General features: G+C 38.4%; 1 protein-coding gene across 1 annotated transcript; it reads left to right on the top strand.

Annotated features, from left to right (window-relative positions):
- The first annotated feature begins 20,226 nt into the window (after positions 1-20,226).
- LOC139727094 (heparan-alpha-glucosaminide N-acetyltransferase-like) lies at positions 20,227-115,183 on the top strand. Its single transcript, XM_071638074.1, has 18 exons — positions 20,227-20,384; positions 24,362-24,549; positions 25,627-25,754; positions 26,755-26,873; positions 28,609-28,678; positions 34,980-35,037; positions 35,836-35,942; positions 37,540-37,616; positions 44,969-44,999; positions 46,351-46,487; positions 50,139-50,263; positions 50,856-50,977; positions 53,754-53,886; positions 99,897-99,983; positions 107,659-107,733; positions 108,248-108,318; positions 112,949-113,061; positions 114,122-115,183. The coding sequence occupies exons 1-18, from the start codon at positions 20,231-20,233 to the stop codon at positions 114,298-114,300; spliced, it is 1,974 nt and encodes a 657-aa protein (XP_071494175.1). The 5' UTR covers positions 20,227-20,230; the 3' UTR covers positions 114,301-115,183.
- The last annotated feature ends 11,722 nt before the right edge of the window (positions 115,184-126,905 follow it).

The following is a 126,905-nucleotide window of genomic DNA, read 5'->3' as shown; positions in this document are numbered from 1 at the left end:
CAAAACATGAATCCCTACCTCAACCAGTACTGTACAATCCCTTTAACATACGTCAGTGACAAGTCGAGGAAATGTGCACTTTTTTCAAAAAGTAAAATTTTGTGAAATTCTCTTTATATTTTCCTTATATCGTTGTACGCATGTGACATCATACACTGTAGTAGTCTTCTCATCCAGCAGTGACTGTGCAGATACTTTAAAAATTCGCAACTTTTGAAAGAATTGTCCGATTTTCACCAAACTTTCACTGAATGTGTTCTACTAATATTGCTGCATTTACTCAATTCACATGTAAATCAAGGGGGACTTGTCCTTTAATGGTAATTACCATGTTATAAAACCTTAGAGATATTTATATAAGCCTGTTTTTCTTCTAAGTGAATGGGATGTGCCGCCCACATGGAGGCAAAGTTTGATATATCTGGATTTTGCAGAGTGTACCTAGCAACAAGCTATATTTAGCAGATATAAATACCTATGATTTTGGCAGTTTTTTTGATAATTATAAATAATAATGATAATAATAATGATAATAGCAATAATAATAATAATAATAATAATAATGATAATAATAATAATAATTGTAAATAATAATGATAATAATAATAATTATTATTATAAATAATAATGATAATAATAATAATAATAATAATAACGATAATAATAATAATAACAAAATATGTGACCCTGCACCTCAAAACAAACTAAAAGTCGCCAGACATGAATTTTTAGTTAAGACCATATTCTGAAAGAGCAGACTTTAAGCTTTAAAATGATGTATAAGTCAAATCAAATGGACTCTCCTAACCTATCTAAATATTGGAAAGAAAGCACAAACTCAGGAAAAGTGTGAACTGAGAAAAGAGGCTCTGATGAAGTACAGTGTCTATTCAAGCGCTTAATCTTTACCAAACCGTGCTGGCTGTGCGATGAATGGGACAAAAAACAGGAAGTAAACCACCAGAGTAACAACAATGAAAGAATAATCAGATTAAACTGAAATTATACATGCCTCATTAACACATTCTGTCCATAATTAATGCCAACTTTCAAAGCAGTAGCCCTATCCTTTCAAAAGTTATTAGAGTTGAAAGTGAAGAGTGTGGACAAGGTTTTTCAGAAATGAAAAAGGGATTCTAAAGACACACCTAATCACACTGTTCTACCAAAAATGTTCGAGACAAACTGCTAAAAAACACTTTCCTGCCAGTTTTATGATACCAAATTTTAGCATAATGTAAAAGAAGACCCGCTCTTTCAGAAAATATGAAAAAGTCAAGTTCGGCTAGGTTGACCCATTTCACTTATTTTCAGTCCTTATGCAAAATCAGTGTGTGCGACTTTATGTTCGTTTTGAGGTGCACGGTCACATATAATTTGATAATTATATTATATTTTTGTATTATTACCATTAATTATTATTATTACTATCATTATCATTATCATTATTATTATTATCATTGACTTTAGATATATAATATAAATATAATTTTAATAAGTCAATAGAGAAAATTAGCTTTATTTAGTTTAAATTTTGATTTTCTGATGAGACCATTAATATTTCATCATTGCTCAAAACAAAACCCAAGCAATTAATACACTAATCAGTTGACTTTTCAATAACCTATTTCCTCCTTGTTTTGGTACCATACCCCGTTGTAATACAATACTACTTTGACACACTAACAGGAGCGAATATTACATTTTCTGAGAGAATGTGCCAATTTTCATAGTGGTGATCAAGGAAGTACAGAGACCAACTCATGGAATCCGCTATGCATGGGACCCTCACATCATAAACCCTGAAATGGTAGTCACCACAGGCAATGAGCCCATACCAGGGTACCGGTACTAGAATTGATACAGGACTTTATTCTGTTCAACAGAGACAAAGAATCAATAAGTATTCTGCACTCAAAAAAAGTTACGAATGGTTTTGATGGTCGATGCGTATCTCTTACAACAATGATGCAAGGGATTACATAATTCCTGGTTTCACTTACATTTCATTTCTTCTTCTTCTGGTAGAAGAAGAAGAAATGAAATGTAAAGTGAAACCAGGAATTTTATGCTACCCAACAATACTGGTAGCAACTCCATCATTCCTATCAATAGCATTCCTTTTTCCCTTTATTGTTCGGTAGTCTTAGAAGGAGTCAGAGGACAAATATGACAAAAAGATGATCTTTCAGTTGAAGTAAGTAGTGAGGAGCGTTGGTATGATCTACTAACAAGTTAGGATGGTTGACTGGGGATCAAAACTATTTCTAAACTCTCTCAAACCTCTGGGAGATGACTAATGTTGGCACAAGTCCTTGAACTACATCTGCAGTGAATACCGGACACTGTACCGGAGAATCTGTTGTGTATACCAACACAGCAAGCACCTCAGCAACACATACTGGTACAAAATTTGTAATCTTCATCAACTTGGCAATGTCAGGGTCAAGACATCTCTCAACAAAAAGCTGAGGTCTATGCTAGACATGTTACTCCAGACGTGCAGTCTAGAAGTAGACTTCAAGTACATTAGGTAACACAATCAAGAAATAAATAGATCAAATGAAGATCAGAGTATGGTATCATACATCAGTTGGATATTCATCATTGATCATTTTGTGTCAATAACTTTGTAAATGTTTTATATAGGTGCTGGCTCTTAGGCTAAAAAAAAAATGGGGGAAAAAATCAGTTGAACCCCATAAGAATGTCAGTTTTTTATATAATTCAAGTTTAAATCACACTGTGGTTCCATCAGAGACTTTAAATAAGAACATCCTCTTCCTAATGATGTACTTGTCAATCCTTGCAAGTTTTTACCCCTTCAAAAAATTACTGTAAAAGTGGGTACTTTTGCATTTTCAAGTAACTTTTCATGCCCTGCCGAGGAAGACTGAATTTTGCATGTTTTTAATTCTGAGGAATCAAGACATTACATATTGGTATATATAGTATGTACCACTATTTATAGTCAAGCAGAAATATTCAAATGCTTTTATTTTATATCTAGTTTCTGGTTGCGCGAAATGTGCAAAAATTTCTACAATACAAAGATTTCCACTTTTACATAACTGAAAACAATGTACACTTGTATTTAGGACCATCAATATTTCTTAAGTTTTGCTGGGTGCCAGCAAACAAGCTCTTTATTGTTGTTTTAAATGTTCAAAGGTATAGCCTTCCTGACTTTTAAATTGTCTTAATTTTTCTATACTTCTGATTGACTCATAACATTTCTTGCCATTTCACAGGGTCTAGTCTAGACCTTGTCGTACTTTCATTGGACAAAATTGCTGCTTTAACAGGCTGTGGATACCTGCTCCTACAAGTGTTTCATCATTCACTACTTTAAGTTTTCTCACAACTCTGCTTGCTCTCTTCCTCACTCTACATCTGTGCAGGTTTTTACGTAACACAACTCACAACTGTCAAAGGAGACAAGTAGTTACTAGTAGTACTCCTTTCTTGTGATAGATGGTACACAAGGGTCAATGGACACTGGTGGTAGACTTGTGTAAACCCCTAAAACCCAGGATAGGGCAGTACCAAGAGGTGTTCGCCTACCGCTACCACTACCAGGGCAGGGAGGTGTAGTAAAAGAGCTCGAGCCACCTTCCAGGCCCGCTGGTATAATCACGTTAGCATAAATACAGTACCCATTGAAACGTTACTACCACTGCATTGGCACACGGTACATGTATTGCTTTGCACTGGTACCAAGCTTCCGTGTGTTTTGTGTGAGTGTGGCCCTGCGAGATGTTATGGACGTTTCTTTCAGCAGGGAATACAGAAAAGGCTTACCTGTTCTTTCAACACTTGGAACAAACTCTGCTTTATGAGCACCTACAGGCTTACAGCACACCACCCCGCGTACCTCGGCAATGTTGTCAGACTTGAGAGCTTGCAGTAAGTGGTAGTAGTTGTAAAATAGTTCATTGACCTTTCCACAGCAGAGTTGCTGCGGTGTCGTCTGTTTTGTACCGATACACCAATTTATTTACAGTACGCTGTAACTTCCGCAAACTTTGCTATACACACTACGCAATATACTAGTAAGCAGTCTTCAAAACACAGACTAACTGGTCAAATGTTTTCTTCCTTGTTTCGTTCTGAAGTGGGTGGAGATCATTGTAATTATCAGTCTCCACGTGAAAGGGGTGGTATAGTTTTGTTGAGATGGGGATTGAGGTTTTAACTTTTTGCGAGATAATTAAGAACCACCTACATACATGCAATTCTAAGAGGAATTATGTGAGTTTAGGGTTATTTGATGAAAATCGGTGTTGAAATGGCTGAGTTATCCAAAAACAAAGAGATCCTAATAAAAGGTGGGACCCACTTTTATTAGGACCATTAATTTGTTTTATCTTTGGATATCAGCCATTTCAAAACTGATTTTCATCAAATGAACTTATAATGCCTGTTTTTTGTATGATCTTGAATACTTCATACAGGCCCTCAGTGATTTCTAAATATTTCGCAAACAGTTGAAACCTGGATCCCAATCTCAATCAAAACTTTACTTCCCCTTGAAATATAACTTGGGCCTATGCTGTAAAGGGGAAACGAATGAAATCCCCCTCCCCCCCCCCCCCCCCCACACACACGCAAACACATCGATCGACAATTTGCAACAGTAGACAATCTGTTCAAGTTCGTGATTGTTAATCACTTCCAATAAAAACAACTTGGATGCAAGAATGTCATCAACTTGAATATTCATTTGATTTTCTGTTATGTAAGGGAAGATATAAATAAGGTAACATGCACCATGAATGCAAACAACAAAATATAATCCGTGAAACATATTCAACAAACTTGTGTATACATTTTTGTTTTTCAATAATCTTTGATTTCTATTCACATTGATCTTGAATGCACATTCACATCCACACACACAATGCGATGCAATAAAGATAATGGTGTCTTATACTGATAAGAGTGTCATAATATTCAAAATTAGGAGATTAGAAATAATAAGAATAATCTTAGCTGCATGTGGTATGCGATACTCCTACTCTGACTTTCTCTCACTATATTCTTCTATTCACACTCTCACAGGAACATAGTGATCGAAGTCCACGTGTGAAACTAAAATGAAATGAAATGAAATATATATATATATATATATATATATATATATATACATATATATATATATTATATATATATATATATATATATATATATATATATATATATATATATATATATATATATATCAAGTGTAAAAACAGTCTTATAGACACCGCAGGAACCAAAAAAATGGACTGACGTTTCGGTCAAAGACCTTTATCAAAGATAAAGGTCTTTGACCGAAACGTCAGTCCAATTTTTTGGCTCCTGCGGTGTAATGTTTACAAGACTGTTTTTACACACCGACGCAGAACTTTCACATTTTGATTATATATATATATGAAGAGTTTGTTCGCAAAAACCGATAAGTCCATATTTGCCAAATGGAGATATTTGCGATTAAAGGTCAAGAAAAACAAAGAGAATAATAAGAAATTTTAGCTTCTTTTGACCACAACTTCAAAAATGTACCTTTATAATATAGTGACCAATATATCATTTAAAAGGTATTATTTTGTGCTTTATGACAGAGACCGTACTTCAAAATCTTCAAAAATGGACTTATCGGTTTTTGCAAACAAACTCTTCATATATATGTATATATAAAACGTCTCCCCCTATATCAAAATTGCTTAAAAAGTGTAAATGGATGTTCATACACTATATTGACTATAACTTCAGGGTGACATAGTCACAAGCAATAATTCTTTGTCTGGTGTATTGCTGGAGTGCTGCTGTTGTTTTATCGTCCATTATATTGTTCTACCCTTATCATGCCTATCCTGATGCTTTCACGTTGTTGTTGTTGTTGTTGTTGTTGTTGTTTTGTTGTTGTTGTTGTTGTTGTTTTGTTTTGTTTTGTTTTTTGGGGGGTTATAACGTTTGGGTGAGCGCAATCCTAGGAGGAAATAGACACGGCTTCGAAACTGCATAATCCATTCAGTTTTTTGAAAGAATTGACATCAAAATAATATGTAACAGGACATTCTAATATAACGCTGTGTGAAGAGGAAGTCGTTAGGTTGTGGTTGAATGAGTACACTTTGAAGATGAAGAAAGAAATGCTGAAATGTTACTGCTAATAATTATTATTATGGCATAAAAGGGTCAAACGATGACCGATGCACGTATAGACACCATATGCAGATCATTTAATTCAGATGCTGCCAAATGATAAATTAGCAAAGAAAGTGAAACATACCCGCTAATGCATGCATTTTATGGATGTCGCCCACAACAGCATCTTCCAATTATACCTATCATGATCGTGAAACGTTCTAGACGTTGCTTCTGGCAAGGAACGTGACCGAAACCAGGGAGGTCTGCTACACACCAGTGCGATTTTCACCCCGTTCGTTAAAACCGCCCCCTTTGCATTTTCGTTTCTTTTTATTTCTTTTGTTTTAAGAAAATTAAAGGGGGCGTGCGCCCGGTGTGCTCCCCCCCCCCCCCCCGATCCGCCATTGGAGTAGAAGCAGTAGTAATATGTATTACTGGTATTACTCCGGAAACGAATGATATATTATATAGCTCGGTCACAATAACGATTCACATTTTTAGTATACTATTTTTTTTCTTCTTCTTTCTTTAAAGGACAAGTTCACCTTCATAAACATAAGGATTGAGAGAATGCAACAGTATTAGTAGAACACATCAGTGAAAGTTTGAGGAAAATTGGACAATCGATGCAAAAGTTATGAATTTTTAAAATTTTTGTGTTGGAACCGCTGGATGAGGAGACTACTACAGCTTGTGAGTCATATTATGCGTACAACAGTATAAAGAAAATGTAAAAGAAAATTCAACATATTTTCACTTTTCTCGCATAATAAAAGAGCACTTGACTTGCCTCTTTCTAAAAGGAGGGGGAATAATATTACCCATAGCATTTGTCGGTAACGAGTCAGGGAAATGCGTACTTTTTTCAAAAGATGGAATTTTGTGAAATTCTCTTTATATTTTCCTTATATTGTTGTACGCATGTGACATCTAAGTTATTCACACACTGCAGTAGTCTTCTCATCCAGCGGTTACTGCACAAAAACTTCAAAAATTCATAACTTTTGAACGGATTGTCTGATTTTCCTCAAACTTTCAATGATGTGTTCTACTGATATTGCTACATTCTCTCAATCCTTATGTTTATGAAGGTGAACTTGTCCTTTAAATCACAAAATAGGCATACCCCGCTTCTCTTATTTGGTATCTACTAATCGCCTTGTCTAATCTTCTATCCGTTCTCCGTTTCTTTTTCACAAACACTGATTACTCGGGGCTTACAGCCAAACAAGCTTGCTTTCATCTATATGCCCCGTCATACTTCTCTTTGTTTTACCCCCATTTCGATTTCGACCAGTTATCATTACAATTGCTGTGTTATTACCATGTCATATTGTTTGTTTTTGCACATTGTTGACAAGGCAAAAAAACTTGTACTATCATTTCTGATGTGATATTCGTGAACGAAATGTATGAAATAAATTGATTGAATTGAATTGAATTGAATGAAATGTAATCGTTACAAAAACAAGTAATAGTATCTATTTTGTCAGTACAGCTGCTTTTAAACTGACAGCTAGGCAGAACGACACTATCTTAATCGATTTTTTCATTTTACAAAAATAGTTAAAGATATTGCTCTTGTTTTTCCTCACCCTTCGTGTTCGGTTTAAAAGAATAAGAAACAAATAAGAATTATGAATTAAGTAGTGATAAACTTGAAGCGGTACTATTTCAGGCAGAATTACTTCGAAAAGCAGTCAGTCAAAATTTTACATCAACAGGGAAAGATATATTTATAGACACGTTGATATACGCAGGATGCAGTTAACATTGTGGGCGACAAGTACATATTACAAATAAATGTATCCGGTTCGCTTCAGAGAGTAATTAAGCATTCTCTGCTTATTAAAAGATATATATATATATATATATATATATATATATATATATGTCAGGGAAATGTGTACTTTTTTCAAAAGATGGAATTTTGTGAAATTCTCTTTATATTTTCCTTATATTGTTGTACGCATGTGACATCTAAGTTATTCACACACTGCAGTAGTCTTCTCATCCAGCGGTTACTGCACAAAAACTTCAAAAATTCATAACTTTTGAACGGATTGTCTGATTTTCCTCAAACTTTCAATGATGTGTTCTACTGATATTGCTACATTCTCTCAATCCTTATGTTTATGAAGGTGAACTTGTCCTTTAAATCACAAAATAGGCATACCCCGCTTCTCTTATTTGGTATCTACTAATCGCCTTGTCTAATCTTCTATCCGTTCTCCGTTTCTTTTTCACAAACACTGATTACTCGGGGCTTACAGCCAAACAAGCTTGCTTTCATCTATATGCCCCGTCATATACTTCTCTTTGTTTTACCCCCATTTCGATTTCGACCAGTTATCATTACAATTGCTGTGTTATTACCATGTCATATTGTTTGTTTTTGCACATTGTTGACAAGGCAAAAAAACTTGTACTATCATTTCTGATGTGATATTCGTGAACGAAATGTATGAAATAAATTGATTGAATTGAATTGAATTGAATGAAATGTAATCGTTACAAAAACAAGTAATAGTATCTATTTTGTCAGTACAGCTGCTTTTAAACTGACAGCTAGGCAGAACGACACTATCTTAATCGATTTTTTCATTTTACAAAAATAGTTAAAGATATTGCTCTTGTTTTTCCTCACCCTTCGTGTTCGGTTTAAAAGAATAAGAAACAAATAAGAATTATGAATTAAGTAGTGATAAACTTGAAGCGGTACTATTTCAGGCAGAATTACTTCGAAAAGCAGTCAGTCAAAATTTTACATCAACAGGGAAAGACATATTTATAGACACGTTGATATACGCAGGATGCAGTTAACATTGTGGGCGACAAGTACATATTACAAATAAATGTATCCGGTTCGCTTCAGAGAGTAATTAAGCATTCTCTGCTTATTAAAAGATATATATATATATATATATATATATATATGTCAGGGAAATGTGTACTTTTTTCAAAAGATGGAATTTTGTGAAATTCTCTTTATATTTTCCTTATATTGTTGTACGCATGTGACATCTAAGTTATTCACACACTGCAGTAGTCTTCTCATCCAGCGGTTACTGCACAAAAACTTCAAAAATTCATAACTTTTGAACGGATTGTCTGATTTTCCTCAAACTTTCAATGATGTGTTCTACTGATATTGCTACATTCTCTCAATCCTTATGTTTATGAAGGTGAACTTGTCCTTTAAATCACAAAATAGGCATACCCCGCTTCTCTTATTTGGTATCGGGTCTAGGGCAATTACCCCCTGGGCAATTACCCCGGACCGTTCTCCTGGTCCTAATCCTAATCCTAATCCTGAACCTGATCCTATGCCTAACCCAAACTCCTAACCCTAAACCTAACCCTAACCCTAATCTTAACTCTTACCTTACCACTAACCAGTATTCAGCCGGGGGGTAATTGCCCTCTGGGGGTAATTGCCCGGATACGTTGGTATCTACTAATCGCCTTGTCTAATCTTCTATCCGTTCTCCGTTTCTTTTTCACAAACACTGATTACTCGGGGCTTACAGCCAAACAAGCTTGCTTTCATCTATATGCCCCGTCATACTTCTCTTTGTTTTACCCCCATTTCGATTTCGACCAGTTATCATTACAATTGCTGTGTTATTACCATGTCATATTGTTTGTTTTTGCACATTGTTGACAAGGCAAAAAAACTTGTACTATCATTTCTGATGTGATATTCGTGAACGAAATGTATGAAATAAATTGATTGAATTGAATTGAATTGAATGAAATGTAATCGTTACAAAAACAAGTAATAGTATCTATTTTGTCAGTACAGCTGCTTTTAAACTGACAGCTAGGCAGAACGACACTATCTTAATCGATTTTTTCATTTTACAAAAATAGTTAAAGATATTGCTCTTGTTTTTCCTCACCCTTCGTGTTCGGTTTAAAAGAATAAGAAACAAATAAGAATTATGAATTAAGTAGTGATAAACTTGAAGCGGTACTATTTCAGGCAGAATTACTTCGAAAAGCAGTCAGTCAAAATTTTACATCAACAGGGAAAGACATATTTATAGACACGTTGATATACGCAGGATGCAGTTAACATTGTGGGCGACAAGTACATATTACAAATAAATGTATCCGGTTCGCTTCAGAGAGTAATTAAGCATTCTCTGCTTATTAAAAGATATATATATATATATATATATATATATATATATATATATGTCAGGGAAATGTGTACTTTTTTCAAAAGATGGAATTTTGTGAAATTCTCTTTATATTTTCCTTATATTGTTGTACGCATGTGACATCTAAGTTATTCACACACTGCAGTAGTCTTCTCATCCAGCGGTTACTGCACAAAAACTTCAAAAATTCATAACTTTTGAACGGATTGTCTGATTTTCCTCAAACTTTCAATGATGTGTTCTACTGATATTGCTACATTCTCTCAATCCTTATGTTTATGAAGGTGAACTTGTCCTTTAAATCACAAAATAGGCATACCCCGCTTCTCTTATTTGGTATCTACTAATCGCCTTGTCTAATCTTCTATCCGTTCTCCGTTTCTTTTTCACAAACACTGATTACTCGGGGCTTACAGCCAAACAAGCTTGCTTTCATCTATATGCCCCGTCATATACTTCTCTTTGTTTTACCCCCATTTCGATTTCGACCAGTTATCATTACAATTGCTGTGTTATTACCATGTCATATTGTTTGTTTTTGCACATTGTTGACAAGGCAAAAAAACTTGTACTATCATTTCTGATGTGATATTCGTGAACGAAATGTATGAAATAAATTGATTGAATTGAATTGAATTGAATGAAATGTAATCGTTACAAAAACAAGTAATAGTATCTATTTTGTCAGTACAGCTGCTTTTAAACTGACAGCTAGGCAGAACGACACTATCTTAATCGATTTTTTCATTTTACAAAAATAGTTAAAGATATTGCTCTTGTTTTTCCTCACCCTTCGTGTTCGGTTTAAAAGAATAAGAAACAAATAAGAATTATGAATTAAGTAGTGATAAACTTGAAGCGGTACTATTTCAGGCAGAATTACTTCGAAAAGCAGTCAGTCAAAATTTTACATCAACAGGGAAAGATATATTTATAGACACGTTGATATACGCAGGATGCAGTTAACATTGTGGGCGACAAGTACATATTACAAATAAATGTATCCGGTTCGCTTCAGAGAGTAATTAAGCATTCTCTGCTTATTAAAAGATATATATATATATATATATATATATATATATATATATGTCAGGGAAATGTGTACTTTTTTCAAAAGATGGAATTTTGTGAAATTCTCTTTATATTTTCCTTATATTGTTGTACGCATGTGACATCTAAGTTATTCACACACTGCAGTAGTCTTCTCATCCAGCGGTTACTGCACAAAAACTTCAAAAATTCATAACTTTTGAACGGATTGTCTGATTTTCCTCAAACTTTCAATGATGTGTTCTACTGATATTGCTACATTCTCTCAATCCTTATGTTTATGAAGGTGAACTTGTCCTTTAAATCACAAAATAGGCATACCCCGCTTCTCTTATTTGGTATCTACTAATCGCCTTGTCTAATCTTCTATCCGTTCTCCGTTTCTTTTTCACAAACACTGATTACTCGGGGCTTACAGCCAAACAAGCTTGCTTTCATCTATATGCCCCGTCATATACTTCTCTTTGTTTTACCCCCATTTCGATTTCGACCAGTTATCATTACAATTGCTGTGTTATTACCATGTCATATTGTTTGTTTTTGCACATTGTTGACAAGGCAAAAAAACTTGTACTATCATTTCTGATGTGATATTCGTGAACGAAATGTATGAAATAAATTGATTGAATTGAATTGAATTGAATGAAATGTAATCGTTACAAAAACAAGTAATAGTATCTATTTTGTCAGTACAGCTGCTTTTAAACTGACAGCTAGGCAGAACGACACTATCTTAATCGATTTTTTCATTTTACAAAAATAGTTAAAGATATTGCTCTTGTTTTTCCTCACCCTTCGTGTTCGGTTTAAAAGAATAAGAAACAAATAAGAATTATGAATTAAGTAGTGATAAACTTGAAGCGGTACTATTTCAGGCAGAATTACTTCGAAAAGCAGTCAGTCAAAATTTTACATCAACAGGGAAAGACATATTTATAGACACGTTGATATACGCAGGATGCAGTTAACATTGTGGGCGACAAGTACATATTACAAATAAATGTATCCGGTTCGCTTCAGAGAGTAATTAAGCATTCTCTGCTTATTAAAAGATATATATATATATATATATATATATATATGTCAGGGAAATGTGTACTTTTTTCAAAAGATGGAATTTTGTGAAATTCTCTTTATATTTTCCTTATATTGTTGTACGCATGTGACATCTAAGTTATTCACACACTGCAGTAGTCTTCTCATCCAGCGGTTACTGCACAAAAACTTCAAAAATTCATAACTTTTGAACGGATTGTCTGATTTTCCTCAAACTTTCAATGATGTGTTCTACTGATATTGCTACATTCTCTCAATCCTTATGTTTATGAAGGTGAACTTGTCCTTTAAATCACAAAATAGGCATACCCCGCTTCTCTTATTTGGTATCGGGTCTAGGGCAATTACCCCCTGGGCAATTACCCCGGACCGTTCTCCTGGTCCTAATCCTAATCCTAATCCTGAACCTGATCCTATGCCTAACCCAAACTCCTAACCCTAAACCTAACCCTAACCCTAATCTTAACTCTTACCTTACCACTAACCAGTATTCAGCCGGGGGGTAATTGCCCTCTGGGGGTAATTGCCCGGATACGTTGGTATCTACTAATCGCCTTGTCTAATCTTCTATCCGTTCTCCGTTTCTTTTTCACAAACACTGATTACTCGGGGCTTACAGCCAAACAAGCTTGCTTTCATCTATATGCCCCGTCATACTTCTCTTTGTTTTACCCCCATTTCGATTTCGACCAGTTATCATTACAATTGCTGTGTTATTACCATGTCATATTGTTTGTTTTTGCACATTGTTGACAAGGCAAAAAAACTTGTACTATCATTTCTGATGTGATATTCGTGAACGAAATGTATGAAATAAATTGATTGAATTGAATTGAATTGAATGAAATGTAATCGTTACAAAAACAAGTAATAGTATCTATTTTGTCAGTACAGCTGCTTTTAAACTGACAGCTAGGCAGAACGACACTATCTTAATCGATTTTTTCATTTTACAAAAATAGTTAAAGATATTGCTCTTGTTTTTCCTCACCCTTCGTGTTCGGTTTAAAAGAATAAGAAACAAATAAGAATTATGAATTAAGTAGTGATAAACTTGAAGCGGTACTATTTCAGGCAGAATTACTTCGAAAAGCAGTCAGTCAAAATTTTACATCAACAGGGAAAGACATATTTATAGACACGTTGATATACGCAGGATGCAGTTAACATTGTGGGCGACAAGTACATATTACAAATAAATGTATCCGGTTCGCTTCAGAGAGTAATTAAGCATTCTCTGCTTATTAAAAGATATATATATATATATATATATTATATATATATATGTCAGGGAAATGTGTACTTTTTTCAAAAGATGGAATTTTGTGAAATTCTCTTTATATTTTCCTTATATTGTTGTACGCATGTGACATCTAAGTTATTCACACACTGCAGTAGTCTTCTCATCCAGCGGTTACTGCACAAAAACTTCAAAAATTCATAACTTTTGAACGGATTGTCTGATTTTCCTCAAACTTTCAATGATGTGTTCTACTGATATTGCTACATTCTCTCAATCCTTATGTTTATGAAGGTGAACTTGTCCTTTAAATCACAAAATAGGCATACCCCGCTTCTCTTATTTGGTATCTACTAATCGCCTTGTCTAATCTTCTATCCGTTCTCCGTTTCTTTTTCACAAACACTGATTACTCGGGGCTTACAGCCAAACAAGCTTGCTTTCATCTATATGCCCCGTCATATACTTCTCTTTGTTTTACCCCCATTTCGATTTCGACCAGTTATCATTACAATTGCTGTGTTATTACCATGTCATATTGTTTGTTTTTGCACATTGTTGACAAGGCAAAAAAACTTGTACTATCATTTCTGATGTGATATTCGTGAACGAAATGTATGAAATAAATTGATTGAATTGAATTGAATGAAATGTAATCGTTACAAAAACAAGTAATAGTATCTATTTTGTCAGTACAGCTGCTTTTAAACTGACAGCTAGGCAGAACGACACTATCTTAATCGATTTTTTCATTTTACAAAAATAGTTAAAGATATTGCTCTTGTTTTTCCTCACCCTTCGTGTTCGGTTTAAAAGAATAAGAAACAAATAAGAATTATGAATTAAGTAGTGATAAACTTGAAGCGGTACTATTTCAGGCAGAATTACTTCGAAAAGCAGTCAGTCAAAATTTTACATCAACAGGGAAAGACATATTTATAGACACGTTGATATACGCAGGATGCAGTTAACATTGTGGGCGACAAGTACATATTACAAATAAATGTATCCGGTTCGCTTCAGAGAGTAATTAAGCATTCTCTGCTTATTAAAAGATATATATATATATATATATATATATATATATATATATATATGTCAGGGAAATTTGTACTTTTTTCAAAAGATGGAATTTTGTGAAATTCTCTTTATATTTTCCTTATATTGTTGTACGCATGTGACATCTAAGTTATTCACACACTGCAGTAGTCTTCTCATCCAGCGGTTACTGCACAAAAACTTCAAAAATTCATAACTTTTGAACGGATTGTCTGATTTTCCTCAAACTTTCAATGATGTGTTCTACTGATATTGCTACATTCTCTCAATCCTTATGTTTATGAAGGTGAACTTGTCCTTTAAATCACAAAATAGGCATACCCCGCTTCTCTTATTTGGTATCTACTAATCGCCTTGTCTAATCTTCTATCCGTTCTCCGTTTCTTTTTCACAAACACTGATTACTCGGGGCTTACAGCCAAACAAGCTTGCTTTCATCTATATGCCCCGTCATATACTTCTCTTTGTTTTACCCCCATTTCGATTTCGACCAGTTATCATTACAATTGCTGTGTTATTACCATGTCATATTGTTTGTTTTTGCACATTGTTGACAAGGCAAAAAAACTTGTACTATCATTTCTGATGTGATATTCGTGAACGAAATGTATGAAATAAATTGATTGAATTGAATTGAATGAAATGTAATCGTTACAAAAACAAGTAATAGTATCTATTTTGTCAGTACAGCTGCTTTTAAACTGACAGCTAGGCAGAACGACACTATCTTAATCGATTTTTTCATTTTACAAAAATAGTTAAAGATATTGCTCTTGTTTTTCCTCACCCTTCGTGTTCGGTTTAAAAGAATAAGAAACAAATAAGAATTATGAATTAAGTAGTGATAAACTTGAAGCGGTACTATTTCAGGCAGAATTACTTCGAAAAGCAGTCAGTCAAAATTTTACATCAACAGGGAAAGACATATTTATAGACACGTTGATATACGCAGGATGCAGTTAACATTGTGGGCGACAAGTACATAATTATTACAAATAAATGTATCCGGTTCGCTTCAGAGAGTAATTAAGCATTCTCTGCTTATTAAAAGATATATATATATATATATATATATATATATATATATATAACAGGTATTAATATTGTCCGTTTTTTACATACGTTCTTTGCCAGCATAAAGATGTGAAGGATTTTCTAATGCTCAGAACGCTATGTTTAATTTATGCATTTTCCTCTCGTGGAAAAATCTCAGGAGTTTTATGGCAGTCTTACGGAGTATACGAATCCAATACCTTGCTTCCGTAAGTGTTTTTGGTTTTATTCGACAGATTGTCACTCCTATTTCATATCTCGAGACCCTCCTTTCCAACTGAGAAGAAAATGAGATTACTGACACCACCAAATCCTTGTATTAATTAAGCGACAGTGCCGCGCCCGATCCCCATCTCATGTATACAAAGATCCTCCCGCCCCGCTGATTTTAGCACTAAGACAGATGGGGATTCCTCACGCTGGTGACTTGATTTTGATTGTTTCACATGCAATTACCGCAGCAAGAGGGCCTTTGACAAAGGCTATACGCCTGATCCTGAAGTGATAGTGGATATTGGAAGCCACTATATCGATGGGATAAAAAGAAAACACGAACCAATAATTATTATAATTACTTAAGACATGATTATGTGAAGAGAACAAGAGAATTAACCCCCGGATTGAGTGAATGCAGCAATATTAGTAGAACGCATCAGTGAAAGTTTGAGGAAAATCGGACAATATCGGTTGAAAAGTTATGAATTTTTAAAATTTGGTGACGAGACCACTGGATCAGAAGACTACTACAGATCATGACATCACATATGGACTACCATATAAAGAAAGCATAAAGAAGAAAATTCCACAAAATATCATTTCATATGAAAAGTGTACTTTCCCTGAACTTGTTACTGACATAATTGTGTCAAGGGTAAAAAGTCTTGCGCTCTTTCATTATGCTAGAAAAGTGGAAAAAAAAACAACATTTTCTTAATTCTTTATGTATGGAAGTCCATATGTGATGTCATCAGTAGCAGTCTTCTGATCCAGCGGTCTCGTCACCAAAACTTCAAAAATTCATAATTGCCCGATTTCCCTCAAACTTTCACTGATGTATTCTACTATATACGTGTACAATATTGCTCCATTCACTCATTCAACATGTATTTTGCGGGTTAATAAGTAACGTCTACCCTAATCCCGCACATTGCACAACTGACAGAGAGTTAACCAGAACAGCTGAAATGTAAAAACATAACAAACAAAAATAACAATAACAAATATAGATGAGTGTTTGTCCTTTGTGAAATCGTTTCCTTCTGGTGCCCACGATCGGGCTCACACGGGCAAATATTTTCCCATAGAGACGTGTGTTATAGAATTTTTAAAAAAAAGTAAAATAGCTGGGAGAAAAAGAATTGTTTCATCTTCGGTAACCTGAAAAAGTGAGATATACCCTTTTATCCATCAAATTTCCAAGGGGATTCTTCAGCTAAAGAGTTCGCAAAGCCAGACAACGAGTTTTTTGGTTTTTTTTACTCAAAAAATCAAATATTTTCTGTACATTCACTCAATCAATAGTCCCCTCAAATTCCATTAGAAAAACTTTCATCTTCCAACTAAAATGCAGTTTGTAGAGGAATTCATACTCAATATATGCAGCTATTCATTTTTTTTTTTTTCCAAATTGCAATTCCGACTTTTTTTTCTTTAATCTATTTTACGATTTTGTGATGCGGTCAGGGATATTCCATTCACTTTACAGGTGTGAGTCCGAAATGGCAGTCATTCCCCTTCGCCCATTTGCGGTCGGGCAGAGCGTCCCCTTGCGGCAGCTGAGTGGTGACGTCGTCACCGAGCCGGGCTGAGCTTTCGAAAACAACAATTTCTTTGGGATGATCAGACTTTGCCTTTGACCATGAACAAGGCGTTCTGTCCACCTCAATCATATATGCAAGTGGACGGTTGTCAGCACAAATGATTCATTTAGAGAGTGCTCTTACATCGTGGGATTAATATCATTTTCATGTGAATATTCAAATTGATTTAAGGGGAGCTCCGTAAAGTCAAAAGTTAAGTCTAAAAAGAAAGAGTAATGATCTATTACAAGCATAACAGTGAAAATATGATCAAAATTTGGACGAAAATTAGAAAAGTTATATAGATCTACAAGTTGTTCACGAAAACAGGTCTTATCCACTCTTATGATCACGCACACAGTGCTCGAGTTAATGATAGTATAATTGCCTCACAACTTGCCATATTGTTCATAAAATCTTGATATTTCCAGGGTTATGTTGTTTTTGCTGGCGTCATCGTCGTCGTCGTTGTCGTCGTTGTTGCTGTTGTTGCTGCTGCTCAAACTCAATTATGCCGCAGTCTGAACTCCTGTCTTTATACAAGCTTGACTTCTTAGTGGAACACTGTTTTCCGTCGTTGTGATTACTATACTTTATTTTTGTTACCATGGCAAAGTGTGCATTTTTTCTTTTTTTATGACTATCATTCGTGCATATACCTTATATTGTATTCGAAATAAAAACTGTTCTTATCAGATGAATGAAAGACAAATCAACAACTTGCACCGCTTTGAATCATGTTTTATTTTTCTTCTTTGATGGTGGAAATAAACAAAGAACTGTTGAATTGAAAATTCCGGTAAAGCCGTCACTAGATGACAAGACTTCGACAATTCGTGATGTATATGAATTTAAAGATTTTTTTTTCCCTCAGTGGAAATTATGTACACATTTCCTCGACCTCTACTTACTCCTCCTGCTTTTTGGAAAAGTTAAGTGAAGTGCTCTTTCATATGAAAGTATAATGCTGAATGTTTTCTTCATAATCGTTCTCCTAGAGTGACGTCACAGACCAGGGCTTCTCATCCAGCGATGGCGGCACGGAAACTGTAAAAATTCGTTATCATTTTGAACATTTGGTCATCATCCTCCTCCACCCCCGTTACAGTTCATAATTCCGATTGTTCGTTATTCATCAGAAGGTTCTTTAATCTGAAAATTAAAAAGGTTTGAAGGTTTGTTATTCCAAAAATTCGTTTTTCCGAAGGTTCTTTGATTTGAAAATGATAAAGTTTGGTATTGCGAAGGTTTGTTCATGGAAAAAAAATAGAAAAGTAAGGTTCGTCATTCCGAAGATTGGTTGTTCCAAAATGAAATAAACTTCTAGTGACAAAACATGTCGGTAGAAAAGGACTCAAATTCAAACACGCAAACTGGCACCCACACATGCACGCCGACAGACATGTGTATAAACACACACAAACACACAATATACGTATTAAATGACGAAATGGAATATCGTTATAAGATTATGTTAGGCCTATAGATGAAAAAAAAATATCTTATAGGCCCTATTCTCCTCCTCCGTATGCCATCCTTCCCTCTTCTTCTATCATGACGAGGATGAGCCATGCATGCATCATGTAGAAATGATTATTATTAGAGGCCATTCAAAGGCAGTAAAAAAAAAATCACAGCAATAGGCCTAGCATGAGTGTACTCATCTTCCTTTTAAGATAATTCTGCCTGCCCCCTTCATGGTCATGTCCGATCCCACCCTCGCCCATATAACTTTAGAAACGATGATCCCATCCAACCCCACGCTGATCCCGGCTTCTCCAACTCAATTTTTGGAACTGACACATCTTATCTCATTATCGGATTTATGGCGAACCTTAGGGGCCTACATTTTCACTTACGAACCTTATTTCACTTTCGGAATAACATTTCGCTTTCGGATTAATGAACCTTGGAGTTCACGAACTATCGGAATAGTGAACCTTATTTCATTTTGGGATTAACGAACCTATGGCCTATAAATCACATAGGAAATTCGTGTATTTCAGTTAAAGAACCTTAGGTGCCTATAGGCCCGCAATGTTTTCGGATTAACGAACTTTCGGAATAACGTAAGAACATCATCACCTGCATCGGGTCTAGGGCACTAATCCTAATCCTGTGAACCTAGTCCTAACCCAAACCCAAACTCTAACGCTCCGCCTAACCCTAAACCCTAACCCTATTTATGTAGTCTTTACTGTAACCTTTCCATTGTCCTCGGGGGGTAATTGCCCTGACACGCCTGAATCCCCTCTGTCCTGTTGTTGGATATTGAAAGGAGATGGAGGAGGGGAGGAGGATCACATTCAAAGGAGGAGGAGAGGAAGAGGAGGATCGAGGAGGAGGAGAAGGAGGAGGGAAGGAAAGAAAGGAAGAAAGAAAGAAAGGAAGGAAGGAAGGAAGGAGGGAAGGAAGGAAGAAGTAAAAAGAAAAGAAAAGAAATAGTATGCGACAATCATTAAAACAGGGACAATTGTATCACTTTGGCCAGTTAAAAAAAAATCAATAACAACAACAAAACACAGATTTGGATCACGTGCATACGTACAATACACACACCAGCTTATAGCTATATAGCTGTACATACAGTCAACATAACGTAACACTCAGTGCAGCAGAGGCATGTTACTCAAGCTGGAGAGGTTGTTCTGTACTCGTCGCTCTGCGACCGAATGGGGAAATCAGTCCGCAGTTTGGAACGCAAAGTAGCCAAGCAAACACACAAAAAAGAAGAGTCGTCAGCTGTGACGTCCGACAACATGACCTCCTCGAAATGTTTCATGTTTGTGTCGTTTTTCATTATTTTGCTTTGCGGTGTTTTACTCGGTAAGTACGCTAGCTGGCAATGCAACACTGATGCACTGGTGGTGCTGGTGGTATGGTGTGGTTCATGAAGTAAGGTGGAATTTGCTGCCCAGATCCCCAGACCCGGAGACGTAGCACGGCCGGGGTGTTTCCCCACACCTTACTGCATTGTCTTTTGGTCACTCAAACCACAGTTCATTTTGGTAGTTTTACGCAAGGCAGTTGCTTACCAAAATGTAGTAACAGTTCGGGCATGTGTCAATGCATTATGCGGCAGATCTAAAATGTAGTTTAACACAGTTGAAAAGAGTCTGTCTGCGATAACGTAAACTTGTCAGGTCCCTCTCTAGACTCTATGTCTACTCGCTTTAGTTTAGATAAACAAGCTCTGTTAGTGTTGGCACTGCATGGTCTGTGTCCAGCCTCCCAGAGCTATCTGTGTTAGTGAGTGTGACTGTGTGATGAAGCCTTTATGATCAAATGATCAATAGGCCTAACGTTACATTTTATGTACTTTTACACGGGAGGAAGATTAATGCAAAAGGGCGGCTTGACAAAGACTGCTGTGTCCTGTGATTGACATTGTAGTTTGTACAACCTACCAATAACCACCTTCTTGTCAACTTGAAACTTTTGTACCGACATTATTGCAACAGTGGCAAGAATCCAAGATGTGATAGTGTCAGTGATACAAAGGAATATTGATTTTTAATACTGCTATTTAAGTTTCTGTGGATAGCAGCGTGGCATTGGGATAGGGCCTACGTATGTATGATGTATGGTTGGGGCACCACCTATCGGCAGGGCACCTTCCCATCGGCACCCTGCGTGGTGCGTATTATCATGGCTGTTTGCGTATAGAACGAAAAGGTACGCGCAGGATTAGGTGTCACTAGCTATAAAGACAATAAAAACGAAGAAACGAAAATCAAACTCAAACAAACCAAGCTAAAAATTACACATCCGCTCAGTAACGACGCATGGCTGTGAAATTCACGTGTATTACCTATGGCCTGTGAAATTCATGTGTATTACCTATGCAGTGAAATTCACGTGTATACCTATGGAGGGGAGGGGGTGCCGATCGCAAGGTTCCCTTTTTAGCTGCGCGAAGAAAACGGAACGCACGCACTAAAATTGCGCTATTTTAAAACGGAGATTCATAATCAACGAGACGGTCACGACATTCAAAACTGCAGTATTTATGGCATATTTGAGGTAAGAATTAGGCGGATTTGTGTTATATTTTTAGAATAAACAAGGTACAGATCCTTAGGGTGACGATACATGGTACCCCCAACCCTACACGTAGGCCCTACCGTGGAGCTAGACAGCTGGGAGTAAGGTCAAGGAGGCTTGACCAGCTGGGATGTCCGAGAATTCCTTAGCTAACTTTTCACAGCTTTTTATCACTGGTTTTCTATGTCTTAAATTACGAGCACAATGGAAGAATCTCTACTGGAGCTGACCATTCCCATATTTTCCAAGAACGAGTGTACGCTTTGGTGCACATATTTGTTGACACTTAGCCTTTTGGGCGCTGCCGATATTCTTTGTTTTCAAATGTACTCTGGTGGCAGCTAATGAAGATCAATTCAATTATACCAGCCATGTTTCCCCCTAACTGTGACCAGCCCGAACGCGAAGCTTTCAAGCTGCATATAGTAGGATTTGGGGTCTCGTATACGGGGTAGTATCACCCGTAAATTCCAACTTAAATACCAGGTACTAAAAAAATGCTTCAATTTCCATACAAACAGATGTAGTCCAATTGTTGACAACTTGCATCATTGAACAGTTGGTTCCTCCAATAGTCCCTTTCTGTCCCAATTGATAACTTTAAATGATTCAGTCAAGAGAAATCTGTGAGAACAACAACTGCTCCATATGACGGATTTGAAACCTGTGCTCATGCGCTAATCGGTAGCAGTGTAGCCTTTTGACAAGGCACTCTCCCTGGGCAACATTGTATGGTGCCAGGTTGGTCTCTGCTGGGCGTATTTTACTCAAACCCTTTACTTGCCACAACACAGGGAAAGGGCCTTCTCCAAGGGCTAAAAACATTTCTCTACATACTGTATTCACATCACCAATGCGCAATGTGCCACGCAAAGGTTATTTCGAAAAATGAAGGAAGGAATTGGGAGTATAGAGATGAACTTGTAGAAAAACATCTTTTCAAGACCATAGGATCGATCTGGAAATGTGCAAGTGCACAACGTGGATGAATTAGATACAGAACGTATGTATAGTTTAAAAGTAAGCCGTGTGCTGGTAAAATCGGACAGTTGTTGGAGGTGCTTGAATTTGTGTTTTTTTTTCATCGTGCAGAAACACAACTCTGTTGACTCGTGGTGCTCCTTATGCACAGTTATACTGTGGGCACTCCCACAGTACAACTATGTAGGGGTCTACAAGGAGTGCCCCGGGGTTAGTTTCCCCTATGCTACCAAATCCTTGATTATCCCCTTATCTATCCTCCCTCAGACTTTCATCTGACCATAAAAATTGAATTATTTGAAATGAATTGAGACAGATAAGTATAGAACTATATCATATTGGAAAAGAATGTAAGTTGTTGAATTTGTGGATAAGTGACCCGTCAAAATGACAGTTTTTATGAACAGACATTAAATACAGCATGTGGGACTATACATGTGTATGAGCGATATTTAACCTTGTGATTTGACATAAAGAACTAAAACTTAGTTCAGCATCAGAATTCTGAATTTTATTGTGTGAAATCTAAAAATTATGTTTCCCTAACTTCCTGTAGGCTCCCCTAATAATTACCTCATAGGACCTCATCACTCTGGTTACAAACCTAAAAAAAATAGAAATATAAATAGTTATCAAGAAGTTATATGAGTAAATAATATATATCAACAGTTTTGAGTCATACTGTATTTCAGCTACTGAGGAAATTTGAGCAGCATATTTTATGGACACTGCTTCTGTCTAGTTTCAAGATCAACACTATTTCCACTGCAAGAACATCTTGTAAATCAAAGGTGCTGCAAGTTGTTGGGTTTCAGGCATACGTAGTTTTACCAATTTACAAGCATGTTATCCATTCTATATACTCAATTCTGAAATCTCTATGGATACATTTAATACACAGACCACCAGGTTCCTGTATAGAACAGCTTAAGTCTTACCATGAGTTTAACCCGTTGAGGACGGGTTGATTTTACTGCAACATGCGTTTCCCATAGACCCTTGCCCGAGTATACTTGGGACTCATCCTCAACGGGTTAATATACCATCCCATCTGTGAAACATTCCTGTCACATACATGTAGCATGGTATACAACTGCATTTAATAAGCTGTTTCCTTGCAGTGCTTTTGTAAGATGTTATGGACTTAAAGGTGCATGGTCCCGGTGTTTTAGTCAAATGCGTACGCGGGCGCATGGCGCAAGTTTCCTATAGAGACCTATGTACGCTATCGACTCCTCTTTAGCGCTTACGCTGTGGCCCACTTCCCCGAGTCCGAAGAAGTCCGATTCACTGTAGTCAGTGGTCCGATCACAGTTCGGCTCATGATTCGGCTGAGGGGGATGACAGCTTTAGCAAACTTCTTTTGTGATGCCATAATAAGAAGCACATATGCACGCACCCGACAGAGAAGACAACGAAGGCAACGTTACTTAGCAACACCTACGCACTTTACTCTTGATGACAGCTCAACTTCGGTAATCTTGGTATCAATGCTAACGGTGATCGGCAGTATCATCAACAGCGCCCTCCACACTACCGGGACTATGCACCTTTAAATCAACATGATTTGGTATGAGAGGGAGGGGAAAAAGATCAAGCTACACTTTGTCTCTGCATTTTCTGTGACATTGTTGTCTTGCAGATGAGCGAATTTATATGTATAAAAGAAATCCCAGTAAATCTTACATTAATTAGCTTGAATGTGTACTGATTATCAACTGGAAATGTACACTTGAGTGAGTGTTTTCTGTTGTTATTGTTGTTGTTTGCATGGACAGGTCAATCAACAGATGAAGCAGATGTGAGAACATACAAGGATAATGAAGTTCTTGAGCACTCCACGAAGGATGTCACCTATAAGTTCGATTTAAACCATGGACAAGCCTCTGACACAGCATTTGTCTACATTGTCAGTGGCCTTGATCAGCAGATTTTTTTCTGGATACAGACCAAACAGTGCTATGAGGTGGGTGATCCTGTGTCTTGACTTATGAGTGATTTTAAAAGTAGAGTGCAATCTATTGCCTGGGTCATGGTAGTCACAATAATGACAGTGAGGGCAATGATGATCAGATGATGACGACAGTAGTAGAAGTAGAAGAAGAAAATGTTGTGATTGTAGTAGTATACTGTAGTAGTGGTGGTGGAAGTGGTAGAGATAGTGGTAGCAGTAGTGGTACAAGTAGTAGTAGTAGTAGTAATGGTAATGGTGATGGTAATGGTAATGGTGATGGTAGTGGTAGTGGTAGTAGTGGTAGCAATAGTAGTAGAAAGTGTCATAGTTGTTAAATAAAAATAGCAATCATCACCATCATCACCATCATGTAATGTTTGCTACTCTAATGTATCAAAAGCCAAAGTCAAGGAGTACAAAGAGTGAGCAGTTTTGCTTTTTCAATCTAGAGCAAAGAAAACATGTATTTTTCAATGACAGATAAAATGTTATGACCTTCATTTTGATACAAGTCAATGCAGTGTTAACCCATTAGTAACTGAACTGCCCATAACAGCCCGTGTAACCGCCCACCTTATTACTCCCTTAAATGCCCAAAACTACCCTTATGCTCTTTTATAGTTTTATTGTTTTCATATAGCAATTAGAATATATAATTACATAATTTAAAAGAGGTCAATGATCAACAAAAGTATGTCAGAATTACTTCTGAAACAGACCATTATCTTGGGAAAGTTTAATAGGCTTTTAAATAAATATAGATTATTATAGACAAAAATAAACATGCAGTGAGCTATTTTACATTATTTAGAAAGTTGTTGAAATGAGAGTGATATTGCTGTACCTTCTAGGGAACCATCCCCCGTAGGCCATTATGTATGAAATCATTAGTTGCTAATGCTAAAGGGTTAATGTTAAATGATGTGTTTGTCACTCTCAATCCACTCCTTACTCCCTCTCTGGCTGTGTTACTTGATAACGAACTTATCATTTGTCTATAACTCTGTTATATACATCCTGTATGTATACACAATATACATGTGCGGTACATTTTATTTGTATGTATCCTACGTTTTCCTCTCTCCCCAGTGTAAATATATTCTTTTGGGGCCAGTTTCTCCCCGCAAGACTGTTGAGCTGATCACGGACACAACATGGGCAGTTGACATCGTGTTCAACTTTGACGAGACAGATTCTTCAAATGCCACCGTCTGCAGGTGAGTTGTGACACTTTTTGTTTGTGTGGCATCGTCATAGTCACATTTTACCATAACTTCGTTCTGTATGCTAAGGGTGCAAGGGACATCTAGTGCTTATGCAATTGTGCAAGATGCGCTCACCAGAAATGTTGTGATGTGCTCACAAGAAATTTTCAGATCAGGAGAATGATAATGAATGACAGGATTGTGCTGATGAAAGCTGGAGGCCAAAGGTTATGATCAAGTGATGTATGGTAGGGCCTATCTGCTTCTGCTGTAAAGATGAATTTCAATAGTTTTTGACTTTCCACAAAATTTTTTAAAAATGGATCAGACCATGTGCTGTAAAAGTGGAAATTTTCACAATACTGTAAATGGACATTTTCGCGGTGTTAGACATTTTCGTGCATTTAGCGCAATTAGAAACTAGCACAAAAATAAAAGCCTGCAAATATTTTTTCGAGCCATATGTTCCTGTAGTTATCTTGTTACCGCGGGATTAAAAACATGAGAAACTCTTCTTGCTCGGCCGAATGCAAAAAATTAGTCGCGCGAAAATGTCCACTTTTACAGTAATGGAAATTTTCATGCATTTTGCGCAACTAGAAGCTAGTGCAAAAATAGAATCATGCGAGTATTCCGCTATTTCATATTCCAGCAGTTAAAGTCCTGATTCCACAGAATTAAAAACATGCAAACTTCATCTAACCCAGCCAAGCACAAAATATCCATTTTTACAGTGAGTGATGACTGCACTGACCACATTTGAGTAAAATCTGGAATTAGAGGCAAACAGAATCCAGACACTTCTTCACCTACACCGTGAAATCTCATATGGTCTTTTAGGATTTGTGGCGATGTTTAATAGGAATACTAATCACTGCATAGTACCACAGCAACTGACTCTGGGAATGCCTTGCTGTGTAGTTTTGCCGATAGCACCTGCAAACACTTAGGATAGTGTGGGACTACAGCATGTTAACAGCAACAACATTGGTATCATGTCTTTGCTGCACAGTATGACCTACCACTTCAGACAGTCTGGCAACTACTCGTTGTATGTCAACTACAATAAAACCAGCAACAATTTTGCCTGCACGAGAATCCTGTCCAACAACCCGCCAGATGTCTATATCCGTAAGTATCGGTACTTCAGAAAATGGGAACTGAGTGATTTTTCGCACATGGCTGATATCAGCGATATAAGCCTATTTTTATTTCTCGCATGAGAGTGTTTTTCCTTTGTATCTCCCAAAATATGTGTATGTTAATAGTATTTTCATGTGAAATCAGTCAAAAGCAAATTTTGTTTGATGAAAATGTCCACTCTGCACAATGTTTCACATTTAGTTAATCTTGAAGTTTAGTGCTTTTCATTAAATACAATTGAATGAAGTGTACATGGTGTATTGCTGTGAAATATAGCCAGTAATTGGCAAGATAATGGCCCCATTGCCATAGGCTGCCCTAGTCATATAGGAAACAGGCAACTTCAGTGGTCTTTCCCAGATGAGCTGTGATAATGACTAATTGGTCAAGGCCAATGGCCGACAGACTCTTTCCCATTCTCGTCATTAGCCAAGTGTCAGTTGAGTCATGACACATGTTACAAGCATTCCAAACAAGGGCAATGTTTCTGTCAATTGAAAATCTGTCCAACCTGATTTTGTCCGAAAACGAAAAAATATCACAAATAATTCTTACCCTTCCATGTGTGCTTCTCTTAAGGTGAACATTCAAAGAAAATTACCATTTGGCATAAATTTATATGCTGCGTTTATGCTCTAGAATCTTAGAAAGGACAAAATGTATGATTTTTGCTCATTCATAACAAGAGCAAATAGAAAATTCATACAATGTCTGCAGTAATGCAAGCACTTTGAATGAATTCAGGAAAATTCAGACAAGGTTTTGCTGACATCATGAAATGGACCAATGTAACAGCAGACAATGTGTCGCAGCTAAAACACAAATCATAAGTGCACTCATTGGTACTGAAGAAGAGGTGGTAAATTACTTCGAATTATGCTAATTGTGATATTCGAAATGAAAGGTGGTACAGAACGCTACTATACCCGTATCCAGCTTTGAAACCATCGCTGGAAAGGCTTATATTTAAGATTGTAGAATGTAAGGGCCATTACATTTTCAAGTGTGAAAAGCCCATTTGACAAGGCTGAATGTACATGTAAATGAACAGCAAACCACCTGGCATGACAGTGCGGCTGAATGCATAACTCAAAACAGTAGCAAGGTGAAGCGAATGCTTACAATGACTTTTGCCAAAGTGTTCGGGGCAGGCATGTACCTGAGAGACATGGAATTTTACCTTCTGTAAATTGAAAGATTGTTGCTACTGTTGATGTTTTTAAAGCAGATTATTAAAATAACATGGAAAAGCATGAGATTCACTTTACATTGGTATGGCCATATCATAATCCCAGCTAAATACCTATATAATGCTCACCAAGGAAAACATTTACACCTTGGAACCTTTGCATTGTCTATAGGACTTAGTCTGCTTTTGCTTTGCGGATTCCATTCAGTGGTGTCATGAGTATCAGGCGTGTTCGGCAAGTTTTGGTAGGTTTTTGAAAAAGAAAGGAGAATGGTATTCTCGCATTATGTTGCACAAATCTTTTTTTTTGTAAGGTGGGGAATTGTAATTACTGGAGCTGGCTTAAACTCTATTTGCAATTTCATGAAATATTATTCATGGTTGATGATTTTGAATGGGCATTTTAAGACGATATCACACAATCAATGTTGTGATGACATTTGTCATCAGACTCGAGAAACCATGGCTGCATGAATGTCTTTATTCAGGATGTCGATTAAGCATTTTCATATGAACTTTGACCTTCCTTTGCAGCTATCTATGTTGCCATGGGAATACTTTTCGGGCTTGCCATCTTCTACATCCTTCTCAGGATTTTGTGGAGGTAAGGATTTCATAGACGTGATTCAACTCCCCCCTACCCCCCCCCCCCCCCCAAAAAAAAAAAAAACAAACAACAAACAAACAACACACAAACAAAACAACAACAAAACAAAACAAAAATAAAAAACAAAGCAAAGTAAAATAAAAAATAAAAACAACAAACAACAAACAAGAAGACAGAGAAAGCAGCAGCAAATAAATACAAGACAAAAGTTACATTAAAGCAGAGCCTGCAATGCGTCAAGCTAGTTTCTTTCCACCCGTGTTCTGTTTTAAGTATTATTGTAAAGCAGGATATTTGCGCAGCATGAAAGTATCGCAAATTGGAGCTGACAGCCTTTTTTGCGGCATGAAATTTTCACGAATTACCACTGGCATTCATTGCATATTGTGTAGACAAGCACTTTTGCATGCATTTTGATTTTGCGAATCTTGGCTCACGTGAAATTTGCAAGATTAAAATGCAGGCAAACATTTCTGGTTTTACAGTAAATACCTCACAGTCTCTGCTCCAGACAATTAATGACCAATGTGATAAACTCTTTTGAGCTATGCTGAGACAGGCTGCCATCAGTACAAACAGCAATGAATGGTAGTAGCCTTCATTATGGATTTGCTGCCTGGGTGATATGTGGTACAATGTAGTCTCTTCATGGCTGGAAACAGAAAGTCACTTTATATAAATGAATCATACCCTCTTTAATTGTCATTTTTATGATGCAACCTGAAAATTTGCATCATCATAGTTTAAAGGACATTTGACAAATAGCTATCCATAAAAAAAGAAAAGTACAGTGTAACACCCAAAAATATACAAAGGGGATTTGTTGTTAAGCAAGTATGAAATATCAGAAGGATTTGTATGCACAGTGTATGCTGTTATATACAAATGCCGGTTTACGCATATATTTATATTTATGATTTTATACACACACATGTATGGCAGGGATGAGATGTCTTAATGGGAAAACATTCCAAGCCTCCGCGAGCCTTCTTTATTCATTGTTACCGTCCAGAAATAGCATGGAGCTGAGTGGTTATGCACAATGTGTATAGATGCAAGAGTGTGACTGTGCTATTGTTATTGCTTGGTTTGGAGGGAGGGGATTGGATAGTGTTAGGAAGACGAACAAAAATCTAATCTGATAAGTCCCCCATTGTGCTGACCAGGGACCATTCATGCCATGTATTATGGCGACAATGTGCAGGTATCAGAACCCATGGTTTTGCGCTTTATTGGTTTCCATCACTTTGGATCACTTTCTCCCATACTGAGGCCACAGCCCACATAAAACTCATTGAGGACGGGCTGATTTTGCTATGACACGCATTTCCCATGGACAGCTGCCCAAGTATACTCAGGACTAGTCTCCAATGAGTTAACGCCCTGTGTGCACAGTGTCACATAGTGACCTAGCACCTTGTCACTCTGTGGTTTTATTTTTTTTTTAGACCTGCTAGTTCATCTACTAATAGCAATAATAACTACCGTTATCGCTACACAGCCACACTAAAACTTTAATAGGCCCATGATGTAAACACGATTGAATTCACGTGCACACAAATCAATGTTTGACTGACCGTTTGACACCACTTTGTTTATTTACTCATGTGTAAATTCTACAACAGGGTAATGATGCCTTATGAAGGAGCTTGGCATTAAGTCTATACAATCACATAAAAATTATCATTAGTGTGAGCACTCAACTTAGATACTGTAGTCGACGTCTGCATTGGCTATACCAATACACGCAGCCTCTAATACACCACACGTCCAATACAGCACTGTCTGTGTTCGCAAGATGTCCCCACAAAACGTCTCGACATCGTCCGTCCTTCCCCAGCCGGATCCAGATCGTCGACCTCCACTGCTAAACCCTCAGCACAGCACGACGAGCGTCACGATCATTGTCTTTGATGAGAGCTCACCGACCTCCACTGGTAAACCGTTAGCACAACGAGCGTCACGGTCATTGTCCATGATGAGAGCTGACTTGCCTATCGTGTTCGTCCATGCTTCCTGCTTATCCTCTCCCCTCAGCTCTATCTAATCCCCCGCACGTCTACCTTACCAATCTCTCAACTATAAAAATGCATAACCTCCCATACCGAATGTACGACACTACAATACGTCCTATACAGACCGCGGCGCACGGAATGTGGTCGCGTGTCAGCTGTTTACCTATGGTCTACTGATTTGCATACGATAAACAAACAACTACGCAAATTTTCAAACCCACCATATCTTGGCTATTATACTTCCATTGATCTAAGCTTACACTGTTCTCTGTAATAAAAAAAAACAACTATCGTGATCTATCAATACATGCTTGGAAACCTAAGGAAATACATGTTTCATCCTGACACACAGGGTATTAAAATGGAGTTGCTTTTAGTGGATGTTAACATCGACTGAGTACTATGCTTAATCCATCCAATCTAAGAAAGTGTGGTGTGGAGCTGTTGTGTCTTTTTATCTCTTTGTGTGCTATGGTGTAAACCCCCTGTGTGCCACACTATTCTGAGACAGCAACATAGTCATGCTTTGGGAAAACAATCTATTCTTCAAATCTATGTAACTTTTATATAGATCTTTGTTACCCTGGACATGTAATGAGCAAAGTTTTAGAGAAAATGCCAAGCTTTTGCTTTGATATAAGTTGTGTGAAAAATCTATGATTGTTTTTTCATTCAAATGAACAGTAGCTATGTTGTTGTAGAGGCATACTTTTGCACATTCAACAGTGACAGAAACTTGAATTTACTCGCAAAGCTAGTAGGAAACACTGCTTAATAATTGTTAATCACCACATAAAATGCGAAGTACATGTCACAGGAATAGGATCGCGGGAAGCGCTTTCTTTGTTTGTTGTACTTGGTGATTTATCTATCAGTGTGGGCAGCTTGTGCATTAAAGCAGAATATGCGAACTTGGCTCACCGTCGACTGAGTCTGGCATGAAAATATGCCACATAAAGAGTTAATAATAATAATTACAATTTACTGTATATTGCACTACTTCCATTAATGAAATGCTCAAGGCTCACTTATAGATGAAAGCACGAAGATGAAATATCAAAGAAATAGGAAAAGTTCAATGATCATGAAACAATCACATGATGTTGTTATAAAATCATTATAAAATGGTTATATGGATCCAAATCAAATGATTGGCTGAGAGCAATCACGTGACCAGTCTTTTATTTTGCCTAGCATACCCAGCGAGCTTAAGTTTTTGCCATTGACCGTGTACTAATGACCAATACAGTTGAACCTCTCTTATCCGGCCTCCCTTTATCCGGATCTCTCTATTATACGGACGCAATCTCGCCGTGATTTTTTTTTTTTTTTTTTTAATAATTATGGGAGGAAAGGGGGATTCCCAACTCCTTGAGAACTCCTACACAAACCCATATGAATTACATATTACTTCCAAGATAATCCAACATGATTAACATATATTACATCAATTTTCCTTCCAAATTGCTTACCTTCAGACATTTTAACATACCCAAACATCCCCAAATCATCGCCAGAACATGGACAGATTATGCGCTCGAGTCCTCTCATATCGCATTGCCACATATAGGTCCATACACAACCATCGATATGACTAGATAGACATGCATTGTTTCGAGTCATTGGCTGAGCAATGAATGATATTGAACACTCAAAAATTGTTCACACACAGTACACACACAAAGAGAGAGAGAGGGAGACCATCTAACAATGGCGACCTACAGTCGACTTTGCAGAGCCGTGATGATCAAATTTTGAAGTGTAGTTTCGTCGACTCGTACTGTATATTTTAAAGATCTACTTGATACATTTCGTAATAATTATTTAGGTAAATTATCCCAAGAATTTATAAAAGAAAATGATTTCATTCTTGCAAACACGAACCTCTATTTTGGGGTCTGTTACTGAGTGTAACAATGAAAAGGTTGCAGTATACACATTACTACATGTGGTACTACAATGGGCTACTTCAGTACATGTGTATGTATATGTGACACGCTACAACAAAAAGGTCCTAAAGTCGCGCACGGTCGAAGCTGTGAAAATCGAGATTGAAGTCAGAGCATTAAAATTGGTAAAAACTTACGATTTTCTGATTTTGATATATTATTGGAGTCTAACATGTCTTCTATCATCTGTCGAAATTTTGAAGCAAAATGATCAAAGGAAATACCCAAAAATAACGTTTTTCTGAGCCAGGTTTTTTGGCGTTTCAACGAAGCAGAAACTGGTTCGAAAATTTGGATTGAGCGCCACAGATAGGTTCCGCCCCTAACAACGACCAGAGTGATCTCATTGGTCAGTTTGCTGCTTGCTGCTAACCGAAGCGTGAAGCTCGCACACTGCCCAGTCGACTGGTGCGTGCGGGTGGGGTGCGCTATGCTCAGCCACTTCTCACATCCTGGTCACTGATTGGTTGGTGAGGAGACCGCCGTCGCTGATGTGCTTGAATGAACTCTTCGGGGGTTGCTAGGGCTTACCTTCTATTGTCCAGAGGTGAAAACTGACTTGCCAGTCCCTTGATCGCGATTACGTCGAAGGGAAGACTTTTAGGGCGCTTTTCTCGAAACAGTGATTTTCCAGACGTCTCGACATGCTCTCTTTTAAACATCGATATCTCTGCAGCCGATTATTCTTATAAAACGTGTTATATATCAATTTTAAGCAGAAAGATTAGGGGATTATATCATGCAATTTTCAAATAATCAACCTCCCCCGACTTTAGGATCGTTTTGTTGTAGCGGGTCACATATGTACATGTATAAAGCATTGAGTCTCTCGTATCCGGCCAAATCCCTTATCCGGATGAGCCCCGGTCCCGACTTATCCGGATATGAGAGGTTCAACTGTACTAACGACCGCTCAGAGATGCGTGCGTTACTGTGGCTTGCCGTAATCACCCTCAATGACAGCACTATTGCATTGACACACACTCGGTCAGTCACAAACACATGCTCAATCACCAATTCACTGTAAACAGGAATTTTTATATGCCGTGTAATGAGTAAATATGTAGCTGAGTCATAATTTACATGTAGCAATACATTTTACAAGATTGAAGTTCCTATTTCTCTCCCAAATTGACAAGTGGGAGTCAAGAATTTGTTAGTATTAAAGGACAAGTCCACCTTCATATACATAAGGATTGAAAGAATGCAGCAATATTAGTAGAACACATCAGTGAAAGTTTGAGGAAAATTGGACAATCCGTTCAAAAGTTACGAATATTTTAAGTATCTGTGCAGTCACTGCTGGAAGAGAAGACTACTACACTGTATGATGTCAAATACGTACAACTACATAAGGAAAATAAAAAGAGAATTTCACAAAACTTTACTTTTTGAATATAGTGCACATTTCTTCGACTTGCTACTGACGTATGTTAAGGGTAATATCATTCCCCCTGCCTTCTGAAAGAGAGAAGTCGAGTGTTCTTTTGTTATGCGAGAAAAATGGACATATGTTGAATTTTCTTTATTCTTTCTTTATGTCGTTGTACTCATGTGACATCACAAGCTATAGTAGTCTTTTCATCCAGCCATGACTGAGCAGAAACTTCAAAAATTCATAACTTTTTAACGGAATGTCCGATTTTGCTCAAACTCTCACTGATGTGTTCTACTAATATTGCTGCATTCACTCAACCCACATGTCTATGAAGGTGAACTTGTCCTTTAAGGATGTTCATATATGTGGGCTCAAGTCTTTGGAATGATCTTACATATTATCACGTCTCCTCCATGTGCACATTTGATTTCTCTCTTCAGAGACCTGTCTAATGGATTGGATTGATAAATGACATTCAAGGCTGTCCACTTTAGTCACAGGCATGTAGTGAATGGAATGTAGCACACTAAAGAAGCAATAATGATAATGATGATGATGATGGTGATGATGATGATGATTTTTTTTTTTATGATGGTTATGATTTGATGTATTTTATTTGTATATATAACTTTCTTTGTGTGTGTGTGTGTGTGTGTGTGTGTGTGTGTGTGTGTGCAAATGCAGTTATGTACAAATGTAGTAAGTAGTATGTAAACTGTAAAGCATGCCAAGAATGCCAGGTAGTAAGACATCTAATTGTTATTGTCATCCTTTATCATCATTATCATATCATTATCGTTACTAATGATTTTATTATCATCACTATTAATCTTTCTTACTTTAGATCCACAAAGGGAATGTTGTCACATCATAAATGACATTACAAATCAAGTTTGATGTAAATGTGCTGTCAGTCCTGTCATAAGTAATGATTGTTGTTGTTTTTTCCTGCACAGTTCTGGATCGGTGCTAACCTTCATGGTGTACCTTGGTATGGAGAGAGCTGTCTCAAGTGTAAGTGTTAAAGAAAAAAAAGGAGGAAACAAAAACAAAATATTTCAAACATGTTAGTCGTCAGTGGTGTGTTTCTCACTCCATATGTATTAATAGTGACGGGTTCGTTTTGACTGTTTTGACCAACTGGCTGTTCACAAACAAAATGAAAACAAATTGCTTCTCATTAAAAGCATTTTCAGAGCTTTGCCTCTTTCATAAATCTGTGAATGGTTTACCATGACAGTATTGATGCACTCAAACCAATTGGCTATTCAGTTTCCTGTGTCAAAGTGCCACTCCAACAATATTTAGATATTGTTATCAACAAACAGAATTAACGATCATTGTTATTAAGGGCTGGGGTGATATGTGATAATCATGTTATCATGATGATATAAATGGTAATGGGAGGTGTGGAAATTATGATAAATGTGAAATACTGTTGTAACTTATGGTTTTGGCTGTGGCCATTGTAGCAATTACAGCTTAGATTTTATAATAGTGAACATGATTAATGTGACAATTGATGAACAACCACAGTGCAGATTAATGATGGCGTGAAGAATGACATTTACTTCTAACATCCTTGAGAGATTTGTACTGTTTGCCTATCAAGGGACAATGTTTGTGTTCCTTTGTATGTATACGTATTATATTCCAATCCATTGCTTGATAATTATGCAAGTTCCTTCTGTTCCGCCATTTTACACTTTGCTCTATATTGAAGATGCCTCTCTCTTATATATGCCTCCTCCACAAATTGTCGCCGAAGGCGTCATCTAAGTTTACTCCTTTTGTTTTTGTTGCATTCTGTAGGATCTGGGAACCCCATCAAATCCAGTCTCCACCCACGACTCCAACAGTATCCAGCGCCCCAGCAGTGACAAACCCCAGAGACTAAAATCACTTGATGCATTTAGAGGGTAAGAGATAGAAATAAAGAAAGGTGAGATAGAGGTGTCCAGAGGTCAAATGTCACCACCCTCATGTAGAGAGCCTTCTGGAGTTGAATTAGAGAGTATTGTCGGTGCAGAAATTAGGCTCTGCTCGACAAATAGTCATTACGGAATGTCATGGTGCTCACCAGACTGTCTGGAAATCAACCACTCTAAAATGTATTGATCACAGTTGCATCGTCGATCACAAGTTGATAATAATTCAATCATTATTTGAGGAATCATGCTGACCAGGCAGTGGAAAAACATTGAATTTTGGCTCAACACCAGACTTGCTAAATATCTGTAATATGAGATTGCATTTTTCTGTCAACCTTTGTGCATTGTCTGTTGTTCCGATTAGACACCTTTAGGAGCCATTCGTAAGTACAGGTTGATACTCAACTGGTCAAATACATAGGAGAGATAGTTGAAAATATCGAACATTGTAATTTGTCCCAATCCAGCCAAGTTGTACAGTCTGTTTGTGCTGTAAGAAGGTAACAGACTGTTCCTGCCATTGGTAGTAATTGCTTAGCTGGGCCTGACAAGGGTGAAGCACATGTTTGGGAGATTTCAAATATTCACATTTTTGTTGGAGGAAAACAACAATAGCCTATATCATCAATGAATGGAAAATTGATCTCAAATTTATCACAAATTGTTTGATGTGTACACCTGTCCATTATTTTGGTTCAGAGGCACAATTCCAATGTAATGCCCTGCAGATCCAAATCACTGACAGTGCTAGTATTATCTTCAGATTAAGCGTAACTTTTGTTTGCTTATCCTTCTAATCTCAAAGCCTGTTTGTTGTTGTTGTTGTTGTTGTTCACTCTTTCATTTTCAGGTCTGTTTTGTTTACTTTTTTTTATTGCAGACCCTGCAATTCTCAGAGCCTTTACAAATCCTTCAATCCTTAGAGCTTCTTTGGCTATGCATTTGTTTTCAGAGCATTAGTGTGTGTGTGTGTGTGTGTGTGTGTGTGTGTGTGTGTGTGTGTGCGTGTGTGCGTGTGTGTGTGTGTGTGCACACACACATAAATGCATTTACTCCTAAGTCTTAAAGCATTTTTGTTAATTCTTCCAAGCTCTAGTATATTTGTCGTTAACTGTGTTTCTCAGCTGTTTGCATCCTTAATTCTTTGGCCCTTCCTTTTTTAATTGTGCTATTCTCAAAGCCTTTTAACACTTTTTTATATTACCTGTCAAGAGGATGGTCATGTAATTTTCTTGGGTCTATTGGCATGCAAGCAAAATTTGTATTGTTTTATTATTAGTCATTGATGCATCAAAAGATGAGAGATAATCAGATGATGCATCAAAATGTTCTGAAGTCACAATGATTGAACAACAATTACTGTTTATTTTTGAGAAGGTGAGTTGTATTTGATAACACAGCCCCCCCCCAAAAAAAAAATGGAATAATTATGTGTGTGAATATGCATTTATATATAATTCCATTTGTCTTTGTGTATAAGTGTGTATGTTGCCAATTCACAGCTTTTAAGGATTTATGATGTTAATCACTGAAGACGTCATTTCTCTTCTTTTGCATGTGTTTTGTCATTCTTTTTTCATTCTAGGCTGAGCTTGGCTGTCATGATTTTTGTGAATCAGGGCGGCGGTCGTTTTTGGTTTTTCCGTCATGCAATATGGAATGGTTTGTACAGTCCCTGGAACATCGCAGTCAGTACTCTACTGTGTGCTAACATGGAAATAATCATTTCTTTTGCACTTTTACTCTTTGTTCACCCAATTTTCTTCTTGTTTCTTTATTTTTCTACATTGTTTGTCTGTCCGTCCATGTGTCCTTATGTCAAGCTTTTAGATTATCAATATTTCGGCTGTAAAATTTTATATAGTATGTGCAACATGATTTTCATATTTTCTAACCATTATATGTGTTTTGCCTTCAAAGTTTTTGCTTATCATGTACACCATCATCATGGATAGTAGCTTAACATCCCTCAGGAGCTGCTGCACAGACAGTGTGTTTTGTAGGGGCAAGATTCACGTCTTTATTGATGCATGTTCTTCTGTTTCAGAGCAGGGAAATGAGAAAGAGAAGGAGTGGAAAGTTGAGTTTGTGATCCCCCGTCCCGTCTGCGCCCTTGGGATAATTACATGCTGAGACCGATAGGCAGAAAATTATTAATTAGATATGACAATCTCACCTTCCTGGTGAACACAGGCTCAGAAAATTTTTTTAAAATCATGTGGCATGGCGCATAATCCTTCCCCAAAAGCTAGCTGTCTGAAGTCCAATGCTCGCTACCAACTCTACTGCCTCAGATTTTTTTTCTTGGGGAAGCTTGTGAGGGGATACTTTGAGTGTTGGATACACACTGAAAAATGGTTTAATATTTCATTCTTCATAGACATTGTGGTGGCCAAAGGCCAAATTATACCTCTTTATTCAATCATATTGCAATCATTTCCCACTCTCGAGACATACTTCTTCCGAGATCGCTGTCTCTGTAGAACGTTTTTGTCTGTTCTGTTCTTTTCTATTATGTTAGCTTTGTCTCATTTTGTATCGTCTCATAGTCAACTCTCCGTTGTACTGTTACTCCTACTCTAGTCTAGTTCCATGTTTGTTTGTATGTATATCTGTCTGTTTTTGTTGATCTCTCTGTCTGGTTGGCTTCCATACTTTTACTTTGTTCTCAACTGATGTTTTTCTTCTCTGAGGGCCCCGCATTCTACAAGCTTTGTCTTTTTAGTGGGTCCCTCCATTTTTCGAATTTTGCATACTGTTTAGTTACATTTGTACTTCCAATCACTTGAGTTCTATGATACTGTATAATTATTGTAAGGTGGTACAATCATTGTACATTCTTTTCATGTTACATAGTTTACGCTCCTTAGTTTCTGTTACCAAAAAAGTGATGTTTATATTTTTGTCGAAAAATTAAATAAAGCATTGAATTGAATTGAATTGAATTGAATTGTAACATTGAAATAATTCAGATGTTAAGCAAAAAAAAAAGAAAAGTTAAAACCTGATAGTATGCTGTATCATGATAGTGATGCTACACTAAATCCAGTTGTCATTACAATCCGAATCATACCATCCTTTAATGTATTTCACAGGGATGATAAATCAACTTCTCTTAATATCTGTCACATTCCATGGAAAGACGCAAAACAGTCCATTTATTTCTTGCTGTCTGTCTTTTCTGGAAAAGAAAAAGTCCTTAAAATCAAAATTTTTTTATTTGTGTGAACGTGACTATTGGTAGCTATCTCTTGTGTTGTAGTGCAGCAAGCTCTTTTCTTTTCAAAGACATTCTTGCCCGTCTTGCAGACAGTCCTGAGCAAAGACCTGTAGCCTAGTATGAAAGCCTCTTGCTGGGGCTTGCCTGACAGAGGTGGCTTGTCTCTGTCTTTCTGAACAACCTTCTGCATGCCTCTCTTGCCATTAACCCTAATTAGGTGGGAATTTTTTTGGCCATGCTAAATGTGGGAGGGGGTGGATTCCCTAATCCCCCTGGCCCTTTTAGGGTTAAAGGCTGACAGTCATCAATGTCATGTATGTGAACCATTTGTTTGCTTGTCCACACTCAGTAGGACACAGGGATTTGTATTTGTGCAAAACTTGCTGGGAACAATTAATAATTTGCTGTCATATTCCTTCTGCCCTAACCTGATGTGAAGTTGACTCGACCGGCTCCCAAGAATTCTCCATATCGCATAAAGCAAAATATCGTCCCAGAATGCATTGCACAATCAACATCCTGGCTTTTATGCAGTCAGCTTAACTTCCGGTTATCGCCATTGCGTTATGTACGCAATGCACTGCACCGCAATGCACTGCATGCCAACGCACAGTTTCACTTGCATCGTTAGCGTCTGCTCAACATCGGTCACGCAAATTTTACCTTTTCAGCGAGTGTCTTTCTAAAAGCTATTAATCATGGATGATCGCGAAAGATTCAAGATCTATTGCTCCCTACACCTGCCCCGCTGCCCCCGGCGAACTTGAGGCCCATTGCACTGCTTCTAGTGCTGAGTACACAGTTACAACTGCTGCACTGAATGTGCTGTGTTCATCTGTTCTTCAGATCATTTATGAGGCCGACATTACTGAAACTATACCCCTTCACAGAATTCAGAGATGTCGAAATCCCTAATCTGAATGTTTTCACTTCATATTTTACTATTTTGACTTAGATAAAATAGTTGAAAATTGACCCATGTGTACAATCTTTTCATCGCACGCGACAATCTCTATTACAGTCCCACATATACAGATTTGTGTAAGTTCTCCACACAAGAGGCCTATGGCAAAATTGTACACGATGAATAAGTGTGTGGGACGCTAGCCGCGCCGCTGCACGCAGCGTGCATGCATGCATAATAGCGCGCGGAGCGATAGCTGCAACCGGAAGTGGGGTTGACTGCAAATCGCTCCAAAATACGCCGATTAAATTAGTGCGCCGCCAACGTTGGTTCTTTTATAGCTATATGCGATATGGAGAATTACAGTATATGTGCATCTCTATGGCGTATAATTGCTCTCAGCAGATATCCTCCTATACATGCTTAGGTGCACACATGTACTGATGGGCAATTCTATTGTGACAGACCTGGTGTTAGTCATGGTTTTTCGAATCACCTCTGAATGAATTTCGAATGAAGATTGATTCAGTCAAAGAACCATAATATTTTAGAATTGACTCCCTTTAATACAGCGAGAGGGCTTTTGATGGTGGCAAGAGCACGGACATTTCAGGATGAGATGCACAATGGATTTGCAGCAGAGCGGTGGTTATGTTTATACTAAATGTGGGAAAAAATAATCAGGCAGTGTTCTGTTGTGTTTGAAGGCATCGGATCACAAAAATTCTTTGAGTTTCCACTCGTCTCTCTCAACTCCCTGCTTTTAGGATACAAAGTGTTAATTACATGTTACTTGCACCTGTTCATTACACCAAATAGTGACTAGACCTGTCTGCCGAAAAAGTAGAAATTTTCCTACATTTCACGCAACCAGAAACTGGTGCAAAAATAAAAGCACATGAATAATTTTGAAAGCCATATGTTCCATTAGTTGTTGTCTTAATTCCGCGGAATTAAAAGCACGCAAAGCTCTTCTTGCTCGGCCGAAGGCGAAAACAATTAGTCTCGCGAAAATATCCACTTTTACGATATATCATGATCACATATAAAAACATATGATGCAAGCCTCTCACACTTTAAAATGACTGGGGCTTGTAGCAATGTCTAGTTTTGAATAATTTTCCATAGTACTTGATAATGACTTATGGTCCCTCGGGTGACATGGCCTAGTATCTCAAAAATCATGAATTTTTAGTAGAGTGGTAAAACTTGTTGATTTTCACAACATTTTAGCAAAATAATATTGTTGGCATTAGATAATGAAGTAACATTTTAGGTGTTTTGTTGTTTTTATTACATTAATGATCATACTTCAAATCTCAAATTGGTATTTTATATATTCAGAATTGAGTAAGGAGGTTTTTCACCATATGCTATTAAAGTGAGATAAAGATCTTGTGATCCTGTTCAATTAACCTGTGTCCGTAGCAGTTTAATCTAACGTGCACTGACAGAACGTTGAACCTAGTACACTAAAATTTTATGTAACAAATTTAATATTTGTTTGATGTTTCTTTTAATATTTGTCATCACATTGATTGTACAACTAAATCTTCTCTGTATGTTTCTTTGAGAACAATTAATAATATTTTTTGGATGACTAAATTACTACAGGAGCTGATTGTGAAGATATCACGGTGTTAGCTTCACTTTGCTTGCCAACTCAGAGGATGGTTTACCAGTGTGCATACTAATAATTACTACACGTTTCACTTACAGTTATGTTCGTCTAGGGGAAGTGCTGGAAATAACCATCTTGTCTTTCATATTTCTCTTTCTATAAGTGTGAGCACATTGTCCATTTTTCTCTCACCAATGTATTGTTTTCCCTTTGCCCCCTACCTCTTAATTTTTTTTCCCATCTTGTTGCCATAGGTTGACTATCACAGTAATGATCTTTGTTAACTCGGGGTCTGGCCGGTATCACGCCATATTTGGTCACTCCACATGGAATGGTTCGTAAACTGTTTAGTCTACGATCTTGTCTTGACCCTTTCCCCTCCCCTGCCCCGCTGCATACCGTTCAGATAAATGTTGCATGTTCTTTCCATGTGGGAATATTTTTCTTTTATGAATCAATCCAGCTATCCAGCTGTTAAAATTAGAAATTGTGTGAAAACATGAAGCTGTAATAAATGGATTAATTAACAAATTATGTGTTTGTATAGTTGCATAGATTAACCCATAAGTAGTTGATAGTAATTATGGTGATGATGATAACGATGATAATGATAGTAATGATAATTTTGAACAAGGACTTCGTTACATGGTGGTGCTCAAATCACATCTAAATTTCTCACACCTTTGTCCAAGCAGTTACTTTTTTTTTACATAAAGTATAGTCATACTCGTGAATATTGAAGAAAATCTATCCATCACAGCAACACCTTAAAGGCATAATTTACCATTTGCAGAAGAAACAAAAACCCAGCATTAGTGCTTTAACTCCTTATGTGCCATGGTGGAAACCCTCTGTGTGCCACGTTATTCTGAGACATAAAGGTAGTCATGCTTTGAGAAAGAATTCTGTCTTTCCAATTTGTATAACTTCTACAAATTTCTGTTAAGATGGGCATAATAGTAGGCAGAGTTAAAGAGGAATGCCAAGCTTTGTTTAGATATATATTGTATGGCGACCCTATTTTCCATTTTTCTTTGAATGACCAAATGCTACATTACTGTAAAGGCATGACTTTTGCACATAAAACCTTGACAGAAACTCAGAATGTACGAGCAAATCTAGTTGGGAACATTGCTTGATAGTCGATCACCACATAGAATGCAAGCCGTATATGAGAGGAACAAAAGCATGAGAAACGCTTTCATTGTGCTGCGGGATTAGCAGTAATTAGCGATTTATCGATCGGTCTTGACGGCTTTGTTTGTTAAGCAGAATATGCGAAGTTGGCACGCTGTTGACTGAGTCGGATGTGCGAACGTGGCACATAAAGAGTTAAGATAGTTCAAAAATGTGAGTTAGGGATAGAAAAAACAACTGTAAAAATTTGTATCCGTATAATTGATGTTAAGTATTGTTATATACACAAAATGTGAACAGTAGTTATAATAAAAATGTTTCCAGACTAAACCCTCTACAGTTACGGTATATTGAGAAAAATATTGATATCTCCTTTTATATTCAGCTTTATTGCAAAAATTTTATATGGTGGGATGTTTTGTGATACAACAGTCCTACACATATGCATAAAATGTGATATCTTGAATATTTTTTAAATCACTGCTCCCAAAGGTAAACAGGACCTTTAATATTCTTGAGCATCCTTTTACTTTGTCTCACTACAGAGGATTTTATTAATTTTCCTGCCCGGTTGAAAGATGAAATACTGGTTTGAATTGTGTTACATGTCGTATATAGAATGTCAAAAATATGAATGGTATGTTGTCCTATTAAAGCTACACATTTTTCATAAACCTTGCCCCCTACAACAAACCAGCTATCCCTGTAATGAATTCTAGTGCCTTAGAGAAGTTGTCGGTAGGTGTTGCCATTATGTTTTAATGTCATACACTGTACATCATAGATGCATGATAGTTCAGTCCTGTCCTGTGTGAAGCGCTACTTGTCCATTGCATGCAGCTAAAATTATTACAAAGAAATCATTATAATCACCTATTTCTACAATATTATATAGCTTTGCATGACCCGCTCCATTTATTGTCAGACTAGGCATATACATTTTGTATACACGTAGCCATTTCTAAATGCATGCATAGTGTATGTACTATAACAGTGTGCAGTAGCTTACTCCACTCTCTGTTGCAATGTGTGTCTCCATTATTGCATGCGGAGTTTAAAAAATGTAACCCTTGTTTTGCTTTTGTTGAATATAATTTGAAAGCACACCACCATCAGCATGCATTCTCCTTTTAATATTAATCTCATCTGCATATTTTTTTTTCCCGGGGGGGGGGGGGGTAACTTTGCTGTTGAATTCTACCTTTATTAATGTGTATTAGAAGTGATGACTGGTTTAGAAGAAGGGAACATGCAGAATATTTCGTCCAAAGTGTTTGTAATGCTACAATGGGGAGGTAATAATCCCCTCAGCTTTGTGTTGGGACTCGATAACCCCCCGGAAATAGCATTTTAAATCCTGACGCTAGATTATTTGAAAAATGATCACGGGTTAGTCAGTATGTGTAGCTGGAGATAATGCAGAACACAAGCTTGAATTAAATGTAGGAAGTCATTTATGCAGCCATTAGCAACAAACCCACAGCCAGCTAGCCATGCAAAAATGCTAAATCATAATATGTGCAACTTGCTTCAAATCATGACCAAAAAAGCTTACAAATATAGTAATATTTGCACTATGGTTGTCTTTGGGCATTTTTATATGTATGTAGATAAAGTAGTGAAAACATGAATGTATGCACCGGGAGAATTTACTGCAAGAAAAACTTGCTTGTTTGTTTGGTTGGGTTTTTTTCCCCCTTTAATACACTGTAAAAGCAATGAAGCTAGAGAAATGAGTGGCAATTGCCAATGGCCCACAGGACGTACCAGTACCTTAGTCTGATTTACTAAACTTCGAATGATCATCTAGCTCTTGAAATTGTATTCTCCTCTTCTTTTTTTTTATTCAGACACTTGTAAATGTGCAGCTGTGACAAATTTGCTGCCATTCAAAGCATTTTTTTTCACCTGTTTTTTTCCTGTTAAGTAGAACCTTTACCATTTCTTGAAAGAGGGCATTATTTATCATTGGAAAAAATAACTGATGTTGAACTTTCATGCAACACACACAAACACACATAAACATCAAATGTATCATTAGAGCCAGATACGTTAGATGTTACATTTCAAATATTCCTGGAGAATTGATATGAGATTTTGAGTTTCCTTATTTTTGTTTTGCATACCACCAGGGCTGACTGTGGCAGATTTGGTGTTTCCTTGGTAAGCTGTGTGGTGTATATATAAGCCAGCTTGGAGTTAGCTAATATGCACTTGGGTACATTGACTGTTCTATCTGACCAGATGAACAGAATGGTCTTTTATTAACACCTTGGAGAGCATCATTTCATGATTTTCCATCAAATGTATTAACAATCTTTTTTTTTCTGCTGTTATTGACAAATATCACTTTCACTGTCAGGTGCATGTGCTGACAAGCACTATTCTTGGATTACTTGAATAATCGTTACATGACAGATGCTTATCTCGGTGAATTTAGAAACCAACATGCTGTTTTGGTACAAATGGCCATATTCTGCTCACACGCAAATTGAAACCCCAAACTGGCTTATTTTGGAATTTCAGAGGATGGTCAATACATTCTATTTGCTGCTTGTGTACATGGTTAGGAAGACCTTCTTTGAAAGAAAGATATTATTCAGAGGGGTGAAGGTTCAGGTGTGAGTCTTTTCAATTTGTCTCCCTCTACAAATGAAATTTGTTAAGATATATCTTGCTTTCATTTAATATGCCTTGTCCGCCTTGGATAACAATGTCGGGATTTCAGAGCTTGGGTATTTGTTCCGTGTTCATTGTGTCACTGCCGGCAACCAGGGACAGCCTGGTGGTACTTCTGTAGTGTCGCTGCCCAGAAAGCAGCAGATGACAGGTTTGAGTCCCACTGGTTCCTTTTTCCGACATGTTTGTTAATTTACAGATCAGCAGTTGTGATCTTAAGAAATTTCATTTGTAGAGGGAGACAAATTGAAGAAACTTACATCTGAAGACATTCTTTAATACCTATTCCCGCGTTTAAATTGAGTGGAGCACACAGTCCCACATGAATAGAACTGACCTCCATTTAATGTCCGTCTTTCACAGGAGCATTCCAAAATATGTGTCTGTTTCAATATAAAAATTACACAAGAGATGAGTGAAAAGAGAAAGAAATTCATTCATAGTCAGATTTTGAAAATATTTAGGCTAGTTGATTTATGTCTTAGATCAAGATAATGCAGGCATGTAGATCATAGTGTAACTGACATCTGCTATTATAAGTCCACCTATTTGAGGCAAATTGACTTGAATATATATGACTCCTGTTAGTTATTCAAATCAAGTTTGTGAAGACCAGTTGACAAGAGTACAACTCCAGCAACCTGCTCAGTCAAGTTTGTCGTCTCCAGTCGAGTCATGTCAAATCAAGACAACCCTTTCGTCTAGCTCCAATTTTCCCCAAAAACTTTAAGAAAAGAAGTGTGTCAACTTTTTGACGTGCTTGTAGTGTTTTCTGTGTGTTAAAGATGTTTGTAAAGGCATCTGTTCTTGTCCATTTTCTGCTCATCCACTCCAGGTTTATATTCATCATGGGGGTCTCCATCACCATGTCGTTTCAGGCTTTGCTCCGCCACGGCGTCTCACGGCGGACAATGCTCCTGAAAGTGGTGCGGCGCTTTGTCATCCTCTTCAGTCTAGGACTCATCCTCGATGGTATTACATTCAATCATAAAACTATTAAAGTGTTATCACGTCCTGTCAAGGGTGGTAGTCCAGCAAATCTGCCATTTTCCAATGTTCATGAAGTGTATTATGCTGCAGTTGATTATTTAAACTTTTAAAAGGAGATATAAACAGTATTTGTTGAATAATGTGTAATAATTTTCATAGGAAATTATATCATTTATAAAATTGGAACATTGTGTGTATGATCAGGTATTTTGTACGTTGTAATTCCATCCAGGTATATAGTGTTATGTGATTACTGTGTGTGTGTGTGTGTATGTGTGTATGTGTATGACATTTAGGTTTATAAGTGTTTTGATTATCTCAGGGTCTCAGCTTTTATATAAGGCCTCGGCCTTTCTGCTGATTCCTTTCACTTGCATAATTATACCCCCGCCAAACGAAGTTTGAAGGGGGTATATAGGAATCAGCGGACGGTCGGTCGGGCGGTCGGTCGGGCGGTCGGTCGGGCGGTCGGGCGGTCGGGCGGTCGGGCGGTCGGTCGGGCGGTCGGTCGGGCGGTCGGTCCGTTGCAAATCTTGCGTCGCGAACTACTTCCTCAGTTTTCAACCGATTCCCATAAAACTTGGCACAGATGTGTGCCTTGGGTTGTAGATGTGCAAGACATATTTTTTGACAGTACCCAAAAGTACATTGCCATGGTAACGGCATATTATGGGCAAAAATGGGTACAAATCTTGCGTCATGAACTCCTCCCACAGTTTTTGATCAATTTTTATGAAATTAGGTACAGATGTTCATCTGAATATGTTAATGTGCAAGACACATATTTCTGCAGTGGCAAAAAGTGCGTTGCCATGGTAACGGCATGTTATTGGTAAAATATAGGGCAAAGTGCTTCATGGCAAAACTGCTTCATCAGTGTTCTTCCAATTCTCATGGAATTCATATTGAATGTTTGTCTTAGGATATAGGTCAGCATGACACATTTCTTGACAGTGACAAAAAGTATGTTGCCATGGTAACAGCTCACATATTATGAGCCAAAATGATGGAAAATTTTGTGTTGCAAACTACTTCCTCAGTTTTTGCCCAATTTCCATGAAACTTGGTACAGATGTGTGCCTTTGGTTGTAGATGTGCAAGACACATTTTTTGACAGTACCCGAAAGTACGTTGCCATGGTAACGGCATATTAATGGCAGAAGATCAAGGAAAGATCTTGCGGATTTAACTACTTCCTCAGTTTTTTGACCAAAGCTTATGAAATGTGGCACACACCTTGATCTTGGTGGGAAGATGTGGAAGACATATTTTTCGGACGTGTCGGAAGCTGCGTTGCCATGGTAACGGCATATAAATGGCAGAAGATCAAGGAAAGATCTTGCGGATTGAACTACTTCCTCTGTATTCGACTGAAGCTCATGAAATGTGGCACACACATTGGTCTTGGTGGGAAGATGTGCAAGACATATTTTTTGGACGTGTCGGAAGCTGCGTTGCCATGGTAACGGCATTTAAATGGCAGAAGATCAAGGAAAGATCATTCCTTGGGTAAGACTGTCGTCACGGGGCGGGGGTATTAATCACCTTAAGTGATATTTCTAGTTTCTCCTTTTTTTATACAAGTGTCATGATCTTTGTATTGTCTTATTTTGCGATGTATCTTTGTATGTTTTATGCCAAGTGTTAAATAGAAGAACTGAGTAGGCCTATTCACATCGCTTTTCCCATAATATCAATGAGCTTCAGATTTTTCGCGACGTGGATGTTCAGAAGAAAAAAAACCTATTCTGCTCATGCACAAAATTGCTTATCAAAATTAATTTATTTATATCTCACGTCGTCATAGTTTTTATGCCTCCGCCACGAAGTGGTGCCGGAGGCATTATGTTTTCGGGTTGTCCGTCCGTCCGTCCGTCCGTCCGTCCTTCCGTCCGTCTTTCCGTCCGTCCGTAATGAATTTTGTGGACAAGGTAACTATCAAAAGCTGTTGAGGTATCCTGATGAAACTTGGCATGTATGTGTATTAGGGGGTGAAGTTGTGCCGATCAACTTTTGGGTGCACATGCTCGAGGTCAAAGGTCAAAAGGTCAAGGTCAAATACATAAAATTTCACTATTTCCACCATATCTATGCAATGCCTGAAGATATTTTCTTGAAACTTAGTGTATACATGTATTACCCAATTTAGATTCTCTGGTGAAAGTTTGGGTCATGAGGTCAAAGGTCAAAGGTCAAAAGGTCGAGTAAAATTATTAAAACTTCTTTTTTTTTCTCTGTAAATTGGAAAATTGTTCAAGGTATCTTCATGGAACATAGTATATACATGTACTGACTGGCAGTGATTATCTAGAGAGTGTAGGGTTCATGGGGTCAAAGGTCAGGGGTCAAAGGTCAAGTGCAACACTTCAAAATTTTACTATTTCCCTCATGTTCATGCAATGCCAGCAGGATTAGTATTTTTTTTTTTACACTTGGTGTATGCATGTGTAACCTAATAGAAATTCTCTGGAGAGTTTTTTTTTCTTTTTCTTTTTTTATTGCCTCAAAGGTCAAAAGGTCAAAGATCAAGTGAAAGTGCTGAACTAACTTTTTCCTCCATATCTCGGAAGTGGCTCAATTTATCGTGAAACCTACTGCATATCTATGCATGTTCTACCTGAAAGTGATTATCTTATGAATTTTAGGGTCTAAGGCCTGATGAACATGGTAACAATTTACTATTCAGTACAGAAATTGCACTTTTTCTCCATACCGGTACCATGAAAATTACTCAATGCATAAATGTATGAATGGGTCAAAGTCAAGTTAAAGTCCTTAAATCCCCAAATACATGCTCTCCTATTCATCCAATTAACCAAGTTCAAGGAAGGTGAACATTCAACACATTTCTGACAAACTTGTCATTTCAATATTTTGCCAGTTTTGTGAAAATGTAATCACACATTGTCCACATGGACTATCTAGACCTATTAGGAGAATCATGCATTATGGCGGAGGCATACCAGTCGCCATAGCGACATTTCTAGTTCACTATGCATTGTGGGCTATTTTTGTATCCACTCAATTCACGACGAAGAGAGCTATTTGATAAACTGATCATATTGGGGCACCACTTTACTTTTTATAGGTTGTGTCCTCGCGTAATCTAAAGCTACTTTGCAACACCCTGCAGGGAGAGAGGAGAACGGCCAATGTAATCATCGTCTTTAATAAACATCTATGTCGCAGCTCCCTAATATGTTCTTTCTGTCCCGTGACCGTGATGAGAGCTATACAATAAGTTTAATATTATTGCACATCAATCTGAAATTGATTTAGGATGGAGGAGGTGGTATGCTAGATCTGCAATTGGTACAGATGACCACTACTTGCTCACTGCAATAATCAGATCAACCCAAAGAGCTAACAATCTTTCCTTTGGTATGCATATCACAATGTTCGTAATAATATTCCGTACTTGGTATCTTAATTCAATTTTTCAGTGTCCATAATTTGCTTAGAAACTCCCGTATTAATGCTATATGGATAAATGTTCTGTATTAGTATCATTTTTATTATCATTATTATTGTTATCTCAATTCTTCTTTACCATACACATATTTTTTAGGTCTTAGTCCCGCCAGTGTGTGATAACTTTCCCCCTCATTCCTGCTTGCCTACCTTCCAAAACAGGAGGAACTAACCTGTCCAAGTTTCGAGTGCCAGGCGTGCTGCAGAGAATTGCAGCCTCCTACCTGGTGGTGGCCGTCGTCCATCTGGCATCGGTCAAGCACAGAGGAGAGGAGTACAGAGTCCAGGTGAGATCTGAGGTGGACGGCAGACCAGGGGGGGGGGGGGGGGGTAACTTTTATGATGTCAATTCATGAAAAGATTGTCCATTTACTGAAGTGCAACTCCACACAGTGTTCAAGCTGAAATTAGTAGATAAACAGTATGGTAGAAGTTGCATCAAACTCCGACATGATTAAAGAAAGTTATCAAAAGCTGCGGTCACACTATGCTAAACTATGCATGTAGTTCACTTCTCGATCCCTTCCTGAAATTTTAGCATGCGTTCATGCTACCAACAAAACTATGTGTAGTTTCAGTGATGTGTACCTACCCATGGTTTTGGACTCCAAACATATACAGAGATGAGTGTACATGTACACGTACAAACATTGTTCAACACATACAGTATGAAAGTGTCTGTTATTTTCTTTGTAAGCATGAATATTAAATCTGCTCCCTCATACTCCACTCTAATCTAATGTGCAAACTCAATACTCCAGATCCAGAGAGGGGGCAAAATGTATCTACACGGTTGTGTTTGGGTAGTTTGGTAAAATGTAACAAAATGAAACACCAAGCAAAACGAAGCAATGGGACTCTGTCACATTTTTGGTGCAGAATCGACTCTACTGCGAGCTGCGAGACATCCTGGACTACTGGTACGAGTGGATCATCATGCTTGGTCTCCTTACTCTGCATATCTGCCTCACATTCTTGCTTCCCGTTCCCGGCTGTCCCACGTAAGTACCAATCTGGGAGTGGGGGAGGGGGGATGGGGGATTGTCTAGGCCATTCCATGACATTTGCTTCTACGACAGTTGCTCCCATGAATATCTGCACGCTAAAGCCATTATATATAGATTATACCCTGAAACATATCCCTTACCTAATCCTAATTTTCACATCAAACTAAACCTAAAACCCTATCCCAACCCTAACCCCAACCTTAAGTTCTTAGAGAAAATAAGACCAGAGCAATTGTTGTGGAAGCGAATGTCATGTCACTGACTCAGGCTGATTTCATATATGTGACCCTGCACCTCAAAACAAACAAAAAGTCGCCAGACATGAATTTTTAGTTAAGACCACATTCTGAAAGAGCAGACTTTAAGCTTTGAAATGATGTATAACTCAAATCAAATGGACTCTCCTAACCTATCTAATATTGGAAAGAAAGCACAAACTCAGAAAAAGTGTGAACTGAGAAAAGAGGCTCTGAAGTACAGTGTCTATTCAAGCGCTTAATCTTTACCAAACAGTGCTGGCTGTACGATGAATGGGACAAAAAAAAACAGGAAGTAAACCACCAGAGTAACAACAATGAAGGGATAATCAGATTAAACTGAAATTAAGCATGCCTCATTAACACATGCTGTCTATAATTAATGTCAACTTTCAAAGCAGTAGCACTATCTTTTCAAAAGTTATTAGAGTTGAAAGTGAAGAGTGTGGACAAGGTTTTTCTGAAATGAAAAAGGGATTCTAAAGACATACCTAATCACACTATTCTACCAAAAATGTTCGAGATAAACTGCTAAAAATCACACTTTCCTGCCCGTTTTATGATTCCAAATTTTAGCATAATGTAAAATAAGACCCGGTCTTTCAGAAAATATGAAAAAGTCAAGTTCGGCTAGGTTGACCCATTTCACTTATTTTCAGTCCTCACGCAAAATCAGTGTGTGCGACTTTATGTTCATTTTGAGGTGCACTGTCACATACTGTATTGTTTGTCCCGTAAGAGATGGTTTGAGTTTACCATCACAAACGGCAAGTGGAGCACATTGATTAAAGAAAAACGAAATGCACTCCCTGCATCCAAATATTTTGTTCCTGTAAGCATCATTTTCAAATCAAGAGTTTTGCCGATCCGTGTACGTCATAGGGACATTGTGATTGGACAGTAATATCACAAACAAAGAATCACTGCTTATTTTAACTTATGGATTCTTATGGATTAAACAGAACTCAACATTGGATGCATATTTAGTCCTAAAATGTAACATTTCTGTGCAAATGTACTGTAGATAGTTGCTGCATGGCATAACATGCACAAAGTGTAAAGTTAGGACATGGAAATGACTGAAGAAAAGGAAATTGTTGGAGTGTTGTGACGTTTTGATAGAAACTGATTAATTAGCAGTCTACTTGTTTGTCTTTCATTTACCTGTCTTTGTGGGAGTGATGAATGTATTAAGCCTTGCATATTTACCACAATATCCAATGGCATACTGCCCTCTATGTAGAGCTATTGGGTATTGTTCCTTTTTTTTTCATTTTTGTAAAATCAATACTTCATCATAGTGATACTGGTAGGAGGTAAGGTCCATCTCTATTTCAGGGTTTTTCCTTTCTTCTCTTCTTTTTTTTTTTTTAAGTAAGCACTTCTTGAGTGCATGCATGAAATTCTGTAGATTTAATTCTAATTTCAGATTTTTTTTTTCTCAAATCTAGACACATTTTGCTTTTTCCATGTATCAAAATCACCTGAAAATTTTGGTTTCCTATTTTTTCAACAAACCTCAATATTATCCCAGTGAGTGGTTGTTGAAAATTATTTTCCTGTAGCACAGGCTTCTCAGGAACAGTGTAATCTTGGAGTTCAGTTGATGTACAAACTATTAGGGGCTTTTATCAGGTTGAAGGCATATTTTTTTCTTTTTTTTAAGTGGACTGACTTTATAATCTAAAAGCTCTTGTACCAAAATCTATTTGTATGCAGTGCATTACAATAATGTGACATCAAATAGTCAGTAATATACCAGGGTGCGGCCATTTTTATTTTCTGAAGTGGACTGACTCAAAGCTGTTGTACCAAACTCTATTTGTATCCAGTGCACATGTACAATAATATTGTGTGACATGAACAAGTCATTAATTCACCCGAGAATCTTTAAGCTTGTGTAATGTGGCATTAGAATCGAGTTGGTCATCATCTTAAAGGGGATGGCTGGTAACTGATCAGTGGGAATCAGTGGGAATCAGTGGGAATGCTGGGGAATGATTGTTCCAATTCTTGTGGAATTCATGTACGAGTACATTATATATCTATTGTTGTGCAAAAATTATTTGCTTCAAAACGGTCTCATATTCAAGTAATGTGCAGTGTAATGCCCCGTCACTGTACAGGCATGCTAACCTGGAAACATTAAACTGCACATTACATTAAATGAATCCCACAAGGATCGGAACAATCATCCCCAGCATTCCCACTAATTCCCACTGATCAGTTACTAGCCATCCCCTTTAATATCATGTTGATGTTTATTTTATAAGTCACCTCCATAGGCAATGTCAGCAATTCTACACAGTTGCATGTCTAAATTTTGCTCTTATAATCACTCTTTAGGATGACTTGGACCTACGAGTCCAGGCTTGAAGGAAGTTGGGCCACATTTAAGAACCCTAAACTTCGAATTGCTCAGAGAATAGTAGTTTGTATTAAAGCCGAAGACTGATGTATGATCAAGCAAGAAAATCGCTCTTTCTTTTGATTTTATTTGCCGCTTCTCAAAGGGGTTATCTTGGTCCAGGTGGACCACTAGTGGGAGAGGACAACTCACTGGAGAATTGCACTGGGGGAGCAGCGAATTACATCGACAAAGTCATACTCACATATGACCACGTATACGCACACGGCACAGCAAGGGTGAGTCCAGGGATGTCTTGTTCTGACCTGACTTGTTACTATCCTACGTGTACTTCACTTTCATTGTCTGTCTAGTCCTCTTCCCAAATCATCACCAACTCTTGATCATTTCAAAACAAAACTTGAAGACTTATTTATTTTGATGTCCCTATATGTGACCGTGCACCACAAAACGAACAAAAAATCGCACCCCTTGATTTCATGTGAGGACTCAAGAAAGGTGAAACGGGTCAACCAAGTCAATTTTGAGTTTTCCATATTTTCTGAAAGAGCCATTTTTCTTCTACATTATTCTTGAGTTTGGGATCATAAAATGAATGGGAAAGTGCATTTTCAGTAGTTTTTCTACAACCCTTTTTTTTGTAGAGTAGTGATATCAGGTATATGTATAGAGGTCCCTTCTCATTTCTTGATAACCCTTTGCAAACTCTTCACTTTCAAGTCTGATAACTTTTGAAAGGATAACACTACTGCTTTGAAAGTTGGCATTAATCATGGACAGAATGTTTTAATAGAGCATGCTCAATTTCAATTAAATCTGATAGTCCCTTCATTGTTGGTGCTCCAGTGGTTTACATCTTGTTTTTTGTCCCATTCATCGTACGGCTAGCACGGTTTGGTAAAGATTAAACGCTTGAATAGACAGATAGACCCTGTATTTCGGAGCCTCTTTTCTCGGTTCGCACTTTTCCAGAGTGAGCGCTTTCTGTCCAATATTTAGATAGGGTAGGAGTGTCCATTTGAATTGAGTTATACATCATTTGTGTGGCGCTCCGACAAAATGAGTCATAAGTCGCACGGGGAGTTTTCCCGTAATGAGCCGAAAATGAAGGGGAAGCACTGCTCGGGTCGAAATTTTTTTATGACGGATTTTGATTCCTTGATGTTTTATCTGTTTGTACAGAAAATTTCAGCGTGTAAAAATGAGTAAAAGTGTCCCAAATCACAGTTTTTCTGAGACAATTTTTTTCGGTTACATTTTTTTCGAACGCTCGCCTTTGCGTTGCGTTTCGCACCTATTGTTCTTGTCCGATCGAGACTCCGCCTTCGTTGCTAGGGTGTATGCTAATGAGGCATTGCTCTTGACCCCATTCAAGACAAAACAAAGCATGGTGCGCGCGGCGGCGTCGGCGGCCAAGCGGCGAGGGCTTTAGAATTACGCAATAATAGTGAGCTGACCAAGGCTTTTGATTGCATGACCAGCGAGTTTCGTTTGATACATGCACTCCATTTCATGAAGTGGTGATTGATGTGACGCACACATCGCGCTGAAAAAAATTAATTCCAACAAACGATCACGCAAAATGTATGATACTTTATCTATGAGCTGATACAATGATCACATATCGAACTTGAAACCTCTTTATGCGTGTGTGTACTTTTACAACGGTTATTAATTGGCCTCATTAATGAATTCATTCAAATAATCATAACTTTCGTTCCCTGGTATGTGACTTGCTGTTTAAAGTTCATCTCTGGAGATATAGTAAGGCCTAAGTTGTCAATCATTCTCGTTTTTATAAAGTCGACAATGCGTGTGATAATTCGCCAAATGTATGTAATGCGTACTATTATTTCCCTGGTTAATAAAACTTATTGCCCTATTTCTTATGATGGTTTGGGCCGTGACGGCATGGAGAGAAATCGGAAGACAAACATTATTAATGCTGAAATAGCTCGTATTCCCTTTGGAGGATATTCTGACTCTTGTCATCTGTGTATTTTTTAGAAGTAGAACCTATTTGAGAAAGGGACAAAAAGTGTGCTTCTTCATTTTGTTTTGTCTTTTATCAGAATGTTTGTAATGATAGCTGTTTGTCGTGTATTGCGTGTAGCTGACATGTGAGAGTTAGTCTGCAAAGAATTTGGCTAACAGCTTTGCGAAGTAGCAGCGCTAATTGCCCATTGAATTTCGTATTCTGAGGAATTTCGAATGAAAGAACTCGGACGACACAGTTCACGCTTTGTATCCGAGTAAACCCCGCATCAACGAAGCCTTAAACAATGAAAGGTAAACTTCCTGCTATCAAGGGGTGGATAATCACGCAACCAGTATTCTTTCTTCGCCATTGATAGCAGAATCAGTGACGGAATGGAGCAACAGTGTTGGAGGATCGGCATTATGTCTGCTAATTTGTAAAAGAATTTTTCAGTCCCCTTTTGTGTTCAGAACCACACTCAGGGACGCTAACTTACTCTATCTCCTACAAGCTATTGTTACTATCTTAAAACGTGAATTTTATGAAAGGTTAAAAGTGATCGCGGAATCAGTTCTTCTGCGTGACACATGCAGGCTTTTATAATAGGATACCAAGCTTACCTGTATAGAAAGGGCGGGAATACACACTTATCGTAATCATCCGGATTTGAGAGTGATACACTCTACTACTATTCTTCATCTTTCCCCCGACAAAGACCATGGTAATTCAAAACAAACAAAGAAACAAACAAACAAGCAGTTACATTATATCAGAACGTACAGAATTTTTGTTTCATGTATGTATAGGTCATCTCTTGATGTATAGTAGGCATTTGTTGTCGTTTTTCAAGCGTTTCCTAATAAATGCCTATAGCGAAAACTCAACACAACTTTTATCAAGGAGGGAAGGGAACTTAAATTTAAATATAACATAGTTTACAGAAATCAGACATGTAAATAAGGCAATCATATACATCCGCACGGCCGATTGTAATCTCTTACTTTGATTATCAAACATAATCGCCTGCATTTACGTGCTTTTTTCTAATTTCTTGAACTTTGCCTCATTTTCTCTTTTTTTTTAAAACTATTGCTCGAAACATTTAAAAATCGTAACACAGTCTGCTATCCCACAACATAATATTCCATTTGATTTGTCACTTATTGTTGGTCGGGTGACGCCAAATGTTGGAATCTCGAGGGATGATACACGGCATTTTGTTTGTTGGTTTTCGTCTCATCGCTCAAAAGAATTTTCACTACGATTACAGAGGTATCATCTACAAGACATAACTGATGGTTTACAGAAGGGATCATCAATTCAGTAAGGATTAGTCAAGTCATGAATTCACTTTACCCATCATGTCTAATCGAACTACGACATTGTTTGGGTAACCACGCCTTTTTATTCTCATAGTTCAAACTGATTCTTGACATAATCAAAACAAATAATTCTTTTACATAATTTCTCAAAATACTCAGAAGATGGCCTATGAAAGTCAAAACTTTCTACAAGATTGCATACGGCAATCTTTACTAGCCTAAACAAGTTTTCTAGAGCAATCAGTCCCCCCTATGACGATGACTTCGATTGCGTTTTGAACTTGTATCGAACTACTTTCAAAACAGCTATTACCTTTATAGTTCGATTGATAAACCAGTCTTTTGAATTCATAACCAACATTCGTAATCGTAACCATACAGTAACATATCATGCATGTCAATAAAAGTTGGAAAATGTAAATGCTATAATAGTAGTGCAAAATAAATGAGTAACGATTATTTTCACACATTCTAATTCCTAAATGATGTCGCTACGAAAATGAAACATGGTTTGACGACTGCTTCAAGCAAATAAAAGTAAAAAGGAATGGGATATACTTCTAATGATAGTACCACGCCGTACAATGCATTTCACTGTATTTGGTAATGTTTGGTTACGTTTCTGTGCGCTTTACGTACGGAAAATGAGATTGATGCTATGAACACACAACGCATTCAAAATGTTTTGTGAAATACACCGTGTACAATATAATGTTTTAGTATACGGTTTGAAACTTTGAATTTGCGAGTCCTTTATAAAGTTATAAGCAGGGTTATCACATTATCAAGAAAAAATTAAAGTATTTAGGGATTCGGATTTGCCCAGAAGACTAACAATGCTATGTATGGCGATCGTTCGCAACAGAGACAATCCTCTTCAATAGATATACAATGTAATTTTGTTTTCATGAATTGAAAGAGAAACGAAAGGAAGTCAACTTTTTAACTTTATTTAGCTTTCTCACCAATTGAACTTGATTTGATCTGCCATGCATGATATCGCTGTCATGTGTGCTATTAATTTTATTAAATTATTTGATCGGCGTGCTTGTTTTTTATGCAGAATATCACAGGTAAGTTTAATTCATTGAAGTTCATAATCTTTGTACATATGGCGTATTCGTTGTTTTGTATTTTCATTTTTATAATATATCATGTGTCCATTATCTGATTCTGACCACGAAAATGTGGCGACTGTTTAAATGCGGAGCATGTACTGGAAAAATGTAATGTCTCCTGCCAGTAATGACAAACTAATTTCTGGTCTATCCCCGCTTGAATTGGAAATGAAATAAAAAAGAATCGAAGTTCGACTTTCAGTAGATTTCAACCGTTTTGTATAGTGCCTGATTCATGTAATGGACACAATTCTTTTGCACAGAAGCAATCACACAACTTTCAGGAATAGATGTACAAGGTGTAGGCCTATGTCTTAATGATTGTATCTCGTGGAAGAAAACTCGTCTCCTTGCCTGAATTTTAGCTTCTTCTTGTTCAAGCTTGCGTGAAAGAAATAGTTGAACATCAATCGCAATTATTAAGAGAGGCACATCCTTAAAAATAAGCACAGGAGTACTGAGACACACTACGAAATAAAAACGGGACTTTTATCACTATTGACAACGCATGACATTGAATTGCTTTGTTTTTCTGGGGGGGGGGGGGTAATACAATTGATTATTCTGAAGGTTCGTTAATCATACAATGAAATATGGTTCGCTATTAGCTTAGGTTCGTTAACAAGAAAATTAAGTGCGGTTCCTTTCCGGTTGTTCCTTTACCCGAAAGTAATCAAGCAATCATTTTTTCTAATAAGGTTTGTGAATACAAAACGAAGTGAAGAAGGCCTAAGTATTAATTCCGAATATTTGTCGGTATTATCATCTATACTCCACTTCTCAAATGCAGAAAGATTGCAACTGCAAATGTGATGTTAAAAAAAAAATCTACTTAAGCTACAAGTTAATGTTTTTTATATATATATATATATGCTATGGTATTACAAAAGTGAATGAGAATAATATGATACAGTCACTGTAAACCCAATGTGAAGCTGTCAAGCCTACATCAACCTTTGCTTCAGATATGTATAATATGTGCAGCATTGGCAAGCGTGATAAGCGATAATTACTGTGCACGCAACGCCTATAAAGGAAATGTGCCTAATATGGCGGGAATTCAGAATGTTACGGCTGTATACAGATGCAGCAGAACAGATGCGAAAGCAGTCTTTGATGCTCTGCAACATTACGACCATGTGCGTAATTTGAGGGTTTTTAGTACACGCAAAGAACACGATCTCAAAAGACGACTTTGTAATTCATTGACTTTTTCTACTGATGCTGTCTTTTGAACCCCCGCCTACAATAGGTTCTCAGGTTCTATTTAGGTATTGATACTTGCTAAACGCATCCTCTTTAGTTTCCATTGACAACAACATGGGAGGAGAATGGAAGCGATGAACGCCCTCGCTAAAAGACGCTTCTCGTAAGACGCATTGCGTGCCCGCCTACAATAGGTTCTCAGGTTCTATTTAGGTATTGGTACTTGCTAAACGCATCCTCTTTAGTTTCCATTGACAACAACATGGGAGGAGAATGGAAGCGATGAACGCCCTCGCTAAAAGACGCTTCTCGTAAGACGCATTGCGTGCCTTTTTTTTCTTTCTACTGTTTCCTATTGTTTGTGAGTTAAAAATGTGCGGCAAACCACAACGCAGCCGACACACAACGCATACCGACTCATTCATGCGGCGGCAGCGGCACGCGCGGACACAAACGCGCCGAAGTTTACATTCGGGCTGCCGTATTGGTCACAATCGTTAATGACAGACCTGTCCTGCGATTGGTTAATTATCTTACATACCCAAGCTATCGCCTTATACGGTAGTGCGTGCGATGGAGCATAAACGCCGTCGCTAAGCAGGACTGTTGTATTGTTTCGTCCCGTGAAAGAAACAGGGTGTGAGCTTGAACATAGCCTGAACTTTGAGAGCGATTTTCTCCGTTATTTAGAAAATGGACGGACATCATAAACGTAGTTAATATTCGTTTTTATGATCTATAGGGATGTCGAAATGAGTTGTATTGCATATCAGTGTAAAGCTTAGAGTCTGTAAATTCATATATAGGCATAACTACGATTTCAATTTTTGCGACTTTTGACTCATTCCGACGGAGCGCATCACATTTTAAAGCTTAGAGTCTGCCCTTTTAGAATTTGTCCTTAACTAAAAATCCTTGTCTGGCGACTTTGTGTTTGTTTTGTGGTGCAGGGTCACATATGTGCACTGCACTTGTACTGTCGCTGCCTGGTAGTTTGTACATATTTTATCTCCTATGGCGACCAGGGATGACATGTCATAGCGCTTTGTATCCAGTGGAAAAGGCGCTCTATAAACGTCTATTATTATTATTATTATATTTTTCTCACCCTGTCTAAATAGAGTAATGCACACTATTGTGAAAATCTACTTTGCCAGAGGGAAGAATGCCATCAAGATGGATTAGTTTCTACTTAATGACTCTCCTCAAATATTCTCAGGCATATGTTGTAGCTCATAAAAATAACCTGTCATACCATTGTGCAATTCTAATCTAAACAGTTGGTCCTGCCTGAGGCTGACATTTTGTCTGGAATTTTGTTCTTTCCATTTTCTTGAATAGGCTATTTGCTGTAAACCATGTGAATTTGTGACACACCTAAAGTATGCAGTGTTTGATGTGCCATTACTGTGGGTGAAGCATTAAAAAAGGAAAAGAAAAAAGAATAATTCCAGAATCTAGACGATATCATCTTTACCTCTGTTATCACCACCAACTGTCTGTTTACACATGACGTCTGTGGCATTTTAATGTGGTGGTTTGTAGAGGGGATAGGTCCCATTTATTGCCTTGCTTTTAAGCTTTTGTTTCACAGCACTAGTGGCTGACTTCTTGCCATATGTGTCGACCCAGGGGAAGCATTCTTAAATCTGATTTTGGAGCAGAGCTTGCATCATTTCAACTCAGTGCTGAAGTTCAAACCCTTCATTCCTCTAGAAAGGTGCTTTGATGCAAATCTCTGACATCCAGTCGAGTTTCTCTTTACCAAACCATAGACTTCCCTGCCCCAGAAAAATAACAAGAACATATGTGACCTGCCACAACAGTTTCAGGCAAAAGTCGCACAAGCAAATTCTGTCCTAGCTAGGCGATGTACAAAGATTTTGACCAATATCTTTGTCGATTTTAGTTTTTTGCAGAAATAGAATCTTTGATGTGTTTTCTACATCTACACTAAATTTCATGGCATAAGACTAAGGTTTTCCTATGAAAAATGGAATTTTAAACACCCTATGTTAGATCGCTCTTGTCAGTTTTGATCTTGTTTTGAACGCCATGACAATGTGCCCAGTGTTGCTACAGCGCGGCATCTCGCTTGCTATTGGCTAGTGCGTCTCACACATTTACATAGTTCGGCTTTCAGAAACATGTCTCGCAGCGTTTCGGTAATGTTTTGTCCACATGTGCATGCTCCATTGTTGTTGCTACCATAGATACGCTCTCTGTGTAGTGTATGCTCTTCATTTGGCTTCCTATCCAAGCTTACAGATCGCAATAGTGGGGCAGATATGTGAAAAATTTGCTCACATCCGGCGGAAATTGTGAAATTTTGCATAGAGGGGTATTTTGGGGCGCTGATTTCAAAAATTGCCGGATCCAAGAGATCTGACTACTGGGTCGGCCGCCATTTTGAATTCCAATATGGCCGCCATGACGAAACGACGAAATCCCTATATCTTTGGTTCCACGTGACCTGTACACTGATAATTTGCTACAGAAGGGTATTTCTACATTCTCAATTCAATAATGGATTGATATTAGAAGTCTATCAAACCTCATGGCCGCCATTTTGAAATCCAAGATGGCCGCCAAGACGAAACGTTGAAAAAGCCCTATTTTGAGTTCTAAATGACAAACGGAGCTCAAATTTGGTGCTCCAAGGTATGTGAACATATAAAAGTGAATAAAAGATAAATTTTTCATGCCAGACAAGCTGCATGGCCGCCATTTTGAATTCCAATATTGCCGCCCAGACAAAGTACAGTTGATAATCCCTATCTTGAATTGTAAATGACGAGGCGTTGGCATTAGCACACAAAAGTGTATTAACATGTTGGATTCAATAATGGATGAATTCAAAATGTTCGGCAAGCTGCATGGCCGCCATCTTGAATATCAATATGGCCGCCCAGACGAAAATGTTGAAGTTCCCTATCTTGAATTCTTAATGGCAAATAGAGGTAAATTTTGTTGCCCAGATTTCTTTAGAACGTGCCGATTTGAATAATTGGTCAATCGAAATGTGTCTGACCACCTACATGGCCGGCATTTGAATTCCATTATGGCCGCCCAAGCAAACATCGGGACTTAATTAGATCCCGCATGCACGGGGTGCAAAAAAAAAGTGCAGCAAAAAGCCGTCATTCACGTTCACTGACGTCATAATGTAGGCCTACATACTCCAGCAGTGCGCACCCAATGAAATTACAAATGCGCGCTTAATCACTTACAAATGCGCTCAATCACTTATTCATTGTAAACAATGTCCAAGTCTTGTGTACCGTATTTGGAATACATTCCTACGGACATCGTGGTCATCGTGGGAACTCGCCTACGTCATGTAGTTGACTGATATTACCAAATAAAGGTAAATGAGATTTGTTCATTAAACCGTATTATATAAAGAAAATAATACTTAGGTTTAAGGTCGTGACGTTTTCAGTCAGATGCAGCTTGTTCTTATAGGGGTACAAATGTCCTGGAACATGCAGTCGTTTGTGCCTTGTGCATGTTGCACCATATAAAATACCCCTGTACGTGATGCATCTCTACTGACACATTTGCATTTCTGCATTATTTGTTTGATATCAGAATGAATTGAGAATGATCATGATAAAGACAAACTTTGTCTCTAAAAGGTTGACATAAGGTCAGTTACTGGCAGTTTGCACGCTGCAAAATTTCGAAGTTTTTGATATAATATGTTAGCTATATTTGTATTTTGTATTTTTATTTGTTAGCTGCTTCATGAAGTTTGTAAATGTATAACTATGAAATGCTTTGATTTTCTTATCATCAAAATAGTCTTGCGACATTCATTCCTCTTGACGCTGTTACATATTCTACATGTATGTTCTTGTCCATCTATACTTATATAAACACATGATTTTCAGTACGTCTTCTAGACGTAGGGTATATTTGATGTACCAGTAAGCACGTTGAAATATTCCGCAAGACTTGTTATTCTGTAAAAGGCACTGAGAAGATAAAGACCGTAACAGAAACAGAATCTAGCATTACTGTTGTCATTCCAATAATTTCTTTATTTCACATTCTTTCTCTTCATTATCAATTACTGGACTCGAAGAAGACAACGTCAACAATGGCAAGTCCTATAGACTGGAACATTTGCGCTCTTTGTCAGGAACGTTCCGAGACTGAACCACTAAGAGATGCAAGTAGAGCGAGCAATCAGTCAAGTAGAGATGTCTATGAGACTCTAGCTCGAAACCTCAAGACATTGAATCATTTAGATGCCTTGCCTGGCGGGATAAACATCTGCAGACTAAATGACGGTTGTGGTATTACAGAAACCCTAGCTGCGCATGCTGCCAAATTAGTAGAGCAGATAAGCCGAAAAATTGTGCAAAATTTGACTAAAGCATGAAACTTTCACCAGTGTTAGTACATGTTATAAGATTCATTTTAAGATCGGGAGGTAAGTCTGAATTGACCTCTGATTACCTCCAAAGGTCAATGACCTCAAAATTTGATAAACATTGATATTTTGCGTCATTAATTAATGTTAAATATGGTAATGATGTACTAAAGACTCATTTTTCTTAAAGTGGAATTGTCTTCATGTTCCATAGAACCCTGACAGGTTTACTTTTGACCTATGATGACCTGCAGAGTTAAATGACCTCAAAATATCAGAATATTGATATTTTGTCATTGATTAATGATAAACACGGCAATGATGTACTAAAACCGTTTTTTAACAGTGGAATTGCCTCAATGTTCCGCAGATCCTTGACAGGTTTTTAGCTTTGACCTCTAATGACTCCAGAGGTCAATCACCTCAAATTATCAGAATTTTGATATTTGGTGCAATTGGTTGATGATAAACATGATAACGATGTCCTAAACATTCATTTGTGTTACAACTGAATCGTTTTCCTATTCCTCAGATCAAGGGAAATTATTTACACGTCTCTGCCTTTGACCGCTGAGGACTGTGACAGGTCAATGACCTCAAAATATCAAAATATTGATATTTGATGTATGTTCAATGGTTAACTGTATACCTGGTGTGCTATTATGCATTATGCTATTAGCATTTATGCTACAAGAAGTGTCTTCTCATCCCACAGAACATTGGCCATTACGGTACCCTATGTATATCCAACTTTGACCTCCAAGGACAATGTGAGGTCAGACTTTTAGAATATCAAAATTTGTGTAGGACTGCAAATATTGATGTTTGGCTTCATTGGTTTAATCCTGAATGTTTAATCATGTACAAATCACGCCTTGACGTTATAATCAAAGTATATGTATGCATATTCCACAAAGCATTGGTTCATAGTAACAGGTCTCAGGAATGTGAGCGGTCAATTACTTCAGAAATGAAGCTTACGTGTCTTCATCAGTGATGGCAGTGACCTCAATTATAATATTTATGTTAGGGTTAGTTATGCAGACTAGCTTGCATGAAATTATGTGCAACATTATCCAATTTGCACTGGACAAAATTTGTACGCTTAAACATGGAAGGTGGGGAGAGGAGTACCATATTTTGGGTTGATGCTTAATGGTTTGTAAAAAGGCATATGGCAAACTAAGTCCCTTGAACTGGATGAAAGGATGACAGATGCTAACTAGAAAACAACAGGCCCACCTCATCAGGTGTACGTCACAAGCCAAACAACCCGAGTCGTACAGCACATGAGTTACGCAGCCCACGAGTCATACATCCCGTGACCTAAACACTAGATGAACAAGGTCAATGAGCTCGACATCAAATATAATAGGCCCAAAAGCTGAGCGGTCCGCGAACTCGACGAAAACAAGGCCCACGAGATTAATATATGTATTACATCAGAAAGCTTAATCTATTCAGTGTAGGTCTTGTGGACCTCCCCCTCCCCCCATGTGTCGCACCCTTTCATGGGCCTGGTTTGCCTATACTATAAGCAGGGCTCGACACTAACGGTGGCCCTGTGGCCCGGGGCCACTAAAAACGCACATCGGGCCACCAAAATTTCAGAAATGAAGACTTTGGTGGCCTGATCGGGCCACCAAAAAATGTCGGATGTTTGCCTTTGGGCCACCAAAAATAAAAGTTAGTGTGGAGCCCTGCTATAAGTGTCAAGCTCATGGGCAATGCTACCTAGTTTCGAGCTGGCGGGCCTGTGTCGGTCAGTGTCAAGCTCGTGGGCTGCATGGTTCCGATGAATAACTCATGGTCCTGGAGCATATAAGTGACGTCATGGACCATTTGGAAAGCGACATACTGTGAGGCATAACATGCATTCCACATAAAGCAACCCTGTGTCTTGCAACTTGCTATTGTCATCCAATTGAGTTTGGGTCATTACGTCAGGCAATTTTGGGCATTTTTTTAATGACCTCTTTAGGTACCCTCAATTCAAAATAGGAGTGGAACTATTATTTACTCTAATTGTCTTCTTTATGCTCGATACTCCTTAACACTTGGGCCTGGCCAAGAGTTGTGCCCCCATGCCCAAATATTGGTTGTTTCCAATATGCCGCCATCCGGTTTGCATCCAATGTGTGAATCAGGGTACGCTGACAGCGGGTAATATCACCTGCATGATCCGGTTAAGACTCTCTGCCAGCAAGTGATGATTCAGTGTAACCTGCTGAAATTGGTCTAGATCTATACCCTTGATCTCTTTCAAGACAGGGCAGCATCTGCGTCTTCAGTGAAGCACGCGATCGGCACACCAGGATCTCCTCCACGACTTAACTGGATAGACATCCTGAGGTCAGCCCAGCGTTCTTATAGGTGCACAGCCACTGAATGCGATCAGTCATCAGAGTCTTCCAGTGGCAATATCTCAAAACAGTTTGGGTGAAGGCAACCTTGTCTCTATGATGAGTGCATTGCACATAGAGTACAGGATGCACAAGATGATATAAGAAAGCTTCTTTTTGATTCGCGGGATAGGCTACAATCCTTTCTCAGGTAGAGGTTCTGAATTATCGGGTCGTGCTCAGTCTGCACACAGTGAGCTGAACACCATATCAAGTATGCGTGTATAATGATTGTGTGTAATGATATGGGAAAAATGCATGGAAAAATCCAAATACATGTTTATGTATTTTACGTGGAATCAGTTCCTGTCTGTTGTCTTGGCAGAAATGCACCAATCTTGCGATGCTGTTGTTTATTATTTTCCCTCTCCATCACGGGTACATATGGAACGTGTTGATCAAAGTTTTTGTGATGTCGGAAAATGCGAGGCTGTATTGCACGTGGCCTTCAATTTGTTTTTCACATTATATTGGCATGTGTAACAGACTGTAACTCACCAAGATGCCTCTTGAAATGTTTTGAAAAAAAAGTTCTGCTTGATTTCACATGAGCGGATGATTATCAGTTGTCTTTCTGCTATCATCTTGTGTGAAACAAAGTATTGTTTCTATTCAAAAGATAGCGTGCCAATTAATCTGCACTTACTGTTGGTGCTCTATAGGCCCTATAAGACAATCAAACGCACCTTCAGCCTAGACATTCGTAGGCATTGTGGTGTAGAGGGGGATCTGAACATCTCTCATGAAGCGAGACTTCTCTTTTCTTTTCTTTTCTTTTCCCCACTAACAATGTGAAACAAAGATATCCATAGGCGTTGTGGTATATGTAGACGTGGTCACGTAGAGCGAGACTTCTCTTTTCTTTTCTTTTCTTTTCCCCACTAACAAATAAGTTTAGCAGGAAACATAGAAGCATTCGCACATACTGTTTACATTTCCCATCATATGCTTTTAAATCGGAATTTTCATGTAATTTACACATTTTGCCTGGAAAAGAATTACCAAGAACTGTTCAATACAACACATGTTCAAAAGAAACCATTTAGTTCATATATAATTTACTTTACAGAGTGATTCATAGGGGCCTACTTATCACCGTCCACGTACTCGAACAGTTTTCGATAAAGATACAAGTATGTTTACAAGACTGCAAACATTAGAATGATTTGCCCCTTAACAAATCAGACTACATCTCTTGAAATGTCTTCAAACGTAAATTAAAGTAATTCCTCTTAAATGATTACTCTCTTATACAATTGTATATATATATATATATATATATATACATATATACACGTACTGTCCTACTTTAGCAGGGGGGGGGGGGGGTTCGACAAATTGCTCAAATCCGATTTATTGATATTTTCCTGGAAAAAAAATATGGCTTAGAAATCAATCCTGTGAGATATGTAATTGGAATCGCCAGCGCAATATTATTTTATTCATTTATAAGAAATAAATCGCATTTGTCACTTGCTGCCATTTGCCAGGGTGGGGCGATACAGGTTTGACAGATCTGCGAGAGCATTATACAGTGTAATTAATATTTCTTCACCGGGGACATGGTGATGTGCACTTTACAATTTCATGTTCAGTTTTCCTAAAGAGTACACCTTAACTGGGGCGGTGGAATTGTGTGTGTGTGTATGTGTATGTGTGTGTGTTCTAAGTGTGGGGATGGGGTAGGGCTACGGGGCAGCGTTTTTGGCAAGGGTCAATGGTAGATTTTTATGCCTCCGCAATGAAGTGGCCGGAGGCATTATGTTTTCGGGTCGTCCGTCCGTCCGTCCGTCCGTCCGTCCCGTTTTGTTTTTGTCGATATCTCAAGAACCGTGTGGTGGTTTTACATCAAACTTGGTATGAGGGTATATCCTTGGGGGATAATACTTTGTGTGGATTTTAAGGTCACAGGGTCAAAGGTCAAAGGTCACAGGTTATTTTGTGGAAAAAAAATTGAAATTTCATGTTTTTCTCCATATCTCGCAAATGGTTCAAGGTATCTTCATGGAACTTAGTATATATGCTTGTACTGATGGGCAATGATTATCTAGGGAAGTTGGGGGTCATGGGTCAAAGGTCAGGGGGGTCAAAGGTCACGGTCAACTCCTCAAAATATCACTACTTTCCTTAAAATGCAATATGCCTGAAGGTTTTTTTTTCTAAAACTTGATGTATGGCATGTATTACCCAATATATATTTTGGGGAAGTTTCTTGCCAAAAGGTCAAAGGTCAAAAGGTAAAAGGTCAAGTGAAAGTGCTAAATTGCACTTTTTCCTCCATATCTCGAAAGTAAGTCAAGGTATCATCATGAAACTTACATATTTATGCATGTTCAACCTAACAGTGATTCTCTTTGGAACTGTGAGGTCAAAGGTCAAAGACCACGTTTAGAAAATGCTATTTTCCCATTTGATACTGAAATTATACTTTTTCTCAATACCTTGAAAATTACTCAATGCATAAACTTATAAAAGGGTCAAAAGTCAAGTAAAAATCATCAGTTCCCCAAATACCTGTACTCTGACATTTTAATCATTCATCCAATTGAACCTAGTTCTAGGAAAGTGAACATTCAGCACATTTGTGTCAAACCTGTCATTTTAATATTTTGCCAATTGTGTGAAACTGTCATCACACATTGTCAAGACATTGTACTATAGACCTATTAGGAGAACCATGCATTAAGGCGGAGGCATATCAGTAGCCGTAGCGATATATCTAGTTTAATTATGCTTTTTCCGTTTTCAGTATGCACCAGACCAGATTAATAAATAGGACCATCCAATGCTCTCTATAGAACATCATCATGTTTACCATTAATCATGATGTCAAACATCAGTATTCTGATAATTTGAGGTCATTTAACTGTCGAGGTCATCAGAGGTCAAAGGTGGAAACCTGCCTGTGCTCTTTGGCATATATGAAGACAACGTCATTATTGTGTAAGTTCCCTAAAACTCCTTACTACTTTCTCCAAGCCGCCGACCAATTATTGTACGGAGGCGGATAGACATTGGATTGGTCTATCACCTTCTCTCTGTACTGGTCGGGGGTTAAATACTCACATAGACACCGATTATCACCAAAATTCCAAAAGTAAAAGAAACTAAATATTGTTCCACAACACCAAATGCAAAATGCGTTAGAATGATAACATTTACATGGATAACACCAATGCTACTAACGGCATATACATTCCAACGACCTGCCTTCCTGTAGGTCTGAAACAAAAAACTTCTTCACAAACCAGTTTCTTTCCTCACAACTTAGTTTAGCATTCCACTCATCACTTAGGAACGTCTTTACGGCTTTTGAGACCATTTCATATACCGTCTTATTCTATGGGAAATGGAGGGATTTAGTTGGTAGGGAGAAATGATGCTAGTGGGTGTGGTCACTTATCTCGACATCGGTACGGTCGACGAATGAGGTCCTCGTCTGCATGTCATTATCGATCTCGTCAGTGTGGCTGGGCCGTCCGTTGAGTGGTATGCTGTCGCGCTCTCATTAGACTCTTCGTCACCATCACTGTCCACTTTGTATCAGTCTGACAGGGCGCTTCAACATCTCCGATGACACCAGTTGACTATTTGGAGTTTGTAATTGCACTCCAAATTGGCGTAAACCAAAGTTTTGTCTTATCGTGACGCACAGTTTCTCCTCATGTGCTGCTGCTCGCCGATTCAGTTACGACAGTCAGATCCTCATCACATTCACAGCTTCGATAAAGATTAGTTGATTGACTTGGAGGGGGCATGATGTACCAAGGAAGGGGAACTCCTGTCTTTATCTCTGTGGTCTCCAACTATTCTCAAAGTTCCTTAAAGTTCCAAAATGCTCTGCAGCCTTTGCTTCACTATATAGTGTGAAGCCGCTCCCATTGTGCTTGCCACTCTAACTGATTTCTCGGCTCAGACATGTTTTTTATAACTAATTTAGTAACAAACTTCCTTTCTCTAAATTACTACATTTCATTGGCTCAATCTTATATTGGGGTGTGGTGTTAACTAGAAATTAATTCCTTATTGGTCAAAATGTTCAATTTGCTCCTCCTATTCGTTTCTGTGAGAATTCAATTTTCTAGTGATTCATCTCAATTTCTGATTAATTCGCCCACCGTCTTTTAGTTTCTTCATTCACTTCTTCTCTGTAACCACTGGTAAAGACTTTGTTTCTTGTATATCAAAATGATAAACCAAATGGATATTAGTGTCCTTATGACAACCAACGTCATCGTTGTTCTGGGTCGTTGTCCCTGAATTTGTCTTTGGAGTTCCTGTTTGACCCACTACACTAAACAATAAATGCTACAATAGAGGGATACATTCTGACAGGAGGGCCACCTTCCAGCTCAGAGGGTCATTTATGTTTTGGGATCAGAGGGCAAAAACACGTCATCACGTTATTCCCTGTAATTTGGCGCGGGGCTTTGGGGATGCAGAGTGCTGACCACTAGTGAGGAAAGTAGCCAATGTCAAACTCATAAATTCCTTTCACCATAGAATTTTCTTGGGAGAGGGGGGTTTGAAAAAAAAAGGGAACAGCTGGAAGGAAGATACTAGCAAACGGTTTTAAAAATCCAAGAAGAGGAAAATACTTAGCATATTGGCGTCACAGGGTGTCTAGGAAAACGACTGCAGTGATCTGTTTTCTTTTACTCTCTATTCTATTCTATTCTATTCTATTCTATTCTATTCTATTCTATTCTATTTTATCCTTATATTATAAACATGTGCTAGTAGCCATCTGGGCTACAATTGTGTTTGTTTTGTACATCCTCTAGAGATCACCAGAGGTCAAAGGTAGAGCCCTGTCTGTGCTCTTTGGAATATGAAGACAATTTCTTGTAAAACAGATATGCTTGTTTTGTACATCTTAACCATGTTTATCATTAACTAATAACATCACAGATCAATATTATGGTATTTTGAGGTCATTGACCTCTAATGGTCATCAGAGGTCAAAGGTAGAAACCTGTCAATGCCCTGTGGAATCAGAAGAATTGTAGTACAAATGCATATTTAGTGCAGCGTAACCAACGTCTAGGCCTATCTTTCACAAATGCCTTCAAACATCAATATTCTGATATTTGAAGTTCATTGACCTCTGGAGGTCATCAGAGGTCAAATCAGACTTGCCTCCCGATCTTAAAATGAATCTCATGGTATGTACTAACACTGGTGAAAGTTTCATGCTTTAGTCAAATTTTGCACAATTCTCATGACTTTGAGGGCTTAACCGCTCTACTATTAGAATGATTTGCCCCTTAACAAATCAGACTACATCTCTTGAAATGTCTTCAAACGTAAATTAAAGTAATTCCTCTTAAATGATTACTCTCTTATCTATCTATCTATATATATATATATATATATATATACATATAATACACATACTGTCCTACTTTAGTGGGGGGGGGGTTCGACAAATTGCTCAAATCCGATTTAGTGATATTTTCCTGGAAAAAAAATATGGCTTAGAAATCAATCCTGTGAGATATGTCATTGGAATCGCCAGCGCAATATTATTTTGTTCATTTATAAGAAATATATCGCATTTGTCACTTGCTGCCTTTTGCCAGGGTGGGGCGGTACAGGTTTGACAGATCTGCGAGAGCATTATACAGTGCAATTAATATTTCTTCACCGGGGACATGGTGATGTGCACTTTACAATTTCATGTTCAATTTTCCTAAAGAGTACACCTTAAGTGGGGCGGCGGAATTGTGTGTGTGTGTGTGTGTGTGTGTGTGTGTGTGTGTGTTTTAAGTGTGGGGGTGGGGTAGGGCTCCGGGGCAGCGTTTTTGGCAAGGGTCAATGGTCGATTTTTTAATTATGCTTTTTCCGTTTTCAGTATGCACCAGACCAGATTAATAAATAGGACCATCCAATGCTCTCTATAGAACATCATCATGTTTACCATTAATCATGATGTCAAACATCAATATTCTGATAATTTGAGGTCATTTAAGTGTCGAGGTCATCAGAGGTCAAAGGTGGAACTGCATGTGCTCTTTGGAATATATGAAGACAACGTCATTATTGTGTAAGTTCCCTAAAACTCCTTACTACTTTCTCCAAGCCGGCGACCAATTATTGTACAGAGGCGGATAGATATTGGATTGGTCTGTCACCTTCTCTCTGTACTGGTCGGGGGTTAAATACTCACATAGACACCAATCATCACCAAAATTCCAAAAGTAGAAGAAACTAAATATTGTTCCACAACACCAAATGCAAAATGCGTTAGAATGATAAAATTTACATGGATAACACCAATGCTACTAACGGCATATTTGTTCCAACAACCCGCCTTCCTGTAGGTCTGAAACAAAAAACTTCTTCACAAACAAGTTTCTTTCCTCACAACTTAGTTCAGCATTCCACTCATCTCTTAGGAACGTCTTTACGGCTTTTGAGACCATTTCATATACCGTCTTATTCTATGGGAAATGGAGGGATTTAGTAGGGAGAAATGATGCTAGTAGGTGTGGTCACTTATCTCGACATCGGTACGGTCGACGAATGAGGTCCTCGTCTGCATGTCATTGTCGATCTCGTCAGTGTGGCTGGGCCGTCCGTTGAGTGGTATGCTGTCGCGCTCTCATTAGACTCTTCGTCACCATCACTGTCCACTTTGTATCAGTCTGACAGGGTGCTTTAACATCTCCGATGACACCAGTTGACTATTTGGAGTTTGTAATTGCACTCCAAATTGGCGTAAACCAAAGTTTTGTCTTATCGTGACGCACAGTTTCTCCTCATGTGCTGCTGCTCGCGGATTCAGTTACGACAGTCAGATCCTCATCACATTCACAGCGTCGATAAAGATTAGTTGATTGACTTGGAGAGGGCATGATGTACCAAGGAAGGGGAACTCCTGTCTTTATCTCTGTGGTCTCCAACTATTCTCAAAGTTCCTCAAAGTTCCAAAATGCTCTGCAGCCTTTGTTTCACTATATAGTGTGAAGCCACTCCCATTGTGCTTGCCACTATAACTGATTTCTCGGCTCAGACATGTTTTTTTATAACTAATTTACTAACAAACTTCCTTTCTCTAGAGCATGTCATTGGCTCAATCTTATATTGGGGCGTGGTGTTCACTAGAAATTAATTCCTTATTGGTCAAAATGTTCAATTTGCTCCTCCTATTCGTTTCTGTGAGAATTCAATTTTGTAATGATTCATCTCAATTTCTGATTAATTCGCCCACTGTCTGTTAGTTTCTTCATTCACTTCTTCTATGTAACCACTGGTAAAGACTTTATTGTTTCTTGTATATCAAAATGATAAACCAAATGGATATTAGTGTCCTTATAACAACCAACGTCATCATTGTTCTGGGTCGTTGTCCCTGAATTTGTCTTTGGAGTTCCTGTTTGACCCATTCCACTGAACAATAAATGCTAGAATAGAGGAATACATTCTGGTAGGAGGGCCACCTTCCAGCTCAGAGGGTCATTTATGTTTGGGGATCAGAGGGCAAAAACACGTCATCACGTTATTTCCCGTAATTTGGCGCGGGGCTTTGGGGATGGAGAGTGCTGACCACTAGCGGGGAAAGTAGCCAATGTCAAACTCATAAATTCCTTTCACCATAGAATTTTCTTGGAAGAGGGGGGTTTGAAAAAAAGGGAACAGCTGGAAGGAAGATACTAGTAAACGGTTTTAAAAACTCCTAGAAGAGGAGAATACTTAGCATATTGGTGTCACAGGGTGTCTAGGAAAACGACTGCAGTGATCTGTTTTCTTTTACTCTCTATCCTATTCTATTCTATTCTATTCTATTCTATTCTATTCTATTCTATTCTATTTTATCCTTTATTATAAACATGTGCTAGTAGCCATCTGGGCTACAATTGTGTTTGTTTTGTACATTCTTTAAAGATCACCAGAGGTCAAAGGTAGAGCCCTGTCTGTGCTCTTCGGAATATGAAGACAATTTCTTGTAAAACAGATATGCTTGTTTTGTACATCTTAACCATGTTTATCATTAATTAATGCCACCACAGATCAATATTATGATATTTTGAGGTCATTGACCTCTAAAGGTCTCCAGAGGTCAGAGGTAGAAACCTGTCTTTGCTCTTTGGAATATGAAGACAGTTTCATTGTAAAACAGATAGCTTGTTTTGCACATCTTAATCATGTTTATCATTACCTAATAACATCACAGATCACTATAATGGTATTTTGAGGTCATTGACCTCTAAAGGTCATCAGAGGTCAAAGGTAGAAACCTGTCAATGCCCTGTGGAATCAGAAGAATTGTAGTACAAATGCATATTTAGTGCAGCGTAACCAACGTCTAGGCCTATCTTTCACAAATGCCTTCAAACATAAATATTCTGATATTTGAAGTTCATTGACCTCTGGAGGTCATCAGAGGTCAAATCAGACTTACCTCCCGATCTTAAGATGAATCTCATGGTATGTACTAACACTGGTGAAAGTTTCATGCTTTAGTCAAATTTTGCACAATTCTCATGATTTTGAGGGCTTAACCGCTCTACTAAATGGCACAAAACCTGTTATGTGCGGTGTAGCAGTTCACGTGTGGGCAGGGCGAAATCAAGGGCAAAGAAGCGAAGTGCACACCTCAAACTTGATGAAACTTACTCGCCTGTCAAGAAAAGACTTAGAACAAGTTTCGCATCTCCATCCATTGAACAGAGTAACGCTAGCACATGTTTCTTTTGTGATAGAATTATCAGTCATGACCAAACAGTTTGCAATGCAGCAACATTCAATCTAGATTCCAATGTTCGAATGACGGCGACAGAACTGAGAGATGCAAAACTCCTGGCTAAATTGTCAGTACGTGATATGACGGCATCAGGTGCTGATGTATATCACAAGAAGTGCCTGACTGCTCTCCACACCAGATACAGATCGTTTGTAAGAAAAAAAGAGGGAGCCAGTTCAAGTGAAACCATGCAACCAGAATCAGTAGCATTGGCCGAACTGATATCCAACTTGGAAGAAATGAAGTGTAAAGATGATAGTTACACTCTGTTCAAGTTATCCGATCTTACCAAGCTTTACAACGAACGTCTGATACAACTAGGAGGCAATATTTCAAAGAAGATCAATTCAACTCACCTTATGAACAAGCTTCTCAGACAGCTGCCACAACTTGAGGCACATAAAAGCAATCTTGAAGTGGTGCTGACATTCAAAGAGAATATTGGTGAGGCTCTACTGAATGCTTGTAGACAACGCTCTGATGACGACGCAGTCATTCTCATGAGAGCTGCGCAGATTGTGCGCAAAGATATTTTGCAAAGGCAATATCATTTCAATGGATCCCTAGTTGAGGAATCATACAACAACGCCCCACCATCATTGACAGCGTTGATGCAAATGATCCTTGCTGGAACAAGTATACAGAAACAGACGGCGATGAACAGAAGCTTGAGCGTCCCTGTACAATCCTTGACCCAACTTTTAACGTTCAACACCGTAAAAAGAGGGAGGGCGGAGACTGCCGCAGGAGGCTTACGTCACAACTTGGAGAGTGAAACATCACTGCCCCTTTACCTGGGTCTCCTCATTCATAGCAAAACAAGAAAACGGGATCTCGTTGACGTTCTTTTTCAACATGGTTTGTCTGTTTCCTACGATCGCATACTGCAAGTATCCACAGATGAGGCCAACAGAGTTATCGAGATATACCGACAGGACGGGGTGGTGTGTCCGACTGCATTGCGAACTGGGTTGTTCACAACAGGAAACCTAGACAACATAGATCACAACCCATCATCAGTATCAGCACGAAGTTCATTTCATGGAACCGCGATATCACTGACGCAACATGTGTCACAGGACAATCGACGTACCATTCGAAATCATGAGAATGTTGCTGAGAGTGAGAAGAAAACGCGTCCCAAAGCCATAACCGCCTTGCCTGAATCTTATTGTGATGCCCCTCCTGCAGCATTTCCATCTCATCTTCCTATTCCAAGGAAACCCAAGACTCCGCCCACTCCAAGTGTGTCCATTGGACTACAGGACAAAGAAAAAGAGTGGCTTTCGTTTGTACAAAGTCTGCTGGAGATGAAAGCTCATGAGCGTGAAGAGAATATCTCCTGGTCAGCGTACATGGCACATCTACAGGATGAAGCTCCTCGGCCACCTGCAATTACTGGGTTGTTACCTCTTTTTCGAGAGAGTGCTCACACACTAACAATGGCGAAACATGGCATGAACCTAATCAAGCAGGCAACCGAATTAGTTAACCCAAGACAAGTTCCGGTTCTGACAGTTGATCAACCCATCTATGCTAGAAGATCCAGTGGACATGGCCAAGCATGTATGGTAAAGACAAATTTGTGGTGATGCTTGGAGGACGTCATGTGGAGATGGCTTTGCTAAAGGTGATCGGCGACTTCCTCGATGGGAGTGGTTGGACTAGTGTAATGACCAGTGCAGGTGTATCAACTGAAGGAAGAGCTGAGAGTCTTCAGAAAGGTTCGCAAACATCGCGGCCACAATGGGCACACCAAGTCACCGCGGCATCACTGTACGCTTTGCAGCGAAAAGCATATAATGACTACCAAACGACATGTGCAACTGAGAATTTGCGAACATTTGATCTTTGGAGCCAGAAGATGGCTAGAGAGTATCCCCAGTTTTGTTACTGGAACAAAGTCCTGCAGTTGGAGTGTCTTCTTTTGGCATTCATTAGATCACAACGGGAAGCAAACTACTTGCTGTATGTGGAGACCCTCATGGCAATTATCCCATGGATGTTTGCCATGGATCACTTCCATTACGCCAGATGGTTAACAGTTCATGTAACGGACCTTCAGGAACTTCCCAACAATGCCGAGGACGTCTACCATGCATTCGTCGAGGAGAATTTCGTAACTCAGAAGTCATCACACAAGTTCTCCTGTCTGGCACACGATCAGATACACGAACAACAGAACTCCATAGTGAAAGGTGATGGTGGAATCATTGGGATCACCGAAAATGAAGCAGCTCTTCGCCGGTGGATGGTGGCTGGCTCAGAAATAGCAAGAATAGTCAGTGAATTTGAGGACCAGCTTCAGACTCAGAAGGAAACTGATGTCCGCCACCACGAATAATTGCCTAGTTTCCAGAAATCGTTTGCATCAGACCTCAGCACTGCAATCGATTCGTTCGAGAAACTAGGAAAACCTTTCAAAGAAGAGAGTAAGGACAAGAGAGCTTGACAACAAGGTCATCATGCCTGATGAGGTGATTGCCGCAATGCGATCCGTTGAGGAAACTGACAAAGCACAATTTGCGGAATTTGTTGAGAAGAGAATCCAAGACCCATCTGTCGATTTCTATGAGAACATCAGAAAGAACAATCTTGCACTGTTTAAATCAAAGACAAAGAAATCACCTAGAAAGTCTCAGACAAACATCGCAAACGTGAAAAGTAATGTTGAGCTGTTCTCTCGCATGTACATTTCATGCCAAGCTAGGGATGGTGATCTTGACGCTTTCTTTGAACACGAGTGTCATGGTTGGCCCCCGGCACTGGCTGAAAATATCAGCACAATGCGCCCGGCAACCAGAAAAGCTGATCTTGTACCATGTCTGGAAGCCTTAGCACCACGACCTCATGATACACCCAAGACAGAAGTTTTCATTGTCGATGGGGCTGCCTTAGTACATCAGTTAGATCCCAAGAAGGCCAACAGTGTGGTGAATACATTTGGTGACTACGCAAGGAAGCAGTTCCTTCCATACATTGCTCGAAAATTAAACGAGAAAACAGTGAAGCGTGTCGACGTGGTGTGGGACACCTATAGAACGGACAGTCTCAAAGGTGGTACCAGGCTTCGTCGTAGAACTGGCACACCTCTCCATCTAACTGAACAGACATCCGTGCCACAAAACTGTGGCAGCTTCCTTCTTCTAGATTCGAACAAAAAGTCATTGTTCAGTTTCCTTGCAGCTGCTCTGCAAATGATGATGGTTCCAGACGGAAAGACACTACTTACAACACATGAAGACGAGGTTAAATCAAAGCCCGCTTCTGATGTTTGTCAAATTCAACCATGTACACACGAAGAAGCTGATTCGAGAATGCTGCTCTATGCTTGGCATGCATATCTGAAGGGCTACCGAAGTATCACCATTCAAGCAACTGACACGGATGTGGTTGTGTTGGCTATCGCAATGGCGAGCAAAATGGAAGGTTGTGCAATGTGGTTGGCATTTGGTCATGGTAAGAACTTTAGGCACATTGCTGCTCACACTATTTCGACTCACATTAGTCCTGAACGCTCATGGGGGCTTCTCTTCCTGCACGCTGTTTCCGGATGCGATACTGTTTCTGCTCTCTCTGGCATTGGCAAAAAGAAAGTATGGGACACATGGAATTCCGTGCCAAACTTGACGGAGGTCTTCAGTCGTCTCTCAAATGCACCAGCAGATGTGACAAACAATAACATGGACAACATAGAGAGGTTGTTCGTTGTCCTGTACAGTAGAACCTCCCCTCTTAAGAAAGTGAACGAGGCTCGCAAACAACTGTTTACTCAGGGAATTAAGCCGACAACTGGAGAATATTCCACCTACAAGGGAGGCTCTTCGTCAACATGTGAAAAGGGCAGTTTTCCAGGCTGGTCACGTATGGGGACAGTCCCAAGTTGCAAACCCAGAGCTGCCTTCGCCTGCAGATTGGGGATGGGCGAAAAATGACGATGATGTCTGGCATCCATTCTGGACAGTAATGCCAGAAGCGTCAAAAGGGTGCCGAGAGCTGGTCAAGTGCAAGTGTAAAAAACGGTGTGCTGGAAATTGCAGATGTTCCGCAGCCAATCTACCATGCACAGAACTATGTGTCTGCTCAGGACAATGCTTTCGTGATGAGCTGTAGAAGATGAGATCGAGAAGGAGTTCCTTGTTCTCATTTGAAAATGTGACTGAAGAAGATATTGTGACAGCTGTTAAAAGTATGCCAATGAAAAACTCATATGGAATAGACACTATACCAATAACATTGGTAAAACCTGATATGCGTATAATTCCAAAACCACTTCGGAATATATGTAATCTTTCATGCATTTGTGGTTGCATTCGAGAACAGTGAGAGGTCTCAAAAGTTATGCCAGTGTATAAAAGTGGCAGTCAAAGTGAGATGGGTAATTAAGAACCCATATCTATTTAATCTGTTATTACAAAGGTAATTGAAAAACTCAACTTTAAGCAGTTGTGTGATTATTTGAATAGAAATTATATCATAAACCCAAATCAATCAGGCTTCAGACATGTCCATTCCACTATGACTACTTTCCTTATTGTGTCAAAGAAGAAATGCTCCATAACTTAGATAAGGATGAAATGGTTGGAATGGTCTCCACTGACCTCATAAAGACATACGAAATTTTGTGAAGAATTCATATTATGTAAGACAAGAACAGAAGTTGGGAAAAGAACTCTTTCTATTCAAGGAGGCCAGAGTTGGAATCGGTTAGCTTATGATTTGAAATGTAGGCTCTCTCTGTCCAGTTTCAAACAAGCTCTTGAAATATCTCTTCTGCAGCCTAAGCAACTGCTCAGGATTTTTTTTCTCTCTTTTAGGACAATGCTTTCGAGATGAGCAGTAGAAGATGAGATTGAAAGGGAGTTCCTTGTTCTCATTTGAAAATGTGACTGACGAAGATATTGTGACAGCTGTTAAAAGTATGCCAATGAAAAACTCATATGGAATGGACACTATACCAATAACATTGGTAAAACCTGATATGCGTATAATTCCAAAACCACTTCGGAATATATGTAATCTTTCATGCATTTGTGGTTGCATTCGAGAACAATGAGAGGTCTCAAAAGTTATGCCAGTGTATAAAAGTGGCAGTCAAAGTGAGATGGGTAATTACACTGTAAGAACCCATATCTATTTAATCTGTTATTACAAAGGTAATTGAAAAACTCAACTTTAAGCAGTTGTGTGATTATTTGAATAGAAATTATATCATAAACCCAAATCAATCAGGCTTCAGACATGTCCATTCCACTATGACTACTTTCCTTATTGTGTCAAAGAAGAAATGCTCCATAACTTAGATAAGGATGAAATGGTTGGAATGGTCTCCACTGACCTCATAAAGACATACGAAATTTTGTGAAGAATTCATATTATGTAAGACAAGAACAGAAGTTGGGAAAAGAACTCTTTCTATTCAAGGAGGCCAGAGTTGGAATCGGTTAGCTTATGATTTGAAATGTAGGCTCTCTCTGTCCAGTTTCAAACAAGCTCTTGAAATATCTCTTCTGCAGCCTAAGCAACTGCTCAGGATTTTTTTTCTCTCTTTTAGGACAATGCTTTCGAGATGAGCAGTAGAAGATGAGATTGAAAGGGAGTTCCTTGTTCTCATTTGAAAATGTGACTGACGAAGATATTGTGACAGCTGTTAAAAGTATGCCAATGAAAAACTCATATGGAATGGACACTATACCAATAACATTGGTAAAACCTGATATGCGTATAATTCCAAAACCACTTCGGAATATATGTAATCTTTCATGCATTTGTGGTTGCATTCGAGAACAATGAGAGGTCTCAAAAGTTATGCCAGTGTATAAAAGTGGCAGTCAAAGTGAGATGGGTAATTACACTGTAAGAACCCATATCTATTTAATCTGTTATTACAAAGGTAATTGAAAAACTCAACTTTAAGCAGTTGTGTGATTATTTGAATAGAAATTATATCATAAACCCAAATCAATCAGGCTTCAGACATGTCCATTCCACTATGACTACTTTCCTTATTTCGTCAAAGAAGAAATGCTCCATAACTTAGATAAGGATGAAATGGTTGGAATGGTCTCCACTGACCTCATAAAGACATAAGAAATTTTGTGAAGAATTCATATTACCGTAAAGTTCCGTGTATAAGACGCACCCGTGTATAAGACGCACCCCTACTTTCGGACCTAAAATTAAAAAAAAAAAAAACCACGAAAATTTCCACGCAAATATTGCGTGTGTCATACATATTATTTCAGCTCAAAATTTCCCTAGAATGCAGCATGTATTTGCTCTATTTTTCGTTTCCTTTTATATTTTCTTTTAACGGTATTCATCGGACATCGGCAAAATATGGAAGTCGCAAAATGCGAGACTTGTCTCGGTACTCACTTGCTATTGTTCTGCCTTTCAACTTTCAATTGTGGTACATGTGTCATGCATATCGTACTCATGAGTGTACAGTACGATCTTTGCTGTCATGATAGCAGAGGGCCTCGCATATTGACGCATGTCAGACTGGAAGGTTCATTACGGAAAATAAGAAAAACATCAACAAGTGTAGCAGAGGGATCATACGGCAAGACGTGCGGTGCGTACGGTAGTACACTCGTGCAAGTCTACCATGCTTGTATGCACAGTGCTAGCCTTTTGCAAAAGGCAGCTCGCTATAATTTCAGCACATGCACACAGAGAGCAATGGACTTGCACACACAGCGCGCAACGGGCAAGCGCGCTTCGATCCGATCGCTGTGTGCACGCGACAGTCCATTGCAAAAGCCTCTCTGCAGCTGCTGCCTATGCCAAAGGCTTGCTAGCTACAGTGTAGCTATGCTATCCTAGCTGGCCTCGTGAAATGAAGAGCAAACGAACGACATGGATATGCATGCATGCTTCACACATCATTCATATTTGCGGTGACATAGTGTCAATCCTATGGCCATATTGATACTAGTACATTGATAAGTTTTACGGTATTGGTAATTTAGTAATGATACCTGTACATCGCGTATTCCAGCTACTAGGTTGGCTGTTGGTAGCTTGGTAGACTGACATCGGTAGCATACAGCAGTGCTGTTACAGCTGTTGTCTATGGCCAGATTGATACATCGTTACTGCACAAGGCCGATGTAAGTTTATCTCGTACTTGCAGCTTTTGTGTGTGTCCAGATTGAAAGATCGCTAATTTATCCGTAAGTTTTAGTGATTGCTTACCTTCCAAACTTCGATGGGCATACATGGCCCCAAGTTGGCCTAATAAAATTGGGTGTACATGACGGATTTTTTCCGTGATTTGACTGTACCCGTGTATACGACGCACCCCCGATTTTCAACGTTTTCCGACGAAAAAATAGTGCGTCTTATACACGGAACTTTACGGTATGTAAGACAAGAACAGAAGTTGGGAAAAGAACTCTTTCTATTCAAGGAGGCCAGAGTTGGAATCGGTTAGCTTATGATTTGAAATGTAGGCTCTCTCTGTCCAGTTTCAAACAAGCTCTTGAAATATCTCTTCTGCAGCCTAAGCAACTGCTCAGGATTTTTTTTCTCTCTTTTAGGACAATGCTTTCGAGATGAGCAGTAGAAGATGAGATTGAAAGGGAGTTCCTTGTTCTCATTTGAAAATGTGACTGACGAAGATATTGTGACAGCTGTTAAAAGTATGCCAATGAAAAACTCATATGGAATGGACACTATACCAATAACATTGGTAAAACCTGATATGCGTATAATTCCAAAACCACTTCGGAATATATGTAATCTTTCATGCATTTGTGGTTGCATTCGAGAACAATGAGAGGTCTCAAAAGTTATGCCAGTGTATAAAAGTGGCAGTCAAAGTGAGATGGGTAATTACACTGTAAGAACCCATATCTATTTAATCTGTTATTACAAAGGTAATTGAAAAACTCAACTTTAAGCAGTTGTGTGATTATTTGAATAGAAATTATATCATAAACCCAAATCAATCAGGCTTCAGACATGTCCATTCCACTATGACTTCTTTCCTTATTGTGTCAAAGAAGAAATGCTCCATAACTTAGATAAGGATGAAATGGTTGGAATGGTCTCCACTGACCTCATAAAGACATACGAAATTTTGTGAAGAATTCATATTATGTAAGACAAGAACAGAAGTTGGGAAAAGAACTCTTTCTATTCAAGGAGGCCAGAGTTGGAATCGGTTAGCTTATGATTTGAAATGTAGGCTCTGTCTGTCCAGTTTCAAACGAGCTCTTGAAATATCTCTTCTGCAGCCTAAGCAACTGCTCAGGATGTTTTTTTTTTCCTCTCTCTCTTTTAGGACAATGCTTTCGAGATGAGCAGTAGAAGATGAGATTGAAAAGGAGTTCCTTGTTCTGATTTGAAAATGTGACTGAAGAAGATATTGTGACAGCTGTTAAAAGTATGCCAATGAAAAACTCATATGGAATGGACACTATACCAATAACATTGGTAAAACCTGATATGCGTATAATTCCAAAACCACTTCAGAATATATGTAATCTTTCATGCATTTGTGCTTGCATTCGAGAACAATGAGAGGTCTCAAAAGTTATGCCAGTGTATAAAAGTGGCAGTCAAAGTGAGATGGGTAATTAAGAACCCATATCTATTTAATCTGTTATTACAAAGGTAATTGAAAAACTCAACTTTAAGCAGTTGTATGATTATTTGAATAGAAATTATATCATAAACCCAAATCAATCAGGCTTCAGACATGTCCATTCCACTATGACTACTTTCCTTATTGTGTCAAAGAAGAAATGCTCCATATAACTTAGATAAGGATGAAATGGCTGGAATGGTCTCCATTGACCTCATAAAGGCATACGAAATTTTGTGAAGAATTCATATTATGTAAGACAAGAACAGAAGTTGGGAAAAGAACTCTTTCTATTCAAGGAGGCCAGAGTTGGAATCGGTTAGCTTATGATTTGAAATGTAGGCTCTGTCTGTCCAGTTTCAAACGAGCTCTTGAAATATCTCTTCTGCAGCCTAAGCAACTGCTCAGGATTTTTTTTCTTTCTTTTAGGACAATGCTTTCGAGATGAGCAGTAGAAGATGAGATTGAATGGGAGTTCCTTGTTCTCATTTGAAAATGTGACTGACGAAGATATTGTGACAGCTGTTAAAAGTATGCCAATGAAAAACTCATATGGAATGGACACTATACCAATAACATTGGTAAAACCTGATATGCGTATAATTCCAAAACCACTTCGGAATATATGTAATCTTTCATGCATTTGTGGTTGCATTCGAGAACAATGAGAGGTCTCAAAAGTTATGCCAGTGTATAAAAGTGGCAGTCAAAGTGAGATGGGTAATTAAGAACCCATATCTATTTAATCTGTTATTACAAAGGTAATTGAAAAACTCAACTTTAAGCAGTTGTATGATTATTTGAATAGAAATTATATCATAAACCCAAATCAATCAGGCTTCAGACATGTCCATTCCACTATGACTACTTTCCTTATTGTGTCAAAGAAGAAATGCTCCATAACTTATATAAGGATGAAATGGTTGGAATGGTCTCCATTGACCTCATAAAGGCATACGAAATTTTGTGAAGAATTCATATTATGTAAGACAAGAACAGAAGTTGGGAAAAGAACTCTTTCTATTCGAGGAGGCCAGTGTCGGAATCGGTTAGCTTATGATTTGAAATGTAGGCTCTGTCTGTCCAGTTTCAAACGAGCTCTTGAAATATCTCTTCTGCAGCCTAAGCAACTGCTCAGGATGTTTTTTTTTTCCTCTCTCTCTTTTAGGACAATGCTTTCGAGATGAGCAGTAGAAGATGAGATTGAAAAGGAGTTCCTTGTTCTGATTTGAAAATGTGACTGAAGAAGATATTGTGACAGCTGTTAAAAGTATGCCAATGAAAAACTCATATGGAATGGACACTATACCAATAGCATTGGTAAAACCTGATATGCGTATAATTCCAAAACCACTTCGGAATATATGTAATCTTTCATGCATTTGTGCTTGCATTCGAGAACAATGAGAGGTCTCAAAAGTTATGCCAGTGTATAAAAGTGGCAGTCAAAGTGAGATGGGTAATTAAGAACCCATATCTATTTAATCTGTTATTACAAAGGTAATTGAAAAACTCAACTTTAAGCAGTTGTATGATTATTTGAATAGAAATTATATCATAAACCCAAATCAATCAGGCTTCAGACATGTCCATTCCACTATGGCAACTTTCCTTATTGTGTCAAAGAAGAAATGCTCCATAACTTAGATAAGAGTGAAATGGTTGGAATGATCTCCATTGACCTCATAAAGGCATTCGAAACTTTGTGAAGAATTTATATGATATAAGGCAAGAACAAAGGTTGGGAAAAGAACTCTTTCTATTCGAGGAGGCCAGTGTTGGAATCGGTTAACTTATGATTTGAAAAGTAGGCTCTCTCTGTCCAGCTTCAAACAAGCTCTTGACATATCCCTTCTGTAGTCAAAGCAACTGCTCAGGATTTTTTTCTCTCTTTTTTTCTCTTTCTATCTCTATTTGATATTGTCGAAATATTATGTTACTGTAGCTTTTTGTTCTGTTTTCGTTTTTTTCTTTTGCTCTACTTTTTAAAAACGTTTCGTTGTTTTTGTTGTTACCTGACACTTGTCACTTTCTTTATTACTATTTATGTAGTTTGTATCTATTTCTGCTATTTTTATGTTGCTCAGATATACTCGGATTTGCAGAAGAACAGCTTTGCTGAAGCAAATTGCCGTAATTAAAATAAAATAAACTGAAACTGATGCCGAAACTGAAACGTATGGCTGCACAACTGTTGATTATATGGCCTACACAATGCATAAGAAACGTGTGCAGCAATGCTGCAACAAAATTTCCCTCTATATGCCATTTGGCACTCAAGATAGGGGATTTCATGATTTTCGTCTGGGCGGCCATATTGAAATTCAAGATGGCGGCCATGCAGCTTGCCGGACATTTTCAATTTATCCATTATTCAATCCAACATGTTAACATACTTTTGTGTGCTAATTGCCAATGGCTCTTCATTTACAACTCGATCAAGATAGGGATTTTCAACACTTTGTCTGGGCGGCCATATTGGAATTCAAAATGGCAGCCATGCAGCTTGTCTGGCATGACAAATTTGTCTTTTATTTACTTTTTTATGTTCACATACCTTGGTGCACCAAATTTAAGCTCCGTTTGTCATTTAGAACTCAAACTAGGGCTTTTCAACGTTTCTTCTTGGCGGCCATCTTGGAATTCAAATGGCGGCCGTGTGGTTTGTTAGACATCAAATATCAATCCATTATTGAACTGAGAATGTCGAAATACCCCTGTGTAGCAAATACCAGTGCTACAGGTCACGTGGAACCAAAGATATAGGGATTTCGTCGTTTCGTCATGGCGGCCATATTGGAATTCAAAATGGTGGCCGACCCAGTGGTCAGATCTCTTGGATCCGGCAATTTTTGAAATCAGCGCCCCAAAATACCCCTATATGCAAAATTTCATACTTTCCGCCGGATGTGAGCATTTCGACCAATTTTTGTTACATATCTGCCCCACTACAATGTTAAACAACAGAAGTGAAACAAAAAGCGCAAACTTCCAACATGAAAACATACACATGGGAAACATGGTTTAATCACATCGGAGTTGCACATCGCCAGACAAATCGTGCAATGCGATCGGAAACTCACGTGTGATGTCAAATGCGGCAAAATGACATAATCATGTAAAAGAAAACTTAAAAAATTCTCAAAATCCGACTGTGTGCTCACAGAAAATACAACAGCAGGTTGACTTGAAGGACAGGAAAGAAGCAGTCATTTAATGACTGATATTCAAATACCAAATGTCAAGATTGCACCAAACAATAGCCATGTCTGTTTGTTTTTTGATATGATAAACACCACCGCACAATGCAACACATGCTTGAAAATCAAAATAAACAACAGGAAGCATAACCCTTGTCAGCTCTAGCAATAATTTTTTTTTTCTGCCTACGAAACGGTCCTCAATTATGAAAAAAAACCAAACAAACAAACAAATCACCATAAGGAAAATGTGATATGTATAGATGTGGATACAAATGCGCCACCCGCTCCTGTTACGAGCATAGCGTGTGGATGCCATAGGGTAATGCGTGCACCACACACTTGTACACCAGATTATTGTATCCGCCATATTGCAAGATGTACTGGTAAACAAACCCGAGCTCCATACGCTGAGTTCCAATTAAATGCCTGGGAAATTTGACTCTCTTAGTGAGCCAATCAGAAGGCGCTGTGGTCACTAGAGGCGGAGCTTAATCTCAATTGGCACCATCGTACGGTTGGGTGATTCTCACCTCGCATCGCTGGTAGGGTATTGTCTTTGAGCAAGAGGTGAATCTTCAAAGCCTGTTTTCTTGCCATTTTGTCAGGCTAACAAATCAAAAAGTGCATTGTATTTTGCTTTATATTGCCACTTACGGTGATGGAGAATATAAGTGTGTTATATCAATGCAAAGCTTAGGAAATGAATTGTCAAAATTCCTGACTTTTGCCTGAAACTGTTGTCACCAGTCACATATAATCAGCAGGGTGGGTGCATTCATGTGTGAAGTAAACTCGCAAATGATCTCCTCAGGGCTTGAACCAGAACTCTCCAGAAACTTTCAAATTGGCCGACATCCCAAGTGCCTGACCAAGAGGAAATTCTACTCCCTGTTTGACATGACATTTCTTAGATAGGCTCATTACTGGAGACAGTGTTGTCCCATTGATGTTGAACGTGGTGTTACTACATTCGATGTGCTTAAAAATAAAATCTCTGAAGGGATATAGCTGGTTGAATTAGAATATCCATCGTTTGCTTTTCCTTTGTGTGCTAGCAAGTTGCTCGGGTGAAATGTTGCGTAATGATTTCCAACAGTGACTTTTGATTTCCAACAATAGCAGAAGCTACTACTGTTCTCTTGTAAGCCAAAGTTTGTGTCTACCAGATGTGTAGTTAAGCTGTATAGATATGCATTGATATCGAGAGTGTTACCAACTACTGTAAAAGTGGATATTTTTTATGGGAGTAATTTTCCTGCTCAGCCGAGTAAGATGAATTTCGCATGTTCATGATTCCGTGCAATATTAAAAGACATTTAGGCATGACAGATTTTATCTCACGAGCGTTCGCCCGCGTCCGGCATGCCTTCTTATCTGTTAAGTAGCCAGCTTGGCACGAGCTTGGCATGCGCCCATGCCGTCCGCGTTCCGGGAACGCCAGCTTAAAAGTCTTTTGTTTAGTGCCTTTGTTTCGAACACAATAGCGTCAACTTCACTGCACCCAATCGACCACGAAGCCATCGCTCCATGTAGCCAGCGTTCGGGAACGCCCGGATTAAGTCTTCCCTTTGTCTTGTGCTTAACACTTACACAGTTGATTTCATGGAAGCTTAAAAAAAGGACAAACTAGCAAACAAATGAAACACGAAAGGCATTGCACTATTACGCGTTAGTAACGCTGTGATTACCTTAATTTGCGTCGATGAGAGGCGTAATCAAGAAGTATCTGAAATAGTATCCGAAATATAGTTTTTGTTCCCCTTACATGAGCGTGAGACCAATCTTGAAAGCAGCTTCTCAGGTGAAGCAAAATGTGTGTAATGAAGTGACAAGTGTATAAGAAAAACATTCACAATAGCTAGGTAGATTGACGGAAACTTGACACCCATGGCCGTGCCAGCCAGGCAACAAGCTGGTGGAAATTTCCAGGAACTTCAAAGCAGGTTTGCCGCCAGGCAAAAACCGCAGGGTAAAGGAATTTGCGTACGCGCTGAATGGGTCGTAAACATCGTGTCAATTGCATGGGGCCTGGGAGGGAAGAGGGGCTATGCATAGTACAAGTCATGACATGTATTAGTAACCCTGTGCTGTGTGATACGTGCATGCTGTTGGAGACACGTGCTGTAGTTGGCGAGAGCTAGCTGATGAGAGCTCCCTGCACCTGAAACCAAGGAGGTACCAGGCGAGCTCGCCTAGTACCTCCTTCCTGAAACCAGGGAGGTACATACACATCTGGCTCTGCTGAAACTATGGAGCTTTAGTACAGTAAACCTCGACATTGCTTAAGTCGACACGATGAAAAAGTCCCGTTTTTTGTCTTGTTATTCCTTGAAAATTTCTTCGTCTTAGTCGACATTTATAAGTCCACAACTCGCGTAAGTCGACCTGATTTTTTAGTGCCAACTGAGCTGAAATACGTGTTTATTCCCTCGTCTAAGTCGACATAATTTTTCGCTCAAAATCTTATCGTCATTCTCTTAAAAAAGAATAAATTGTTTTCCCGCTCTGATTCGCTGCATTTCTAATCGGTAATTCCCTAGTGTATGGCGTGGTAGCGTTCGCGCCATGCGTCCATATTGTCTTGTACGCCAGAAATGAAAGGGCATACATTCATTTACATTGGAGAATTACATGTAGTTGGCTACCCAAAGCAGTTCACTTTCCCCCTTTTCTGCTCGTTATTCTCAAAACGCAAAAACTTTGTACACATAAAGGTCCTAGCAGAAAATCATTATCAGAACATGAAATACACGTGTAGGTGTTTCTGTTTATCCGAATATTCTAACGTTAATTATTCCGAAGCGTTAATAGAAACCTGGGCCCATTTTTAGAAAATTAATCAAATGCAACTACATGTAATTAAATGCAGCTGAAAATTAAATACAGGTGTATCAAATCACGAGCAACTTTGCACATAAACGCAAGTGCGTTGCTGCCAAAAGGCTTGCGTTTGATATAGTATGAAACTAGAAAATAGTTGTATGAACCTGAAACTCAATTGCGTTGAAACGCAACTCTAAAAATCAAATGAAGTCCATCAATCACGCGCAACGCTGTATTCAAACGCAAGAGCGTTGCAGGGAAGACTTGAGGTTTTCGTAAGAAACTATATAGAGAAACTGCGTTTAAAAGCATCTCTTAACATCTACGGAGGTGCGTTATTGTTGAAAAGTCTTGCATTATTTTGTTTGTTTTTTCGTATGCAAAATTAAAAATTAAACGCAGCTCTGAAAATCAAATGCAATTGTAAGTCCATGTCATCACGCGGAACGCTGAATAGACTTGCGTTTGATATACGAAACTTAATTGTAGGGAACTTCTTTAAAACTCAGTTGCGTTTCAACGCGATTCTAAAAATCCAATGCAAGTCCATCAAATCACACGCGACGCTGTCTTTAAACGCAAGAGCATTGCAGAAAAGACATACTTTTTGTACGAAATTATAAGAAACTGCGTTTAAACGCATCTCTAAACATCTACGGAAGTGAGTTATTGTTGAAAAGACCTGCATTATTTTTTACTTCTTACGCAAAATTAAGAATTAAACGCAACCCCCAAAATCAAATGCAAGTCCATCAAACACGGAACGCTGAAAAGACTTGCATTTCATAATCATCCGACACTAGAAAATTGTAAGAAACTTAAACTCAATTGCGTTTAAACACTAATTCTAATAGTCAAATGCAAGTCCATCAAATCACAAGCAACGCTGTATCTAAAACGCAAGAGCGTTGCAGAAAAGACTTGCGGTTTTTGTACGAAACTAAAAACTGCGTTTAAACGCATAAAAACTATAAACCGAAGCGTGTTATTGTTGAAAAGACTTGAATCATTTTTTATTTCGTAACGGAACTTTCGCCATGATTGAACTTAGTCTGCACTAGCAGGGGAAAGACATCGCAACATTAACACGTTTCAAACTACCGAAACGCATCGTGCTTCACGAAATGTCGAAAAAAATAGTAGCAAATTATTGTTACTGTAGTTCGCTATTCCGAAGGTTTAAATCTCAGTCCAAAGTTAAATAAGTTCGACGATGGAAAGATGTTTATCTTTACGAAGGTTAGTAATCCGAAAGATGTCGTTTCCGGATTAACAATTTTTCTTGTTTTTATTTCAGACTGGCCCGCGCCGTACATCACAGAGCGGTAATGTTGCGAATCGGAGCGCGAGAACAATTCATTTTCAGAGTATGGCAATAGAAATGTAAGCAAAACAAATAAAAATATGGCGACTTAGGGAAGGAAAATCACACATCCTCTTTCAACTCAGTCGGCACTGAAAAATTATCTCGACAGAATCATACGAATTCACACGCATATCTTCACAGCAACGCACTTCAATTTAAATCGCAAATTTGCATGCACTTTGGGGAGTATGCGTTTGTTTTTTTCATATCAAATTTAAAACGTACAGTGTCTAGAAACGGGTCCATGTTTCGGATCCCGCTCTTTCAAAAGCTCTCAAGATTTTTGTGTTTTGTGCATTGCCGTTACTAACTTCGCGTATATGTGCTTCTTTCGCAATAAAACTCGAATTAAGATGTACACAGCGATAGAGGCTCAGCTCAGTAGATACTTGCCTCCAGTGACAATATTCTTGAGTACAACAAAAGAGTTTGTGAGCCCATTAGCGCAATGTCTATTCATACCTATACCTGGTGCCTGATCGATACTTTCATTGTTTGATGGCACATGGTATTGTAGTTGACCATGGAAAGGGGATACTGTCATAATAGGCCTACAGCTTGACTGTTTCCGCACAGGAGGAATGAATACCAACCTGTCCATTCTCAAGTCGACCTGCAAAGAGAATCTCGCTTTTGAGCATTTCAGGCTCTTGGAGAATTATGGGAGGAACGGGTTAAGAAAACTCATTTAAACTATGAATGTAATTATCCCTCTTCCCTGGTTATGTAATGGGCTGTTTAGAGCTCATCAGTGAAGATTGAAAGTAAGCCTACTTTTTGCAAAGCGTATTATAATGACAACTTGTGCAACAATAATTAACCTGGCTATTTGTTAACTGGCAAAATGTAATGTTTGGGCTTATTTTCTTATAGGTCAGCAAGACGATATGCGGATTCTGTAAAGTTCTGGGTAAAACCTAATGTCCTGAGAGAAGACTTACTAATTTACCCGCGCTTGGAACGGATAAGTCTACCGACTCTCACCAGGAAAAATTTCTCCAGTACTACATACAGTGCTAGCCGTATATAGTGTATGATAGGTTATCTTTATAACAGGCGGGAAGGACGGTGCATCTTCTACAAATGATTTGTCTCTCGTGGAAGAAAACCCGTCTCCTTGCGTGAATTTTAGCTCCTTAATGCCTTAATCTTATTATATTTTGTTAGGATATAATTATATTCCACTGCTTGAAACGCAGTGAAGGGGGGGGGGGGGGGGGGTCATAAAGCTGTTCGTAAAGATACGAACGACTTACGAGTGACTGATGATAAGTTCTTGTGCTGAATTATGGAAATTCTGATAAGTATAGCACATCAGAACTGATCACCAGTCGCTCGTAAGTTGTTCGTAACTGTACAAACAGATTTATTAAACGCCCCCCCCCCCCCCCCGTAACACAATAATGTGATACTAGAAAGCTTTAATGTCATGCTGAGTTAAGTAACCAAGTCAGTGGTACTTCATATTTTATGCAGTGTTTCAAAGTGACAGATTATGAGAACGACTGCTGTATTGTTTCGTTTAGGGAAAGAATCAGGTTGTGAGCTTGAACGGAAACAGAACCTGAATTTTAAGAGATTGTCATGGTTTTGTTTGTTTACTTGTTCGTTCGTTTGTTTGGTTGTTCGTTTGTTTTTGCTTTTTAGAAAGTGAACTACTGACAATAGCGTACAAATATTCGTATTTAAGGTTTAAAGGGATGTGGAATTGGATTATGTAAAGCTAAAAGCCGCGTTTACACATGTTCACGGCAACCACGGCAGTCACATTTCAGGCCATCACGGACAAAATGGGACGGATGGAAACAACGCTGTGAGACGAGATAGGCAAATGTGACAGGCCGTGATTGCCGTGGATGCCGTGTCACATTCTTAAACTGTTAAAAAAAAATTGCCACGGCAGTCCCGGTGCTAATGAGGAATTTTGTATGCCTTGATAAAATGGGATGAATGCAATGAAACACGACGGCACGTAATAGACCCTAACAAAACTTGGAGGCGGTCCGCAGCGGGACGGGACGGAAAATATTGATAGTCTATAGCCTGATCAGACGCCGTGACAACAGCGTGTGATAGCTATAGAAGTTCGCCGGGGCGAGGACTGGAACGATCCGAACAAGACTTAGAATGCGAAGGTGGGGGGGGGGGGGGAACAGGAGAATGTCTCAACTGCATATACTAGTATACCCACAGCGCACTGCATCTCAGGCAAATACAACGTGGCCGCCAGGAACATGGTGTAAACGTAGCTTTAGAGTCTGTAGAATCCACATTTATATCTATAGGCATAACTAAAACTTGATTTCTCGTGACTCTGACACACTTTGACAGACTTTGACAGATTTCTGTGCACAACATGTACATGTAATATTCAATTCCACACACATACACACACACACAAAAGATCTTCGACCTCCTAGACCATTCTCCCGCCCATCATTCTCTCTCTGCATCTTTTTCTGTTGTTATTTTGTTCCACCTATGGGGATGTATTCTATGTTCGGCAATAATAGTGCGTTTCATCGTGTTTTGTTTTGTTTTGTTTTATTTCATTTTTAGATTTAGATCGGAAAAGCAATATAGACGGGAGGTAAAATTCTTCAAGCAACTATACAGTTTCAATTTTTAGTTTGACATCGTTCTTATATTTTGATGTTCGTTGCACCTGTAAGGTTCTTGTAATGCGAAAGTTAAATAAGATTCGCTATTATACAAATGATGCACAGGATAGAGTGCGTTAGTGTTACACTAACGCCACGAAATAATCCTGTGCATCATTTGTTTTATAAAATGGGTCGAAAATTCGAAAACTAACATCATTTTTCAGCGTTTTTCACGTACCTTTGTGGGTCAAGACGTCCGAAGATGTTCGTCCCAAACTTTTACGCACGTCGCACTCGCGGAAGTCCCGCACATACAGTATAGGTATAATGGGGGGTTGGGTTTCCGGACACCCACATGAAAACTTACTTATTTTACATAGAATATGCACCCTTTACCTTAAAGACTTGATATAGACTCCTCATATAGGCCTACTAGACAACATACTCTGAAAACGGCGTGAGAATTAACCTGCTAAATCGTTGGATTTGCTCTTCAAAGTGACTCCATGTACGCGTCCGGTCCCAAAACGCTTGGTCTACTGTACTGTACAAAGTGTACGTATAGTATACGTACGTACGCCACATATTATGTTATGCACAAGGGAAGACAGGCCGGCCGGCCGGCAGCCCGAACTAGAAGTTGTTTACAGGATTGACAGCGCGTACGCGTATGCATGCAATTCATCAAAGGAGCCGCCGCGCGCACAGACGATCGGCAATCTACCATAGGATTACAGGCAGTGCAGTTGTACTGAAGTAAAGGAAGGAGGTGTGTCTCATTTCAGCGCTTCCTATTGGCTACATTCTTGAACCCATTTTATAAAATATTCTCGAAAATTCCCTCTGCCGTATTGATATTCGTTAATGTGAAAAATAAATACGATTCATTAATCCGAAACCGCACGAATTTTGTGATTCTAAGGGTGCATTTATCGGGATATTAAATTAACGAGACATGAAAACTCGTCACATTGAGGACGAGTTAGGTGATACGCTTGTGGTCATCAGATGACAGTCATCTGTGATCGACAAAGAAAAGAATGTGATATAGGCACCTTGAAGTTATATTGAGCGTACATGCGAAACCGTTTCTGTAACCACTCGGCCACGGGTCATCCACGGAAATGGTAAGACAAAAAAAAAACAATGTATAGATATAACAGGGGGAAAGTGAATGCCCACTCAACCAACGTGGCCGTGTGAACATCTATTGCATTGCTAGACGGAAAAGCGGCCTTGTAACGACTGAGGTCGCTATGCCATTTCTGGCAACTTGGGAAAAATACGTCCCGCAGACATAAAACCTATAATCGGCTGGTTTTGATACCTTGCCTTTAATCACAATTTTCAGTGTAATGACGTCATCAAATTACAAAACAATGACATCGTCTTGAAAGACAATTGTTCAAAGTACAACACCTCAGTCGTCGTCATTACATACTATGATCGGTTTGACAAAGTCAACCTGCAAAATTGTGCTGCAGTCGAAGCAATGTGGTCTCCAACACACAAAAAAGAGGGATATGGCGTGTGTGTGTGTGTCTGTGTGTGTGTATAGGTGCGTTTATATACGTACGTGATTTCTACATGGACGAATATGTAATACAAAATTGAAGAAAAAAAAGTAAAATAGCTAAGTATTTTGTTTCGTGATCTTGTGGGGTTCCAACCCGTAACCTTACGTCTCTGAGACGTCGCCTTTAGCCACTCGGCCATACGTCTCGACGAGAAAATATGGGGAACATAAACTTATGTATGTGAAAGATACATGAGGAATCGTTTTGTCCACATTCCATTTTCATTTTCAGTTTTAAACTGCAAAATTGTCAATCTGATGAGGAGATTTCAAAGAATAAAATGCATATATCAACTGCAGCTTATTGTCTCAGCTACAACATACTAAAGTTTCAGAGGAAATGAAGCAAAATCAGCTGAGATAGAGGTGCTTAAACGTTGTCAAGTCAATGCATGGTTTAAAAAAAAATCACCTCCCATAGACATAACACGTAAACTTGTCCGATTTTGTGTCTTTACTTTTATCACAATTTAAAGTATGATGACGTCATCAAACTAGAAAACATCGATATGGATTTGAAAGACAGTTGTTTAATGTATAATATATTAATCGTACGTTGTCAGTTTGCTATTGACATGACGATCAATCACATGAATATGAGGCAGCTATTAGTACCTGTATGAAATTATTATAGGCATGGTTATCAAATTCCCTTAAAATTTCCTTATTATTGCTTTATTTTTGCACACAGTTAAGCTATCTCTTTAAACTCGTCACAGTTGAGAATCATGAACATCATACATTAGTACCATATTCAGTTCCATAGCTGATCGCGTTTGCTAATTAATTAAGATTTATTGTCTAGAATGTGCCATATGGCCAACTTGTATACACACGTGGACACACAAACACAATGCTAAATGTATGTATCAAACCTCTGTAACACAACTTTGAACTAACTGTAGAAAGTATCGCTGCACTTATCATACATACTTTTTATCATTATCTGAAACTCCACAAAAACCACTAATTGACAAATAATCATCAATACAGAAGACTGACTTAAAGGAACAATTCAAATACCTTTTTTTACAATGTATAGCTTCTTACATGTATAAAATCAGCACAAAGTAACCACGACTACATTGTGTTACTGAATTGATATGAACAAATTTCATTTTGTTACAATATACCATGATCAGCTTGAAAAGCCCAGCCTGCAATATTTTGCAGCAGTCGAAGCAATGCAGTCTCCAACGATAAACAAAGGGATACTGTGTGAGTGTGTGCGTATAGGTGTGTTTACATGCGAACGTGACTTCTACATGGACAAAGGTGTAGTACTCCATTGAAGAAAAAAAGTTAAAAAAAAAAATTATTATTTTCTTTCGTGCTCTTGTGAGGTTCGAACCCGTACGTGTGCAACCTCACGTTTCTGTGATGACACCTCTAACCACTCGGCCATACGTCTCGACGAGAAAATTAGAGGAACGTAAACTTATGTACGTGAAAGATGAATCAGGAATCGTTTCGTCCGCATTCCATTCTCATTTTCAGTTTTAAATTGCAAAATTGTCAACCTGATGAGGAGATTTCAAAGAATAAAATGCATGATTACTGCAGCTTATTGTCACAGCTACAACATACTTAATTTTCAGAGGAAATGAAGCAAAATCATCTGAGATAAAGGTGCTTAAACGTTGTCAAGTCAATGTATGGTTTTTAAAAAAATCACCTCCCATAGACATAACACGTAAACTTGTCCGATTTTGCGTCTTTACCTTTAATCACAATTTAAAGTATGATGACGTCATCAAATTTCAAAACCATGACATGGACTTGAAAGGCAAATGTTCAAAGTAAAACATATCTGAATTTGGGGTGATATTAAGCTTAAACAACAGAGATACGAGTAAATGAATGTCAGAAAGAGTACCTCAAAAAAATTAATTCCACTTTTTTGATTTCAGATGATGATATGATGACGTCATGAGTTTTCCTGGCAATATTGGTACTTGAAACGTTATTTCCAATTCATATGCTTTTGTAATATGCAATAGAAATATAGGGTCAATGGACGATTTAAAGAGCTATGGCGACATAAACAAAAACATGTTTTTTCACTATATTTGCAGAAAGACGCGCACGCGGAATTTCAACTTTGACGCCAGTGCATTCCTTTGTTATAGGTCAAAATCGATCGGAAATCAATGGATATTGTTACTCAAAGTATCAGAAATCCAAATCAGTCATAAAAATTGCATTTTCATGTTAGTTACGCCCTCTGCGCGCGAAATTGCGCGGACGGACGCGCACGCGAGAAAATGTTTGAAACGCTTAAAATTGTCTGAAACTTCGAGATTTCCCATTGGGAAGTCGTTTTGAGCCTTTTAAAATTTTGACGCGCGCAAACGCGCGCGTAATGATGACCTGGGTAACTAGCGTTAAAATGTAAGATAGAGCGTGACCTGAACTTTGTGTCCACCGAAAATGATACAGAAATGATATCTAGTTATGAAGTTATGATCGATCATGTGACAAGGTCCGAAAATCACAAAATGGGGCCTAGATGACGTCATAGATATGTTACTGTCATGAAAACCTTATTGTGGCTAGATATTGTTATGAGACATGTTGACTGAAAATGTCATGTTATTCCGTAATGTCATTGTTGAGATATTGACGACACAAAATGTGGCAGAAAGAAAGAAGAATAAAAAAAAAGAGAAATTTTGGCAATCACAATAGGTGATACGCTGATAGCGTATCACCTAATTACGTTACTCTGAAAACGAATAACACAACTTGTTCCTTTTAATTTCTGGGATTAACAAAACATCAGAAAGCAGAGCTTATTCAATTTTCGGATTTTAAGTCTGGCATTGGGGGTTAGTAGTTCGGAAAATAAGTATGGAAAATCTTTGAGGCAAGAAAATAATTTGAATTCCTATTATGGCATCGTTATTTCCTTTGCCTTATGTTCATTATTCCGAAAGAAGAATAAGGTTCGTAAATCCGATGGTTCTTTTTGCTGAACCCGCAAAACACGCAAATTTGATATGCCTTATGTAATGTGTTAATCCAAAATTGTATTAGGGCTCGTTAATACCATTTGTGGCATTATTCCGAAGGTTCGTAAATGTGAGAATGAATTATGTGCATGGTATGAAACTTATGTCATTTTTGGCTAAAAGAAAATTAAAAACGCCGAATCTTTTCCTGTGACGGGAATATATGGGTTTATTTCTGAACGTGACATCGTTTACTTCTTTGCACGATATTCATCATTCCGGGAAAAAAAAAATATTCAGATGGTTCATTCATCCGAAAATGGAAAAAAAGGTGGGTCGTTTATCTGTAAAGAAATTATCATATTCGTGGTAAGAAACTTCGTTTTCGTATCAGCTATATAACGTCCGAAATTTCGAAACTTATATAAAAAAGAAAAGCGAACCTTCAGCATAATAACAAACTTTAGCTAATCGTAACAGTTTTTTTTTTTTTTATCAATCGAGCAGTGTGGAATAACAAATCCGACATTTGTTTTAGCATGGTATTGAGCAGAATGTTACTGCTATTCACTTCCAAAAGTAAAAGCAATTATCTGACATTTATTCTGGCATCTTCTGGAGCCGAATGTGATTGCTATTTACTTTCGAAAGTAAAGCAAATATCCGACATTTATTTAATCACCATACGGAATTGAATATTACTCTGATTCATTTCCGAACGTCAAAGGAAACATTCGACATTTAGTTTAGCATCTTCCGGAGCTGAATGTTATTGCTATTTACTTTCGAACATAAAAGCAAACATCAGAAATTTATTTTATCATCATACAGAGTTGAATATCATTATTATTCATTTCTGAACGTCAAAGCAAACATTCGACAATTATTTCACCATCTTCCGGAGCCGAATGAAAGGCAAAATCAATTATCTGACATTAATTTAAGCACCGTACGGAGCTGACTCTTTCCGTTGTTAATTTCCCAAAGCATAAGCAAACATCGGACATTTATTTTAGTATCATACGGAGTCGAATATTACCGTTATTCATTTCCAAAATTAAGAGTAAACATCTGACATCTATTTTAGCATCTTACGGAGCCGATTGTTACCGCTGTTCATTTTCGAAAGTAAAGGCAAACATCCGACTTTTTTGGTGGCCCGATCGTACCAAAATCTTCATTTCTGAAATTTCGGTGGCCCGACGCGCGTTTTTGGTGGCCCCGTAAGTGTCGAGCCTTGACTAATGTCATCGAAAAGTAAACCAGAATGCAACTTCTCGCTTGTGAATTATTGCTTGTGAATAATCGCAAAACTTTGGCAAAACTTTTGGAATACCAATCCTGTTCATGACGCTTGGAAACTGCGAGTCGTGAGAATTTTGCGAACTCGTGCAATGTTACTCTGTAGCGTATGCGAGCATGTGGAGTCGCAATCGTTTAACTGTCTGAAGTGCGCGATTTCTCTCACTCGTTTTTGCCACGCGATTTATTTTAACTTGCAAGAACGATGTGGAATTCTGGCGTCCACCGTGAATTGTGCACTTGCCGGCGCAAATTGTTCTTTTCAAAGGTGAAGCCGTGCGCGGAAAGCACGTGGTTGGGATAATCCTTGCGTTCCTAAAGCGGAGAGGAACGCCATGAATGCGACTTGTGAGCAAGCCCGTTCTGTTGCGTCCAAGGAACGCCCTCATTAGGCCGATGAATAGAGGGATTAAACCCCCCATTCTGCACGCAGGAGGAATAGGGACGTCCCCTAACAAAAGGAGGAACGCGAGCGTTCCCCACGCGGCCGAACGCTCGCTATATTAAATCTGTCACGCCTTACATGGTAGTACATTGTATGTCGAGCATAAATATTTGCATGCTTTTTTACTTTCACACTAGTTTCTGGTATTGCAAAATACGCAATAATTTCCACATTGTGAAAATTTTCACCTTTACACTTATGCCAAAGCGTGATCCATGAATGGGCATTACTGCTGTAGTCAAAAGTGTTATCTCACCTCTTGTGCCACTAATTCAGGTGGTCTATCAAACAGTGGTCGCCCACGACCCGGAGGGAATTCTGGGTACGTTGACCTCAATCTTCCTGGCCTTTCTTGGACTGCAGGTGAGTTGGATCATCTGAATGCCTTTCAAAAACAGGGAATGAACATATCGAGTGGTGCATAACATTCAGGGTGAAGGCTGACTGTCCCCACTTTCATGAGTTGTACATATTGTGCAGTGCGGGTCAGCCTGGTTCCTGCATGTAGAAAGCATAAAATAAGTCAGTACAATTATTCTAAGGATGTTGTATGATGTACATATTTACCTGTTCTTTAATAGTGAGGTTGTGCATCCTGCAAGCAAAACTAGCCCCTCCATAGATCAGGTAACACACACAAAAAAAAACACCCAGCTGATGGTGATTATGGTAGGGACTGTGATGATGATGATAATAATAATGATAATAATAACAATAATAATACTTTATATTTGTAATGCGCTTTATAATACAGTGTTTCTAAGTGCAAATTATAGATGATGCTAATGATGATTTTGATGATGTGGTAGTGATGATGTGCTGCTGGTGGTAATAGTAGTGATGGTGAAAGTGATTGTCACTGGTGATACTGGGTGATGATGATTGTGATGATAATGGTGGTGGTGATGATTTTGATGATTGTGGTAGTGGTGATTTTACTGGTGGTGGTGATAAATTTGTTGTTGGTGGTAGGGATTTTGTTGGTAGTAGTGACATTGATGGTGATTTGATGACGTGATATTGGTGTTGATGATTTTGATGATTGCGGTGATGGGGATTTTATTGTTGGTGGTGACAAATTTGTTGTTGTTGGTGGTGATAAATTCGTTGTTGGTGATGGGACCTTTGATGGAGTTGGTAATTATTTCAATGATGGTGGTAGGATTTTGTTGTTTGTGGTGGTGGTAATATGATGATATGATATTGGAGGTGGGGATTTCGATGATCGTGATTGTGATGGTGCACTAAGTAGTGAAGGGATGATTGTGGTAGTACCCGTGTAAAGAAATTGGCAGCAACCATTTTACATAGGACAGTTATTCCCTGACATTACACTCAATTGAATTATTTTGTGAGGACCACTGGTGGTGACCCAACATTTGCTCCTGTGACAATTGCTCTGATCTTATTTTCTCCAAGGACTTAGGGGTAGGGTTATGGTTGTGATAAGATTTTAAATTTAGTTTGATGTCAGAATTAGGATTAGGATTAGGGTTAGGGTTTTGTTTGTGGGTAGAATTTACGTTTGGCTTTTGATAATGTGCAGATATTTCATGGGAGCAAATAATACAGTTTCTGCAAGCAAATGGAAACTGTTTTACCTTTAAAAAAAAAGAAAAAATATTACTACCATGACGGCATGCGAATCAGGGAACAAGAGAGTAAAAGAGCCAGTACAACCTTGAATGTAACCCAACCCATAAAAATGCCTGCAATAGTTCCTTTGAAAGGGAGAGATACATTTTATTGGTACCCAAGAATGGTTGGAAAAACAATAATTGGCCTGAACTTTTGAAACCACATTACCCAAATGTTCATCATATTTTGCAGTCGTATTGATGATCTCTATATGTGCTGATGTATTCACGCAAAAAGAGTTTTTGGGTTTTTTTTTTCAAATGGCAATTGATCAGACTTTTTTGTGAGTTCTTAATTTCATGATTTATGGTTTTCTCATCATGGTGATAAGTTCTGCAACAACAACAAAACATAACATAAACGTAAAGGGAAAAGTGATTTCTCAAGCAGAACATTCTTGAAACATTGCTTGAAATGAGTAATAAGAAAGTACTACTTTTCTAGGGATTTGAGTAGGGGACCCGTTAGCTTGGCATTGGGGCTCGACTACTTGTAATCACTTGACATTGTAACATCGGTCTGTTGGCCTGGGACAGTGCGTGTGGGACAGAGCTTTCTTTTCATTTATTGTTACATTTATTGTTCTGTTTACGATCAAAAGCCTACTTGCAAAATTCCAAAAGTACAACCACGACACAAATTTTGGCATGTTGAAATTATACTGATGATCTTCAAAGTAGTCCTTGTTTAAACAACAACATGAATGGAGCCCCACCCAACCTTCACACCAATCATAAAGGGGCCTGAAGTTGAGGATGCAAATGTAATCAGTAATGTAAACCTAAGGCTGCCTTCATAAAAGTCTTCTTCATCCAGCACTGATCTTTTGGCCAGTCTTGGAGTGGTCTACGTACAATTTGTAGATGCAGTGCATGTGGTATTACAGTAGTCTTCAGGTAGTGTCGGGCAGAGCGTTTTTGGCTCACCTTTGCCAAAGGCTCAAGTGAGCTATTGCAATCACTCATCTGTCATGCGTTGTCCGTCGTATGTCATGCAAGCAATATTTGTCTATTTTTCAATTTTTCCATCTTCTTCTTGAAAACCCCATGATTGATTTTCACCAAACTTCGCATGTAGCATCCCTAGTGGTTTACGTATGATCTCAATTTGTTCAAATGGGCACCATTTTGAAAAAAAAAGGAAGAAAATAAAAAATGTACAAGTGCATATGTTTAAAACCAGAAATATTCTGATTAAATACGGTAGTGAATGCATTTTCAAGGTTGGTAGATCCGGGCGTTGGGTGGGGATTGAATCCGACAGGGGGAATTTGTACATATTTGGCTCTCTTTTTTCTTTAAACTGTATCGTCAAATTTTCTAAATACAGTGTACTTGGCAAGTATTTTCTCCAGTGTGATGGAATATGCAAATAGATATCATGCCTCATTGAAGCCCTAATAGCTGCCCCACCCCCCCCCCCCCCCCCCTCCGCCCCCAAGTTTGCATTGTTCTCAGGTTGTAGTCTGCAAGAGTGTTTCGAACTTGCAATACTCAGGTGAGGATGAGACCCCCATGTCTCTTGTTTTTTTTTGTCAATGAAATATGAAAGACAAAAATTGAAGAATTATCAGGCATCAACAGAATGGCATTAAAAAAACAACAACAACCAAACACAGACGGAATGCAGACAAACAACTCCCCCTAAAAATAACAAAAACTCAAACAACATACAACCAACCCTCAAGACCTCCTATGAAGCTGGAATATGCAAATAGATATCATGCCTCATTGAAGCCCTAATAGCTGCCCCACCCCCCCCCCCCTCCGCCCCCAAGTTTGCATTGTTCTCAGGTTGTAGTCTGCAAGAGTGTTTCGAACTTGCAATACTGAGGTGAGGATGAGACCCCCATGTCTCTTGTTTTTTTTTTTGTCAATGAAATATGAAAGACAAAAATTGAAGAATTATCAGGCATCAACAGAATGGCATAAAAAAACAACAACAACCAAACACAGACGGAATGCAGACAAACAACTCCCCCTAAAATTAACAAAAACTCAAACAACATACAACCAACCCTCAAGACCTCCTATGAAGCTGCTCAGATTGAAAATCTTAAGGACAGTTTCAGGATAAACACCAGTTGATTGTGCATTCTCAATTTCTATAGCTGAATTGGATTGAATCTGACGATCTCAGACTGGGAGGGCATTGCGGTGCAGTGGAGCATGCTGTGGTTTCTTGAATATCAGCACTCGTGTTCAACTCCTGCTTCTTTTGTGTTCTTCTGAGGACTAGGCGTGTCGCTCACAATGTAACACTTGACCCAAGAGTGGAATGCAATAGGTCCCTGGCGATCAAACAGTAGAAATGATAATGATAGGGCAGCAGTGGGATCAGGGGGCCTGTAGGCTGATAGCTTGTTTCGACTCTCTTGTAATCTTGCAGTCTGTGCTGTGACATATTGACGCAGAAGCCCCTTCGTAAAACAACACAAGAATGCTGAAATGAGATCGTTGTGTTGAAATATTTCTACGCTTGAACAAAAGAAAAGGAACTGCCAGAAACTCAGACATGCAATCATACCCCTGCAATGGACCTCTCTCATTTTCTTATGAGATCTCGTCTGAATTTGTTGGTGTAGTGTGCAAGTATTTTCAGGTATCATTCCTTGCAAAATGGTTTGACAGTGTCAAATAGCATTTAGGAAACTTTTGCGAACTTTGCAAGAATTTCAGCTGTGCAAAAATTACTGTAAAACCAGAAACTTTTGTGTGCACAAATTTTTGCAAGAAGCCAAGATTTGTGAAAGTTAATGGAATATAACGATGTAGAAGTTTTTGTCTTCACAGTGCATTGAATGCAGTCACAAATTCGCACAAGTTTCATACCGCGAAAAAAAAACCGTGGGCTCAAATTCATGAAAGCTTCATGCCGGGGAAAAAAGGCCATTGGCTCAAATTCGTGAAAGTTTCATGTTGCGAATATCTCTGCTTTACACTTCATAGTACCATGATTGTATGTGCCACTTCTGTTTGGAAGGAAATTCACAACTGAGTTCATGTGGCCCAGAAGTCTTCAACAATGCTCCCAGATTAGTTTGTGAAATACTGTTGTTGTTGGTTTTATTTGACTTACTTACAATCTATTACGTGCTGGGGGGGGGGGGGACAGAAGTGAAAGAGCTTTTGGGTATGTTTTGTTTTGGAAAGAAATAACACTTGTCCTACTATTAAGAAATTACAGAGAACAAACTTTGTTGATGACTCTCCATACTAATAAAGGTATGCAGGATGTGATAGCTGTATGGGAATGTGAGTTATGAATTGTTGGAATAAATTGATGATCCAGTTTGTATTGTTTTATTTTCAGATGGTAAAAAAAAAAACCAATGTTTTTCCTTATTGAAGAAAATATTTTATACATATGTGAGCAAATCATATCCGTGATATGTCTTGTACCCCATTTTCATGAAGAGGTTTGCAATTATTGTAAGTTGCTGCAGTAATTGCAGTTAATGTACCTCGGCAACAGAATAGATACTGACAAGTGATTGGCTTTCTCCAGATGGAAATATATCACAGGTGTTTTGAATGAAGGATCACCTGTGAAATGATGCAACAATCAAAAGGTTTGAGCCCCTTCTCTTGTAAAATCACCCCTGGATGCCTTGCCTGGTAACTCTCCCACGTTACGAGCTTATATAAAATTTCATCGCTCGTCATTTTTTGACAGCTAAAGTGAGCAGACGTGCCTGGATCCAGGGTCACAAAGCAATGCCCCGCAGACAGGGAGAGAGAGAGATTGGTCATTGGGTGTCCCTGGTGATAGCCACAAGATCAAAGAAAAGCTAAAAAAAGTACCAAAGTCACGACTTCTGCGAATTCCAAAATTCATTAAAAAGTCATTCAAAACAACACATCTGTCAGGAGGCAAAATAAACAAAAAAAAGAAAAAGAAGAGGGAAAAAAAACGGAAGAAAACTACACTCCTTTGAAAGTGTTTCTATCACAGACAGACCAAAAATACCGAAGCTTTGATTGTGAGAGGGCTTTTCGTCACCCAAGTGCATGTCGGTATTGTAGCATGTGGCTCCTTCATGGTTTTTCGTGCACAAAGGATGTGTCCATGCTCAAAAAAAGAAAGAAAAAAAAAAAGAAATCTATGGTGATGCACTTTGCACAGATCATGCTACTAGAGTGTGACGACAAAGGGGAGTGCATGCCTAAAGCGATGAAATGTGTATTTTTTTTTTCCCTCCTTTGGTATTGTCCTCACTGGCTTGTCTCATTTACAGGGTTTGCCGTTGGAATTCTGTTATGGACCTTTTGTGTATAAGCAGTTGTGTGTAACAAGGTACAATAGATGATAACGTGCAGGGAGATGTAACTGTGCACTTGGGTATTAACTCCTCTTTTGTGTGCATGGAGCCTTCAAAATTTGCAGTACATTGGTTTGTGCAAAATTGCAAAAGAATTCAAGCAAACATGTCATTGACTAGTTGTGTGCCTTACATATTTGCTAGTGGCCCAGTAAACCACAAAAATGGTTTTCAGCCCACCTCCCTCCCCCCTGCGACCTTCGGGTTGTTGTTGCTATTGTTGTTTCTTTGTAGTGTGTGTGCCCGTGTGTGCGCGTGGGAACAAGTTAGATGTTACCAGCAACCCTGGCCAAAAAAAAATTATTAAAAGCGTTTTTTTCAAAAGTACAAAAACTGTAACATCTAAGTGAAACAAGCTAATCCCAGGTAAAAGTTTAATTAGAGCAGAAAATGATAATGATAATGAGTACACGTTGGTGATGGATGGGGACAAAGTTTTAATGAAAAAATGTCTATACATGTAGAAGGGGACTGCAGTAAAAAGAATCTGTTGATTGAGCTGTTTCTCAAGTGTCTTTGTAAATGTATGTGTGCATGTGTCACTGTATGCATCATTTCTGTGTGTATGTATGTTTGTGAATCTCTGTTTTAATCTTTCAAACAGTGACCTCTAGGTACTGGAACACCTCTTTGTACACGTGTGAACCACTGTTTTCCTTCAGAGCTGTTGAAATCAGGAAGTCGGGAGGGATTCACATAGAAACGCACTAAGCATCGAACAGAGTGGCTTAATTTTGTTGTTTCTTGCAGAAATTGTTTCAGTCCTTGGTATGAAAGCCCAAATTTTAGAGTAACCGGGAAAGTTTTGTAGTCTCATTACACGCTTGTTACATGTAGCTGTTGGGGGTCACAGTAAGCTATTAGGAACGGGTTAAACTTTTTTTTTTTCGGTGATGTACTCTAGCTTAGTGTGTAATGATATCTTCCTCGTTTTATTCTGCTTGATTCTGCTCCGTTTTGCTGTGATTTTGAGAGACAGATTTTTCACTCTAGTTGACTCTGTGTAAAGGCTTATGTAGCATGTAGGACTTGCACTGGCAACTGCTTCTGTTCCGCTATGGCAGTCATTCGGGTAGACATTTTTGTTGGTCTGTAATGTGCGTGCAATAGCCCTTAGACATGTTGAACAGGTCAATGAAAACCAACAACTGTAACTTGCTGATGTAGGCGTACAGTAGGTGTGTTGATGTGATATCTTATTGTTATTAAATGGGATTTTTCATGTGATTGGCATTTTTTAAACTCTATTCAGTGAACTACACCCTCTCATACATCTGCATTATGTTCTCTTCCCATTGTTGTGGAAAGGAAGAAACTCAACATGTCTTTTTTTTTTAATGGTTTTGTTGTGATGTCAGCTGGCTGTCTTTCAAGTGTTGAAGAATCAACCCATTGAGCCTCAGAAGCCATGTTTCTGTGGTGGATGCTGTGCGTTTGAAGGGGGCGGGGGTTGTGGGTCTTTTTGTGTACAGGATAGTACTACTTATATATATGTACTAAAGTATTTCACTTCGTAGAATGAAAAGCTCTCCTGTATTTGAGGTCTATTCTGGATCATTGCCACCATTGTTTGTTTAAAAAGCAAAAGTTACCTGATGATGTTTCTTGCAAAATGATCAGATATTACCAAGTACCTTAATGGAGATGAATAAGGTTTTGATGGGGTTTTTTTCTTGAGAGATTGATGATAATCTTACGGAATATCTTCATGTTTACATGGTGTATTTGTTTTCCTGTTTGTTTTTTTATACTTTCATTATGTTCTACTTTAAGTGATAATTATTTTACACTGTAAAACCCCTTAGAATTGCATGCTCTTTGACATCTTATAGAGCGGTTTCTGAATATCTCGCAAAACGTTAAAAGCTAAATCCTCGTCTCCACCAGAACTTCACACACCCTTTAAGTGATACCTGATTAAAGCGGAGAGTACTGTACTCCCTGTTGTGTTAATGCTTCTCTCCCAAAACACTGAAAGAGCTCAAACAGTTCTTTTACTACTCAAGGACAGCATGTTTAAGTAATGATATCCCCTATTTTTGTATTTTTTTTCTTTGTTTGTTTCTTTTTCTCTTTTAGGCCGGCAAGATTTTCCATTCATTCTCGTACCCGAGAGATAGAATCCTCAGATTCTTTGGCTGGTGCATCGTAACGGTAAGTTGCAACCAACATTTGCTCCAAAAAAAGCAGCAGAAGAAGAAACACAAGTGTCATAATGAGTATATACACATACTTTTATTATTAAAGAATCTGTAGATATGAGCTTTTAATAGTTATTTGCTCACATCACCTTCATTGTTTTTCTGTGATTTTATATTTTAGGTATCCAATATGTGTTTTTTTTTTGTATTATGGTAAAGGATATAGTGACAGTGATATGGGAAGGAGGGCAGTTTTAATTTCAATCTTATATAGGCCTAATTCAAACAGTCTCATTTCATGGAGGTTTGCTAGCGTGATGCATGTAATTGTCATTGGATGTATGCACAGTGCTGTCTTAGTTTATTATCTTAAGTCCCTTGTCTAGACACAAGTGTACCAGTATTCACAATCTTGGAATTCTAGTATTCTTTAGTATGTGCTGTGCTGCGCAAATTTACTGAACGCATGTCTTTTGTTTTGTCTTCAAGTTTTTGTTTTTTCTTTGCTTATCATTTCTCATCTTCAGGGTCTAATTGCTGGTGCTTTGTGCAACTTCTCCAAAGAAGATGGAGTGATACCTGTGAACAAGAATCTGTGGTATATTTTTTTACAAGAATTGTGAATTTGTGCTGTGCCATCAGAAAACTGGTAGAGAAACAGTTTTTGCAGACTAGCGATGAAAAGCATTGATTTTGACTGATGTTCCAGATGAAGTAATGCCCAGTACGTAATTGTAGTGAACATTGTACTTTGAATGACACACGATGCAGAAAACTGCTTTTTCCTCCCTATTTGAGCACAGTTATCAATTACAGTTACTGTCGACTTTTGCTCTGGTTTGATATTTGATGGCAGTCCATGAGTGATTTGACACTAGCCGGCATTAAAATGTACAGTATACGCCATATATTTAGGGCGTCTAAATTTTTGCGAATCCCAGCTTCCTGATGATTTCGCGAGTGGTTAAATTCTCAAATTCTGGAGTCCTATGCCAAATGGAGAAATGTATACTCCTACGTCACATTCATAGCTTGATCATAGTCAATATTTTCGCGTGTCTTTAATTTCGCAAATAGCACCTGACTCGTGAAATTCACGAAAATTAAAAAAAAACCTTGCGAACTATTCACTGTATACAGTATGTTTTATGCTAGAGTTTATTTGCCATTCCAGTCCAGATGTAGAACAAAAAGACTTCATATTCAGTCAGCGACTGGATGATGTTTGATATACATGTACTGTCACATTGTATTGGTTTTCCACCCAGATAGTGATTGCCTTCCTGTGTTACCCTCTGATCCACAGGAGTCTAATAGTGCTTATTTCATGCCATATGCATAAATAATTGCACATACTTGTGCTATCCTTTTTTTCATTCATTGATTGATTCATTTTTTTTTTTCATTTCCAACAGAAACCTATAAATATATTACAGAAATTGAATACATAGATTTCATCCTAATACAAAGTAAAGGATAAGTTTACACACAAAAAAAATTAAGTATACAGAAATGTTGGAAATGGGGACGAATGCTGAAAATGCTTTTGCTTGAATCCTTATGCACAAAAATGAGCAATTGCTTGCAAGCAAAATCTTTTGTTAGCTAGCACAAGCAATTGCTTGCTGCTTGCATGCAAACCCTCCAAACCCTCCAAAATCTAGGATTTTCTTTAATGATCATCTTCTCAAGAACCAAAAGTGAAAGAGCTAAGTTAATGCTATGAATTAGTGCATTAATGACTGAAGTTTGTTCATAGCGGATCCAGGGGAACGTGCCCCCTGGGAGCTAGGGGGTGGGGGGTTGAAATTAGGGCGTAAATTGTACAATTTCATCCTCTTCTTGAGAAGGCATTGTCATATTTTCACCAAACTTGGCAGGTATTTTCGCTTGGGTAAGGTATGTGTGTGTTGTTGGGTGGGGGGGGGGGGTGAGACAGACTATACCCCCAAAATCAAGGAATCTTTCCAAATCTTATCTCTAAGCGTAAGTGATAAGCTAATGTAGTGCAGAGTGTAGTTTAGATAAGTTACAACTGGTAGTTGCAAGGTTGTTTGTGGCAGAGTGGGGGATGAGCAGGGGGAAGGGGAGGGGGAGGGAGAGGGGGAGGGAGGAAGACCAAAGTGCCCTCACAGCTGCCTCACCCCCAAATTTGCAGTGTTCACAGGAAGCATGGAAGGTAAACTTATCTGCCGTTGTGTACATAAACTGATGAAGAGTCTATTTTTGCTCATCAGTTGTTATGTTCTGCTTGAGCTGAGATCAATTACATGATGACAAATGCTGCCCACATTCAAACCTGTATTCTATGCAGCTGTGATCATTTGTGACCCACGACAACGGTTTCAGGCAAAAGTCGGGCATTTTGAAAATTCATTTTTTCACTGAATCACATTGCCCATTTCCTAAGCTTTGCATTGATATAAAACACTTGTATACTTCGGCACCATAAGTGGGCATGGAAAGCGAAATAAAATGCACTTTTTAAGTTCTTAGCCTGACAAAATTGCGAGAAAACGGGCTTTGAAGATTCACCTCTTACTCTAAGACAATGTCCGAGCGGCGATGCGAGGTGAGAATCACCCATCCGTACGATGGTGCCAATCGATGTTAAGCTCCGCCTCTAGCAACCACATCGCCTTCTGATTGGCTCACTGAGAGAGTCAAATTTTCCGGGCACCCTTCCTACGAGCTCAGCGTATGGAGCCGAAAAACAATGCGGTTCGCTCGGGTTTGTTTTACCAGTACGTCTTTCAAGATGGCGGATACGATAATTGCACGTATAGTGTACAAGTGTATGGTGCACGCATTACGCAATGGCGTCCACACGTCATGACCATGTGCATGTAACAGGAGCGGGTGGCGAATCCACACATTTACAAATCGCGTTTTCATCGTTGATTTGTCTTTATCATTGGCGACCCTTTTGAAGGCAGAAAAATGCTAGTGCTGGCAAGGATCACGCTTCCTGTTTGTTTTGCTTTTACAAGCCGTGCATATGTTGCCTTGTTCGGTGGTGTTGATTATATCCAATCAAACAAACAAACAAACAAACACGTACGACTCGTTAGTTTGGTGCGATCTTGATGTGTAGTATTTGAATATAACTGGTTAACCGGTCATGTGACCTCTCCTCTCCTCTCATCATCCTTCCCTTGAGTCAGTCTGCTGTCATAATTTTTACTACATGTACAAGTAGACTTTTTTTTTTTTCTTTTCACACGATTATGTCGTGCTACATGATTTTTGTGTCACTTCCGTTGTCGAATATTGCGGTAGAATAGTTTGGATAGAAAGCCAAACGAAGAGCACGCACTACAGAGCGAGCGTATAAACCACTACAAGTATACCAAGAACAATGGAGCATGTAATCATGCACGCGTGCACAAAGCATTCCCAAAACGCTGCAACTGGTGTCTCCGAAAGCCGAATTATGTAAATGTGTGCGACGCACCAGCCAATCGCATGCGTGCATATGTTGCCTTGTTCGGTGGTGTTGATTATATCCAATCAAACAAACAAACAAACAAACACGTACGACTCGTTAGTTTGGTGCGATCTTGATGTGTAGTATTTGAATATAACTGGTTAACCGGTCATGTGACCTCTCCTCTCCTCTCATCATCCTTCCCTTGAGTCAGTCTGCTGTCATAATTTTTACTACATGTACAAGTAGACTATTTTTTTTTTCTTTTCACACGATTATGTCGTGCTACATGATTTTTGTGTCACTTCCGTTGTCGAATATTGCGGTAGAATAGTTTGGATAGAAAGCCAAACGAAGAGCACGCACTACAGAGCGAGCGTATAAACCACTACAAGTATACCAAGAACAATGGAGCATGTAATCATGCACGCGTGCACAAAGCATTCCCAAAACGCTGCAACTGGTGTCTCCGAAAGCCGAATTATGTAAATGTGTGCGACGCACCAGCCAATCGCATGCGAGACCCTGCGCCGTAGCAATGCTGGGGATATTGGCGCGGCTTTCGAAAGAAGCTCGAAACTGACGAGTGCGATCCAACATAGGGTGCTTAAAATTCCATTTTCGATAGGAAAAACTTAGTCTGATGCTATGAAATTTAGTGTGGATGTAGAAAACATATCAAAGATTCGATTTATGCAAAAAACCCAAATCGACAAAAATAATGGTAAAGATCTTTGTACCCTGCCTAGGAGGGAATTTGCTCTTGCGTCTTTAGCCTGAAACCGTTGTTGCAGGTCACAATTCCAGTCATGTGGAATCAAAATTGTGCCAAATATAGAAATTTTGACAATCACAGCATTTATGACTGTGGCCTTGTCAAGTGAGGTATGTCTGTTCTCTCTTGTTTTACCTCACAAGCTATGAACTATGTATAAAAGGTTTATGTGTTGTGGCAGTTTCACTCTGTTAATGAATGGAATTTAATGAAAAGAGACGAATTTAAAAAAAAAAAAGAATAGAATGGTACAGTGTTTATTCCTCCACACCATTAAGGGCGCCAAAGGCGTTATTTTTATAGCATGTTACCCTTCCATCAGTTCTTCCCACAATTTTTTCAGAATGGTTTGAGAAGAATCATTTTGTGGATTTTCCTTTTTTCTTTCTTCTTTCTTTCTTTCTTTTTGTTTTGCCCATGGATTCAGTGTGAGATATAGACATGCTGATTAAATCTCAAATACGGTACTCAGACAAAATAGCACAAAACACAATGATTCCAGAAATTAGATTTAATTCCTGTCTTCCAAAGTCTGATAATATATGGTAGTGGTAGAGGGAACAAAACAAACACGCAGACACATACATGCATGCACACATACACGCAGTTATTTTTGCCTATGCCATGGATTCAGTGTGAGATATAGACATGCTGATTAGATCATGGGCAAAATCTCTAGTTGTTGTACAATCAGGTTGTAAGGTCCCAAGAAACAGTCACTTTCATGAATAGATATAAGATGTTGGGTTAGAGGTCAGCAAAATATTTGGGTTTAAAGCACATCATTTTTATTAATGATACATTTTCTTTAAAAAGGTCAAGTCTTCCTTGTTCCTTACTTGACCTTGTTCAAATATGCGAGGAATGTTCAATGGAGCTTCACAATATTTGCTGTAGAAGTTTGGTTTCTTTCAAAGCGCAAGAGTGAAGACTTGCCTACAGAGTTTTCTCACTGTGGAAATAGAAAAAAAAATGGGTGCTTCTGCCTTCAAACCTTTTTTTCTTTTTTTTTGTTGATGCATACAGGTCAGTATCCTTTGTCCTGACAACAGGCAGCATGGCATATCTTCTTCTCTCTCTCTTCTACTACCTGATTGATGTCCAGCACTGGTGGACAGGTGCGCCGTTCTTCTTCGTAGGTGAGTGAGGCTTTCCAGTAGGCAGCCAGCCGAAGTGGAGAAAGGCCATGACATGAAAGACTGGTCTGCCACACGTTGCCTCGGCAACCATTCTCCTTTCCATGATTTCTAAATGACCAAAATCGTGCCTGTTGTCTTGCTGTGTGGAAAGAGGCAGTTTATGTGTATGTGGTTTTTATATGATTCGGCACACTGTACCCCGGGGTACCATTGTAACCAGGGGTACAGCGTTGTGTAGCGCCATCTCATGTCCATTATCATACAGTTGTGCAATGTTGTCATGGCGACTGTTTTCTCATCATCATTGCCGGCACAAACTGGCACGCGATAACGATCCCAATGCTGATTATGTTGTATATAATCACAAACAAGAAAACATTTTTGTGCCTAATGATAATAAAAATTATTTTTACACATTTTATGGTAACCCAGGGTACAGCGCTGAAAAAAGAAACAAAAATGCAACAAAATGGCCGATTTTCATTTGGTACCCCAGGGTACCAAATATTGCATCATATTCATATTTTCATTCCACCTGGTAGTTACATGGGGCTTTCCCATAGGCAAAAGGTGCCAAGTTAAAATCTGTGGCTAATTGTGGCATTTTTCAGGTTTTTTTTTTTTGGGGGGGGGGAGGGAATTCAAGTTCCCCCACCCCACCCCCTGATGACCCTTATCAATGACCCAGTCAATGCAATATTTTAAAATCTCCACATACATTTTGCACATGACCTGAGCAGTTTTCATGGGTTGTTGGTTATTAAATATATTTCGCATGGCACTCAAGTGTGTGTGGAGTACAACAAAAACTGGTTTGATTCGAAACAGGAATACTTTGTGAACTGATGGTATCTTGTACCTGTCACATCTTTGTGTCTGTGTGTGTGTGTGTATATATGTTTTTTTTTTAAATATTTTTTATTTGTGTATGAATGAAGAACATGTGTGAATGTATAAAGGTGAGAAGTGAAATAGCAAGTTGGAGCCAAAGGAAAGCAGAGAAAAGAGAGAGAAAAAAAAAACCACTTGGAAATATCACTGCTACTTCTTCTCCTACCAGGCATGAATTCCATTGCGGCGTACTGCGGGTCAGAGGTTATGGCATCCTACTTCCCGTTCACGTGGGACCCTGTCTATGGCACACACGCAGAGCTGCTGGCCATGGACGTCCTGGCCACTTCCCTCTGGGTTCTCATCACTTACTACATGTACACCATCAAATTCTTCGTCAAGGTCTGATGAGGTCAGATGTTGCCGTAGCAACGCCACCTTGGGAGAGCCGAAACTATGAAGAGTTCCTAATATGGACGTCATGATCCCCGTCCGTGGCTACTCATGCCCATGCACTTGCACACAGTCATGTGCATGCCCAATGAACAACAACGACAGCAATATTGCATTCTTGTCCAGAGGTGCTTCTATGGACTGTTACTGTAAAAGGGGAAACCAGGACAAAAATGAAAAGCATGCGAATCTTGTTGCTGCTTGAATGTTAAACTCTACTGATGTTTTGATTCCGCAGAATTAAAAGCGCACAAACTTCATCTGTAATACACAGTGCAGCACGCACAATTACTGACGTGAAAATGTCCATTTTAAAAGTACCTCCGTAAAAATGTGTAAACAGTTTTAACATTTTACCTCCTTGTGTTGAGGTCTACTGATTTCCACAGGAGTTCCATGTTCATGTTTACGAGCTCACTGCAGCGTGTTGTATGCATGATTGTTTTTCACATGACTGGCATTCAGTCATTGTCTGTGCCTTGTTATTCTTTGCAAATTGAAAGGCAAGGCGAATCTGTGTGATTTTTATCGCTTGAGAAATTCCCCAGGATGAAAGGAAAATTTTTACAGTTTTCCGGTTCCCTGCTTGCTCATCGTTAAATCTTTGTCCTAACTGTTGGAAAAAAACAAACAAAAACAAAATAAAAAAGAATGAAAACAGATATATTTGCCACAGGAGGATTTCTAATTCTATTCCTCATTGTAGGTGCAGTGTATAACACAGAGTCTCTTTGTCTCTGACTTGCAGATGGCGCCAACACACGTGTCTCAGGCAACAGATTATGTCACAATCCTAATTTCAAGGACGTGAAAAGGGTACATAGGGAACAATGGAAGATTTCCACCTCAATTATTGTACATAAAATTCCACTTACTACAAAAATGCTTATAATAATAATGCAAGTTGATATTAATTTGAATGATTAAGACATGTACTTTGCTGATGACAGTACACCCCCCCCCCCCCCCCCCCCCCGATAAAAAAAGTACTTCAGCTATCATGATGGAGCAGGAGACACAAACACAAAGGAAATGAGGTTCTCGGGCAGGTGTCTATGGGAAATGCGCATTGTAGCAAAATCAATGAATTTGGAAGAAGAAAGCACTGTAAGAAATACAAAGGCACTGTGATTTTTAAGGGACCCAAAGCCCAGGTAAGATTGGGTGAAAGTGGTAATATGAGTGGAGCACTTCAGTGAAAGTTTGGGGAAAATCTGGCAGTGTGATCCAAAGTTTTTCATTTTTAATGTTTCAGTGCCATCATCGCTGTTAAAAAGAGACTACTACACTTCACCATGTCATTATGGACAGCTAAGTAAAGAAAATGAAAAGAAAAATTCAACATATTTTTCACTTGTGTAGCATAATGAAAGTACACTTGACTTTCCCCTTTCAGGACGTAGGGGAATGACATTACCCTTTACTGATGTCAATAACAAGTCTGTGGAATGTGTAGTTTTCATGAAAAATAAGATTGACTCCAGATTCTCTGTATACATAGTATTTTCTTTGTGATGTTGTCTAAAATAATGTCATGAAGTCTTGTATTCTCCTTATCCAGCTATGACAGCACTAAAACTTTCAAAATTCATAACTTTTGAACAGTTTGTCTGATTGTCCTCAAATGTTCACTGATGTGTTCTCCTAAGATTGCTGCTCATATCACTCAATTCACATTTATATTTGGCCTTTGGTTTCCTTTAAAGAGTCCCCTGCCTTTATGAAACAGAGATATCAGTTGCAACTGCGTGTTGCAATCAAATAGGCAGTTATCACCTCACAAGTCTTCTGCTGATTTGAATTCTTGTTTTTTTTTTTTTTATCTTTGCAATAAAAAAAGACTATTTCTATGTCAAGCAAACCAACCAGTGACTGCCTTAAGGGTTAAAGGGGTAATAGTTGCTAATTTATCAACCGAGAGCTTGGTTTTGGTCTTGTTATTTTAGTGTGCAAAGCAGTATGAGACTTTTAAGGGGTGATGACATCATTCCTGCATCTAATTTGTGTTTGTGATCGTGGCAGATGTAACTGTTCAGCGAAAAAACCTGGTAAAGTGCTAGTACCTGATACCTAATTGTATGATAGATTTTGATGCCACTTCTACCACTGTGGTTCTGATTTCACTCAGTGAATGAAATCAAATCGGACATGGAGGGAGTGGCATCTGCGCTGTGAGAAATGGCTGTCTGACGCGGAAGGTTTGCAGCGAGTGATTGATGCGGTTATTTTTTCTCAATTGTGCTGACATGCAGTTCCTGTTTTCATTCTTGCACTCCTGAAGCCTGTAAAAAAAACAACAGCAACAAAACAGACAAACAAAAACAAACAAAAAAAAAACACAACTACAATGTAGTGGCACCTGCTCTGCGCCACTGAACACCGACCTGGACTTCGATCTGCCCACCATTGGTTTGCATCTGTGGATCACAGAAGGCCTCCCACATAACGTTTCTCTGTCGGGGGTCGCAATTTGGGCGAGTGCACAAACATACTAGGGCCCTGTTGCATAAAGTTTAGAGCAAACATAAGTCAGTGAATTGAACCTTACATGTAGCTCCCTGAATACTCAATTCTGATTGACTGATACCAGACTTCAGGTTGATTTTCTTTTTTTTCTTTTTTTTGCTGACTTGCTTTTCATTACATTTTTTTCTATGCATCTGTGCCCAGGTCCCCTATTGGCCAGTGCAGAATGAAATGAAGGGAGAGAGAGGGAAAAGTCAATGTCTTCGACATTAGATTTTAGGAGACCATTATCACAAGGGCATGCATTCTACGCAAAGAAAAACGGGACAAACAAGACAGCAGTATTAAATAAAAACTGAATTTTCCAGACTGCCAAATTTTAGCTCACTTTGGGAGAAAAAAAATCCCCCCCCCCCAAATCAATGGAAAACCTTGTGAATTATTATCATTATACAAGTAATGAGGTGAAACGGCACTTCTTGTCAAAGTTGACTTTCTTGAATGGTGTGAGACTGAACCAACGGAATAGGGAATTTTTTTTTTTTTTTTTTTAATCATTGGAAAGTCCAGGAATTCTGAATTTTTATATGTATTATATATATAAGAGCAGAGACATTGGCCACTTTCAGGTTCGCAAATTAGATGAGATATGTTATGACCTCACTTACACCTCATCAACCTCATCATCATCAAACTTTACCCTTATAGTGCTTTGATAACATGGTTCGAATGTCTTCAAATGGGAGAAGGGCTGCACATTCTAGTTGCAGAACCATTGGTTAACTTGTGTGGGCCATGGTGTAAAACCCCCTGTGTGCCACATTCTGAAACCATGACGCATGAGCACTTTTGAAAAAACATTCTGTTTTCAAAGCCACATACATACAAGTATGTACTAGTGTATTTACTTTTTTTTTTAAAAAAAAATGTTTATGCAAGACATGCCATTATCAATGGTGTAAACCTCCTGTGTGCCACATTTTTAGACCGTAATGCATGAGCACTTTTTGAAAAACATTCTATTTTCAAAGCCACATACATATGTACTATTGTATTACTTTGAAAAAAAAAAGTTTATGCTAGACATGCCATTATCAATGGTGTAAAACCCACTGTGTGCCACATTTTTTAGACCGTAATGCATGAGCACTTTTGAAAAACATTTTGTTTTTCTAAGCCATATACATTATGTACTATTGTATAAATTTTTTGCTAAAAGAAATATTTATGCTAGACATGCCATTATCAATGGTGTAAACCCCCTAGAAACCCCCTAGAAAAAGAAAGAAAGAATTTACTGGAAAAAACCCTATGGAACACTACTATTCCATCACATTTTGGCAACACAAGCTACATAAAGAATGGATTTGCGAGTGGAGTTTTCATTGTACTGTGGCATTTGGCAATTTATTGATTGGTTTGGGCAGGTTTGAGTTATCGAGCAAAATATGCGAACTTAGCATGCCGTTGACTGACTTGGACGTGTAAACGTGGCACGTATAGAGTTAAAACCTTTAGTTATTAACACAACCCTGGGAGTGCAACCACTGCAGTCGCTTTCTGAATTCCTCTCTGTGTACCTTTGCATTTCTGTTCCATTTTACTGAAAACTTATATCCTTTGTTCGTTTGTTTTCACTCTGTTTATCAAAGTCAACAAATAACTTTTGATGTCATATTACTAGTACTATTATTTAGTATAAAGAGTGTCGTTGATTTACAATATGCCCCTGGCTGCCAATGCTTGCTTCTTATCAACATTACTCAGTCATTCTCTTGGAATGAATGTCGAACACATACCATCACTAGCCAGATTTATTGCCATACACTTTAAACATCTTCAAACTTTTTTCTTTTTTAATTCATCCCATTATATTTTGCTTCCTGTGAATTCAAGAGGGGAGATGTGTGAGTTACCAACATCTCTCCACATATATGTTTCTGTGAAAAGTGAGATGTACCATAGAAGCTATAAGAATGAAATAGATGGAAGTCAGTGAATTAGACTATCATGTATAGTGAAGACATGTTTTCAAACAACACAAAAGACAAGTTTGCCATGCCAGATGAAATCAAAATTTTGAGTGGCTCATTAAATGGTGTTATGACCAGTCTTGTTATTGATAAAAATAACATGGTCATCTGTACCCAGGGTAGCCTCTAAAGGGGTGACACTTCTCTACCAGAGGGCCCTGCCTTTTATTTTTTTACCCTAGTGTTGTCAGGTAGCCATTTACATTGTACACCTACACTTGTACGTCAAGAGGGGCATAATGGGTAAAAACATCTTGTCCACGGCCGTACGCTCAGAGCTGGATTTCTCATATTAGAATTGTTCATTCATGCTGTACGGGCATTATCTTGTCCATGCAAATTAACAGAGAATCCACACTTAGAGATCGTGATTATTGCACTCTGAAATGTCATGCTTCTATGATCTTTTTATTTGGCTGCTCTGAAAAATATCAGTACTTGTAGTCTTGATTTCAGTCTCGTGCACCTTACAGGTATACTTAAACTAGAAACAGCAATTACTGTATACATGTGTATTAAGTTTTCATCGCATGACCCACAAAAGGGTTTACCAAGGATGTGTTTAATAGCTGTGAGTCTAATCTGACAGAAAAGATACCTAGATTTAAAGGGATGGTAGTTTTGGTTGAGATGGGGATGCAGGTTTTAAAGAACAAGTTCACCTTTATATACATGTGGATTGAGTGAATGCAACAATATCAGTAGAACACGGCAGTGAAAGTTTGGGGAAAATCAGACAATCTGTTCAATATTTATGAATTTTTAAAGTATCTGCTCAGTTACTGCTGGATGAGAAGACTACTACAGTGTATGATGTCATATGCGTACAATGACATATAGAAAATAAAAAGAGAATTTCACAAAATTTTACTTTTTGAAAAAAGTGTGCATTTCCTCAACTTGTCATGGACGTATGTAAAGGATAATATTATTCCCCTTGCCTTCTGAAAGAGGGAAGTCAAAAGACCTTTTATTAAGTGAGTAAAGTGAAGATATGTTGAATTTTCTTTACATTTTCTTTATATCGTTGTACTCCTGTGACATCACAAGCTATAGTAGTCTTCTCATCCAGCCTTCAGTGAGTAGAAACTTCAAAAGTTCATAACTCTAGAACGGTTTGTCTGATTTTCCTAAAACTTTCACTGATGTGTTTTAATGATATTGCTGCATTCACTCAACCCACATGTCTGTGAAGGTGAACCTGTCCTTTAACTGTGTGTGTAAAATAATTAGAAACCACTTTGATAAAGGAAATATTAAAGAACACCCAATTCTAAGAGGAATTAAAAATTTGTTTGATGAAAATCTCTTCTGAAATTAGATATCAAAAAATGAAGTAAACCGAAGTGGTCCTAGCAAAAGATGGGACCCACCTTTTATTAGGACCCATTTGTTTTGGATATCTCGGCCCTTTCAAAGTTACCGATTTTCATCAAGTAAGCTTTTAATTCCTCTTAGAATTGTATGCTCAGTATTTCATATTTAAAGTAGTTTCTACTTATCTCGCAAAAAGTTAAAACCTGAATCCCCATCTCGACCAAAACTACAATGTATGCCATCCCTCTATTATGATATACATCTCATCCAGATTGGATGGCTTTAACGTAATGCCCCAGTCACATAGACATGCCGGATCACCCCACCCCGGATCTGATCCGGGTTGATCCGGGGAGAGATCCATGTTGACGCTTTGGGCACCCTTGGACATCCGGTAGGCCAACACGGCAACTTTTGGAGGTCAGAAACATTTGCGTCATCCGGGGACTGACCTGTTGGCCGAGCAATCCGGGATGAACTGTGTGGCCGCCGTGTAACTGCTGTGTTGATCCATGTAGATGCCGTGTTTGTCCGTGTAGACGCCGCGCTCTTCCAGCCTTATCCATGTAGCTGCCGTGTTGATACCATGTGTACAGTCATAGCAACACTCATTGACGCTCCATCGATGTTGACACTATCCTGGATCTCCCCGGATCATTGTGTGGATCCTTGAGGATGCGTGTTTATATGTGACTGGGGCCTAACGAATTAAGTGATGGAAACTTGAACTCATAGGAATGCAACTTTTAAAGCTTTGAAGTGTGAATGGTCTTATATCAGGTGTACTAGGGCACCTTCTATTGTGGAACAATAAGGGGATTGAAATTTCAACTGCTTTGAAAAGATTGCACATGTATCAGTTTTACCAAAGACTTGGTGCTCATTAACTGCAGCTTTTTCATAATTATGAGCAAGTGTCAAAACTACTGCTGACTTACTGTAGTACCTGTATGGATTTCATGCACACTGTAACTTGTCTCATGTTATGAGCCAACCTTGAATGGAAAAAATGGGTATACAATTTCTTTTTTTAATGCCACATTTACTTTTCTCTCTCTTTTTTATAATTTCATGCTTCAAGAAAAGCAAAAGGTAACTTTGTCACCTCCAAAAGAAACCAAAAATCAGCCAAGTTGTCCTGAAATCATGTTTTGGGATGTAATCGAAAATCAAACCAAGGTTACATTTTGTAGGTTTTGTTTAAGTAGTATCTTATATATTAGTGTATGTACTGTATGTATATCTATGTTTATAATGGGTGACATGCTATTCTAGCCACTTCAAATATCGTAATTCATGGAAATGCTATTTTGACTCTGAACAGTTCGGTTTCAGTTATTTTAAAGAATGTAATGGAAAGAGTATGAACACAAGTTTATAGTTATGCTTGCCTTACCAGCCAGTATTTGGAAGCAATATCAGCAGTTGATGTAAATGTACTTTGTAGACTGCAAGAACAACAAAGATCTAAGTTAATATATCACCACATACTAATATAAGTATATGTCTCTTATGATTATGATTATATTACATACAAATTTTAATCACTATTTTAACCATTGTTGTAGGTAATGATGTACCATTCTAATTGGGCTTGAAAACTGAGAAGGTTGCCAGGGAACTGTACCAAATTCCACCAGAAACTTCAAGTGGAAACTTGCTATTCATGCTGAACTTTGTGAATTATTTTCCAATGAGAATGCAGCCAGCGGAAAAATTTGCAGGTAATTTACCGGTACTCACATGACTTCTACACCCACTCTTCCATGGTGGCGTGTGTTGATGAGTAAAGTGGATTTGCACAGATCGTAAGGAAACTTTGTGATTTTTTCTGTGGAGCTAACATTAATTTTTTTTTTTTTTTTTTGTGAGGAATGAGAACAAGCAGTGTAAAATTATGCAAGTTTTTATGTCATGATTTTTTGTAATGAGAATAGCCCTATTGTTGAAATTATCTCAAAAGCTCAGACAAACATGAAGTCCTTGTGGGCCTCATAATCTCTATCTTTCTCTCTTCTTTATTTTTTTTTTCATGTTTTCTTTAGCAACCAAAGACACCATAAGTCAGATTTAATATCTGGGGGTGTCATGGCCGAGTGAATAAGAACCCATGTCTCTGAATCACATGAGCGTGATTAGGTTCGTGGGTTCGAGCCCCATGAAGCCCGACGCGTTTACCTTTCAGCAAGGCACTTTATCCCCATTGCTGCTCTCCACCCAGGAATTAAATGAGTACCCGTTAGGGTGTTACGTTGGTTGATCAGCATGTGCAAGCCTGTAAAAAGCCTGTAAAATGGTGACTGGCTGGAATGCTCCCCAGGGAGTGGAGAGTGAGCACTGTCTGTCAGTGCTGGTGGGAAATAATGTATCAAGAGACTGCGGTAATAATAGTATGTATGTGCTTTGAGCACTCTATAGAGTGGATTTAGCGCAATATAGATTCGTATTTTATGAGTAGTATTATTATCATCGTTATACCAGCTCTGTCATATGCTTGTATATACTTGTGTAGTATTTTCAATGTGACATATTGTTTGTTTGTTTTGTTATTGTTTTTTAAAGTACACAAGTAAAACAGAATGGCCTCTAAAGGGAAATCGAGATGATTTTCATAATGTCACATTGTGTAGTGTATAAACGACAGCTACATGTATAGATTTATGGAATTTATTGTTGTCCTCGAGAAGAGAAACCAATACACGTACTCTGAAAAACCCCAAAGAAATTACACCGAGCAATGGCGATGACATTGGAGCCCCACATATTTCAGAAATGTAGCAATGTAATTCCTTTACAATACCACTAGTTTAACAAGTTACCTGTGTAGAATTTATGCATGCATTCTTCCTTTGTTCTGCTTCCTTGAGCCCCACTAATGCATTCTTATTGATGCTCCTTATTCATATTGACCGTGCAAGAACTGTTTCCTGAAAAATTAGCAAAACTTCAAGATGTCATAAATTCCTTATTTTTCACCCGATTTCAATCAAAATTTTATCATTGAACTCAAAATATTTTACTCCTTCTTATCAGATGAACTTATATTTGGACTGGATTTTCCCCTTGAATAGCTCTACTGTTTTAACGGGTCGACAGTTGTATGGCTGCCACAAGACAACTTCACAGTGATAGATTAATTTATGCATGTGTCAAGTCTGCCTGGAATCATCAATATAAGGTTTTTGCAACGCCCAAAAGAGAGACCCAACCATTGTGAACATTTCTTTTTTCTCTGTCCTTGTGTGCACGTTCTGTAGCAGAAAGAAAAAAGAATGTTGTTTATTGATTTTGTCCTTGATTCAGTGACTAATCACATCCTTGAACTCTACCTGAATCTTTGCCAAGAAACAAAGTTCGCATTTTTGTCGCTGTTTGGAAGTGTTGATTTGGTGTCATATACATTAAAGTTGTCTTGTGCAGCACTGAGAAAAGAACCCCAAAGTCGGTGAGATGCAGATAGTGAGATATATTGCTGAAGTGCAAAATTACATTTGCTGTCGTTGAGTTATGGCACAAAACTAGCTACAATGTACCCATCTTGTTACTGGTGTTGTGAAATGTTTTTTTTTTTTTTTTTTTTTTTTTTTTGGGGGGGGGGTTGTGTTCATGTCATGCACACAGTGAAGAAAAAAAAAATAGCTGGTAAATAAAGGTTCTGCATACCATCCAACAATGTGATAGGCCCTAATCAAGTTGAACTGTTCAAATATTGTTGTCACGTCGTACATGTACTAGCAGACAGTCAAATTTGAGTTTGAGTTTTGTAACAACAAGCTATGTACAGGAAAGTTTGAATACATAATGGTAATTTAGCACGACACTTTCATGTTAACATCAATAGTAATACATAGCGCACATAACGGTCTAAAAAAAAATCTTTAAAAAACATATCGAATATATGATGGATAGATGATTAAGTAATTTAAAACTATGTATCAAAAAAGAGGTTCATTGAACGTACAATTTATAGTGATAATGTACACAATGAGGTTGCTAAAAGAACCAAGAGATAGCACAGGTGCTTGTAGGTGTTGGTCCTTTAACACGTATTACATACACTGTAATGAACATAATGAATGTGTGTAGTAGGTTGTAAATGAGGTCCCTTTAACAAAACAAAAAAGGGGTGGGGGGTAAATACATGTATTGCCAAGATTAAATGTTTGCCGAGACCTGAGATTGATGACATTATAGAATGATACATGTGTGACTGCTGCCACTGTTTTGTACATGTGAATAAACCATTTTCTCTGAATAATGATAATTCATATTTTGCGAATCAGTCTACTGTATACCAGACTATTTCTTGCTGTACTTCATGATGAACGCACCTCTTCACTGAGATTATGTATGAGAGCTGCTGTATGATGTCATAGAATAGGGAAAATGGAATATTTCTAAAGTTGCAGGGGGGGGGGGGGGAGTTAGAGAGCTGCTAAGCCCAAGGAGTAGGGGTCTGTCACACTGCTCTTAATGGAGTTTTTGGGTGTGACACTCAGTTGTGTGTGTGTGTGTGTGTGTGTGTGTGTGTGTGTGTGTGTGTGTGTGTGTGTGTGTGTGTGTGTGTGTGTGTATATAAAATATATGTCATCACATTCTTCCTGGTCACTGATAAAGAATGCGATTACTAATCTGACTGTCTGGTGCCTTGTTTCTTAAAACACGCACTCCAGCCTCGTTAGGATGGAGCATTATAATGCCATTCTAGGTTTTTATTACATGTACAGAGAGAAACATATATGGCGAAAAATATACAAGCATTTTGTGTCCTTGTGTGTGTGTGTGGGGGGGGGGGGGGGGGGGGAGGCTACAGCCCACCGTCTCCAGCCCACCTTTTTTAATAGACTCTGTACTGTATCAATGGTTGTTATCGGATTGTGTCAAACCATATATTAATTGTACAAGTACAATGTACATGTATGTCCGTTTGACATGACTGGTCATGTTTTATCAGAAAAAGAAGAAAAAAAGATCCACACACCAAATGGCATTTGAAATTTACTCAAGTTTGCTCAAATCTTACCACATTTACATAATGGCAAATATCACCACCAAACAAAGTATGTAACACTTATTTCTCATTCATGATTGTGTTGGTAGTGATACTAACAGAGCACAATTCATGATATTGGGGGTGGGGGGGGGGACTCGTGATGCAGGCCTTATAAATCGGCGAATGAAAAAAACAAGTGAAGAAAATATTCTTGAATCATGACTACAGCTGGAAAAAAAAACAACAATGGCCATATATGTAATACTATTTGGTAGGATAAGTAGGATAGAGATGAATGAACAATTGCCTGAAATGACTTGAGGGTGATCAAAGGTCAAGATCAAAAGTTCAAAGGTCATCAACACTGCGACTAAAATGACATTTCATGGTCATAATTTCCATGATAGATATAGGTATAAATCCAGTAGTAATGTTTTTGGTGTAGGCCTACTGGATGGTTATAATATTTCTACCTTTGTGCAATTAGGATGAAAAGTCAATCCTTTGTCGGTGATCAAGATTAAAGGGTGTGTACAGTTCTGGTCGAGGTGAGGATTTAGCTTTTAACGTTTTGCAAGATATTTGGAAAGCACCCTATGAGATGTCAAAGAGCATAGGCTACAATTCTAAGGGGTATCAAAAGTTTATTTGATGAAAATCGGTTTTGTAATGGCTGAGATATCCAAAGATAAGGTGAAACAAAGATATCCTAATAAAAGGCATGGCCTGTCGCCTTTTATTATTATCACTTTTTTGGATATCTCGGCCATTTGAAAACCAATTTTCATCAAATAAACGTTGAATCCTTCTTAAAATTACGTGCTCTTTCATATTTCATAAGAGGTTTCTCAATATGTCACTCGGGAATATTCAAAACATGAATTCCCACCTCAACCAGTACTGTACAGTCCCTTTAATTCTTTAACATATCACTGAAGGGTCATGTCCTTATAGAGCAGATTGTGATGGAAGCATCCCGGCCGGCGTCGACTGTGCATAAAAGTCAAGATAATTGTGCTGGTTTCGATTGGACAGTGGTCATATAGGAAACGAAAGTGAAGGTGGTTATGCTTTATTTAATTCTCCATTCCCGTTATATGGTTCTTGCTCTTTTAATACCGATCCTGCAGTAACATCGAGAACACTTCCGGTGAAATTAAAGAAGAAAAGATGAGGTGTAATGGAAAGGTAATTGATTAACCGTGTATGTGACATAATGATCCAAGGAAAAAATATACGTCACCAGAAATAATAAACCTATATGCGTGCACAGTTCCCTCTGTAGTCATACAAAGGCCTACTACACGCTGATATCGAGAATAAATATGTCGACATGAAAGGGAAGTGAAAAGACAACAAAATTATACAGTTTAGCTTGAGTACGCCAGATGATACATGTACTTTCTGAGCAATTCAAGTTAGGCGAATGGATTTGCATATTCATTTAAGCCCAAACCACGCAATGTCATGTATTGTCAAAATGTCCTTCACTCTCACTCCGCATTGTATATTTTCACCATGCCAGAGAATGAAGGGGTGCTGTTCGTTATTCCGAAGGTTCGCTATTCCGAATGGTCGTTATTCCGAAGGGTCGTTAATCCGAAACACGCAAAATCCCTATACCTAGAGGTTCGTAAATCCGAAAATGAAAAAGGGTTGGTTAATCCGAAAATTTGTGGTGTTATTCCCAAGGTTCGTTATTCCGAAGATTAGTCAATCCGAAAAAGAAATTCGGAACAATCGGAATAACG

This window comes from Diadema antillarum, unplaced genomic scaffold (genome assembly GCF_040938485.1).
Source record: "Diadema antillarum isolate AM-2024a unplaced genomic scaffold, OU_Dant_1.0 seq00000119_RagTag, whole genome shotgun sequence".
NCBI lineage: Eukaryota > Metazoa > Echinodermata > Echinoidea > Diadematoida > Diadematidae > Diadema > Diadema antillarum.
Note: the sequence above shows the minus strand (reverse complement) of the source record. Positions and strands in the feature narration are given on the sequence as shown.

Bases quoted from the DNA above. Each gene is read 5' to 3' on its own strand.
- LOC139727094 (XM_071638074.1), top strand. From the start codon at position 20,231: ATGGGGAAATCAGTCCGCAGTTTGGAACGCAAAGTAGCCAAGCAAACA. The intron at 35,943-37,539 runs GTAAGAGATAGA...TTTTCATTCTAG, and splicing joins TCACTTGATGCATTTAGAGG to GCTGAGCTTGGCTGTCATGA. The intron at 50,978-53,753 runs GTAAGTACCAAT...CGCTTCTCAAAG, and splicing joins CCCGTTCCCGGCTGTCCCAC to GGGTTATCTTGGTCCAGGTG.